Source organism: Neofelis nebulosa, chromosome 15 (assembly GCF_028018385.1).
Source record: "Neofelis nebulosa isolate mNeoNeb1 chromosome 15, mNeoNeb1.pri, whole genome shotgun sequence".
Lineage (NCBI taxonomy): Eukaryota > Metazoa > Chordata > Mammalia > Carnivora > Felidae > Neofelis > Neofelis nebulosa.
The window spans coordinates 42,270,079-42,390,694 of NC_080796.1; the positions used below are offsets into that span (position 1 = coordinate 42,270,079).

General features: G+C 49.3%; 2 protein-coding genes and 1 long non-coding RNA gene across 5 annotated transcripts; 1 reads left to right on the plus strand and 2 right to left on the minus strand.

Annotated features, from left to right (window-relative positions):
• The first annotated feature begins 12,565 nt into the window (after positions 1–12,565).
• Positions 12,566–17,181, plus strand: IL10 (interleukin 10). The gene is made up of 5 exons (XM_058700355.1): positions 12,566–12,949; positions 13,749–13,808; positions 14,058–14,210; positions 15,225–15,290; positions 16,359–17,181. Exons 1-5 carry the CDS (start codon positions 12,785–12,787, stop codon positions 16,449–16,451), a joined length of 537 nt encoding a protein of 178 aa, XP_058556338.1. The 5' UTR covers positions 12,566–12,784; the 3' UTR covers positions 16,452–17,181.
• LOC131495434 (uncharacterized) lies at positions 13,674–26,099 on the minus strand. Of its 2 annotated transcripts, XR_009253945.1 has the most exons (7): positions 24,945–26,099; positions 21,071–21,189; positions 20,162–20,783; positions 18,765–18,902; positions 14,722–15,238; positions 14,064–14,177; positions 13,674–13,890 (listed from the first exon to the last, which is right to left on the minus strand). It is a non-coding gene; the product is annotated as an uncharacterized LOC131495434 (long non-coding RNA). The 2 variants fall into 2 exon arrangements; XR_009253944.1 differs by lacking the exons at positions 20,162–20,783; positions 21,071–21,189 and having other exon boundaries at positions 24,945–25,178.
• A 17,695-nt stretch (positions 26,100–43,794) lies between these two features.
• MAPKAPK2 (MAPK activated protein kinase 2) lies at positions 43,795–88,246 on the minus strand. Of its 2 annotated transcripts, none has more exons than XM_058701478.1 (10): positions 87,735–88,246; positions 49,061–49,200; positions 48,797–48,870; positions 48,440–48,519; positions 47,827–47,953; positions 47,136–47,211; positions 46,604–46,728; positions 46,194–46,279; positions 45,994–46,074; positions 43,795–45,513 (listed from the first exon to the last, which is right to left on the minus strand). In XM_058701478.1, the coding sequence occupies exons 1-10, from the start codon at positions 88,017–88,019 to the stop codon at positions 45,370–45,372; spliced, it is 1,218 nt and encodes a 405-aa protein (XP_058557461.1). In that variant the 5' UTR covers positions 88,020–88,246; the 3' UTR covers positions 43,795–45,369. The 2 variants fall into 2 exon arrangements, with proteins under 2 accessions (XP_058557461.1, XP_058557462.1); XM_058701479.1 differs by having other exon boundaries at positions 48,806–48,870; positions 87,735–88,245.
• Positions 88,247–120,616: the final 32,370 nt, after the last annotated feature.

The window sequence follows — 120,616 nt, forward strand, 5'->3', positions numbered from 1 at the left end:
GTAAAATTGACCTACAATGTTCTATTAGTTCATGTTTACTACATTTGTACACACTGAGAAGGGGTCACCACGATACATCGAATTATCATCTGCAGCCATAAAGGTTAATACAATATGGTTGACGATATGCCCCATGCCGTGCATTATATCTCTATGACTTATTTTATAACTGGAAGTTTGTACCTTTTTTTGTTAATTTTTTTTTTAACTGTTATTTATTATTGAGAAACAGAGAGAGACAGAGCATGAGCAGGGGAGGGGCAGAGAAGGGGAGACACAAAATCCGAAGCAGGCTCCAGGATCTGAGCTGTCAGCACAGAGCCTGATGCGGGGCTCAAATTCACAAACCGTGAGATCATGACCTGAGCCAAAGTCAGACGCTGAACGGACTGAGTCATCCAGGTGCCCCAGGAAGTTTGTACCTTTTGACCCCCTTTACCCATTTCACCTGCCTCCCCACCCCGTATCTCTGGCAGCTGCCAGTCTGTTCTCTGCATCTGCAAGCCTGGGTTTGGGGGTTTTCGTTTTTGTCTCGTTGGGCTTTTTGGATTCCACATATAAGTGAGATCGTATGGTGTTTGTCTTTCTCCATCTGATTTATTTCACTTAGCATAATGTCCTCAGAGTCCATCCATGTCGTCACAAATGGCAAGATTTCACTTTTTTAAAGCCTGAATAACACATCTACCACATTTTCTTCGTCCATTCATCAGTGAACGCTGGACACTTAGGTTATTTCCGTATCTTGGCCGTTGTCAGTAATGCTGCAGTGAACATGGGGTGCAGATATCTTTTCAAATTAGTTTTGTTTTCTTCAGATAAATACCCAGAAACAGAATTTCTGGGTCATATGGCATTTCTATTTTTAGTTTTTTGAGGAACCTCCATACTGTCCTCCACAGTGGCTGCACCAGTTTGCATTCCCACCAACAGGGCAGGAGAGTTCCCTTTTTTTTCCACGTCTTCATCAACACTTGGTATTTCTTGTCTTTTTGATGCTAGCTCTTTGACAGGTGGGAAGTGATAGCTCATGGTGGTTTTGATTTGCATTTCCTTGATGATTAGTGATGTGGGACATCTTTTTATGTGCCTCTTGGCCACCTAAGGAGGATTCCTTTCTCTTACTGCACACACGACCAGCCTTAGGCAACATTCAAAATAAGACAAAATGATCTCGGGTCACTTCCTATCACACTGGGACCCCTCTCTGGGAGGTATCCATCCACTTTCTCCTCGGAGGGGACCCTCTGTTGAAACCCCTGCCTTCTGCCCTGCTTGATCAAGAGCTGCCCAATGACCCGTTCACCTTCCCACCTATCCCAGATCACCACCCAGCCCCGCACAGAACTCAGCCTCTGGGGTGCACACCTAAGGGGTTCCTGCTTTATCTTCCATAGCTTCTCCCCCACCTCTGAATCCGATCCACTCCTTGCCTTTTCTTCTTTTCCCCATGGGACACACCTGAGGGCTTGAAGGACTCTCACTCGTTGCTCCAAAGCCTGTGGCAGCCGTCATGCACCCCACCCCAGGACTGAGGCAGGACTCTGACAGGCTTCGTTGCGCTCTGCCACCGGAATCTGGCACCACACGGCCACCTCCACCAGGAAGACCTATTACCTGAGACGCATGGCACGAGCCAACGACACCAGGAACACCTCCTCCCCAGCACTGGCCTGCCTCGCAGCAGATACCAAGATGACACAGCCATTTTACGGCAAGGTGCAAATAATTTCTTGAGAATGTGAAGGCCCTTCTGAAAGAGACGTGAAGCGATCTCTCAGGCTTTCCAGTAATATTCTTTCTTCCCAGAGACAGTCAATGTGAAAATCCACTTCCTGAGGGTGATCACCTCCCTCGCACGCCCCCGCCGCCCCCCAGACCATGCTCTTGAGGAAAAGGCAGCATCTTGTCATCTGGTTTCCACTGCGCTCAGCAGACCTGACTCACAATGAAACTGCAGCCTCAGGCACGCTGGGGGCCAGGATTGCGAGAAGGAAATACAGGTGAACACACGCAAACGTCGCCCGAGGAAAAGGTTTTGTTTCTATTACAGAATGATGCTTCCAGGGCGGGGCAGAAACTATGAACCGGAAGAAGGGGCCTGGCATGGAGCTGACTTGTGGGTTTGGCATGTGTGCATCAGAAGCACGTGTGGTGGCTAACTCCTGCCAAGAAGGACGGGGAGGGAGGGAGGAGTACCACAAAATCCTAGGATGTTCGATTTGGAAATGACCTTAGAGAAACAACTCTGTCAAGCCCCCCAGTTATCGGTTAAGAAAGCAAGGCCAAGGGGTGGAAAGGAATGGGTCTGGGGTCTCATGGAGGAGGCCCGGGGCTGGCTGCCGTTCTCCTATGGGGCGGACATCTGTGTCACATCCTCAGAATGTTGGGGTGGAGACCCTGTCCCGTTCTGAGGCGTCGGGTCCACAAAGAGAGAGATCCAGCTCTAGCAGCCGATGGAAAAGCATCAAAAACCACCACTCATTCCGTGCTGGGCACGCACGGAGCACTTGCGTCCACACACTGTTGCGTTCAGTCCTTGCAACAGCTGCGTAGGGCCAGTCACCGTCTCTGGTGGTAGATACTACAGCATGAGAAAGTGCAGCAACTTGCCCGAGGTCACACCGATGGTAAGAGGCAGAGGTGGGTGGCAAAGTTAACTTGACTCTAGGACCCACACACTTAACCGACCACACTCTACTGCAGAGACCAGCTCAAAGGCAGAGCACACCGTGTGGTTTCCAGCAACCGAACACTTGGGCCCAGGGCGTGGGTCTGGCAAATTGGGGAAGGTGGGTGTTTTGCTGCCAAAGACCCAGCCTTTGCCGTTAGAGGAGACATAAGGTCTGCCACGTAAGAGAGGCTTGAGTGCACCATCCCTTAGCCAATCAGGGAATCTTCAAACCGATCAGTCAACTATTTGATGCCAATTTATATCCAACTTCCTGCTTGAGAATCCTGACCTGACTCCCAGGAACAGTCTGAGATCACCCAAAAGTCAAGGCACGAACAGATTCTCGTTACCGTTTTTAAAGAACAATATATATTTTTTAAAGTACTGGGGCGCCTGGGTGGCGCAGTCGGTTAAGCGTCCGACTTCAGCCAGGTCACGATCTTGCGGTCCGTGAGTTCGAGCCCCGCGTCAGGCTCTGGGCTGATGGCTCAGAGCCTGGAGCCTGCTTCCGATTCTGTGTCTCCCTCTCTCTCTGCCCCTCCCCCATTCATGCTATGTCTCTCTCTGTCCCAAAAATAAATAAAATAAATAAAATAAATAAATAAATAAATAAAATAAAGTACTGATATAATTGCAAAAGCATTGATACATCAAAAGTATCAGAACCTTGGTGGACTTCCTTAAATATATTGTATAGTTTAGTGATATGTCATTTTGAACTTTTAAAGAAGTTTATTCATTTATTTCGAGAGTGAGAGAGAACACAAGTAGGGGAGGCATAGAGAGAGAGGGAGAGAGAGAGAGAATCCCAGGCAGGCTCGACACTGTCAGTGCAGAACTTGGTATGGGGCTCGCACCCATAAACTGTGAGATCATGACCTCAGTTGAAATCAAAAGCCAGGGGTGCCTGGGTGGCTCAGTCGGTTAAGCGTCCAACTTCGGCTCAGGTCATGATCTCGCGGTCTGTGGGTTCGAGCCCCGCATCAGGCTCTGTGCTGACAGCTCAGAGCCTGGAGCCTGTTTCAGGTTCTCTGTCTCCCTCTTTCTCTGACCCTCCCCTGTTCATGCTCTCTCTCTGTCTCAAAAATAAATAAATGTTAAAAAAAAAAAAAAAAAGAGAAATCAAAAGCCAGGACCCTGAACCAACTAAGCCACACAGGCACCCCTATTTTGAACTCTTTTCGAAGGTTGAAGCATATCAGGGCCTTGGGAGTTCTTAGTCCAGCTCCATAAAAATAGAAATTCTGCTTCCACTTTTTTTTTTTTTTAATTTTAAAAAAATATGTATTTATTTTTGAGAGAGAGGGAGAGACAGATCGTGAGCGGGGGAGGGGCAGAGGGAGAGGGAGACACAGAATCTGAAGCAGGCTCCGGGCTCCGAGCTGTCAGCACAGAGCCCAACACGGAGCTGGAACTCAAACTGTGAGATCGTGACCTGAGCCGAAGTCAGACATGTTACCGATTGAGCCACCCAGGTGCCCCAGCTCCCACTCCTTCTACACAGAGTTTCCCACAGTCAGATGGGCAACCAGGAATCAAGCTTTAATTTGAACCCACAGTGTCTGACCCAGTTCCTGAAAGGGTGCGCACCTCGTTGAAGTGATTTGTCAGTTAACCAGATCAGGAAGAGCTCAGCGACTGTGTACGCCCCTTGACTTTGCATGGGGTAAGAAGAAAGTGGAAAGCAAAGCGCATTGTTTTGGCTGGATAAATCCCGGCCATCAGACTGGAAAACATCTGATGGTATTTTCAGTTTGTTCTGAAAACTGAGAAAGCACAAGGCTAACCAAAGAGAAAGCAGAGAGAGCAAGAAAGAGAGAGAAGAACTAAAAGTGGAAATGGAAAGTAGAACCCCAAATAAGCCACAGTAGAGTCCCTCTGATAGCCCTGTGGCCCCTGACCACGCCCAGCCCCGACAACCTGGGCTTCAGCCTGGGGCCCCTTGGAGAAGGGGATTTACAGTAATAGGTAAGGCACTGCAAATCAGCCCCAAAACTCCCATGGGTTCTGACTTGAAACCACAAACCCCGCGTGTGAGGCCTTCAGCTTCCATGACATACGTTGATGGTCGCAGGAGCTGCGGCGCGGCAGGACCACGCTGGCCATTTGGAAACTCTGAATAAGGAAGGCAGCAGCGAATCGGTGGGCTTCTCCCTCTCCACCAAGGTCCGGTGTCCTGCTGCTATATCCTCCCCTCCCCCACACACCTTTCTCTGAGACCAAACGTTGATCACCCTCCTCCCACTCAACGTCAGCCAGAGATTTTTACTGAACACTTAGGCAAGTGGCTCTCAAAGGAGGGGGAAGTCCAAGGACCTCTAGGGGGTCCTCCCCTTTCCAACTGTATATCTCTGTGGCGCTGGATTTTCTTCATACGCTTCAAGCTAAGGCAATGGATTGCAACAGATTGAATGGAGAAGAGGATGTAAGAATACGAGCTCTTCTATTAAGCCGGATATTTCGAAAAATTTGGAACAAATGTCAGACAGGGTCCCTCTTCTCACCAAAGGTGCTCTGACTTGGAAAATATAGTTATTTCTCATAAAAATATGTTATTTGTGTTCATGTGTAGTTTTTATTACGACTTGGAAAACTCATAAATAGGTACTTTTAATATCCCAGTTCTAGTTACCAACACAATAAATATTGATGGATAAAATCCACATAAGTAAAAGCTCTTTGGGATCTTCGGTAGTTTTTAGGAATATAAAAGGGTCCTGAATCCCAACAGCTTGGGGACAGCTGACTTAGGGAAACTGGGACCACAGCAGACACAACAGCCCAATTCCACACCCTTCCCCAAAGAGTTTATTACCTGAGGCTTCACGTAAATGACACAGTCACAGCAGAAGTGTCATGAATCCAGTATGGAGGAAGCATCTGGCTCTTCACACAAGTAATACAGTTGTGCATCTAAAGCACACATCAAAATATGTGGAGTGTGACAGAGGATTTAGAGTCAGGGGTACGTTTTGGAGATCAAGACCAGAATAAGCAAGATGAAGGGGCATACTCAATTCTATGCTCTCTTAAATAAGGTTTCTGGAGAGAGATGGTGTTTGAGGGGTTCCTTGGTGGGAGGGCATGCCAACCTATGCCTCCTAATACTATTGCAGTCACGTCTCAGATAAAATACAGTAAGAAACCCCCTTCTGTCTGCAAATATCCTAAGGCTTCAAGTATTTCCCTAGGACTAAACGATCGCAGCAACCCTCGCCCCCATCTCTAGGTCCCAAGCACAGAGCTCCATACCTGGAGAGCACATAATAGATTCATAGTTGGTTTGTAAGGGGAAACTTATTTCCATGACTTTCAACTTCTCGCCATTACAACTACACACACTGCTCGCATCTTAGTGCCCTCTAGTGTCGGTGCTGGCCATGAGAATTGAGAGTGATTTAATGCTCCTCTGAGTCAAGGAATTAGATGCTGATTTGAGAAGAATAATGCAAAGAGAATTGAGGTCAGATTCCACCTTTGCCATTGACTATTTCAAGTGCCTGGGAAAGTCACTTTCTTCTCGGGGCCTCAGTTTGCCCATCCATAAAATGAGAGGAATGGGTTATATAATGGCTAAGGTCCTTCTTCTGATGCTCTGTGACATAGGACATTTTAAACACTCCAAGAATCATGGGGGATTTGGTTAACAACATCCTGCCTGGATGAGTGCTGAGTAGTAATGAGACTGGTTTTTCAAAATGGAAAAGCTAAATGGGAATAAGCATGTAGTTTGTGAGGGTAGCTATTTCCCCAAGGGAATTCATCCTCTACTTTCTGTGAGATGGGAGACAAAGGTAGCCAGTTATAACTACAAAAAGTTTAGGAAGCACATACTCAGTCACTCAACAAATATTTAGCAATAACCTTGGATGTGCCCAGCATTCTGCTAAGTACTAGGCAAACAATGGTGATCAAAAACAGACACGAGTCCTGCCCTGTGGAGGACAGTCTAATGGCAAGTATGGAGCCCAAGAAATGGCCACAAAGCCACATGTATAATTATAAACTGCCATAAGTACCATAAAGGAAAGGAGCAAGATGTTCCAAGAAGACATACCCAGAAGATCCAGCTGAAAATAAGTTAAAACTCATCTGAGGAAGTAACATCTGAACTGATAACTGAAGGATGAAGGGAAGGGAATGAACAATCCATAAAGGGGAAACTACACATGCAAAGGCCCTGCAGTAGGAGAGAAAGCATGGACTATTTGAAAACAAAAAAACAAAAAGAGGAAAGCCAATGAGGCTGGAGGGCAGGGGCAGTGGGGAGAGCTGAAAGTCGAAGCAGAAGGAGGGTCAGATGATAAAGGAGTCCTAGACAGCGTGAAGAATACAGGTCCTTGTTTTACTAAGAAGGAGAAAGTGGAAGCCATGGAAGGTGTAAGCAGAAGGAGAATCATGATCAGATTGCTATTTGCAAGTAATCAGTCTGCCTACAAGGTGGAGAACAGAGAATCCATTGGAGAATGGATATTGGAATTTGAATTAGGCATTTATTTTAGAGCCCAGGAGAGACAAGACGGCCGTTTGAATCAGACAGTTGTTGCTGCTGCTGCTGGAAATGGAGAAAAGTGAGCAGATTAGGAAGATGTTTGTGAGGAAAAGTTGAGAGCACCTGATAATAGATTGGTCAAAACTTGGCGAGCGAGAGAGAGGAACCAGCAAGTTATTTTTAGGCTTCTGGCTTGTGTGTGGGGTCAAAGGGTCGTGTCACTCGCTGCGTTAGGGAACACTAGGTGAAGGGGAGGCCAGAGAAGGAAGATGGCTTCAGTCTCATATACAGAATCAACTGTATAAATTGGGGGCCCAGTGCAAAGTGAAAATATGGGGCCGCTTGTTCAATAATCGCTAAGCATCTCAAAGCAGTAACAGCTGACTGTTTGGGACCTGTGTCCAGACCATGGGACCCTGTGCAACTACAGAGTTGTTCTACACTAGGACTGCTAATAACTACCCTAGTACTCTATTAATTACACCAGTTATTCTAGGTAGTCATACAAACGGATCAGAAACAGCTGTGTCCTCTGGGGGGCAAAGTCTCCAACACCTGGTGTCCCGGCCCCTGTGCACCAAATTTCTCATGTGAGAAGTTACAGATCACAGTGTCTGTCCCCTAAGGAAAATCCAAACTGCTTGATTTGGCGCCCCAGTTGCACAAAGGGGAACTCCACGTTGGCTGTCCAGAGATCAGCCCTTCCGCTGTGGTTTGCAGCGTCTGTGGGCCAGGCTCCTAGGACGGGCACCCGATACAGTTTGCATAACCCTTGCTTGATTTGCCCCAGGGGCCAGCCCTACTCAGGCTCCTTTGAAACTTCTGATCCACCTGGTCCATATTCTGAAGCACCCCAGTCGCAAGGCCAAAGTCAGAGAAGCCCAGCGGAGGACAGTGCCACAGAGCCCTGTCCCCTGCGACCCCCGCCCAGCACAACTTGGGGTTGTGCTGTCAGCCTTTGTGCTGTTGACCAGGCCCTGTTGCGGCATAGCAGCTGAGGAAGCTTCTGTCCGGGATGCTAAGGAAGGTTATTCAAGGGAATACTAGAAATTTCAAGCTGGGGAAAGCATTGTGCATACTAGATGTCCCAAATAAGAAGAAATGAAACTCCCATTATCAGCCTTAAAATAATAACTACTAATGGGTGAGTGGAAGCCAAGCCCCAAGGGGATTCTTCATCAGAATAGTCATTCCCCTGTCCCGGGTGGGCACCATCCCCCCTTCTCTGCCTGTATCACCAACCTGCCTGCTCCCTCCCGAGTGGCTCTGGTTGCCAGGCAAGCTAGTTGAACCCTGAGTCCAGCAAGCCTACATTCTTAGCCTTCCATCTGTGGCTCCAATGGAGGCCCACAGGGCTGTTATAAAATTTCGGCAAGACGCAGAGCAACATTACCAGGAAGGCTTCCATTTTGCTGAGTGTTAGGGTAGCTGGAAGATGATTCTTTATGAGTTCTTGTGCTCTTAGATGGGACCTCAAAATCTATTTACATAGCACCCAACACACACACACACACACACACACACACACACACACACACACTAGCAGTGTTTGCCTGCCTGGACCCCTCTGCAGCTAAAGTGGTGGAACTCATCGAGGGGAGCTTTTTGGAAAGATTGTTAGGATCTTCTGGGCTGACATGCCTTTGGACCTTTGGGCTTTACCCACCTCCCTTCTCCCCAACATCTTGCAACAACAGAGAGGAGAGGAGGAAGGAGAGAAAAAGCAGGTTCTAGATGATGTGGGGGCTGAACCGGCCCCAGACTGCCTGCCTCTGACTTCATGTTAAATGAAACCAAAAAAATAATATCCTTTTCTTTTTTAAGCCACGATTAATCAGATTTTCTTTCATTTTCAGCTGAATACAGAAATTGGGGAATATTCTGGAGGAGGGGCGGAAAAGGGGAGGTATTTCCTCTCCCACAATATTCCTCTGATTCTCCCAGAGAGTCCTCACTGGGAAAAGTCATTTAAATTCAATTTAATAAGCATTTATCAGACCCCTGCCATGCATTTGGACTTAAGGGAAGATTGGACTCAGGCCATTCGCCCTCATGGAGCTCATGGTGATCAGTGGCCTTTGGGTCCTCATGAACTCCACAGAACCAAATGGTGCCCAGACTGACACTTCATCATCCATAGTTGCCCACTCTCTCCCTTCCTCCCCTACATGGGCTCTTCTCGTACTAAAACCCAAACTCAAACTCCTATAACATGCAGACTGTTGACCTTTATGTCTCAGATGTGACTGTGAGTTTGAGACTTGTCCCAGTGGATCTTAACGACTTCTCAAATGAATGGATACCTTCATGGCCTTGAGAAATAGAATGATGCCTACTTTTTTATGTTTATTTATTTAATTGTTCATTTATTTATTTTGAGAGAAAGAGACAAACAGAGCATGAGTGAGAGAGGAGCAGAGGGAGAGGAGGACACAGAATCCAAAGCAGGCTCCGGGCTCCGAGCTGTCAGCACAGAGCCTGGCACGGGGCTTGAGCTCCCAAACTGCGAGATCACGACCTGAGCCAAAGTCTGACGCTCAACCAACTGAGCCACCCAAGTGCCCCAAATGATGCCTATTTTTATTGTTCTTATTGTTTTGTCCACGTAAAAGCAAGGGCTCTTAACTTTTCCCAAAATATTCGTCCCCATTTTCTCCTATTAGCTTGACGTCGACCCTCTATGTTGATAGAAAATATACTGGCATCTCCATTTGTTAATTAAGGAACTGCATCCAAAAACTTGCTATGGTTATCCTCAATCATTTAGATTCTGAAGTTTTGGAATGAGAGAGGACAATGATTTCAAATGAGTAGGGGAAAGATCAACTATTCAGCAAATGGCTTGAGGTAATTGCCTATGCGTTCCAAAAGAAATAAAGAAGTCAGAGCCTAAACCTAACCCTACCTCATGGATTATGGATTAAAGAAATGGATCAAGAATCAGTGTTTGACTCTTGATTTCGGCTCAGGTCATGATCTCACGGTTCGTGAGTTCGAGCCCCACTTCAGGCTCTGTGCTGACAGCGTGAAGCCTGCTTGGGATTCTCGGTCTCCCTCTCTCTCTGCCCCTCTCATGCTCGTGCTCTCTCTCTCTCTCTCTCTCTCTCTCAAAATAAGTAGATTAAATAAAAATAAAAGAAAGATAGAAATGGCTTTGCCTACCTTCCCCCTGCCATCCTGTGCATGTGTGTGTGTATGCGTGTGTGTGTGTTTCTCAAATTATAAGAAGAAATCGTAAAAGATGCTGGACTGCCTCTCTGAGTTGCTTTCCTATCCTTCTGAGAGCCCAGACCGACCTCCTGCACGTTACTTCCTGCAGCCCTGGTATAGGCTCATCATGTACTCTGCTATGCCCAACACAACACAGAAAAGAGAAAGCTGTATGGCCAGGAGCCTTCTTCCCTGGACCAGACCCTGTGCAGGGAGACGGGCTATGAGAGGGGCCTCATAGCCTTGCCTGGGGTTTGACTCCTCTGACCTGACTCCTCCACCATGCTGAATCTGCACCCAGAACACCCAACTCAGAGAGGCAGTCAGCAATATGGGCTAAAGCAGGCACGGTCCAGAAAACCCGGAAGGGAAGAGTGGAGGAGAAGGGTAGGAGGGGGTGAAAACTCAGCTCCTGACTTCTTCTTTGCTTCCTGGCAGCAAAATTCAGTACTCCAAAGCCCAGTATAAATCAGCAGGAGCCAAAATTCCTGCATGAGCTCCACCCTTTACTCCCTTCACTATTCTTAGGTTTTTGCACTGACACTCCCCAAAGTGTTGGGAGGAGAGGCCGCAGCCTCCTGATCTTGCACAAGGTACATCCACAGGTTGGGCATGGATCCCCTCGTTTCTTTCCCTTGGACTCACTCCAGACTGGCCTGGCCCCAGTATGTCTGCCCTATTTGCTCTGCCACAGTGACCTCCTCCACTGGAGCAGGCTCAGGAGGTGTCCCGGGTGCCACCTGAGGTGTCGCAGATGCGGGAGGGCCAAGGCGTAACAGAAACACTGGAGACACCCTATATCTGAGTCCACTTGTGACTCCCCCAAGCCCCTCATGTGTAGCCCGAAGGCTGCTGGCGGGCAGGAGGGCAAGTACTTCTTCTACCTTGGGACAGAAGGGATATAGACATAGGGAAGCCGAGTGACTTTCCCTGGTTTTAAAGAGAGACAGAACCAGGGAGAGCCCAGGCCTCCTGCCCACCCAGGTCAGTGGTCTTCCTCATTACTATCTTCACTGGGGAGGTGGGAAAAGCCCCTGTAGAAGGACAAGATCAAGGCATATCAAAAGACTTTCCAGATATCCGAAGAAGCGATGTCACTACCCCTGTCCTTCCCTTATTAGAGGCAGAGCAACCTTCCTCACTACGTCTGGCTACCCTACCTGCTTACCCTCAAAACCCCACATGTGCAAGTCAAAGATAAGGCGGCTAAGACTTCTTTGGAAGGCAGGGGAAAGGAGAGTAGAGAAAGGAAAGGGCCTGCTGTCCCAGTCTTCATGGAACCCTGACTTAATTTCCTTGTTGTTTCTACCTTCCCTCCCTCCTCACCCCCATCGATCTTTCAAGCGTAAGTCTCCAACCACAGAAGCTCACAACTAAAAGAAACCTTAAGGATTCTTGAATCCAACCTTTTCATTCCACAGTGTAGAGAAGAGTAAGAAGCGTGGACTTGGTGTCAGGCAGGGCTGGGTGCAAAGTCTGACTCTCTCACTTAGCCTCCGTGTAACCTTGTGCAGGTTACTTAACGTCTCTGTGCCTCCATTTGCTCACTACAAAATGGAGATTGATAAGGGTCACGGTGACGGGCAGGTGCCAAGCTATGAGTCAGGGTGGACTACTCTTGCTAACGTCCTCCAAGCATGAGGACCACCGAGGAGGTAGAGACACGGATCTGAGAGTTGAAATGAACTCAGGGCTGGGGAAGGAGCGTGGAGCACATCCCACGACCTTGCTAGTTCTGTGGGAAACTGGCCTCCGCGAGGGGCCTTCTTGGAACATAAAACAAAAGAAACAGAGGGAATTTTGAGGCTATTTAGATCACCCCAGTTCTCACCTGGGGAAACTGAGGCTCTTTCCAATTCAGCAAGGAAAAGCCTTGGGTATTCGGCTCAGGCTGGGGAAGGGATCCAATTATTTCTCAATTCCAGTGCATTCTGGAATGGCCAATGTGTTCACGTCACTGTGACCTAGGAGCACGCGAATGGAACCCACAACCATGGGCCTCTCTGCACAGAACAGCTGTTCGCCCCAGGAAATCAACTTCTTTTTTTATTAAGAAAAGTTGGAAAGTTATTTTAAAACAGAGAGAGAGAGAGAGAGAGAGAGAGAGGTAGCTCGTCCTAAAAATAGCTGTAATGCAAAAGCTCATTATTCAACAATCCCTGTTGCTTACGATGCAAAAAAAAAAAAAAATTAACAACTTTAAGTTCAGCGAATGCAAAGTTGGAGAGCTCGAGGGAAGGGAGGGGCTGTTTGCCAGGAAACCTGTGACTGTGGCTTTTTATGAATGGGGAGGCCTCGCTGAACCCACAATATAAAAGGGGGACACAGTAGGTGAAGGTCTGCACACCAGGGGCTCTCTCTTGTGACACCAAACCACAAGGCCAACTCTCAGAAGGCAGAGCTTCGCCATGCCCAGCCCAGCACTTCTGTGTTTCCTGGTCTTCCTGGCCGGGGTAGGAGCCAGCCGACACCAGAGCACCCTGTCTGAGGACAACTGCACCCACTTCTCAGTCAGCCTGCCCCACATGCTCCGAGAGCTCCGAGCTGCCTTCGGCAAGGTGAAGACTTTCTTTGTGAGTATGAATGTCCTCCTGTCCTTCCTTCCTTGCCGGGACCACCTCAGCCAGGCATTCTGGTGGAGCTCCAAGAACCCTCCTTCTCGTTCACCTCCATCCCCGGGATCCATTCCCCTCAGACTTCAATTCTTAAGGAGTCCCAGGTCGAGCCCTAGATGGAGTGAGTTAAGCTAAGCCCAGGTGATGCAACAAATGTGCGGGGTGGGGGGGAGAAAAGCCACCTCCCAGGCAAATGCACTGGGACTCCTATGCTTAGAGACGTGGGAGAAATCACAAAGGGTCTGACTGAAGATGAAGATGCCCCCCAAACCTTGTGGCAGGGAAACATAAATGGCCTCAGCCGAGCGGGCTTCCAGAACCAGGAAAAGCCTGACGGCTTGGGCAAGAGCCGTACAGAGGGGAAACCTGCATGAGGGGATGCTTCCCATCTCCAGATGGCTTTCAAAGCTGCCGCTGGATGTCCGCAGTGAGGAGAAAAGAACAGCAAAGAGCACCGAAGGGGGTGTGGGTGGCCCCTTTGAACCTGATCCAGCTCTGCAGAAAGGAGATCAGGACCGAGTCAAGCTTCTGCCTTGGCTTCGAAACCTGGCCGAATTTTAAAAATAACTTGATCCTGATGTAACTAAGGGACCTGATTTAACTAAGGGTTCCAGCACTGTTGAACGTCCTTGTTTTGAAAATCTCCTTTCCTGCACTAATGAAAACTCAGAAACTCTATAAATAAGAGGGCATCAGAAAGACATTTATTTCAGTTATTTCCTCAAACCTCGGGCTCACTCTCCTTTTGTTCTTGCAGCAAACCAAGGATCAGCTGCACAGCATATTGTTGACTAGGTCCTTGCTGGAGGACTTTAAGGTGAGGGCCCGGGGGTGTGTGGGAGGCGAGCTTGCAGCGTGACTCAGAGAAGGGAGGCCGGGAGCTGGGTCTGCTTCCTTTGCTTTGAAAAGGAGAAGTGGAAAGATCTTAACTCAGCACACAGCCAAAGGGCTGGCCCTGGGGGAGGTGGCTGGTTAAGAAAGGTCCCTGGGGACAGAGCTGTCCCCTCCAGCCGGGGCAGCCGTGCTTCCTCCCAGTCACCAACCGCATGCCCCACCCCACCCTTAGGGTTACCTGGGTTGCCAAGCGTTGTCCGAGATGATCCAGTTTTACTTGGAGGAGGTGATGCCCCAGGCTGAGAACGAGGACCCAGACATCAAACAGCACGTGAACTCCCTGGGAGAAAAGCTGAAGACCCTCCGGCTGAGACTGCGGCGCTGTGTGAGTGCGGATCAGTTCTTCCCCTCGGGGCTCGGCGGCCTCTTCCCACTCACACCCAGAGAAGCAGAGGCAGCCTGGCGGGAGGACTCTCCGAAGGCACTAGAGCTCTGTCTCTTGCTCATTTCTTTCTGAGCGGGGAGTGGGGGAGGCTGCTAGGCATTTACATGTTTGCAAACAGCTTTCCTGTTATTTGTGAGTCATTTGTGGGTTATTAACTATTCCCCTCTCTCTTTATGAAAGGGGCCCAGAGCTTCAGTCTGGGCTCCCTTTTCCCTTTGGATCTAGACCCCGAGCCCAGCAAAATGGGCCAGGAAGCAAGAGTCCCTCGGAGAAGAAACTCCCCTTGCTTCTTACTCTCCACCTTTGGAAAGCAGAGCCCTTAAGCGGGGCCCAATTGACAGGAGTTTCCCTGGCATTTTAGAAGGCCCAGGGGACTACTCGCCACCAGGCGAGTGTGTCTATGAACAATTCCCTAGGATAAAAATTTCTCCAACTGAAGTGATACCCTCACCTCTGGTTTCCTCTGTTCTCTCGCTGATAATTGGGGAACCAGTTGGTCTCTATTTGTAGGACGGGACCATGCGAAGGTTTTGGTCAGATGACTAAGTCTCTGCATCTCTCTTCCTTGGAGGACTTAGAAACAGTCCTTGGTGGCTGGAACTGAAGAAGAGGGACAGGACAGGGAAGCAGGAAAGGACAGAATGGCTGGCTCAGCACTTGTCAGCACTGTGGTGTTCGAAGAGGAAGCTCCAGGCTCCATCCCCTGGGTTTTCATGCAAGCTTGGCAAACATCTCAGAGAGGCTCCTGGAGAAGCACTTTTCATCTCCCTGGGCTGTTTCCTCTCTGTCTAGTGGGCCAGGGTGACAGAGGGCTCAGTTCTCCCCAGGCGCTGTGGGGGTTAGGTATCCAAGATGAGTCTAACTCCTTCTTCGTGCTCCCAGCTTGTCCCCCAAGTGCTGTGGACACGGGAGCTGGGAGCCCACGGCATGAACGCTTTCTCTTTTCCTCCACAGCATCGATTTCTGCCCTGTGAAAACAAGAGCAAGGTGGTGGAACAGGTGAAGAGTACCTTTAGTAAGGTAAGTGGATGGCGGCAGAAAGGGTTTGGGGAACGTGACCTCCACCCACTCCCCAAGTCGTCAGGTGCTGAGCAGGCCCCGTCCTTCTCTCAAAGGGGGTGTGGGAACCCCACAGATGGTGTGACCTCCCCAGCCAGTGAGGAGCTGCCGCCTTGGTTATATTTGTTTTCTGTGAAGTGTCTTTGGGGGTTTCTAAATGACTGCTCCCCGCCTTTGCAGGCGGGTTGAGGGTTGAGACAGCTAGCCAGCCTGCGAACGCAGTGAGCTAGATGCTGGGGAGAGTGACAAAGGAAACAGAAAGTAGCTTGTTGGGAATCTAGACGCAAGCCACACGTGCAGGAAGCCAACACGTGAATGCGCACACACAAACACACCCAGGGGTTCGGCCTGGACTCCCCAAAACTCAGAGCAGGAAGTAGCATTCTCATCGACCCGGAGTTGGTCCATACTTACTTTCCAGGTGCCGTTCACACCTGCCAAAGTGCCTGAGAATGTCAGCTCTCAGAATGGGGTTTCACGCTTCCAACTGTCGGTGAACTCTTCAACCCCACTGCCCAGAAGCCATGTGGTCTTGTCCTCTTTGTGGGCTGGGCACAGACACTGGGCAGGGTTCTGGCATCAGGGGACATAAACCCCCTGATAATAGGCCAGAGGAGCAGGGCAGGGCCTGCTCCGTCCAATGGTGGGAGAGCATCAACCTAAAAGGGCTCCTTCTCTCTTCTTACTCTCTTGCTGTCAAAGTTGTTCCCCTAATGTCTTTTCTCCAAATTCTCAATAAGCATCATGTGAGCACATGACCTTTAAAATTGTTGAAAAGGCATCATTTTGTAGACTGTGCCTTATGAAGTGAATGTTCCTCTTGTTACTTGCTAGTCATGCTTTAGGTAAACATGTAGCCTTTCCCAAGGCACCGGGAATAGCCTTGGGCTTCTAGGCTCCATCCTTCACCTCCCAATGCATGGGAGCAAGGGTAACTCCTGGGTCCCTGAGTCATGCCCATCCAAACCAGGGACTCATTTGCTCACTCAGATGGGGCTTTCACTAAACATTTTCTATCTCCCTACACAGCTCCAAGAGAAAGGTGTCTACAAAGCCATGGGTGAGTTTGACATCTTCATCAACTACATAGAAGCTTACATGACAATGAAGATGAAAATCTGAAACATGGTGGGGAATGAAACATCCAGGATGCAACTCTTCTGGACTCTAGGACATAAATTGGAGATCTACAAAATCCTACTCAGGGATATGGGAGAACCAAACAGCTCCTTGGAGAACCCGGTCATACCTCTCTCTTAGAATATTTATTACTTCTGATACCTCAACTCCCATTTGTATTTATTTACTGAGCTTCTCTGTGAACTATTTAGAAAGAAGCCCAATATTATAATTTTTTTCAATATTTATTTTTTTTCACCTGTGTGTAAGCTGTTTTTGTAGGGTGATACCCTATGATATTTGAGTATTTTAAGAGAAATTGTAACTTATATAAGGAAAAAAATGTTTCTTGGGGAGCCTACTGATGCTTCCATTCCAAGCCTGACCATACTTCATAGCTGTTGAGCTATTGTTCCTGACCTCCCTATAATTTCTCTGGGCCTGGGGCTCCTAGAGTATTGTAAAGACTCTTACCCTCTTAGGAGGAGAAACTAAGGAGCCCCTTTGATAATTAATATTCCAGTGGCTCAGAGGGATTCCCTTGACCTCATTCCCCAACCTCTTCATTCTTGAAAGCTGTGTCCTGCTTGTTATTTATAACAACCTAAAGTTGGTTCTAATAGAACTCAGTTTTAACTAGAAGCAATTCAATTCCTCTGGGAATGTTACATTGTTTGTCTGTCTTCATAGCAGATTTTAATTCTTAGTAAATAAATGAGTCTTATTAAAATTATGTTATGGCATCATTTGACTTCTGTTTGACTAAAATTATTCCCTCAATGTTTCCAAGATAGAAGAGCATAGGGAAATGAATTCTGCATTTCAGGTAAGGAAAACCAACTACACTCTCCCAGAGAGGAGGCAAGTTCCAAACCTGATCAGAGGGGGAAAAGAAGTTTCACTTCAAAAGGCAATAGCAAAGACCACCACAGTTTTCCTACAAACTCAGTCCTTTAAGAAATTATCCTTAAATTCTTAAAGATCATGTTGATTTTCAAGGCTAAGGATAAAGTTGTGTAGATACCAAAATTAGAAAGACTGGCAGAGGACTTTTTTGTGTTTTGTCTTTGTTTTCTGGGGTCTTGTTTTGTTTTGGTTTGGGTTTTTGTTCTGTTTTGTTTTGGCTTCTTCAAGCCCCAAAGGTCTGGGTGAATACTAATTGACCAGGGCTGTTGAGAAAATTAAGATAAAGAGCTAACATGGCTCCTAGGGCTAAGAGATGGTCCCTATACACATGTTTGATTGTTATTAGTATTCACAACTAAAAACCCCTACCAAATCCTCCTTGAGCTGAGATCAGAGGCCCACCCAACCGAGTAGAATATAAGCAGATTAGCCCACTTGATAGAATACCCAAGGATTCAAGCGGCTGCAGTCCCTTCTCTTCCCTCCTTAAGCTACCAGACAAATGTGAGGTTGGCTTTTGACTGCGGTCTATTGGGAGGGGTGTGGTGGCTGGGGAAGCCCTACTCAAGGCCCCGTGACTTGGAGGAGAGGGAGGGAAACAATGGTCTGAGTAAACACTGATCACCCTCATACTCTGCCCAGGCAGCCCTGGTCTGGGGGAGGATAGGGGCCAACTGGCTGTGGTCAGTTTTTCAGTAAGACCTGACTCACTTTAGTTAAAGTAACCATAGGAAGGAAGTGGGAAGCATCAAAGCTGAAATTCTGAGATGAAAGGTTAAGAATGGAGGCCAGCTGAAGCCCAGGAGAGAGGAGTGAGGCTCTCTACAGCAGGGCTCCCGGTACTAAAATGGAGAAACTGAAGTTTAGGCTGTTAGGGCCCTCTGCTAGGCAATGCATACTAACTTAAGGTTGAGGTTCACACCTCATGTGAGGGAAGTGGGCATCTGAAACCAAGAGACAGAAACTCGCCTAAAGAAGCCACATGGCTGATAAGATGTTGACAACAGCCACAATTAATTGAGCGCTTTTTTTTTTGAGCTAGTTGTTGCTAGGTATATATGTATCAGGCATGCTATGGGGTATTATTATTGCTATCTTCTGTAAGAGGAAACAGATGTTCAGAAATGTTGGTGTGCCTTGGCCGCATGGATTATATGGAGAACGGAGAACTGAGAATAGCGTCAAATGCTTTTCCCTTCGTATTAATTATCTATCGATGCCTCCAAAATTTAGCAGCTTAGAGCAGCACACATTTTTTGTCTTTTCCTGTAGGTCAGGAATCTGAGAATGACAACTAGGGGTTTTGGTTCACAGTCTCTAATGCGGTTGCAGTCAAAATAACATCCAAGGCTGCAGTCATCTGAAGCTTGGCTGGGGTTGGACAAAACACATCCAAGATGACGCACTTACATGGCACGAGGACTTAGTTCCTCACTGGCGACTGGCAGGTGGCCTTGGTTCCTTGCTACATGGTCCTTTCTGTGGGGCTTCTTTGGTGTCTCCACAACATAACACAACACAACAGCTGTCTTCCCCAGAGCCAGTGATCTGAGAGAGAGCAAGGAGGAAGTCATGGTGTCTTTTCGACCTAATCTCAGAAATCTCACACCACACTTCTGGCACATTCTGTTCCTTAGAAGTGAGTTGGCAAGTATAGCCCATATTGAAGGGGAGATAAATTAGATTCCACATTTTGAAGGGAGGCATCTCAAAGAATTTGTGGATGTCTTTTTAAACTACCACATCTTTCTAAGAATTTAGAAAACATAGCTCTGTGCTCGAATGGCACATCGGGCTCCTGGGTTGGGAGTGGGGGTAAGGGGAAGGGTCGGGTAAGCACCTCACCATGGAGAGGGCATCATCATGGACATAGCCCTCCTCCAGTCCTCTCTCGTGGGGTCAGTCTAATATGTTTACCTCTTTGAGCCTCAGTTTCTCACCTGGAAAACTAGCAGAAACTTTCTTCCCAAGTGTTATCTACCAAATGTTTGTGTTCCCCCAAAATTCATATATTGAAGCCCCAACCCCCAGTGTGATGATATTTGGAGATGAAGCTTATGGGAGATAATTTTGTTGAAGGAAGGTGGAGCCATCCTCCTACGAGTGTCCTTATAAAAAGAGACACCGAAGACCTTGCTCTCTCCATCTCCCTCTATCTCTCTCCATCTCTCTTTCTTCACATGTGTCCAATAAAAATATCCTATGGCGCACACATAGAAAGATGGCAGTGGCCACAAGCCAGGAGAAGAGGTCTCAGAATGAAACCTACCGTGTTGGCACCTTGATCTCGGACTTCCAGCCTCCAGAACCGTGAGAAATAATTTTGTTCGTTTGTTGAAGTTGTGCAGTTTACGGTATTGTGTTATGGTAGCCTGAGCTGGCTAATGGACCAGACTTGATATAAGGGTCCAATAGAATGTCAGATATGAAGGTACATATGTCCAATAGATTGGAAATCTAGAGATGAGGAGATGCGGTTTAGATGATGGGGATTTTTTTTTTTTTTTTTGCAACAAGCCTTTATTCTCTAAAAAGAGCAACCACCTCTTCTCCCATGGCCCTCTTCACCTCCCACAAGAGTTTGGATAGAAATGAAGAATGAGAATCTCAGTCTATAGCCCAAGCTGCTAAGGTGAGGAAGGTGGGACCAGGGAGAGAAGCTCCCAAGATTTGTGATGACAATGTGGTTACCCTACCCAGCCACTGAAAGAAATCCGACAGATCGAAAGGTTCTGGAAGGAAGGGGTTGATACCAGAGATGTGAAGAAAGAGGAAAGAGAATTGGCTCAATGGCAGAAGCTACTCACTCTATGGCTTGTTGACCCTCAAAATGCTTATAAGAGTGGATCTAATTGTGGGACACGGGGACCAGCTTTAAGCCTGAGGGAGAAGCAGGCATAACACTCCAAGAGAATGAGAGCTGTATCCTAAGAGCAAACACTCAGAATTAAAAATGAAATGAAGATCTTTAAACTTTCACAAGCTGCAGAACTGGCTACAGAATGAACCAGTCAACTCTACCTTGGAGTGGGTAGTGGGTCCCAGGGGACACAGGTATTCTATTATTTAACCATCCTTTTACTCATCAACTCAACTTGGTGACTTCGGAAATTTTACTTCCCCTCTCTGGGCTTCTGTTTCCTCAATGATGAAACAAGGAAGTAAGTCTGAATCAATGATTTTCAGCTGGGACCACTAGAGTCACGCACGTTCCTGAAAGTATTCATGGTGGAGAGACTGTCGGAACAACTTCCCAATTTGAAAAAGTCTAATGAAATTGTGCGTTTGCTATCCCCACCTCCTGTAAGTCTGCACAGTTTCATTAAAAAACACTTGTATGTGCTCGGCTGAAGCAAGAGCCCCTCGGTATGGAAAGGCAGGTCACCTCATGCTGGCCAGAAGCTCTATTTTTCTAGTTGTCTATCATATCTTTGATTAATAAAAACAGAAAATAGAATTATTTTTGTAAATTTTTTTTAACCAGCCAAAATATTTTAAAATAGAGAGTCTCTGGAGGAAATTAATAACGGCAGTCCTTTGTGGTTAAAAGCTTCAAAAACCACTAAATTAGATGAACTCCAAGTGCCCTCTGAGCCCATAGTTCCTAATTCCAGTATCTGATTCCTCCAATCAGCCGGGGATATTCCCACTTGAGCCCTTTTCTGGGACACGTTCCTGTCCAGAGAGTCTGCACTGTAATTTTCCAGACAGATTACCAGTCATCTGTGTACTATCAACAGCTCCCATCTTCCAGCAGGGTTGAGCAGCCACAGAGCTCTGAGTTTCCAGAAGCCTCCTTGACATTCTCTCTGGAGAGGATGGAGGAGATAAAGACCTAAGGAAAAATAACACAGCTTGTTTTTTACTCCACAGCACAGGCGTGAGTGCTCAGCCTCTGGAATCTGCCAAATCTCCAAGCTGCCTTCTTCGGTATTCTCCTCTGTGACACGGAGAGAATAATCATTCCTTCCAGGTGTTGTTGTCATAAGAAACAGAGGTATGAATACATGTAAAGCACAGAGCAAATACTTAGTAAAACCAGCTTTTCCCTTAGGCATTTGGAAAAATGCTCACCTGAGACCAGATGGTGAGATCACTGCCATCACCATGAGAAACAGCCAGACACACCCTGTGTGCCCATCACCGAACCTGGACTTTCCTTAAAATATTTTCTGCCTCCCTACCCACCACTTCTGGATAGGAAGAGAAAACGGACCATCTTGGCACTTGGGAAGGACAGAAAGGAAATGACATTTTCTTGAGTGCCTGAAGAACTACTTGGCTTGATGAAGTGAATATATACATCAGTTATAGCTACTAGAGTTACACTGGTTCAGTGAGCAGAGGCTTACCAGAGGTGCCTAACTGCCATCCAAAGCCATAATAGTTACACATACCATTAAATAAATATTAGGTTAATTACGTCGAAAGTTTTTATTGATCACAGCCCTGGCCTTTGTTCATATGCGTTCGTTATCCATCACGGTTACTAATCTGTTAGCACCCTAAAAAATGAGACAGTCTGCCACACTGCATCTTCCCTTACCATTATTAAAAGAAAAAAATACATTTTTCCCCCAAAGTCAAGAAGTCATTGTATAACAGAGCCCATAGTCCATCAAATATGCAACCCAGAATCTCACGCCTATGTGAAAAAGTCTTTCTGGATTATTTAGAAGAAGCGGATGTCATGCCCCCAGCTGAACCCTATCATACCTCTACCAGAACTGAATTAGTAACCGTGGCTAGTATGCAGCGTAAGTAACTAATCAGGTCTTCTCGCAGAATATTCTCTACATTTGTATCTAACAAGGATGAGATCAAATCAAAACAGGGGCAGACTGGCTTCTCCCTGGCCTTTGTCCCGAGTCAGAGTTTTTATGAGATGCACATTTATTTACTCAGAACCTATCATACTCTAGGTACTATGTTGGGTGTTGGGGAGAAAATAGTGATCGAAACAGACGTCATGCCTACCTTCATGGATTTAGCAGCTAAATCCATATGGTCAGAAAAAGACATCACAAGTTAACTACACAATGTTAGCATAATTGTGAAAACTACTAGATGAGAAGTGGGAGGTGTCACTAAAGCAACTAACCCAGACTCGGGGGAGGGAGGGCTTCCATGAGAAGGTGACATCCAGCTGGACATGAAGGATGAGTGGGGCTGGTCAAATAAAGGGGGAGGTGCTGAGAACCTTCGAAAGAGCCACATATTTAAAGACCTCTTTGAACAGCAAAGAATGAAGGGAAGGAATGTCTCTGAAGCAAGGGTAGATTTGTACTGATACCCAATATAGCTGGGCCCTGGGCCCTCTTCAGAACCCTCTGGCTTCTCCATCTCCTCTCATATCCTGAGTCTCTGAAGTAGGAAGGGACCTAAACTGTTTAAGGAACTAAAAGATGACACACAACAAGTGAGGCATATTATACATGAGGGAGAGAGATTTAACATGAACTGGAAGAAAAGGACAGACTTTAAGCAAAGAGAAGCCATTAAAGGCTATTAAGTAGACAGGAGAATATATATCTTCTGAATGAGACGCTATAGGGTCCGTTGGCTTCCAATTCAGACAAGAGGAAATTCTAGTATGGACTATGGGGGTCATAAATAGGAATTTAGTGAAGTACAAGGGTTCAAGTATTCGGCAACTACTTAGGTGAGAGTGGTGATGGCAAGTGATGGCCAAGAACCCCTGAGATCTGGTCTGGACAATGGGTAGGGGAGAAGAAAGTTGGGAGGAAAAGAGTACATTCTACCTTGGCCCCATTGAGTTGGAGGTGCCTCTGAGACTTCGAATTCTTCCACAGTGGTCAGCTGGACATAGAGATGTAGTCTGAAGATAAATCTATGAGTGTCATTGCAATAGAGATGGCAAGTGAAATTGTAGGAGTGGAGAAAATCACCAAGGGAAAGAGTGTGAGAAAAGAGCCCAGAACCAAGACCTGGAGAACCCAGATATTTATAAGTCAGAGCAAGAAAAGCTGACAAAGAAACTTATAAAGAATGGCCTGGGTGATAAAAAGAAATCCCAGGAGAAAGTGGCACTCCTGAGCGCAAAGAAAGAAAGCATTTTAAGGGAGAGAGAATGGTCAACTGAATGAAATGCTAGTGGGAGGTCAATTAGGATCAAGACAAAAGAGCCTCTATGGGATAGAGCAAGTGGGGGCACTGGTCACTTTATCAAGAACAGTGCAGAAGAGTGGCAGGGGATGGGAGATAGATGGGATCACGCATTAAATGGGAGGTGAAAAAGTGGATCACAGGACACTGGGCCAACACAGGAGAAAAAGTTGAAGATAGATGAATGAGATATAACTGATGAAGACAGTTTCCTCAGAAGGCAGGAGGGGGTAGGGTGCAGGTAGAGGAGTGGATGGAGAGATTAAGAGGAACACCTTCATTGAATAATAACAGGAAGGAAGTAGGGACAGTGGGTACAAAAGCAGGTTGGGTTGAAGATTGGTTGGCAGGAAGTTGAAGTTGTTTCCAACAGATGGCTTTTATTTTCTCTGAGAAGAGTGAATAAGAAGAGAATGAAAGAAGTTTTGAGGAGAGAAAGAAAGGTTTGAAATGATGCTTGCAGATATGTGGAAAGCAAATGATTCTAAAGAAATGTGGAAGACATCCAGGCAGTGTTGAGCCCAGTTGAGGTAGGTAATCATGAATTGCAGTCTGCCAGATTGCATACTTTTTCTCAGGATTCTCTTGGCAGCCTGGAGTGAACGCATGATATGCAAAATTGTTTTGACCCATGAATATAACAAAAGGACAAGGGGGAGAGGAAGTTGAGAGTATAAGTAAGAGCCTGACTGGAAAGATGGACCCAGGACTCAAAGTTGAATAATGCGCATACAAGAGAGAACTGATGAAAAGAGATACTGTAGATGAGCCAATGGACTGGAGGCTCTGATGCAGTCACGGAACAGTTGGGAAGGTAAAAGTGGAATCCCCAAGGAGAGGAGGTGGTGGCCAGACAGGGAAGAGACTGAATCAAGACATTTTGGAGATGGGCAGTTTTGAGGGATAATGAATTCCAGGCTATAGCCATTGGAATAGATGGTTGAGTAAAGGCAGGGGGAAAGGTCATCAGCAATGTGGAGATGATGGAATTGAAAAGCCACATTTTGGAGAAGTCACCCACAAGGACACTGAAATCCACCAGCCTTGTGGCAGTAGAAAGAAGGCCAGTGGAAGGCAATGTAAAAGAAGAGTAGGAGGTAGGTGCTCAAATCACTTGGGAATGAAACGGAGAGGTAGATGTTGGAGCCTCCTGGAGCTTCTGGTGGATTCTAATTTTCAAATATGTAGAGTTCTCAGAGTTTCATACACTTGACAAATTAAATTTCCTAAATCTTAGAGCAGTGCAGATCTAGATTTCTTAGAAGATGCCCTAATATATAGATTTCCTGGTATTTCATAATAAATAAAAGAACCTATATATTTGTAAATAGATCTTAGCAGATTGAAGTCATTTTTACGTCAGAAAAACAACAAATGTCTAAGCATTAACCACACACAATCCGAGTCATTCAAATCAAGAACCTTATAATTTTTGCCAAGATGAATCATCACCCAATGACATACCCAACTGGTCACCTCCAGCAAATCTCCAAACAGGTCTTTCCTATGATACGCAGGGTCTTTATCCCCTGAGTCTTTTCTATTTCACAGACAGTTGTCCCCTCTTATCCACGGTTGGTTGTGCTTCCTGTGGTTTTGGTTACACGTGGTCAACTGTGGTACAGGAGCAGATGATCCTCCTTCTGACAGATTGCCAGAAGGTCAACAGCAACCGAGAGCTACATCACAATGCCCGTGTCATCCACCTCACTTCCTCTCTTCACATGGGCATTGTGTCATCTCACATCATCACAAGAAGAACAGTACAGTGAGATATTTTGAGAGACACTACATTCACGTAACTTCTATCGCGGCATATTGTCATAATTGTTCTGTTATCAGTTATTGTTATTAATCCTTTACTATTTCTGATTTCTAAATTAAACTTTTTCATAGGTATTATGTATAGGAAGAAAATATAGTCTATATAGGGCTTCTTACGGCCTGCAGTTTCTGGCACCCACTGGGGGTGTGGGAATGTACCCCCTGTGGAGAAGGAGGGACTACTGCCTTACTATTGTGCTCAATCTCTTTCCTACATAGCAGGTAAATAGAAAATCAACAACAAGAAAGTGTTACCACAAGTATGAAATCTGTTGGTGACAGTAGAAGTCCCCAAGAAAACAGCAGTGCAAAAACTTAGCCTTTTCCTCTGATATTTGGCTCAATAATTATAATGGGTAATTTGCCCACCCCCATCTGAGCTGAGGCATCCAAGCATCAAGTATCTTGAGTTGCTGTTGAGGGAGGAGGATGGAGGCAGAAAATCCTCTAAATCAGCACCACTCAGTGTGGCTGGAAGACCACTGCTGGTCCATGAAGTGTTTGCTACCAGTCTGTGGCAAGAACAGCACAGAAATGAAGTTTAAAAAACTTTACAGCAGGGCGACTGGATGGCTCAGTCGGTTAAATGTCCAACTTCGGCTCAGGTCATGATCTCCCCTTTTGTGGTTTGAGCCCCGCGTTGGGCTCTGTGCTGACAGCTCAGAGCCTGGAGCCTGCTTCAGATCCTGTGTCTCCTTCTCTCTCTCTCTCTTTCTGCCCCTCTCCTGCTTGCGCTCTGTCTCTCACTCAAAAATAAATAAATAAACATTAAGAAAATTGAAAAAAAAAAACTTTATAGTAATCTGATAGAATATTTTTTTGTCAGATCGAATCATTGAAAACAGGGTCTTGCATTCTGTATATCTTTACATTATTTTTCATTTCATTACTTCCCTAGTAATTCTTTTGATTGTATTTTACTAAAATGTTGATCCATAATGAATTGAACTTCTTTAAAAATCGGATTCTTTACCAAGGACAGTTTGAGAAACTCAGGTTTAAATCACACTCCCCAGCTTATTCCCAGACTCAGGGAACCTCAGATTGGGAGAAAGAGGTGGTGAGATACCATTGGTGGAAATACATAGACTTAGACTAACCTGGTTCCAAGTCCCCACTCTACCACTTAGAGTTGACGCTAAAGAATTTAAAATCCTCCTCAGGAGGTACATATTGCCGCCATGCTTGGCTGCCACTGTCTTCCTGTCTCTGATTTCGTTCAGGTATTGCATGTATGCACTTCAGGGGAGCAGGGCTCCTCCCAAGGTTATTGTTTCCCCCATCCAGTGACTGACTTAGGAATGGGTTTGTGATGTAACCTGGTCAATGGGACATGAGGAGAGCTTGGATGACGGGCTACTGGGAAATATTCTTCTTCTTCTTAAAAGCAAGGAAACTAGGCTTTCTTTCTGCCTCTGGATGTTTTCCACGTTTCAAGCCGGGAATTGCTGAAGCCTTCTCTGAGACCATGAGGGGACTCAGCCTGAGGAGATAAATCAACAAATGGAAAATAGCAAGCAGAATAACAGAAAGAAGTAAGTCCTTGGTAACTTTGTCAAACACATGAGTTAACCAATCCTAGATGAGAACTATTTCAGAATTTTCTATATGTAAGATAATAATTTTCCTACTAAGTCACTGTTGATTGGGCTTCAGGTTACTCGCAGCCAAAAATATGTACAAAAGATATGCGTGAGCCCTTGGGCCATAAACAGTCAAACAACTCCAATCCTGGGGCTTCCCCTACTCCCTTCCTCCTTCCGGGTAGCTAGCTGAGTCACCTCTGACTCGTCCACTGAACCCCAAATATTTGAGGGAGTTCAGGATGGTCAAGGAGTTCATCTCCCTTCACCACAGCACATGACTCCCTAGTTTCAGCCAATTCTCAGGCCACCCCCATGCCATCTTCTTCCATGTTTTCACCCAAGGAAACCAGACCTTTCTAGAGCTGTGTGCACACTGGTGCTGTAAGTGAAATGTGTGAGGAACGCTCACTTATGCCTCTGGCCCACATCTGCTTTCTCCCAGGGCTCTACCTTCTCACTCCCTTCTCCTGAGGTAGACTCTCCTTTGCATCTTCCACTTCCCTTTACAAAGGCCTCCTCTCCTACAAATCCTTCCACCGCAGCGGGAGACCAGACAGTTATTTCCATTCATTGAGCAAACCACTGAGCCACACATTTAGACAGTTGATGTTATTCTAGAAGGTTCTGTCTTCTCATGAACTTCACATTGTCCCTCACACCTGACTACACCTTTGAGGGCAGGGAGGAGTCTCGCCGTCCTATATCTCTAATAGTATCAAGCACAGAGAAGGCATCATATAAATGTTTGAGTTCAATTAAAAAGAAGATTTTCCTTATAGTTACCAAATCACAGATATTTTGAGTTAGACACTCAAAGGCTCTCTTATCCACCTGCCATCCACAATCACGCTAACAGACGGACAAGAATTGTGATGCGTATGCGTCAATATTTGCAATGAAACAGAACTCATTACGTGATGTTACACCTGTTTCATTTCTGGACAGCTCTCATGATTGGAAATCTCTTTCGATTTTCTCATCAGACCCAAATATGCTTGGTTATAACTTACCTTCAGTTATTTAGTTACACTTCCTGGGATAAAATAGAATAAATATATTTCATTTTCATATGGATAGTCCTTCGAATATTGAAAGCAGCTATTATATCTATTCTAAGTCTTAATTTCTTTAAGTCAGCCATCTTCAGTTACTCCAGTTATTATTCAAAATGTATGGTTTCCAGTATCTTTTCCATTCCTGCATTTTTTTTCTTGTATGCACTCTTTAAGAAAGTCCTTTCTTTTTTAACCCTCACATATTAATTCAATATTGATTGGATTCTTACTATGTGCCAGGTACACAGCAGAGAATCAGATGTGGAGCTTACAGACCCAGAAAGGAAGACAATTAAACGATGACAGTGAGGAACAAAGGGTGCCTGATCACTGTGTTGCACAACTTCGGGGGCACTCTTCACACACAATATGATACAAATTTCACCCCTTGGAGTTGTGCAACATGGTAAACCGGTAACTGATGGAAGCAAGCAAACTGGACCAGGAAAGTCCTCCCTGGAAGAAAAGAACATTTAACCTGAGACCTAAACTATGAATATCCATCAGTTAGGCAAAGGGGGAAAGGAAAAATGTGCTGGGCTGAGGGAACAGCAGGTAAAAAGATGTGGAGGCGAAGGGGAAAGGTATGAGACTAAGAAGAGGGAATAGAGAGAATGGGACTTGAGAAGTAAGCAGAGGTCAGGCCATCCAGTTTCTATTAGGACACATTAGGGAGGTTGACTCATATCCTAAAGAGAGTGGGAATCCATTGAAGGGTTTGAAGCAGGGAAATAACATTACTGTATTTGCATTGCAGCTGCTATGTGGAAAGTGGATTTGCAGAGGATAAGACCAGAGACTGGAAGACCGAATCAGAACCTGTTACAGTAATGCAGGTAAAAATACAACACAATACAATACAATAATGAAAAATCAGACAGTGACTTGCACAAGGATAGCAGCAGTGGGAATAAAAAGAAAACTACACAGACATATTTGTGCGGTAGGTCATGTGTAGTGTCAATTAGATTTGACGGCTGTGTGGACGTGGAGGGTGAAGCAAGGAAGAAATCAAAGATATTAGACAAATGGGGAGATGGTGGTGCTATGGACCGAGACTGGAAACTCTGGAGGAGGTCCGGGTTTGCACAAATGAGGAAGATGAACAGCCCAGTGTTGGATGTGTTCGGTTGACATACTTGGAGATACCTAAGTGGAGGCGTCTAATTAGAGTTCAGATGTATGCACCAGATTTTGGAGTCATCAGTCCGCAAATGGTAACTGAAATCATGGGAAAGAACACCGACTCACTCAGAGAAAAATATGGAGAATGGGAAAAGACAGCTTAAAGCACTGAGGAATACCATCATTTAATGGGTGACTTGAAGTATCAGCCATGGAGGGCAAGGAGAACCTGCCAGAAAAATGGAAGGAAAAATGGAGCGTGATGCATGGAAGTCCAGGGGAGCAGATGGGGCCGGGTACTGCTGAGAGTCCACTAGCTGTGCCTTCCTGGGCGGGTTAGACCTACTCATCGTCCCTGCCCAGGACCATTTATCATGTCACAGCCTCACCACCACCATGCAGATTCTTTAGCAGCAGCCATGGCACATTGTTGGCCATACCGCGTGTTGCATGTTGAATGGTGTCTCCCCAAAAGATATGTTCAAGTCCTAACCCTTCAGTATCTGTGAATGTGATCTTACGTGGCAGTAGTCTTTGCAAATGTAATCAAGTTAACATAAGGTTATGCTGGAGTAGCGTAGGCCCTAATCCAATGACAGGTGTCCTTATAACAAAAGGGAAACTTGGATACAAGGCCATAAACACACAGGACAGATGGCCGTGTGAAGACGAAGGCAGAATTGGAACTAGGCTGCCACAAACCAACAAACAGCAAAGATTGCTGACAATAACCAGAAACTCAAAGGAGCAAGGCCAGTTCTTCCCTAGAGCCTTTCGAAGGAGAACAGCACTGTATTTGCTGTATTTGACAACTTGATTTTGGATTTCTGGCTTCTGAACTGTGAGAGAATACATTTCCATTGTTTTAAGCACCACTTCTCTCCCCGCCCCCCCCCCCCCCCCCCCCAGTTTGGGGTAGGGTTTTACAGAAGTTCTAGAAAACTAATACCCTGGGGTCAGCTAAAATTCCATGTCTTTTTTAATTATGACCAAGTTACCTCATCCTTATCCTGTGTTGCACATTGAAGTTTTTAAAATTAAATATGTGACTTATGTTTACCTATGTCTGCTTTACTCTTAGATATTTGGGGCAATTGATCTAGCTTTTGATACCCTTGACCTCTATACCTTTGCCCAGAATGACAGAACATTAAATACGGTAGATCGAGGCAATAGCACATTAGATATCAATTAAGGTCCTGTTCCTAGCTAGAAATAATAGACAGCTATATCTTATCTGCACATTGATCACATAAGACTTTCTCAGATTGATCATGTAAGACTTTCTCAGATGCCTTGATGAAGTCCAGATACATCAAGTCTACTGGAAGTCCAAATCTACTAGTCCAGGGACCATATAAAACAAGTAACTGGTCTAGACCAGAATGACCTCAAACCTACTTTCTCCGCTCAAGAGAGGCACCGTGCAAAAACAGCAGTTAATTTTGATGAGTGAACTTGAATTTCTCTACCCTAGCAATCTACCCCCCGACTATGCTACTTGTTCTGTTCTTGCCTCTGCCTTCAGATTCAAGGCAATACTTTGAGGGTCCTCTAAAATCTGACTCTGCACCCACATGGACAGACTCTTCCTGACTCAGTCGTCTCCCCAAGCGCAATCTGGGCCAATGGCTTCTGGAGCCTTGAAGGCAGGACCTAAACAGTGAACCTTTACTGGATCCTGGCAACGATTACTTCCTTTTCTACTTGCTCACACGTCGTCGGTTTCATAGTCTGCCATACTTTTCACTCCTAAGGTAAAAGGAAGCAGTGGGGAGCCGTTCACAGAAGAACTGAGAGTGAAAAACGGAGAAAGGAAAGATACACGCATATCAGGGTCAGCACGTGTCACTGAGGCTGACGCCTGTTAAGTAAGGAGACAGAGCAAAAGCAACTCCATGTTACTGCCAGAAACCAGAGCTTTGGGTGAAATCGTGAATGTCTAGAAAGGAGGGAGGGTGGGGAAGTTGCTGGCATACATCTCCCTTGGACTCCAGTGACCCCATGACCAGAATATGTTTATTTGATGGCTGATTTTGCTGTACTGGGTTCTTTCTTTCCTCCCCTTCTCCTTTTGTTTCATAACACACGATAACACTCTCCTCCCTCCCTTCTTTTTTCCGTGGGAAAATACTAAGAATGAATAAAGTCATATTAATACTATGAAACAAGTAATCTATCATTCTAGAATCACAACATCTTTATTCTTGTATTCTGAATCAGATGGCCTTGCTATCTATAATCTCTTTGCAGGAAAAGAGTTGGCCTCTTCTCTTGAGGCAGAAAGGAAAATAACCAGTCTTCTTTTTTTTCTTTTCTTCTTAGATTTCCCCAAAGCTACTTAGGATATTGGAATTAATTAGACAGAATTATTAGAGTCAGCTTTATCATGGGCACATTAGTTAAGATAACACTAGCTGCTGTAACAGATCAACCCTGAAATCTCAGTGACTTAACAGAAGTTTATTTCTCACTCGTGGAGAGAATGCGTCTGGAGAGGGTAGCAGTGAGGTACAGGCAAGAATTCTGCTTCACCTTCACTCTTGCTGATGGAGGTTCTGCGTTATAGTCACTCCTGAGACAGGATGGATTCCCCTCCCAACAAAATGCGGTTCAGATGCCAAGACTGGTGATGCCACACGCGCGCGCACACACACACACACACACACACACACACACACATTCCAGGAGGGTATGGAAAGGTTTATTACTCACATAATGAGGCTTTCTTGGAGGGAGGAGGGCTGGTTCCAACAATGGCTTGAGCAAAAGCAGGGAGGGGCTACTGGTGTGGGGTTCATGGTCGTTACGTGATGGGACTTGAGTAAGGATTCCCGGGTGCAGGCTGAGACTTGTGTGGTTTGAACTTCCGGTGAGTGCCACGGGAGGGGGCGCTCTAACTTCCCTTTCAGTTTTGAGGGGCAGAAAGGGAAAAGGGGAGTAGCGGGCTTGAGAGCCGTGAGCAGACATCAAAAATGGAGTCAAACTCTTAATTACACTTTGGGGCCCTCAGCTCCTGGATACAGCCGGAAGACAAGGGACAAAGATATACGGGAGGTTTTAATAGGTCAGGCCTGAGAATGGTGGCCCTTTCTCTTCGGCCACATTCCACTGATTAGAACCAAGCCACAAAGGAGCTGGAGACACTGGTAGCTACTCCCCAGCAACAAATATGGAAGGTGCAAAAACCTTTAGTGAAGAGCCTGCCTTTTCTGCCAAGCACCAATGGATCCACATTTGTGGGGCCCAAAGCTTGAATAATTTAGAGGTTGTCTTTAAGAAAAAATAAATTAGACTGGGTGCCTGGCTGGCTCAATCAGTTAAGCATCCGACTCTGGGTTTCGGCTCAGGTCACGATCTCACGGCTTGTGGGTTCGAGCCCTGCGTCGGGTTCCGCACTGACGGCAGGGAGCCTACTTGGAATTCTCTCTCTCTCCCTCTCTCTGCCCCTACCTCTGCTTGTACTTTCTCTCTCTCTCTCTCAAAATAGATAAATGAACATTTTTTAAAAAGAAAAAATACACTAGAGGTTCGAGATGTCAAATGAAAAAGTAGTTTTTGCAAGTCAGGACACAGAAGCTGGGCTTCACCAGCTTCACTAGGTAAAGGTCTCTCGTTGCAAGTCATGGGGCAATTCTCAGAAGGCCACACTGGCCACTCCCCAGGGTCACCCAGCGGGGAGCCAAAGGGAAGGGGCGTGGTTTCTGGTATGTGGTTGTTACACAGAGTTACAGTGCTACAGAGGGAGTAAACTCAGGGCTGGTGACTCCAGCTCCAGAGTCCATAGACTAGTCCAGAGCCTTTGAAAACAGTGCCAATGTGCTGTGAGAACTGGGGAAGAGAATATCGTTACAAATTTGCTATTAGCAGAAACAGCTAAAATGTTACCTCTTTGTGACCTTAAGAAATTACATCCCCTTGGGTTTTGCTCTATATGTAGCTCTTCAGGGGTCTGGGGGCAGGGATACTTTTTAAGCAAAAGGTTTGTTAGGGGTGAAGCACCAAAAATATGATTTGGTGTTCCATGATTCAGCAAGTTTGAGAAACACCAGTATCCCTTTGCAGAGCTCCCGCCTAGAGATTTCTGTGTTTCAGAGATGCCCCCCAAATGTCCATCACTCAGCCTGCTTTCTGACTTGCCTGGGTGAGGGCATGGGATGGAAACCAGAGAAGAGCTAGGACCCCATAAAAATCATGACATACCACTTCCCCTGTAGGCTCCACGTGCCTGAAATAAGGCTGTGCCCCTGGACGGCACTCAGAACAGGTCCTTGCCAACACATGCGTGCAAGTGTCTAGACAGCGGCAGCCCTTTACAAGTCTGGGTTTCGGCTCTACTCAGCTCCCCCGGGTAGGATCTCCTGGCGACACACATTCTACACTCCTCTCCTTACTTTCTCATTTTTCTTTTCTTCTTTCTTTTACTTTCTCATGTATTTTTCTCCAGCTATAGTGTACTGCACTGAATGCAATTTTGGAAGCTTCTACTTGGGGAAGAGTGGCTAAAAATAAAACACTAAAAACACAAACAAGTCATAAAGCGAAATAACCAACATTTGTTTAAAGGCTGTCATCGCCAAGTCTAGACAGAAGCCGGGTCATTAAAAGGATTTCTCAGGGCATGTTTTAGTCCCCAGCTTCATCCATCCACTCAGCCAGCATTTCCTGAGCTCGCTGTATGGGTCGACTCCCCAACCGGGACTGGGGATCGTGCCTCCATGAGTCCACCCTACTCCAAGGGCGCAGGGCTCTCAGCTTGTCCCCCCGGGCTGCGCAAGGTTATGGGCAATTTGCAGCAGCCTCTGCTCAAGCCTGCTGGGGACACCGGGTTGAGGAATGAGACGGGTTGGAATGGTTAGTGCGGTTACTGCCACAGGACCCACTGAGGGCAGAACAAGAGGAAATGGGTTGAAACAGCAGCAGCAGGGATCTGGGGTTGACAGAGGGAAGGCTTCCCCTTTATCAGGGAAGGAGACGCTGTCTCAGGTGACGGGGGAGTCCCAAGCATCAAGGTGCCCGGCTCTGTCCTCCAGGAGGCCTTGCCCGGGTCTCAGAGCTCTGGGGACCGGTCCTGCCCCGAGCACGTGCTGCGGCGGTGGCCACGCCCTCTGGAACTTACTCATACACAGCCTGCTGCCACCGTGCACGGAACCGCCAAGTCAGGCAGGCAGAGGCTGGGTCTCCTGTGTCTTCCTTCTCTGCGAGGAGTACTGGATGCTGCTAGGTTCCCACCAACATCTCACAAGCATCTGAGGGCCTACTGTGTGCCAGGCACCGGCGACGAGTCCGCGAATAAAGCAGACTCAGATCTCTGCGCCCTTGGAGCTTAGGTTCCGCTGGCGATAAATAAGTTCCACAGGTTTCTAGAAGGGGATCAGATCTTTGGGGGGGGGGGGGAAACCTGAAGTAGGATAGCATTTGGTGTGTACATTCTATTTCAATTAAAACGACTCAAAATGTAAGGCCACAGAGGGGAGTAGAGAGTAAGAGTGAGGGGTGGGGTGTAGGAGGAAAGACTATAGTTTTAAATAGAGCAGTAAGGCTAGAGGCATCATAGAAAAAGTGATACACAGAACATAAAGGAAATGAATTGTGCAGATATCTGAAGGAGGAGTGTTCCATCTTGGGGGCGCGGGGACGGGGGAGGGGGGGAATGGCCTATGTGGTGCTGCCCTTCCAGGTCCATGAATGCTGTAGGCTTCTAAATTTGGCCTCAGTTGCTTTCACTGCCTCCTCTTTGCCTCTGGGAAGTGTCCCAACAGGCTACATTGGGGTCCTATATCACAAGAGATTGTTTACGAGGTACTTAAGCTGACCTCAGTTTACAAATCTATAAAATGGGAATAATAATACCACTAACCGTATAGGGTTGTTGGAGGTCAGAATTCAGAAGAAAAGAGGGATGTCTGGGTGGCTCAGTCGGTGAAGTGTCCAACTTCAGCTTAGGTCATGATCTCATGGTTCCTGAGTTCGAGCCCCTCAGGCTCTGTGCTGACAACTTGGAGCCTGGAGCCTGCTTTGGATTCTGTGTCTCCTCTCTCTCTCTGTCCCTCCCCTGCCCACACTCGTCTCTCTCTCTCGCTCTCTCTCTCTCTCTCTCCTTCTCCCTCTCTCAAAAATAAACACTTAAAAAAAAAGGGAAAGAGAAGGGACAGTCCACAAAGGGGACCAGAGGTCTCTGAACAGGACTGAGCAGTGTCTTCACCTGGTTTACATTCGCTGTGTGCCGGGAACTGGGCTAAGGGTTTCCACTGATTAGCTGGTTAACTGTCACAGAAGCGCCGTGATGGAGATGCTCTCCTGCCACCATTTGCTAATGGGGGTGGAGGCTCACAGAAGTCGGTGGCCTCAGCCCGCACGTGGAAGGGGCGCAACGTGGTCTGGGCCTACAGGAGTCCAGGGCTCCAGCCTACCCCACCCGGCAAGCCTGACCCACATCACTGTAACTGGGTCTTTTCTGCAAGAGTGAGCAGGGAGGACCGGGTTCAGAAACCCAGACTAAAGATAACGGCTCTCACGTTTCCTCCCAATCAGCCCTGATCTCTGCGGCCTCCTGTGAGGGGGTATGACCCAGTGGTTTTCTTCGCCAAATTCTTATGAGAATAATACCGCTGAAATCGGGGGCCTGATTAATTTTGGCAACTGTGGGAGGGGAGAGAAGGTACACATTCTTAGAACCGGGGCGAGGCTGGGCTGGCGGGCCCCACTTTCGGCACATTCTAGATGCCATGGGCTTGGGAGTTTCGAGAGAAACCCTGTGAGTCACCCTCACTTCCCATGGCCCCTGTTTCACTTGAAGGCACACTGCCTTCCCATCATCACCCCGCGGCCCCCAACTCTGCCGGCCACTAACGGCCTCCAGTGACACACCCAGCTACTCCCCGTCCCAGCGTGAGTGGGGGTCCTCTGTGCTAGGTCACAGAGCCACAAACCCACTGGCCCAAACATCCCTGCAGCAGCTGATACAGCGGCCTCCCGGGTCAACCCAAAGCCACGCAGTGTAGGTCACCTTTACTCTCCTCTAGTTAAAATCAATCCACTCACACCAATGATACAATAACAGGACTACGACCTGCGATAGAGGGTAACAATGAGTGCTAACTATGTGCCAGGCATCATTTCCATGAGGTAAGTGATATCATGGTGTTAGTCTGGGTCCTCTGAGAAGGAGCTGCGAGAATGAGATTGAACGTGCAAGGGGTTTGCTTAGGAGAAATGTATTCATGAGACAAAAACATGGGGGGAGCCTGGTCAAGCTGGGGGAGCCATCAGACGATGGCTGACCCCAAAGAGGAGCAAAGGAGAGAAAGTTGGATGTGCGGTCTAAAGAAGTTTCCCCAGAGTTGCCAGAGAATCCTCAAACCAAAACCAGCCATCACTAGAGTCCCGGTTTCCCCAGGAGCTGGGGTACCTTGGCCTCCCTGCTGGGCCCAGTCATGGCTGGGGCAGATGGAGGGAAACATGGCCTGAGCATAGATGCAACAGTGGATTTCAGAGCACAGCAGCTGGGGCCCTTCGGTTGGTTATGCTGTAATTGGAGGACCATGAGGCCCATCCTCATAATGAATACGTATTGTTTTAAGTATTATTAAGGACTTTTGTGGAGTGCCGCAATTATTATCCCCATTGTACTGGTTGATAAACTGAGGCTCCATAAAGTCAAGTCACCTGAACATACTTTGAACCCAGTTTAGTTAACCCCAAAGCTCTCTCCTGCACAGTGTGCATCTGAGCTATTGACCACCGCATCCCAAACCTGATCCTCAGACTCCATAATCAGTGGAGGGCTGGGCACACCATGAGTGTCCCATAAAGGTTTCTGGGGGTAATATGGTTGAGCTCTTGCCTAGTAAGAAAAACTGCTTGCAAGTCTCCTGTGTCTGCCCCAACACCTAGAACTCTGAGCCTGAGTCACCTTCTTCAGCATGTGCCTTTGTCCCTAACCAGAGAGAGCCCTCTCCTGGAAGCTCCCATGGCACTCAGGGCCTCGCTTACGGCACCTGCCAGTCTGCCTTGTGTCAAAGTCATTTGCACACCGCATCTCCATGGTGTTCCCACCAGGGGCTTCCCAGTCTGGGGAGCCGATCAAGTAACATGCTCAAGACCAAACACCAGCTGAGTAAGGCTGAACCTCAGATTTGTTTTTGAGGCATTCTGCCTGTACACCCAAAATAGATGCAAATATCTGTAACTGGGCGAGCAGAGCCACCGATGTGGGGAGAGGCTGAAGGAATCCCCCTTGCCCCTCCACATCTGATTCTTCCAGTCGCCCACAGTGCAGCCGAGGGTATATATCTATGTTTTGGGAAGTGCTTCAAATACCCTCTTAATCTCAGCTGACTTATTCTATCCCCAGATTGCCCCACTGCTGACAGCAAAGTCATTCATGGCCCTGTCATTCAGCAAGCAACATGCAAAATGCATTGATTCATAAATTGACAGTGTCTTTTTGGGAATGCCTACCAAAACATAAAATGTCCGTATCCTTTGACCTAACTTGCACTTCTAGGAATTTATCCTACAGAAACCCTCACACATGTGCACAGAGATGTTGTACAAGATGTTTGCAACATTAATACTAATAGTTTAAAAAAAAAAGGCAACAAATGAAACGTCTGCCCACCATCAGCAGATAGTTAAATAAATTGTGGCTTATCTCTACTATGGCATACTCTATAGGTGTTGTAAGGGTTCTGGGGCCCCTGGCTGGCTCAGTTGATACAGCACACGACCCTTGATCTTGAGACTGTGAGTTTTAGCTCCACGTTGGGTGTAGAGATTACTCAAAAAGTAAAGAAAGAAAACTTTAAAATACTGGAAAAAAAAAAAAAAAGAATTCGATGGTTCTGAGTCCAGCCTCACTAAGGTAGGCTAAGTTTAAAAAGCAAGCTGCATGTTAATTAATAGGGATGAAAAAGCTCTGGAGACGGGATGTACAACAATGTGAATATACTTAATGCTATTTAACTCGACACTTAAAAAGCGGTGGAGATGGGGTATTTTATGGTACGGGTATTTCACAATTTTTTTTTTAAAAAAAAGCGAGTTGTAGAACATACCTAATGATTCCATGTGCACTTGTGATAGCCCTCAAAGAAATTCCTCATCTGTGTTTATAAGGATATATATGTATGTAGATAGATTAATAGAAATTTTGGGAAGGCTGGATAAAATCAAAATCAAACCGAGCTGTTGAATGAAGTTATTTTTGGAGAGGGAGCTGGCGTGGTTGGGTGGGGAGAGAGGTTGTAACCAACTTTCACATTTCACTCTGAATGCATACACAATTACACGTGCATGTAATTTCTTTGCTGTTCGAATTACTAAAATTACTTGTGTTGATCGTTCTGTGGATGCATTCATCCACCCGACAGATCCCCAGCACCTATGTGGGGTCAGCTGCCGTTTTCAGAACTTGGAATAAGCAGGTCAGGCTGATTTCTCATCCTTTACTCTTCCTTGCAGACTGGCTCAGAGAATGGCCTGTCCCCTCCTGCCTTCAGCCCCGGTGGGGCGGCTGTGGGTGCAGCCAATAGGGTCAGAGTCTCACTATGAATGAGGACCATTACTTAGAAGAGGTTTCTGACCTGAAAAGGGAGATAGCTGAGTGCCAGAAAACCATAGGCCCTTCTGGGTCTTACTGCAAAAAACCAGGTCTCCCTGTACCACAGGCTGTAGGCACACCTAAACCGAGGTCTGGGGCTCAGACTTAGAGGAGATCGTGGTTTCTTTGAAAAGCAAACCTCTGACTGGTGTATTTGGAACCACAGGTCTCCAAATCAGAGGGGGAGGGCTGGGAGAACTCGGCTCATTCTGAAACTTGAGGCCTCATAGCCCCTGGAGGCTGGAGTTCTTTGAGGAACAAGATCCCCCAGCTGCCTGGACTGAGGAAGGACTGCGAGTACGTTTCACTCGCTCTCAGACACCAGCGGCCTCAGCTCTCCACCGGCTTGGACTTGGGCCAGAGCCACCCAACCCCGGGGACTCATTTGCATAACCTCTGTAGATAACTGTGCATCTCGGGGCCCCAGAAACGCCGCTCTCCCAGGATCCGGAAGGTTAAGACCGGTATTTGGTCACACTGAGCCAGAGGGACTGAAACAGAACCCGGGGGGAGGACAAGGCTCCTGGAGGGGGAGAGTGAAGGGGGAAAGCCAGTCCAGCATTTCCCTTGCAAATCCTGGCAGAGGTGTCCCGAGGAGTAGGAAACTTCACTGTCCCACGGAGCAAGAAAGTTATGCAAACAAATGCATTTGCATGGCAGCCCAGGCCCCTAAAAAACGACTTACCACACACAGGTTCCGACAGCCCAGCCCCACTCACCCCTCCCCACCTGAGATCCTGCAGGCTTCACAGCCAAGACTTCCTGGCCAGAGGCTCTGGGTAGTCGTTTTCCCCCAGAGCAACAAATATGCGCCCCCCGCCCCCCGCCCACCGCCAGAGGGTGGTTGTACATTCCGAGGTAACCCTAGGTTTGTGATGTTGGTGTGTGAAAAACAAAAAGTGTGGAAGCTTAGGTACATTAAAATTGGAGCTCTGGCTTTTTAGTGACGGAGAGGAGCAAGGAAACCCTCGACAACCACTGCTCCCAGTTTCCCAAGAGGGGCCCCCAATTACAAGTCACATTAGCCTGTTTTTATAACGACTTGTAAAATGGGTAACTAAAAATGATCTAAGTTTAAGGCTTCTTTAAAAGTTAATGGAGAACAGAGGGGAAATCCCAGTGGGGCTCTGTTCCCAAATTCTGGTTTGGGGGAAGCAACCACAGTAAATGAGAGGAATCCAAGTTGGAGGGGCGCGGAAGAGAAAAGGGGCAGAAAAACGCCGAGGGGGGAGGAAATCAGACTTCCCCCGCAGACAGACCGGTGGGGGTCAAAGGTCAAGCTGCAGTGGTACACAGACAGCAGCTCAGACCAAAAGACGGAAGGAAGGGGTGAACCTAGACTCAGAGAAGGAAAGATGTGGCTCTTGCCGAGACCAGAGTGGAAATCTGATGGGAAAATCTACCCTTGTGCTCTTCCCTCGTGGTTTATGGTCAAACCTGTCCTCCCACAAGCGAGCTCCAAGGGCATTTCAGAGGAGGCGAGCCAGGGTCTCTCCCAGAAAAGCTCCACAACCACCTGTCCACGAGGGCTGGATACACGTCTAACGCATCTATATCTCCCCGAAGTCCTGAGCACTGGGCCTGGCATGTAGCAGGTGCTCCAGAGGGGCTGAGTCGGAAGGTGGCACCTTAACTTTGGGAGCATGGGGAGTCTTCTCCAAGAGTGGTTGAGCCGAGGAGGCCAAAAGTACAGGCCACCCCCTTGTCCACCCACGGATAGAGCCCCTACTTCTCAAAGTCCTGGCAAGGCCACATGCGATCGTCACGTGCCTCAGTGGGGGTAGGACTGATACTGTCCCCAGGATAGGCAGAGGTGAGGGCTTTGCCCGGAGGACAAGGATTCAGGGTGTGCTTCACCTGACCTCACTCATCCCTCCAGTGCCAAAACTTTTGGGGGTGCTGAAAGGCTGTCCCGGGGCCACCTGGGCTCGGATGATGACCGCCCTCACTGTCTGGGACAGTTTTGAACGGATAGATTCAGACCCCAAAGTATGTGTCCAGGCCAGTGGATGCAGAGAAAGGACAAAACAAGGCCTCCCAAGGTTGCATACTGAGTAGGACCTGGGTCCTACACGTGGTTTTTCCCAAAGCACAGTGCATAAGAGTGTGTGCCTGGGTATTTAGCGATTCAGGGCATTGGGTGCTCTCTTCACACTGGTCTGAGTGCAGGGAGGGGAAAGGTAGATGAATTTGCCAGAAGGCTCCCCCAGAGCTGGAGCTTGGTACTCCTTCGGAAGAGTAGCTACTTCCAAACTTGGCCATTTCCCGTCCCGCCCCTGGGGTGGCTGAGCCCCTAACTGTGGGCTTCAAGAGTCAAAGGCAGGAAGGGGCTGTATTCCTGGGGCCCAGGGCACAGAGGCTGCCCCCCAAGGTTGCTCCCACACCCACTGGGGCCCAGCTGGGGAGTGCCCAGCAGGTTTGTTTACATTTACCTGTGGAGGGCGGGCACTTTCCCCAGCCTCACCAACCCCATCCTCCTCCCCTGAATAACTGAATTTCCTTCACACCCTGAGCAGGCACTACCCACTCGTCACTCACAGCCCTCCACAGCACTTCCTGTCTCCAACCAAGTCAAAGGAAAACCCCAAACTTACTGTTATTGTTTACCAAACCAACTGCCTCCTCAGCCCAAGGCACACACATCCTCAAGCTGAGGGCGGGATAGACCCAGCCTAGACCAGTGACCCTGCTCCAAACCTAGAGCTCCCTGTGTCCTCCGGACGGTGGGATTCATAAAGGCCACCTAGTGCCTTACGAAGCATTAAAATCCGTGATCTCATTAGATTCCTCACAGTAGCCCCAGGACACAGGCACGTCACCCCCATTTCATGCAAAAGGAAACAATTCCACTCAGTGGAAGGGAATCCAGTCTCGCTCTTGGCTCCCCCGCCCCACTTTCTTATCAAGAAACTTGGGGGAGGGGGGCGGTATTTGGTTTTATTTGTTCTTTTCAAGGAACTCTAAACTTGGAAGCTGGAGTCACAGGTGAGATTCGCCACTGCTTCGTTGTGAGGTCTCGGGAGAGTCATTTTACTCTGTGAGGCTGCGTTTCCTCAGGAAAATTGGAGACTAGTCCTTAGACCCTCTTTACATCTTACAGCACTTGAGGGCATTCAGGAATCACACCGCTCTGTCTTTTGCACCCCAGAAGGCCAGCATTTGTCATTAGACCAAAGTTCCCTTTCCCATCCCACCTGGGAGTTTAGCAGGAGTCACAGAGCCACCCGTGTGTGGGTCAGGGGCATGGGGAGGAGTGCAAAGGTATGGCCAGGCCCCATGCATGAAGCCGGGCCCCTCAGGGCCCTTCACCCCAGCCATCCTCCCTGAACACCAACTCCATGCTGGATGGTCTCTGGCCACAAGCATCCTGAGCCGGGCTGACCCAGACAGAAGTGGCAGCAAACACGAGTGTCAACGTGTGGGGACAAGAGGATGAGAAAGCTGTGGGACAGGCCACTGTGGCAAAGCAGGTGCCTTGCAGATGTCACATCCTGATCCTTGGACCTAAGAACCCTGCAGATAGAATTAAGGTTAAGAGCCTTGTGATGGGGAGATTATCCGGGATGATCTGGGTAGGCTCAGTCTCATCACACAGGTCAGTAAGAGTGCAGGTCAAAGCGGGGACAACAGAAGCATCGGAGGGATGTGATGTCGCTGGCTTTGAAGAAGGGAGAAAAAAGTCACTAGCCAAGGAATGCAGAAGCCTTTTGAAGCTGGAAAAGGCAAGGCAATGGAATCTTCTAGAGCCTCCAGAAAGGAATACAGCTGTGCTGAGACCTTGATTCTAGCCCAGTGAGACCCTATCGGACCAGTGACCTGTAAGATATTACATCTGTGCCGTTTTAAGCCATGGAATGCATCAAGGACTCAACAGAAAAGGGATACGGCCTCCAAAGACAATGGAGCTCTGACCATGCCCTTGTACCCTCTCACCCTGGTTCCCCTCCTATCTGCCCTCGGCTCCTCTTCCCCCGAGTTCTCGTCACTTCTGACACTTGTGTCAACGCAGAGAACACAACTGGGTTTCTCTGAACACAAAAGCTCATGATGGTTCACCTGAGCGGTGGTTTCTAGAATACTCAAGCTAGGAACTAGCCTCAACAATCCATTCAGGGGGTATAAAGTGGAGGTCGGGGGTCAATAGGGGCTGCCCTGCCTAAGCCCACCAGCCTGAGCAGTGGAGCTGTGATCCCGCTAATGACTGAGGGGATTAGCAGGCCCCTCCTCCAGCCACAGTCAGGTGTGAGGATGGAAAACACCCGCCCCAGGCCTTTGGATCCGGAGTTCTAGTCCAAACCAGGTAGCCATGTGAGCTCCAGTACATTCTTGCGCCCTCAGTCAGTTCCCTCATCATGAAGCAGGGGTAACCACCCTGCCCTGCGTTTCTCCCCAGTCAGCTCTGAGGACCACGTGAGAAAATGTGAAGTTAACTACTCGGGTGCACTAGTTTTCCTTTCCTTTCCTTTCCTGAAAGAGCAATGGGGTCAGTAGACCAGTTTCTACCTTAGGCCCTACTGCAAGCCAATCCGTGGTGTGACCCCAAACATCCCACCTCTGGGCCTTGCTAGTTTCATCCGTGAACTGGCGGAAATTGGGTCCTGTGAACACGGAGGGCTCTTCCAGGTCACTGTAGAGTATTTTGGTTTAAGCCTAACCCCTATCGCCCCCTGCTGGAACTTTCAGGAACTACACCAACCTGCTCCCCTGGTCTCTCCCAGGGTTTGAGACCAGTTCCTCCCATCCCAGGCCAGCAGGGCCCCTCAGGCTGAGGAGGCCAGCACCTGGCTAAACAGGTCAAAGATTCAAGTACCGAGAAACAGCTTCACTCCTGATTCAGTATTTGGCAAAAGAGCATGGGCCCCCCACCCCTTATTGCCACCCCCACGCTGCTATAAAGGACAGCAGCATTCATGCCCCTACACCGGACACATCCTGGCCAGACCCTGGACGGGACAGGTGCTGGCTCCCACTCACCCTGGAGGCCCTCCCGTCCTCTCCCCTGCCAGGACACCCAGACTCTGCCCTCCCAACATACAGAACCATCTCCCTCTGTGGGAAGAAGAGAAACGGGGGGAGTGGGGTGGAAGGGCTGAGTCCCATGAAGGAAGAGCAAGGAAACCTTTCAACTATTAAATCTGTTTAGTAAAGACAGTTTCGCTCATACAAAACATCAATAGTTTACAACAATCTGAGTGCTGGACACACCATCAGAGACAGGGAGGCGCTGCAGGCCCTCCGAGAAGGGCCTTCCCCTGTGCCCAGAGAAGAGCCAGGGGGCCCCTCCGCCACCTTGCCCCTGAGGGAGATGAAAGCTGAAGGATTACAGCCCTGAAGACCATGGCACAGAGGACGTCTCCCCAGGTTGCTCATTAACACTGGGGGAGGGCCCTCCCCACCCTCCCCACCCTCCCCTCACTGGCCTGGATACGTGAAGCTGAGCTGTTTGGGGTAGGGAAAGTGGCCAGTGGGGACGGGGCGGGGGGGGCAGAGCCGGGACATCTTTGGTGTGAAGGATCCCCCCCCCCCCAACACACAACAGCACTTGAGTGGTGTTGCCTTTGCCCGCATGGGGTGGCTCGCCAATGCCTCCAGAGCCCAGGAGAGAGACAGCAGAACGCAGAAGCTGTGCATCACTTCTAGACTGCCCAGGCTCACCCACGCGGGCAGAGGGAGGCCTGTTAACAAGTGGCTAAAAATGTAGGAAAACTAAACAAGAATGGGTTAAGAATGGCAGGAAGGAGAAGTGGAGAGGCCACTTGGAAGCTAAGCGCCTCAGAGGACGAGGAGCAGCACTAACTAGGGAGCAGGGGGTGAGGACGGGGGGTGGTCCAGTCTTCCTGATTGTTGTGCCAGTGCCTAAGTCACTCCTCTCTGCCTCCCAGAACCGGCTAACGGGCAGGCCACGGAGGGCCTGGCCCAGAATCTGGATAGGCTTCTCAGGCACTTTGGCAGACCCGACATGGGCACGGCAGGCCCAGGGAGGGTGAAGGCTCTTGAGCCACAGCAGGGCCCCTCCCTCTGCAGCCCTGCCTGCCCCTGGCCCCTCAAATGCAGTCCCAGACACAGATCCGGGCACACATACACATGTGCGCACACACACACACACACACACACACACACTCACACTCGCCTCTGTGCGTCTGGCACACGTCTGAGGGCTCCAGCGGAGGTGGGTGGCATCCCAGCCCCGGCCCTGCATGGCTTTGAGCTCCCAGAATGCCTCGGCCAGCAGGGACCTCAGGCTGTAGTGGGGAAGGAGAGGGCAGTGGGACCACACAGCGACACTCCCTAGAACAGTTTCCACAAATACCCTTTAACAAACCCCAAACCCTTGTACGTCCAGAGGAAGGGGTTTGAGGAACAGGAGGGCAGAGTGGGGCAAGGAACAATAAAAGAAGTTTCATAAAAATTCTAAGTCAAATTACTGACAGAATTGCAAAATGAGCACGGGTTCAAGAGCATCTTGCTCCCTTCTCTCTCCACGCCACCCCCAACCTCCCGGCCTCCCCGTCTCTGAGGTGGCCGTTCGTTTGGAACCAAAGGCAGGATTCAGCCTCTGATGGGGCTCCGGACTCCATGCCGCCGAGGAGGAGGGGAGGCGGAAACGGGACAGTTCTGTGTCTCTTCGTTTAAAAAATATATCCAGGTCGAGAGTTATTGCTTGCCCTGCCGTGCAGTGGGATGGGCTCAGAGGCTCAGTGAGCGAGGGCCGCGGCCTCCAGGGCCCGAGCTTTCTTCCGCCTCTTCAGAAGGAGAGGATTGGACGCATCTTCAATCTTTTTTATCTTAATCTGCTCGTAGTCGACGCGCATTGTGGCCAAGGCACTGGTCATCTCCTCCTGGGGAGGGGAGGGTTTCACCGAGGGGGAGACACGGGAGACAAGAGACACAAGGGCAGGGGGAGGGCGACGGGAGGTGGGAGCAGAGAGGACAGGCTGCTTAGTTAGTGGGTCCAGGGCCGACAGCGGCCTGGGCCCCGGCGTGGGTCACCGGAGCCTGGCCACGGCATCCTGCTGCTCTCCCCGAGCCCTCCAACGACCCCGCAGGAAGGCAAGAAGAGGACCAGGAGTCCCGTGAGCTCCAGCCTGTCACTAGCTGTGTGACCCTGAGTAGTAGCCTTTGGGGTCCCTTTAGTGAGCGGTGGGCTTAGCGGGAATAAAAGCAGAGTCCCCGGCCGGCGAAGTGGCCCAGAGTCACTGCTCTTGTTCTAACACAGATCCCCGGGGTGAGCGAGCGCAGACCCAAACTCCCCCCACCCATGCCTGGGCACCCCTGGCGAGCCGCCTCCCCCAGCCCCTCGCAGCCAGGGCTTCCCTCACCTTGACATCCTCCCACCGCTCCTTGTCCTCCTTCAGGACCCGGCTGGTGTGCAGTGGGGTCTGAGGGACCTTTGTGGATTGCTGATGGGGAGAAAAGGAATTTAAGCGACAGCCTGGGGTGGGGTACAGTGGTGGCTGAACCCTCACCCTGAGGGACGGTTCCCATGGACCCAGGTCTCTCCGGCCTCTACCAGGCTTACCATGATCCAGGGGTGGTTCATAAACTCCGTGATGGTCATCCTCTGCGTGGGCTCTGTTTTCAGCAGGTTCCGGATAAGCATCTTCACTGGGGGGAGGGGCGGGAGACAGAGACAGTTCAGGGGCCACTCTCCCTCTTCTGCCTCTTCCCAAAGTTTGCGAGGTGAACCCAGATTCGGGGGTGGGGGTGTTGCATGGAGGCAGACTGCCCAAGGAGCTGCTGAGGGCATGACGCCTGTACCCACCTGATAGGTTACGTGTGGCCCCACGGCCCTGGCCCTGCGTCAGGCCCTTCACACCGACAGGACGTACCCAGCGGGCACAAGCACAGGTACAGACCTGCTGCCACACCACCCCCACGAGCGGGACACCTACATGCACACACACGCACGTGCCGGCCTGGGGTCTTTACCTTCCTCTGACACTTCGGACCATTCTGGGTTGGGAAATTCATACTGGCCCATTCGGATGCGAGTCTTCATGCCCGGAGAGATGGCAAGACCGTGGTTGGAGTAGAAGGGGGGATACCCACACAGCCTAAACCACGACGCAGGAAGAGAGGGATAGCGCTGGTATTACGTAGGGGGCCTTGCACCAGGAACAGGCTGAGAAACGGGCTTCTTCTTGTCAAGGTCACAGAGAAATTGGAACTCATTGATTCGGGCACAACGTATGAAGTCATGACCAGGGCCCAGAACTCCAGCGTGCGGAGTATCTAAAGCACATTTTCCTGCCCATTTATCAGTTTATAGCCACCACTTGGCTACCAGAATCCAATAAGCATTGAGAGAAGGAGACATGCCGGGGATTCCCAGGGAAACCCCATCCAGAAGGGGACGCTGACCTTCGCTCCTTCCTCTTGTCCCAGAGAGGTACAGGCCTCCTTCCACCCCACTGCCCCAGCCCAGCACCCCGCCCCCCAACGCCCTCCCTGGCACACTCACAGGATGTACATGATGACACCCAAGGACCACATGTCACAGGACTTGTCATACTTCTCTGGACCCAGCACTTCCGGAGCTGCAAACCAAAGGTCCCTGTGGGTGGGTCTGGCCCTTGGAGCACTGTATTATCTCCCATTCTCTGTGGAACATGTTCTCCCTCCCAGCCCTTCAGCCCCTCATGATGGTCCTGGAGCTGGGGGTGGGAGGGGGGGGAGCAGCCATCACCCAGTGCTGGGACTGGGGATGGGGAACAGACCCTCCTCCAAGAGGAGCCCTGGGGCTAGAGTCTTGAGACCGAAACAATTCCTGAACTGAACAGCCTTGTCAACTCACGCTGTCTATTTAATTCGACAAACACGTTCGGAGAGTTTATTCTGTGCCAGTCAGCTGGGGCCCCAGACCCAAATCTGTGGCCCAGACTCCACTGGGAATCTGATGGCAAGGACCGACCTTCTTGGGGAAATTACACGTGGGCACAAAATCCTGCCTATACTCTCAGAAAATTTCCCATAATGCCTCAACCCCAGCTTCACTCTGACGAGCCCTACTTGTGGTCAGGTCACATCAGAACCAGCTCCGGAAAGGGTCAGAGGACATGATTCTCCCAGGACCGGTGGCACTGAGAGCTGGAGGGAGGGTGTGAGAGCAGCCCTGGGGACAGATGGGCGCCCCAGGCCTCCTTGGGACTTACCCACATAGTACGGCGTATAACAAGGAGTGGTCAAAGAATTGTGGCTGGTGGTTTCCTTGGCAAAGCCAAAATCGGTGAGTTTCAGAATGGCATTGGGCCTTTTGGAGGTGTATAGGAGATTCTCAGGCTACAGAGAGAGAGAGAGAGAGAGAGAGACAGAGAAACAGCAACTCTGCTGAGCCTCTGAGGGGCTATGAGAATCAGAAGGGTGACGTTCCTGTCTTCCCTTCTCCATTCAACAGTCATCAACAATCAGGTGGGTATACACGACCAGGGGTCTGCCTTCTGAGAACTTACAGCGTGCTTGGAGACAGGAGACTAACACAGACAACCACGAGCAAACACCACAGGGACACAGAAACCAAAGGTGAGGACCACAGGGCTGGGCACAGCCACAGGCGGCTTTGCTCCTGGGTTTGGGGGTGTGCCCAGAGCGGGCAGGCCCCGTGGGGCAGAGAATGGCACCCTGCCCTACTGTGCCTTCAGGAGCCAGGCAGCAAGGCTGCAGGACACTCCTGGGAAGGACAAACCTTCCCAGGGTCACCGCGGTCCCACGGCCGCGGCCCTCCGCGACACTCAGTCAGGGGGAGGGGTGGCAATAAACGGCTGGTACCTTGACATCCCGATGGGCAATGTTGATTGAGTGCAGATACTGGATGGCCTCACCGATGCTCTTCATGATTTCTGACGCTTCTGTAGCCGTGAGAGGTGGGAGAGAGAAAGAAGGTCACAAGATGCATTGTCGGGCTTGAAACCCCGCCCCCCGCCCCCCAGTGCAGCCCCAGACTCCCTAAGTCTACCACCCACCCTAGAAACCAAGAAATGGGGAGCAGTCACGTTTCAGCTGCAGATGCAGCCTCGGCAACAAGCTGGAGGAGGCCGTGGGCCTCGGCATCCCTCCTAGAGAGCAGGCGCTGCGGAGGCCCCCTTCCCACACCCCTGCCTGCCAAGGCCCGTCCCCACAACAGACCCTTTCTACCTCTTTCTGTGAACGCTTGGTCTCCTCGGTCCTGGATTCGGCTAAAGAGCTCTCCGCCATCCAGACTGAAACAAAGCCACAGTCAGATCCGACGGGTACAAATTCCCACCACCCCTCCCCACCGCCTGCCAAAAGAAATGGAAGCATTTATGTCTGAAGCTGTGGGTCCAGGCCTGGGCAGTGCCTGGAGGGTGAGGGGCCTGAGTGGAGGCAGGGACAGGCTGGGCAAGGGGCAGAACAGGCACCGGTGCGTACCATTCCATGACAATGAGCAGGCACTTCCTCCCCGCGTACAGGTTCTCATAGACATCGACGATCCGCACGATGTGTGGGCACTGGGAAGCCCTCCAGTGCAGCTCGACCTCCCGGCGGGCCTTGGGGCAGTCCTGAAGCATCTGCAAGCCAAACGGCCACCTGTGTCACTGCACTGTCTCTGCAGGAGGACAGCTGGCTGTGCCCCGGGTAGGCCTATTCCAAGGCCGTGGCCCGGGTGCCCACGGACATCCACGCTGGTTCGTCAGGAACTCCCCGCCACTCCCATCTGGTCCCCCGCCAGCTCCCGTGGCATTTTCTCCGGCCCCTCCCCCTAAATCCTGACTTGGAGCTCTGCAGCTCCCTTATCTGCTCTGAAAGAAACCTTAAGATGACCTCCATGGGGCCTTGACAACTACACCGAAATCAGCCCGTGGACCATTTTATCCAGGTGGGCCCTTCCTAGCCATGGGCATGGAGTCTTTTCTAGAAGGCAGGCAGCAGTCGGGCACTGGGAGACAGGGGTTAGTAAAGGAGGCATGAGGAGAAAGACAGGCTGAAGAAAATGAATACAATCATAGAAAGGGGCCTGGAGAAAGGAGAGACTCCAGAATCAGTAAGAAAAGGGACTCCCAAGATCCCTCAAAACCCAGCACACCAAATCCAGAGCAAGGTGCTTTCTACCTCTGTGACATACTTCGTTCGACCAACCGATGGCCTAGGGAGTCAGCCTGACGTGGTTCGAATGCCGTTTCTTACATGTTTGCAACCTTGAGCACATTCCTTAACTCATGAGCCTCCTCCCTGTGCCTTCTTTCCCGGACCAGGTGGCCAGGGACACTAATGGAACCTGGGGGGCTGAATCTTGATTAATCCAAGCCAGTCTCACTAATTCCTAGTCCTTTACTACTGACTAGTTTTGGAACAAGCCTAAGACCCAACGCTGGCCAAGATGAGATTTGTAAAAAATCCGCTAGAGGCCTCTTAAAGGGAGCACAAGGAACCCATGCCGTCTTTCCTGCTCGTGGCACCTGGAACGGGGACAGCCACCTTAGTGCCATACAGGAGGCCGCCTTAGAGGACAAGTCCATGCCCTGAGGAAGCAACCGGGAGAGGAGGCAACGACCTGGATCCTCGCTGACACCAAGAACCCGCCCTCAGAACCTGTTTGTGGTAAGATCAGAATCTTTCCTTACTATTTAAACGGCTTTTAAGGAGAGTTCTTTTATTGCGCGGAGCCAAAGGCACCCTGATCTATTCCTTCGCAAAATGGGGACAGAGTTGCGAGGATTGAACAACCCTGCAAAGCACCTAGCAGAGTGCCTGGTATATGCCCGATAACCAGAGCCATGGCTTTCATTCCAGAACGTCCGCTATGCGCACAGCACAGATGCCAAAATGATTAAGACAAAGACCCGGAGAGATTTACCATCTCTGTGGGAAGTCAAGATTAGCCCTACACAGTAATTTAAGGGCGGTGGAGGCTGAGAAGGAAATGGTGAGGCAGAAGGGAGGGCATCCAGGCCGGGAAAACAGTGGGGATCGGGGCACTGACTGGGAGGGAGTGGAGTTGGAGTCGATGGGTGATGCAGCCCAAAAGCTCAGAGACCTGCTGCAAAGTGCACAAAGCTTGGAAAGAAAGATCAGATGGTCCGGATGAAGCCAGATCACAGAGGGCAGTGAAAGGCAAACACAGGAATTTCCAACAATAAAACTAGAATTCATCATGCTACGGTCTGCGATATACTAGGCCTTTTCTAACTGCACAACTGCTTTTTTTTTTTTTTTTTTTTTTTAATATAATTTATTGTCAAGTATACAGTGTGAACGGTGTGCTCTTGGTTTCGGGGGTAGATTCCCGTGATTCATCACTTACATACAACAACACCCAGTGCTCGTGTCAACAAGATGCAACTGCCATTTTATGGGATGAGGAAATTGAGGCTCGGACAAATAGCATGTCCAGGGCTAAGTTCCTAGGGAAAGGCAGAGCCAGGGTTGGAATCTAAGCATGGTGGGTTCTAAAGCCCAAGCCTTTTCCATGACACGAGTCTTTAAAAGGAGAGCTGGAGGCTGAGACTTGTCAGTTCCGGACAGGCAAGTGCAGACTGACCTTGCAGAGGCAATCCCCAGACAGGTGCCCAGAGAGTTCAGTCTCCTAAGGAGCAAGCGGGAGGCAAGTTTCCTGTGGGGTCACACTGCCACCTCGTGGCCATCTGGGGATACTGCACATGTTCTGAGTTCCGCCACCTTCAACTTTAATTCATTTGGATGGACCAGGAAAAAAGCTTACTTTCCTTCCCCATGCTCTAAGGAAAGCAGGAGGAGGTACTGACCAATTTCATTTGCATGTAATTCAACTCAGTAAGCACTTACTGGGTCCCACATTGTGTTGAACGTCAAGACGTAACAGAAGAGTCCCAATCTGAAAGAATTCAAGCTGGGGCGGGAGGAATCAGGGTACTAGGGGACATAGACACAGAAAATACTTATGAGCCAGTGAGCTAATGTGCTATATGGGTGATAAGTTCAAATGGTTCAGAAGCAAAAGTTCTCAGAACAGCCAAATAGGAAAGACCTCTCTCGCCCCCTACAGGTGCATAGATGACTACGAGACCCAGAAAAGAAGAAGTAAAGTTGACAGATTTACTCAGAGGCAACTCGAGGTCATGGATTTACAATCAGGAGGATCTTGTGTGCGGGTCTGGAATTTGTCAATTTCTGGTTGCATTACCTGGGAGAGGTCATTACGTTTCTAAGCCTGTCCTGCATCTGTGAAGTGAGGGGGTAACACTTGGCTGGCCCCCTTCCTCACAGAGCCATTGTAAGCATCTCATGAAATAGTCTTGCTAAGAGTGCTTTGTTATCAGGAAGGCACTCATCACTGTAAACAGCGGCGTAACTGCCACAGCACAGGGACTCTCTCCATCACCTCTGAGTTGGGGCTGGAGCCCGCTGACGTCACCAGCAAGACCGTAGGCCGGGCTGGAGTTTGCGGCCCAGTGACCACAACCTGGAAACCAGCTCCGGGCTCTGACCAACCAGAGCTGTGCCAGGCGGGGACACACCAATGCCCATACCCAAGTGTGTGTTCCCTGGCCCCCCCATGAACTCAGAGCTGGGGCTCCAACCTAAGACAGGTTAGACCACGTGGCAGAAGAGCATGTGCGGTCAGGAGGCCTGGGTTCATATCCCGCCTCCAGGCCCACACACAAAGCTTCGCCTGGTAGACGAGCCAGACGGACCCACTACAACACGCTGGCCTCAGGAGCCACGCGCACCTCACTTCCCAGCTCTGCACTTCCTCACGCGGTCCGCTAAGCCAACCTCCTTCTCTGCAAGGGGTTTCCTCATCTATAAAGCGGGATTAGATTCAGCGAAACAAACCGGAAAGAGTCGTATGTTTAAGTTCTACAAGAAACATAATAAGAATTTCCCATGGAGACTGGTGCCTGGCCTCCAGGTACATGTTTATCAGAAATCCCTGGAGGGATACGAAAACCAACAAGCATCGAAGGCAAGACCTTCGACTGGGTCAGGTGGGCAAGTGGGCTGATGTGGTGGGGGAAGAGCCTGAAGAGCCAAAGAGGCTTTGCAGACAGCTGTGGGGTGTGGACAGCCAGCAGGGAGGACATGAGAAGCGAGCTAAGTAAAGAACAGCAGTGGGGGTGGTGGCAGATGGGGCGGGGCCGGGGGGGGGTGTGCATGAGCCCCTAGCCAGAGAAGAGTCAGAGAGAGAAACAGGATTCCCGTAGTGCTGCCAGGGGCCACCAACAGGTTCAACCAGAAGCCAACAGAGTCACCTAGGAAAGGCTCACTCCTCTGGCACGACAAAGACAGTGGAGGCCAAAGGGCCCAGGTCTCCAGCTCTCAGGGCTCCAGACCAGATTGGAGGAAGGAAGGAAGGGTCTTCTCACCAAGAAGCCACAACACACAAAGCCTGCAAGGGTTTATGGAATATTTTAAGCCCACACTAAGCGTGGAGCAGATGCTGTGACTTGTCTCCGCCCCCCGCTCCGCACGCCGCGTCTGAAATTCTCTCGCACTGTAGAAAAGGTTAATGATTGCGTGTGCAAGACAAGGCCACCCACCAAGTGTGGCGAGGGCCAGGGACAAGGCCACAGAGCCCACCGCCTGGGGAGGAACCTCTAGGGTGACAGTGGCAACAAGGGAGACGTGGCAGCTTTCCCCAAACCCTGTTTCGAGCCTCAGTTTGCCGGAAGCTCTGGGACGAGGAATGGGGCCCCTGATGCTGGTTGCTTATGGTCCCCCTTATCTCCCCAGTCACCAAATCTTCCATTGTGGGGCCACAGGAAAAGGCTCAGGAGTGGTCAGCATCCTAAACCGGGCTGAGGCAGAGAAATGGGAAGTAACAGAGCCCAGGGCCTGAAGCATGGTTCACCAGCAAAGCAGGTACAAGGACTGGAGGGGAAGGAACGATCCGCAGGCCCCAAGGGATCATCCCCTTCACAGGCTCCAACATCTGCCAGGTGCGTGACCTTGTGGAAGTTTTTAATCCCTTTGGACTTAAAAGGGGGTAATAATAGGACTCGCCTGTATTAAATGAGGTAACGTATGTAAGTTACTAAGAGCAGTGCAGGGCACACAGTGAGCAGCGCATTCACGTTTGCTATTATCATTCTGCCCCCACTTCCCACCCAGGTCGTTTCAGGGTCCCACCGGGGTGGGCAGCTGGGATCCCGCTCACGCCCACCTGGTTTACGGCATTATTAATAGCTCCAGGCACCGGGCGGAGGGGGACCCAGAACACTGGAAGGGAGGCGGTCTTTGGCATCCCAGCTCTGAGCTCTTCCTCTCCCTCCCTACGCCACCCAGACCAACCGGACAGCTGGGGGCGGGTGCACCCGTAATGAGAGGAGGAAGACATCCCTTCCCAAGACTGACCGGGAGCCAAGAGTCTGAGTCAGGCACTGCGTGTGTCCACAAGTGTGTGGGGTGTCGTTAAAGCCAGACCTCCTCCGTCACTCGCAGCAGGAGGTCAAGGGAAAAGGCCCCGTGTGCCGTGCACCCGCCCTCCTCCTGGACTAGAGGGCGGTGCTGAGCTGGCGCTCTGAGGCACAGAGGGAAAGAGGAGGTCGTGGGCAGGAGGGCTGCTGCTGTGAGTCCCAGAGAACACTCCAGCAGAGAGCGGGATCCCCAGGGAGCAGGGGGAAGGGAGCCCCTGTCCTCCGGGGTGCTCTGTGCTAAGCGGGTGCTAAGGACTCCAAACGTGGAACCCTCGTACCCAACTGGGAGGGCGCATCCCACTTTACTAATAGGAGAACTCAGGCTCAGAGAAGCCAAGCAATCCATTTAAGGTCTCCCAGCAGTTGCCTGTGGCAGGGCTGGGATGCGGTGCCTGTTCTCACTGCTCCTGAAGCCCCTTTTCCACCGCCCCGTGGTAGGGCAAAGGCACAATATCTGCCAAGACTGTCCACAAGTCAACGCCAAAAGTGGGGGCCTGAATGTACGAACCCTTTGATCCTGAAATCCCACTTAGAGAATTTGACCCAAAGCTACTATCCTAGAAGGAGCCTTAAGGTATGTCCCGGGTCAGTGACATCAACCGGAAACAGCTAACGAAGGCCCAGCGATAAGCAAAGTTGCTTTTGTTTAGAAGTGTGTTTACCTATACAATCTATAATCGTTACTGCAATGTTGGAACTGAATGTTTCGTCAGTAAGGGAGTCCTGTGTGTTAGATTCTCAGTCACCATCGGTCACTGTCAATGGGGGCACTCTACTTTTTTTCTTTGAAGCACAAATCCCAATCTTCGTTTCCTAAAATTTTCTCATCAGAAAGTATCTGACAGTAAGTGAAAAAAGCAAGTTACAAAGCCTAATTACAGTACAGCTCTATACATTTATTTACATCTGTGGGGGGAGGGTGTAAAAGGAAGGGCATTCATACTCAGTAAAACGCTAATGGTAATTCTACCTGAAAAGGAGGATTACAGTAACTTAACTTTCTTGTATCTTTCTCTTCTAGGTGACTTACAATGAGCATCTGTACTTTTTAAGAGGCAAAGAAAGACGCTTAGCTCTCCAAATGTATTCCAGAGGCCGTCGTCCCACCCCCAGGTCTCCCCACATCCACGGAAGGGGGAAGGCAGCTCACGCCAGCGGGTGCAGGCTGCCACGGGCAGGTGCCCACACCCCTCTCCCCGACAGGAGGGGCGGACACTGAGAACTGCAGCTCACAGAACCCGCCCCAGCGTCCTCCGTCCCCTCTGGCTCCTGACCTGGCCGTCCAGCTCCCCAGCCAGCGGGTGTCTGCGTCAGCTCAAAGCTCTTTATGCCTCTCCTCTCAGCCTGAAGCCTGCGGAACTGGCCCCCGCAGCCCCGTGCTAGCGGAAGAGGGAGATGTGGGAGGTCACGAGGCCACAGGACTGGGACACACTGTCCTCACAGCCCTCATCCCTGGACCTGGAACCAGGGAGGGAACCAGGGAGGAGACGCAGAGCACAGAGCGGGAGCTCACCCCCCACCACCCCCCCCCCCCCCCAAGGATGCCATCTCGCAGCAAGCGTCTGCAGCACCCAGTTCACACAGCCCGCCGTTTGGGAGAGTGCTGGGATGTAACAGAGAACACAGCAAATCACGCCTGTGCCCCATGCAGCCTCCATTGGGATGCAGGAGGCACACGGTGAAAAAGTCTAAAAAGGTTTATTACATCCTGTGACTTGTGCTACAAAAGAACGAAACAGGGGGCTAGGGTGCTGTCAGAAATCAGCAGTGGTAGTGGGGAGACTCTCTCTCGCCCCTCCCCCCCCCCCCCCCCCCCCCCCGCCAATGACAGAGAGCTCCTTATATCCTGGACACATGGTCACTTGTCTCTTCACATCTAGCCCAGCTCAGGAACCTAAGAGATGATGAACAGGTAAGTCTTGGTTGAAATGACCTTTCTCTAAATCCCTGGCAGCATGGGGGTGGGGAGTATGCCCTCTTCTAGAACTTCTGCAATGAGGAGCTAGTGATGACCTTCCCCTAGAAAATGATCTAAGGAGAAATCAAATAGAGTTTTTAAGTCTTAGAAGGTTACTGACATAAAAGATACACAGCAGTACTGCATCTGGGTCCCTCGTTGGCACACACAGTCCCAAATATTTGGCTGGGAGGTCAAAGTGGTTCTCTGTTACTGACTTTCATTATTGTGATAGGGAAAAATCCTCACCCAAAACAAAGCTCAAACTTATAACGGGGAATCTGGTACTAAAAGCCTTGAAAGAACCATACTACACTGCCCAGACCAGCTAGATCTTCCCTGTGCTTCCTGCCCTCTCTCTCCAGGACCTTCCTGGGGCAGCCACAAAGGACCAAGGTTCAACAAAAAGGCAAGAAACTTAAAAGTCACACTATAAACGACAATTAAAAAAATATCTATTTGCAACACATGACAGATAAAAGGCTAACTTAACTCCAACAAACCAATTGTAGAAGATTAACGGTCTGATATAAAAATGGGCAAAGAATACGACCAGGCAGTTCAAAGAAAGGGAACACAGATGGCCAAATGAGAGATTCTCCATGCGACTTGTGAAAAGAGAAACGCTTACAAAAACAAGACAGTAATGTCACCAGAATGGCAAATATGTTTTAATGTTTGACCAAAACCAAAACCAAACTCCTGGGTTTATGCCAAGATTTGGGAGGAAAGGGTACACCCTCATACACCCCGTAGGGACGTAAACTAGTATAGAGGAACTTGGCCCGAATCTATCAAAATTGTACATGTTCAAACCTTGAACGGAGTAATTGCCCAGCTAGGAAATCATCCCACAAATATGTTCCTAACGCATTTTAATGGCCCCCAAACTGGTAATGACCTACGTCCGACACTTCAGAGCTGGTCAGATAGATGGCAGGCACCTACACACCAGAGAACTTAGTGCACAGGCTGTGAGAGACGCGGGGCTGCATACGCCATGTTTATGGGAGGGCAGACCAAGAACAGGATGGCACTTTGGCTTTACTGTTACCATCCTGGTTTGTTTAATGGACTTTCATTGGAAGCAACTTTTAAAGTATATTCACGAAGACAAGAAGCCAACACACCAAAAGGTTAATTAATGGGTCACTGTAAACGGTGGTAATAAAGGTAGTGCTTTCTTCTTTTGTGGGCTTTTCAAACGTCCAAAAAATATACTGAACAGAATAGAAAATATAATAATATCATTTGGGTGGTTTGTTGTTGTTTTGTTTTTTAAGGCGCAGGGGAGAAGGTACACAGGCCTGCAGATGCTCACAATTTTTTTGGAGGTATTTATCCCAAATAACGTTAAGAGGGTTGACTACCAGGAGAAGGTTCTACCGGAAAACTTGTGTTTTTTTGTTTGTTTGTTTTGTTTTCCCCTTTATTTTTTTTTTAATTTTTTTACTTTATTTATTGAGAGAGAGAAAGAGAACGGGGGGGGGGGGGAGGGGGAGAGGGAGAGGGAGAGGGAGAGAGAGAAAATCCCAAGCAGGCTCCGCGCCCAATGCCGCACTGGAACTCAAGAAACGTGAGATGATGACCTGAGCCAAAGTTGGAAGCTAAACCCACTGAGCCACCCAGGTGCCCTAAGTTTCTACTTTATATCTTTCTGTAATATTTGGATCTCACCATCTACATGCATTTCTTTTTAAAAATCAAGCCGAGAGGTTTAGATTCTAAGGTGCACTATGCCTCAGTTCTTACTTGACCCCTGGCCTCAGACTGAGCCAGCTCTGTGTGCCCCAAAGCAAGTCAACCTTCCGACTAGCGAGGCAGGGGACCAGACGCAGGAGATCCCACACTGGCCGCAGGAGGAAGGACCCGGCGTAGTTCAAAGTACGAGGGCTACCCGGCTGATGTAAAGGCCTGATGTCTCCCTGAAGAGCATTAACCCAAATATGAAAAAGAGCAGTTGAGGCCCCAGACCACCGCTGCTAACCACCTGTGACTCCTGTGGAAATGAGCACCGCACAAGGTCAAGCACGCTGGAGTCTCAGGCAGGAAACTGACGGACTGGGGGACACAGATATTTGTGTTTCTTCCAGCAGATGCTCATGATCGAAAGAGGAATGTTCGTGTACACCACACCAACCACGTGTCAGGTGTACTTTATATTTAGAAAACACGTTATAATGAAGCCTGCGAACAGCCCTCTGGAATAGTCAATTGCTGAGTCCATGCGGAGGTGTGGCAACAGGTCCTGGGGAAGCAACTTGCCAAGGACGCGCGGCTAGTAACTGCCGGAGCCAAGATGCAGACCCGGTTCAGACACTAAGTTCCAGGGTCTTATCTTCACGACAAGTGACGCTTTGACAAGTAAACCCTGAGCTGCTGCTATTAGTTTACTGTTGCCCTGGCTCCCTACGCCGCCCTGTTCACAGGTCTGCCCCATTTATCTCTGCACCTGCCCGGCCCAGCGCACAGCTTAGTGCAGAAGCGACACAATGTACACTTTGCTGATAAATTAAAAGGCGGGCGGGCTGTATAACAGAATGGCTTACATCAGGATACAAAGCATCTTTCCCTGCACACGAGGCAGACAGTGGTGGGAAGGAAACACACTAAACGCTCCCAGCTGGATTGAAGCCAAAATCGGAGTGGCAGGAAGAAGAAAATGCCACATTCTTTGCAGTGTCTAGGTACAACTTTTAAAAAACCCACAGAGATAGACAAAGCATCAAAAGAAATTAAGACGGAAGGAGGTCAGAGACACTGTTTCTGGCTTATGCAGCCTCCATCAACTTGACCCTGTGCAACTGACGAAGCAAATTCAAATTCTTAATTAGCAGCTCTCAGTGCCAGGTCATCGTCAACTCTCCTGTGAAGTGGAATGAGATTCACGGTGCGTACACTTTCAACAGATCTAATGGGAGGTGGAGAGAGCTGAGAGACAGAAAATGGAAGACGAGAAGGGTCCTACAGATCACCAGGGCAACACACACACCCCCTACCCCTGAAACAATTCCTCATGCCCAAGACTGAAAGTCAGCAGAGTGAGGAGAGAAGGCAAGGGAACCAGAGGTTAAGTAACGCCCGTGGTAACCTATGAGAGAATAAACTGGTAGAAGGTATGAACCACTCTTCCCTGCTGTTAGCAAAAATGGCCCAGATGCAAGACAGAGCTCGCATCACCCAACGTGAACACGAGGGCATCGGACAGAGAGAAATGCAAGGTGTTTTGTTTTGTTTTTCCTTTTGTCTGCTAAGAGCATGGCACTTGATAAATTCTTGCCGTGCCTTTCTTAAAGAGTTCACCTGTCACACAGCCGGAGGTGCAAGGAAGGGAAATGCTCCTTCAGATTCTGACCAGGAAGCAACGTCTAGTAAATTATGTAGCAACAACAAAACATCTTAGCACAAACAACAGCAACAAGAATACCACATTGGGAGGAAGTAACCTTGTCATTTTAGAGTTCAAAGGAGGGAAGAAAAAACTCAGGCACAAAAACAATTGTTTAGCCTACACTTGCAGAAAACCGGTATTTAGATGTTGCCTCAACGGAGCAGTATGAGCACAGATGCCACAGGGGAATGCATTTCGAAAGATAAGGTCTGGTCCCTCTGAAGTAGATTCTGAGCACGTAAAACATAATAACCCCCAAGAAAGAAACGAGGGGGAAGCAGCCACCGATGGTTAAGTCCACAGCACAGGGAGCCCCGATGAGCTCGGGTACTGAAGACAGGACAGACCCCAAGAGAGTGGCGTGGGCTCTTAGAGCGAGCAGGGCTTGTGAAAACGCAAGAATGACTGCAGGCTGTCTTAATCCTACGTGCAAAGCTATAAGAAAAACCAGGGAGGGGGTAAGAGGGGCCCCTCATGGGGCTGAGGCTCTAAGCCACAAAAATGACGGCCGATGCGGGAACGTTCATCTCCAGTATGGTCCATCGTGTTTTGTTTGTTTGTTTTTAATTGCAGAGAAAGTTCTTCAGATTCGAACAGGCCAAACCTTGACACACACTGAAGGGAAGCTTTGAAGGGAAGCTGAACCAAGAGCCAACCTATAAGCACCCAAGGGTGACAGAGAGACAAGTTGCCAATCGTGAAGACACCGCGAGATGCAGAAACAATCTGCAGGTGTGCCTCCAGAACCAGCTGGTGATCACGGAGGGCTCCGGGGAGGAGGAGACGGGGGCGCCCTGCTCTCCCGCAGCTTTCCTTCTCTCAGCACCTGCCATGCTCCAGGCACCATGCTGAACGCTTCGGGATTTAGGGAGTTCACAGACCAGTCAAGGGAAAAAGAAACGACACGTAAACAGAATGGTCATTAAGAGGGGCCGCGGAACGTCACATCGGTCTCTGGCCAACGGATTCTGAAGTGCGACCACAGCCCAGCCTGGGTTCCCTGAGAGGCTGTGACGCATCTCATCTCAATACCTTTTCTAGCAGAGCCACTAAATTATAGACCAAGGAGTGCCAGATGCAGGGGGCCTTCACTTCTGGAGAGTACACGGACAGTCCCTTGCCGGACCTTTGACATGACAAAGAAACAAAGGGTGAGAGGACAGAGCGCTGCCACAAGTGACCAATGACGAAGTGCTATGTAATGGATCTGGGGCCGGCTGAATGTGCAGCCAGCTGAACTCAGCGCCCCCTCTGACCTGCTCCTCGGCCTCAGTAAACGACGATCACGTCCGGCCCCCAGATATAAACCTTGAAGTAGTTGTCCCACCTACTCACCCACCCACACATCCAGTCTGATCTTGTCTTTGGAAAGCTCTCCAAACAAATCCACGTTCTCTCTTCCAGTCTTGCGGCCACTTGCTTGGTTCCCTTTTCTCTTGCGTGCCTTCTAACTGGAGTCTAGATGGTAGCCTTAATCTGTTCCCGGCACATCCCATGTCAACCTCTGAAAGGCAAACAGGAGCAGGGCACTGTCTTCCTTAGACATGTTCACTGGCTTACGGGACAAAACCCCAGTTCCTTAGCCTGGTCTTTCCTGGCTCCTAACTGCAGTATCTCTGTCTGCTACCCCCCCCCCCCCCCCCAACACATTCTTTCTGCTTGAGTGCCACGACACTTGACAGTCCTCCGGGCCTCCAAGTCTGCATCCTTCGAGCACCAAGGCAGTGCTGACCTCCTCTGAGAAGCTTCCCTGACGTGCTCCAGGCACAACCAGCCCCTCTCCTCTCTGCTCTCAGAGACTCTTGGTAAGCTCCTACTTCCACACTCACTGGCGTCAGTTACAAGAACATTCCTTGCCCTGCCGTGTAGACCCTGTGCCTCTTAAAGGCTGGGACTGTATCTCATCCACCATTTTCTCGAAGCTTAGTTGACACGAAGCGTTACCTTAGATCTTGTTCATTTTCGATTGCGAACCCTAGGCCCAGTACGTGGCATAGTGGCTGTACTTAATACACGCTTGCTTATTGGCTAAACACAAAGCACACCTCCAGTGACAAACTGACAAATGCCATCTGTGGCTTTGCCTGCTATTTTACCAACAAGCTGGTTGAAGACAGAGTACATGGCAGGCTCATCAAACTCGCAGGTGACCGACAAGTGGAGGTGTGCCTGGTAACACATTTCTAAATGATTACAGTAGGTGAACACACGGGCCCGAGTAAAGTCCTAAGTCAGGGGTTCAAAAAAAAGGCATCTACTATAGCATGGGATAAGAGGGACCTTTCTCAAGTCAGATCCATATAACACGAGGAGTGACAGCAAAGGCTCTGAAGCCAGCTACCTGAGGGGTCGCAGTTCCTGCATTAGCTAGTTTCCTCACCTTCTTCGGTGTCCTTGAGTATCGTACAGAGACAATAACTGTATCTACCCCATAGGGTTGTTGCTCAGTTAATAGGAAAAATAATGCATTTGCCACTAGAACTGTGTCTCGCTCAATAAACTCTAATATTTTTTGCTATTGGGCTGCTGCTGTGTTGTTAAAAGCTACTTCTAAGAGAAGAGAATCTGTAAAGCACTGTAGTTAAAAACGCAAGGACCTGGAACTGGACAGTCCTAAGTTCACATGCCAGCTCTAAGCTTAGTAGCTGCCTGAACTTGGGCAGTTATTTCACATTCTTTTTGTTTGTTTTTAAAGATTTTATTTTTACGTAATCTCTACCCCCAATGTGGGGCCCAAACTCACAACCCTGAGATCAAGAGTCACGCGCTCTGCGGACTTGAGCCGGCCAGGCGTCCCAGTTATCTCCGATGTCTTCATCCACTCAATGGGGCTAGCGATGAATCTGCCAGAGATACCCATTTCAGCATTATATCCCATGCAGAAAAAGCAACTGGAGAGAAGCTAAACTCCATTAACAGAAAACTGGTCAAACAGATTATTGCACATCTACAACGACACATAAAATAATATACAATTATCACAAAGAATGACGTAGATCCAGATATACCAAGATCAGAAGTTCTCCAAAAAAGATATTTCCCATGAGAAAAGCAAGCTGCATATTGACACTTGTAGTCTGATCCTATTTTTGTTTTGAAATGTTTTGAAAAAAACGAAAGAGAAAAAGCAAAAGAAACGTTGTGTGTGTATTTACCCACACCTCTCTAAATATAGACAGCCTTTGCTTTGCACAGTAAGACAGAACCACACAAATGATCGTGCGATCTTAATCATCAATGGAAAAAATTAAGATTGTTCCATGACCTTTAGAAATTTTGGTCAAAACACTGAGAACTCTCTTACTGTCAGTTCTAAATGAAGAGAGAACTGGAAAATCTAGTAAAACTTGTGTTCAGTACACTGTAATACGGATTAGAATAGAGCATGTCAGTTCTCTGGGAAAAACTTATCCAGAGTAGTTGGGACACTGCTTGCTTTCTAGAGGGAGCATCGTTTCCGTGCCTTTGCAAACTGGCACACTCCTTTCAAAGTTTGGGTCGGTTTTCAACATGTTATCCGCTGTGCTTTCAGTGTCACAGAATACCTCCACGAATGCCTTCAATGTGGAGTTTCTTCCCCAGCGTCAGTTCCTCTGGAACTTCTTCCTCCTTTTTGTCACAATCACTCATGTCAATGAGCTTGCCTTCCAGGGTTCCTCTGACTTCATCTGCAGAGTCATGACCCGTGGCCATGTCGACATCCCTATAATCAACTACTGATTCTGTGACTCCATTTAATCCAGCTCCGATTTCATTTCCGGGATTAACCACTTTTCAATTCTTTGTGGAAATGTCATCTTTGTTGGTCAGTTCCCTCTTTGGATTATCCATGTCTGTAAAGTGTCACATGAGTTCATCGCTAGGGGACAAGGAGGCAACACAGTGGCCCACTTCCCTATCTGTGTGTGAGCCCGACAACAGATGGGCAATAAGCGACCGCCACTGACAGACTCAGAAAGAAGGGATGTGATCATAAAAAACATCTGTTCTGTACATAGTGATTTGTGGACTGAAGAGCTCGTAGCAAAGTCTGTGCTCTATGCAACTACTCAGTTAATACACCGCGGCAAGTGGTGTTACTTAACTAGTAGTAGTAGCTGAGTAGTAACTGAGATCCACATGCACCAGATCTGCAAAAAGCAAGGACTGTCCTGCACAAAGGACACAGTACGGGAATATACATACTGAAGAATAACACCGGTGACCCTTTGGGAAGAGCTGTGTTATTTAAACTCTTTTCAGTGACCAAGTTCTATGCCTTAAGAATGGTTCTCAACCTAAGAGGACTTTCCCCCTCAGGGGACACCTGAAAATACCTGGAGACATTTTTGATTGTCACAGCTTATGGGGCATGGAGAGGACCGCAAGTGGATAGAAGCCGGGGATGCTGCGAATTCCCGTGAGGCACAGGACAATCCAACAAAATGGTAACAGTGCCAAAGCTGACAAACACGGTTTGAAGCCAAGTGGTTTGTTAAGTTCCTTTTAATGGTAACTTTCTCATAAGGTGGCGGCAAAGAGTAAAGGGGATGATGGCATATGGAAGGTGTGCAACAAATGCTATTAATACCCGCGGCTCCAGATGACTTAAAACGGGCGGTCTTAACACCATCTGAGATTTGGGGGAATTTTTACAAATATTAACTCATCTCCTCCTGTGCCATGATGGGGCTGCTAAGAAGTAAACGTTGCCTTCAACCCATGGGTGGACCGAGTACCCAGGTCAAGACAGGAGTCCAGATCCAGCCACACTCTGTACCTCACAGAACACATCTAGAATCCAGGGCTCGCCTCTGGGCAACACACTTGAAGGGGGACATTAAGCTTTCAGAGGATGATGACTGCAACGTAAAAGGTCTGAGAATCACGTCACCCGAGAGACGGCTCAGTCAACTGGAACAATCCGCCTGAAGAAGAGAAACCCTGGAGGAGCAGCTAAGGGGTGAGATGTGACAGCAGTCCTGAAATTCTATAGGGCTGTCACACAGAAGAGGCTAAATTAGACTTGTCCTATGTGGTTCCCCAAGGTAGAAATTAATAAGCAGCTGTCTCCTAAGAGCAGGGACCTGTTAGGAAACAAGTTCCCCATCCTTGGAAACATTCAAGCAGAGGCTCGAATGTCAGGTGGGCTCTCAGGGGATTCCTACACCGGCAAGAGAATAATCTAGATGAGCAATAAGGCACTTTCTGCTACTCACAATCTCGGGTGCAGAATACAATGAGAGAGCAGGGCAGAGTCCAGAACAGGAAGGAACGGCCAGCCTCTGTTGACCCAGCAATCCCACTCCTAGGTATTGACCCAAGAGAAATGAAAACATTATGTCCACAAAAAGACTTGTGCCAGAACGTTCATGGAAGATTTATTCATCACAGCCCCAAACTGGAAACACTCCAAATGTCCATCAACGGGAAAATGGATAGGCAAATTATAGGCTGTCCATACAATGGAGTACCACTCAGCTATAAAAAGGAACAAATGACCTACACAGGTAACCATGTGGATGAACCTTACAATAAAAAGCCCATACTGATTATTCCATTCATATGATGTCCCACAACAGGCAAAACTAACCTATGGTGAAGAAACACCAGAATTGTGAAGGAGCATGAGGAAACTTACTTAGGTAATAAAAATGTTCTGGGGCACATGGGCGGTCAATCGGTTCAGCGTCGGACTCTTGCTTCGGCTCAGGTCGTGATTTCATGGTTCATGGGATCAAGCCCTGTGTTGGGCTCTGCGCTGACAGGGCATAGCCTGCTTGGGATTCTCTCTCTCTCCCCCTCTCTCTGCCCTCCCCTGCTCCCCGCCCCCCCTCTCAAAATAAAGAAAGAAACTTAAAACAATGTTTGTTCTGTGTCTTGAAAGGGGTTTGGAATTCACAGATGGAAGCGTTTACCAAAACACATCAAAGCATACACCTAAAGTTTGAGCATTTCACAGTTACATACATTTTACCACCAAAACACAAAAAAATAAATGCATGAACAAACACTGAACTCTAATGCCTGTGTATGCAGAAATGCTTAGTGGGAGAAATGTACTGATTTCTGCGACTTGCTAACGAAACGCATCCCTGAAATAGGGCTGACAAATGGGTGGAGAGATGGAAAGACTGCAAAGACCGGAGAAAGCAAGCAGAGTGAAATGTAATGGTACGATCTAGGTGGCTGGGTACACGGGTGTGCACTGTGAAGTTCTTTCAAGCTTGTTGCATATCTAAAGTGCTTCATAATAAAAAGTGGGGGAGGAGGGAAGGAAGTTACAGCCAGTAGGAATCACAAGGGAAAAAGAGGTGGCTGGGGGGTCATGGGAGGAAAGCAGCAAGGGGAAGTAGAGGAACTGTTCTGCCAGGACAGGGGCCTCGTGGGGCAGAATTGCAAAAGGCCCGGCTGACCTGGGGACAGGAGATCATAGCTAAGATGGGACACATGTGAGGTTCGCACTCAGACCTTTCCTGCTGTAAGTCCTTGTCCCCGTGAGACCAGTTCCATCACTATCTGGCTCTCTGGTCCCAGACAGGTCCTTGCCCCGCTCCGACCTTGGTCCCTCTCCCTGGACACTCAAGGGACTAGTTTAGAAGACGCTTAATGTGCCTTCCAGCTCTGACAGTCTACAATTCGTTGCATCTGTACAAACCATGTTTCTAGGCAGGAGCCAAAGGATGCAGAGGCACCATGGTGGCGTCAGACATTCCAGCGCAAAAGGCAAGGAGCTCACGATCATATCCGTGTGTCCCCAGAGAAAGGGACAAGCTCTTAACCCGCTGCATGTGGACTATCCACTTTGTAGGGTAGCCAGAGCAGACACTGAATACAGGAGTGGGAGCACCCCGCCCCCCAACACACAGCAGGTCTCTGGGACACAGAACACTGTGGGAGCCCGAGAGAAATAAGGAGATACATTTGCTACAGGAAAAAAATTCAATAATATTTTGCAAAGTTCAATTTCAACAATTTTAAGAGTATCTACTCTATTGTCCTCCCTCCCCTACTCTCAGTGGCATGGATAATTTAAATCTGATTGCACACAAGGCTGTCAGATTTTCTGTGCCACGTTTTCTCTACTCTGTGGCTCTCTACCCCAAGGACACAACCTAGAGTTTGCCAAGCGATAGAAGGATGTGCCAGAAAGCTGGCTGACCTGGTTCTAGTCCCACGTCTACAATTGCTGCTGAGTGCCTACCTACAGACAAGTCACTTTCACTGTCTCCTCTCCTGTAAAATCTAACATATAACCAGCCTACATGAGGTCTAAGGTTTCTATAACTCCGTCTTCTTTGACATGATTCTCTCCTCCTAGACAGGTAATATAACCTCAAAGTGTGTTTAATTTTTACACATTCTGGAGCGCTTCTGTGTATAAGGTCACCTTTAAATCCGTAATCCAGGTGGAGTCGACATCACCTTCATTTTAGGCACATGGAAACCAGGGTGCAGAGGGTTTGAGGTATTTGCCAAGGTTCCCCTGCTGGTGGGTGACAGAGGGAGGGCTACCGCCCAGGGCCCCCTGGGAGTCCCTCCCAGATTTCAGTACCTACAACCAGCCCCCAACCCCCTCCCCCTGCTCCTTTCCCTGCTTTGCCCACTCTGGTTTCCCATTGCTTCTGGCCTCAGATCTTAAAGGGGAGGGTGAGTTTCTCAACCCAAAGACCGTTACCTCACAAACCAAAAAACAATTCTGGCAGGACTTCCTTCCCGCCTTTCTCCTTGGGGTGAGGGGTGGGGGTAGGGGAGGAACAGGAGAGTAGACTGCTAAGAGGTCAAGACTCAGAAATGGGAGCCCGCAGCCTGGAGGAAGTCTCTGGAGTGCTTGGGGGTAGGGGAAATCCCGCTCCTCCCTGGAATAACTGTGGCAAGTCACCTAGGGGAAGTCTGGGATCCTCATTATGCAGGACAACAGGACACCCTGTCTAGGTCCAGATGTGCCACCACGTGGCAAGTGAGGCCATGACAGGAAGTGGAGACCCAACAGGGCCCGGACCTATGGGGAAGAGGAAGGCGAGGCATGTGGTGCCATCGTCTCCCCCAACTCCATGCCCGCTATGCACCAGACCACCGCCCCAACGTCTGCCCAGGTGAAGACTGGCCAACACGAGAAGGGAGAACAGGGAGAGATCACAGGAATGGGGGCTCAGACACTGCTCCGCCTTCTAGCCTTGAGGGGACAGCAGGCAAAAGGGTTGGACCCTCACGGCCAGGACATCTAAAGATTCTTCTGAACACGCAGTAAAGCCCCACCGTGGGGTAAGAAAGAATTTCCATAATGACCAATTTGTCTAGAAGTGGCCTGAATGCATTCCCAGCAGTGGTGATGCATCCCCAGCTGATGGAGGAAGGAGGGAGTCATCCCCCTGCTCCTCTCCTACTACCCAGTTCTCCACCACCCTTACCCAACACCCACCTCCAGTGAGCTCAGAGGTTCCTGGCAAAGGCTCCCTCCCCGGGGACCACAGCAAGTCCACGGGGGTCAGAACTGCTGGTCCCTCCGGAGACACTGGAGCCTGGGAGTCTGCAAACACAACCCCAGTTGGCAGCAGAAGCTAATACTCCTGTTTCCCAAACCAAAGCCTGGCCCACCCGGACTTCCTGTTCAGGGGGAGCGGAGGGACGGCATCTGCCTTTTCTCTAACAAGGGCAACGATCGATCGGAGGGATTGGATTTGCCCCTCCCCCATCTGAATGAATGACTCCAGGGAGCTCTGCGGCTGTGACTGAGAAGAGAAGGAGAAGGCCAGATTAGAGGGGAGGTAAGGGACACCTCACCCTCGTTGCTGAGGACCTAACTCCTCCCCCTCTGGGAAGGTCAAAAGAGGAAAAGCATCATAAAAGTACATTAATACCTACATCCGTACAAACAGATTGGGAAATCCTGAGCCTGCCTTAATTACACAGAGGTCTACCCACATCGGACATGTACGATCCCCAGGAAGAGTGACTGATTCCTACACACATTCCCATTTTTTTCCCAGTTGCCCATTTCCTTAGAAATCCTTTGCCTCCTGGCAAAGCTGTGCAGGAGGGGTACTGAGGCCTGCCACCGGCTCAGGAAGTGCCTGCACCTGGTTTTGTTCCAGGGGGAGAATCCAGGAAGGCCTCCCAGACCTTTCTCAAGTGGCCGGCCCTCAGGGAGGCCAGGCACTCATACTTATCTCCTGTCACCAACGGCCTAAAAGCAATTCTAGAGCCGGGACCCTCCAATTGTAAAACACCACAAACTTTGCTACGTCCACTTCAAAATTTTGAATTCTTCCTCACATTTAAACCAAAATGGCTTCATTTCAGCCCCCCCTGGGTAATGGAGAGCTGAGTGCCTTTCCGCTCTGGTCCACCCTCCAGATGCCTTGTGGTTATTAGCAAAGGGGAGGAAATACCCTGCCCACCTGCTTCTTCCCAGCTACCGCCTCAAGGTTCAACACAACCTCCCCCACCGGACGAGGAGAATGCAGCGACAAGGGAGCTATGCCTTGCTCCCCTCCACTTCCAGGATTAGTGAGCAGCTGCCTCTGGACCGCCAGCCCCGCCCTTCCATACAGAGGGGCTCTCAGCAGCCTGGGCCTCAAGCTGGGGTGTCTGCTCACTGCTTGTTCACCCCCCATGCTGCAAACTGCCGCTTCCCAGGCATGACAGATGTAGCTGCTATTCAGTATGTTCAAGCCAGGACAAAAGCCTTCTCCAGAAGCACAAAGCCAGCAGGGATGCAGACAGGGCCAACTTCAATAGAAGCCACCTGCCGGGTGGGGGCCCTTCTCTGCCACACCCCCCAGCACACACGCATGCGCACACATGTGTACACACACACACACACACACGCACACCTTTTTAAAGCCTCTCAAACCCGTGCTGAGTCAGAGTCAGGTGAATTTTTCTCGAATCATTGGACCGTTCTCCCAGAGCAGGGAGAATGTGCACAGCCATTTCTCGGTATTCTACCAGGATATTAATAAGTGGTGAGTAAAAAAGGGATCCTATACATGTCAGAAGCACTAGGTTTTACAAAGTCGAATGCATTCTTTTGCTACAGAACTTCTCAGAGCCTTTAAAATGTTAATGTGCAACTGCAGTGTTTCCCAGGTTTCTCTGGTCACAGAGCATCTCAGGATGGGCACTCCAGTAGCACGTTCCAAGACTGTCTGGTGCTTGGAGAAACATGGGCGGCTCTTTCCTCCACGTTCACCCGGCCCCCTGTCCACAGCTCTTCTACACGTGGAGTATCGAAGACGTACTTGGCTCACATGGTCTCCCCTCGATAAACTTCCAGAGAACGGCTGGGTGGGCAGATGAAGGAGCACGCACATGCCCGTGGTACCCTCACCATTCTGTTCAACTAGTGGGGAAGTTTCTGCAAGGGCCATTAGAATGTCATCGAAGAGACGGATTCTCTGCACACGCCCAAGCCAACGCTGGCTGTGAATCATCTGTGTTTATGTCACCAGGGACAAGGGTTCAACCCCAGGTGAGCCAGTGGGTTTCGTTCTCCTCCTAAACTACCCTGACTGTTTTGCATTTGTCCACACAGGTAACTGGGTCACTGCACTCAACGTACGACCACAGACCACACACCATAAGGGTCACACATGGTGTGGGTGTATCAATACCACAGACACCAAAGGATAGGTGACAGGAGCGTCAGACAGGACACAGATCGTCAACATTTCCCAGTAAGCCCAGTATTTTTATATTCAAACTGTGTATCTCAGATCGTCTCTTGGATTTGATAGTAGTCTCTCCGTACTCACCCCCCTAAAAAAATATTTGTCTAATTTTGGCCACGTACCTGGAGTGAACTTATGGAAGAGACCCTTCAGGAGGCCCCTGCTTCACTCACAACCATGCACTCTGAAAAGGCATCTTCCACCGGGCTCTGCAGCTGGGCACAGAGGCAGGTGCCCTGGTGACAGGTTGCAGGGTACCCTCAATCCCCCCCTCACCCCACCCGCATGCGCACACACACACACACACACACACACTCACACAGGAAGCCTCTGCCTCTTGAGCAGCTGCCCTTGTTCTGAAGCCACGGACTGTTCCTGGTATGCATGTTTCTTAGAACAGTGGAGATGGCGATTGTGGTTAGTATCTGGGCAACAGCAGGAGGCTGGGGGATTCCTCATGCCCTGGTTCTGACCTAGGAAGGGAGGAGGCCCCAATGTCAGCTCTCTATTCTCAGCCCTCGAAGCATCAGAAGAAAACACGAGGAGACACCTCGAGGCAGGATTGAACAGTCTCTACTTGCCTCTAAAAACAAAAGTGTGCTTTTTATCACCTTAGAAACAGCCCTCAGTTTATTCCTAATTCCTACCCTATTTTTCCAAATTTCTCTTCTTGCCCACCTGGCAAAATTAGTCTGATCTATGGAAACTGGGAGTGGAAAGGCAAGCTGACAGGCTTTCCTAGTGAAGCAGCCCCAGGCCCCACACCAAGAGCAGAGACAGAAGCTTCCCTTTCTAGCACCCCAGCCAGGCGGCTTCCCCCCCGGACCCCTGCGGGGCTAGAGAGAACAGCACCCCAGCCAGGCCGCAAGCCCCCCGGGCCCCCGCGGGGTTAGAGAGAACCCTTTGGCTCCATTCATCGTTCCATTTATCTTAACCAGGCAGGCTTCTGCTTGGATGTCGCTGCTTCTGAAGCTGACACTTTAATTCTTGATTTTAAAAACTTTATTGTTTAAATACCAGTTTTGCCTCTGAGGCAGCCAAGGCTCCAAGCCCTGCTTGTTAATTATCAGCTGCTAAACAGTACTTTTCTCAAGAGAGCTGATGGGGCCCGAGGCCACTGCGGAGAGAAAGCTGGCGCGGGGGAAGGGAGCGCGGAAGGGGCTCCAGCTCCCCGCGGCAGACTCCTCAGAATCCAAAAGACAAAACAGCCAAGAGACTGGCCCACTTCTGTGGGCACACACAACACCTCAGCTCGGTACCTGGCACTGTGCTTTGCACTGGAGGACTCCAAATGAGACACGGTCCTTGTCCTCAAGCTCAGAGTCTAGCAGGGAAGGAAACAAGAGCCACTGTAATTCAAATTCACAGCAGACCTACAGCTAGTGTGAACTTCCACTAGCATAGGGAAGGGAATTCTGCCTGGAGTTGGGGGTGGGGGTGGGGGGGGCAGTTTGCAGGTAAAATCTAAGCCTCAGAGGCTAGCTGTAACTCCACCAGGATATAAAAGGATGAACATTAGGAAGGCCCAACAGAAGATCTGGGAGCGTAAGAACGCACTCGGACTGGAAGCAGTCATCTCTGAAAGGGTGATTGTCTGTGTGCGAGGGGTGGGGGTGGGAGGGAAGGTGAAAGCCAGCTTGTTTGAATACCATGTCAGGAGTGGGAGCGTTATGCTGGGGGCCAGGCAGGGTGGTGGTACTGAAGGTCTCCAAGCAGAAGTAATGTTTGTGGTCCTATCTGACCAGGAATGGATGGATGGCTGAGTCTCTTGGTGCCTCTGAAGAAAACCAGATCAGTGCCCTCAAGAAGCAGAGTTGACCATGGGGAGTCGGGGCCTCTTTCCCATGAATCAGTGTGCAGAGGGGTGGAGGACATGCATGGTCCGCAGCAGCTGGACAGCCTCTGGGACTCCCCGTTGACAGGGTCCCCTGAGACATGGACCTTTCCCCAATCTCTCAGGAAGGCCCGGTAATTGGAGGGATCAGGGAATGACGTCACATCTTTGCATCTCTCCAGGGCCCTTGGCAGGTCAAGTACTCTGAAAATGTGCCATGACATTGGGTCACAGGCTGTGTTCAAATATCTGCATTAGCCTGCATACAAGAGATGGAACTGATGCATTCTGAGGCTCCAGAAAAGGCCACTAGCACCGTGGAATATTACAAGTCCCAGGAACAAAATTTTGAACTTTAACAACAGCAAATTTTTTTAATGGTAAGGTTTTTTTTTTTTTTTTTTAAACCAAGGAGTTTATTTATTTTTATTATTTTTTGAAATATTCATTTTTGAGAGAGCGCATGCAAGAGTGGGCGGGGGGGCAGGGGCAGGCAGAGAGAGAAGGACAGAGCATCTAAAGCGGGCTCTGCACTGACAGCAGGGAGTCTGACATGGGGCTTGAACCCACGAACTGTGAGATCATGACCCTAGCCGAAGTCGGATGCTCAACCGACTGAGCCACTCCGGTGCCCCAATGGTAAGGTTTACCTGAAAAGGGGTAAGCTCCCCCATCACCAGAGCAACTGAAGCGTAAAGTCAATCGATCAGTGGTGGCCAAACCCAGATAATCATCAGATGAAAACACACATTCCTGAATACCTCTCCTCTGTAGAGTCTCACACTCAGTAAGATACAAAGAGTGGAGCCAGGAATCTCTATTTTTATTTTTTTAACTTTCTTCTTTTTTAGTATTTATTTTTGAGAGAGAGAGAGCACATGTGCGTGTATGCAAGCAGGGGAGGGGCAGGAGACACAGAATCTGAAGCAGGCTCCAGGCTCTAAGCTGTCAGCACAGAGCCCGACGCAGGGCTCTAACCCACAAACCGCAACATCGTGACCTGAGCTGAAATCGGACGCCGACTGAGCCACCCAGGTGCCCCCTTTAGGAAAAAACAAAAAAAAAACAAAAAAAAAACACTTTTCTTTTTTTTAATGCTTATTTATTTTTGAAGAATCTCTACATTTCAATGTTATCTATGGGTGATTCTGACAACTGACTTAGAGAGCCACTGGGCTAGATGGCCATTTGCTGGTATATAGTCTTAAACAAGACAAAGTAAATACTACGTAAGGTCCTTTCTAAATGATTACCTTCTTTTTACCCTCTCACCTGGGCCTTCAAACCTCTCCTTGTGCTCTTCCATAAATCCCCTTTTCAGCTCAGATAAATCTTCACCAGGGTGTAGAATGATTACCTCAGAGTCCAGCATCATCTAAGAGAATGTTCTGTGATGATAGAATGTTCTCTATCTGCACTGCCCAATACAGTGGCCACCAGCTATATGAGACTACCAAGGACTTGAAAGGTGGCTAGTGCTATAGGGGAACCGATTTATAATTTTATGTATTCAATTGAAATAGCCACAGATGACTAGGGGCTACTCTATTGGCCGCAGCAGCTTCCTGCAAAAGATGGCTTATGTACTCACTGTGGGATCCAGGTAAACAAGCCAACTCCCTTGACCACCGCCTCTCAGAGCTCATTTCCAGCCTGAAGTGAGCTACCTGATGACAGAGAGGTTAAATTCGAAGAAAATAGCAGGAAAGGAGGAGCTCTGTGTCGGCTGTACCAAAGACAACAGGTACAGAGAACAAACAGCCCAAACTAAAACTCTCACCCCAAGGACTCTGCCCTTCCCTGCCCGAGAAAGCAACACCACCAGCAGCCCCAGAGGTACCAGCAGCCCACCATCCCAGCCCAGGCAGTGGGGTGTCTCCCGGCTTCCTCGGAGCAGGCAGACCTCATTCTCAGGGATGACCTAGAACACTCCTTGGCCGACTAGAGCCAGACTCTCAAATTTTGTACCGCAACTTTTTGGCTGTATTGGGGTGCAGAAATCCAAGAGAGAGAAAATGAATCTCACAAAACAAAAAGCAAACCTCAAATCCACTACTTTTCCAGACCTCAGTATTTTTCATCAGGCAAAAGAGATCATCTGCATACTCTCAAACATAACTGGACCCATGCCCAGGTACAGTAAAAGGCCAAGTTCAAACCTGACCGAGGACTCCAGATTAACACGTGTGGTCTTCCAGCCTTGATTCCTGCCTTCCACATTTTAGGCCCTTTTTGCCCAGCATCTGCCTGCACACATGCTCTGAATCTACCACAAAGTGTGGTTACCTGAGCTGAGAAGTGCTGCCTCGACCTTCTGGAATACCAAAGGAACAGACTGATGTGACAGCAGGAGAGGCCACCTGTCGCATATCAGGAACCACCTGTCGTATTTCAACAGCTCCCCCTGTCAAGGAGAGGCCACCGAGCAAGACTCTGGGTAGCCAGCCTGACGCAGGGATGTGGTCTCTCAGCCAAGAGGAACACCACAGTGGGGGGGCGGGGAGGACAGGGGAGAAAGATGGAAGAAAAGATCAAATACGAAAAGCACTGTGGGGGTGGGGCAATGGCTTCCATCGAAGACTGGATACTGTTTGTGAAGTTTACTGGAAGATGGTTTTCCCCCTTCTAGAAAAAGAAAAAAAAAAAAGAGAGAGAAAGAAAGAAAGGAAAGGAAAAGAAAAAGAAAATGATGTTGCAACTTCCTTCATCACCGCACGCACTCAGGAAAAAACCCCAGGCCTTGCTTCACTTTCCCATCTGTGCTAACAGTCAGCTCCATCCCGAGCCCTGACTTCTGGGCTCCTGAGAGTCAAGAAGCAAAGATGGCCAGAGCTTGGGGGACAGACAGCCTCCCCATCACCTGGCAGGCCGCCTGCCTGCTCCTCCACCGGGAGGCTGAACACAGGGTGGAGGCAATTCTTCAGAGCGAGACAGAAGTCCCGTTAGGGCCCAGAGGAGGATAAAAATAAGCTCTGCCCCAGGCTCAGGCCGGCCCCCTCTTTTTTATTCCCCCTTTCCTCCCTGATTCTCTTGGATGGTCAGCCAGCCACACCCATACCGAGCATTTCCTCTTACCAGAAAGATCCCTGGGAGGACGTCATCTCTTTCCCTCTCAGCCAAACAGAAGACAGGAGTACCCAGTGTAGTTCTTCACCATTTCCCCTTAGAATCCCCCCCACTGGCCAAACTTTTATCTGTACCCTCTCCTGGGTTTGTCACAGATGTGATTCCATGATGTGTCCTCTGCCCATGCCAGGCAAAAGTGAGCCCTTCCACCCTGAGGGGCCCATCCCGTGTCTCTGTATCCTCTGCCCTGACTCCACCCGCGTCCCCACCACCATCTCCCTGAACCTCTTTCTTCGTGTGTAAACCCAGAAATCAGGCCACCTGGCCTGCCTCCGTCAGAGAAGTACTACCTTTACCAGAGATTACCAAATGGGAATGTGTGTGAAAGGGCACAATCCAGACTGCTGTGTGTGCGTGTGTGTGTGTGTGGGGGGGGGGGGGGGGGTATTCATCCTTTTTATACGCACACAGGTGTTCACTCCTGTTCTGAACTGTAAGTTCCCAAAGGCAAGGCCCACACCTCACCATTGTGGCGATCTGCACGAAATAAGCATTCCATAAATATTTGATGATACAACACAAATCGCTAGGTCAACTGAGTACTAGATTATAAGGGAGTCACGGAGGAACTATTCAGCAATATTGCAAACGCCAAAGGAGCCCAGGTTTCAGCGTAAGACACTCCCACCATTAATGGCCTCAGGGCTTTGCAACCTGCTGTTCCTTCTGCCCCCTGCCCCCGCCCCTCCCATCCCAGTATTCCCACAGTGCAGGCAACACCACCTTCCCAGGAAAGCCTTCCCTGAGCCACACACATTCTCAGCATTCCAGGGCCTCCTCCCTCCTTCATTTTTGCCACTGTATCTATCACCATCTGTCAAACTGTATCATTTAATTGATTACGTTGGTCTGTCTCCCCTTACTAGGATGCAGGCTCTGTGCAGGTTGTTTTTGTTTTTGTTTTTCTGTTTTGTACACTTCATGTATCCCCAGAGCCTAAAACGATCTTTAGCACTCAGTAGGTACTCAACAAATGGTTGCTAATGAATGCATTGCTCTGAACATGTCTGATCACATTTCCCCTTCTGTAAAATGTTAAGTATTCTGTGAATACTTTTACTTGGCAGTATTAATATAGGGAATTAACAAGAATATAGGTAAGACACCTAACACAACGCTTGCCACATAGTATCTGCTCAAGAAAGACTTGTTATTAATCTGGGAAACCTTCACAGGGTTGCTAAACCTTCAACAGTGAGCCGAATGGGGCAGAAGGTTGAGGACTGTTATATGTTTCAAAGTCGATCTGCTGTTCCGATCTATCCATAGGGAGGCTGCAGAGTCATCCTTAGCACTGCTAATTAATTTTCTTGAGTAGTAAGTTGCTTTGGATCTCAGAGGGATAGAAGGCACCCTAAGGCAAATCCTGCTTAGAAAGGCAGGAGTCTAGTCCAAGCTGCTAGAAAGAATCAGCCCTCATTGTTCCAAATTCTTCTCATCTCATATAGCAGAGGTATTAAAGGGGTCTAAACCCAAGGGGATGACCCTGACTAGTCTCCCAGTCGAGGCTAATCCTGCCATCTGGGCCTCCTGATGGCCAGTCAGCAGGGAAGACAGGAGGCAGGCATGGAGGAGAATAAATGTTTACAAACATCGGTTGAACGGCTGAATGAATAAAAATACTACAGCCCGGAGAAGGGTGAAAGAGTGCTGGCCTGCAGAAAGTGAGGGCGGAGAGGATGGCCCCTGTGGCCTGGAACCTGGGCTGCCCCACGTCCTCCAGCACAGGGCAGTATTCCCAGCCGTGGGGTCACAGAAGCAGCACTACAGAAAGCCCTTCATTCGATGCAGGCGTCCTCTGAGATCAACTCTGAGCCCTCAGATTCACAAACGAGGAAACTGAATGAGGCCCAGACAGGTTCTCGGACCTGCCGAGGACCACACAAGCCAGGTCTCTCAGATACCAGTCCCCTTCTGTTTCTCCTACAACGGTGCGGCATGGAGTCAAGTGGCCCCAGGAGAGTCAAACCTCTGACCTCAGACCTGGCAGCCTAGTATTCAACGCTGGTGTTCTCGTCTCACACAGGAGCAAAGCCAGCAGTACGATCACCTTGGACTACATCTGTGTGTCTCTGCTTCGTCTGGAGCTAACTAGAAGATGCCAAGAGCCAGAGGAGAGCTGGCTAGTTCCACATCTGTCCCTCCCTCAGTGAAAATTCTGAGAGGCAGAAGGGTCATCTCCGTAGAACCGGAAAAGGAGGGGCGCTGGAGCAGGGACGAGAAAGACAAGAGGCATCAATGGGAAACTGTGGTCAGGGCCCTTACGAGAACGAGAAATCCGTTAGCAGAAACAGAAGGTGCCAGCTTGAGTCAGCAGATCCGAATGTGTGGAGAAAAGAGATGCCCAGAAGACTGTTCTGCTCTGAATGGCTTTTTGGCAGACAGGAGGGAGAGCAGGGACAGACACTCGGGGGGCTTCACCATACCCCTGGCTAGTCTCAGAGAGCCCAGCCCAATACTGTTCCACGCCCATGGCCGTCCCCCTCCACCCTGAGGATCACCACTCGTACCTTATATCGATGCAGATAGCATCCACCATTACTCAGTTATCGCACCTTTTTCAGGCAGCTGGGTATAACGCATGATGCCAAAATACTCCATGAAATTTTTCTAAATGAGGGCATAGACTCACGTGGAAGTAAGAGAATATATAGAGAATGAAGATGTGAGTCTTCAGGAACTTGCAGTCCAATCTTTAGAAAGCCCCCTGAACATGGAGAAACTGTCTTCAACTGAAATAGAAGGGAGGAGTGTCTTGGCAAGTTTGGCGGGGGAGGGTGGGGGAGACCCACTTCTAGGGTGAAGGCTTTCATGAGGGTGGCAGCATTTGTACAGGGTGGAGTAGGTAGATACAGACAGGGGTGGGGCAGGGAGGCAAAGAAGATACAGATGAACAGATGGCACACATACCACGGGCAAAGGTGACAGTGGAGGGGGAGGGGAAGGGTCCTATTAAGGAAAGAGCAAATGTAAGCCCCTTGAGCTGAAACATAGCAGTCATTCAGAAAAAAAAAAAACAAAAAAAACACAACCAAAAACCAGATTGGGGTCAGATCAAGGAAGGATCTAAAAATCTCCTGTGCTCCCCAGGCAAAGGGGACCCACTGAAGGGTTGAAACTACGAAGCTACATGACCAGGGCTGGCAAAGTAGTCCCCCATGTGGTCCAAGGGACAGAGGGGCAAGACCCTCATTCCCTGCCTGAGGTTCTCAGAGTCAGCTAAATGTTTCGGCTGCCCCCCTCGCCACCCCCCTACTCTCCATCCCTTCTTTCTCTAATTACACACCTCTAACTCAATTTTATGTTCTTTTTAAAAATCTAAGGCAAGGTAACAAAAACAAGTCCACGAAATCAGAAGGGTCAAGGGCGCTCTCACCCCTCGTCCTCCTCCCTAGGAGCACAGGGGACTAATGCCCTGCCAGGGGAGGGGGACATGAAGGTAGGAAACCCCTGAGAATCCCACGTGGGCTCTAGTGGAAAGAAAGGATGTGACGCTTGGGAGGCCGGCAGTCAGAGGGAATAACAAAGCTTCCGGGTTTCTGTAAACATGAGCATTTACAAAGCAAGCTACCAGGTACACTCACTCTGTCCCCGTGGCCTTCTGCCTTTCAGAGACCTGGGTGCCTGGAAACACAGAGGCACCACGAAGGCCACAAGATGTCCCTGCCACCCTCCCCAGCACAACAGAGTAGACAGGGTCCTCCAAGTTCCAAGGCCCCTGTGGCCTCCGCACCGGTCCACCTGCATTCCTAGGATGCTGTGCGTTCCACAGTTGTGGCCTCCAATGCCCAGGGCTCCCCCTCTACTCCCCTGCCCCCACAGTGCTCTCGGCTCTATAGAAGTCGGGCCTGTCGGGCAACCTGAAGATTCTTCACTTAGAGAGGCTCCCCTTCCCCAGCTCCTGTGAAGCCTGGCCTTTGGAATCTACAAGCCTTCCTCTAAGAATTACAGAAGCCAGAGAAGGAGGCCCGGGACAGAGAAGAGGGAGGGTATGGTGACTCCAAGGACAGGGGCTCCTTCTGTCAGAGTTAAAAATAAACTCTTAGCCATTTACACCCAACTCCTCCCTCCAGAAGCCAATGGGCCTTGGCAGATAAATCTCTCCCTGCAGAGGAAATGAGGCCCTGCAGGGACAGACGGGAGGAAGCAGTCCATGGAGACCTGGTCCAGTATGTAACTCTAGGTCAAGCCAGAGGGCCCCCCAGACCTGCCTCAGCTTCTATTACTCTTCCCCCAACACACCTTCTCCCAAACAAATCCCAATCCCAGAAAAAAGACACAGAATCCTTCTGTACATGGTTAGTATCAACACCTGCCCAAGGATTAGAAAAATCAGTAAGAAGAGAGTGCCAAAGTCAAGCTAAAAGATATAGTCTGCCCAGTGTCTACCAGTTAAGCAGGTACCCCAGCTCCCTGAGCCCCTTTCCTCACATCCTGTAGGTCTCTGGGATCCCCAGGCAGTAGGGCAAGAGGTCACCTCAATGGACCTCAGTGGACACCGATCAGCACCACCCCTGCCCTCACAGGAGGCAGAAGAGACCCGTGCTCTCTGTGACATCCTGCAGGTGGCAAAGCTGGGAGGGCCAGAGGGGCCATGGCCTGACTCAGGAGGGAGGCCCCGAGAGCCAGGGCCCAGTTATCCTTGGAAGCCGACAGGATGAGGTCACACTTCTGAATGTGGTAACCTGAAGCCCCACACTGCAGGGGTGGAGAATATAGCTCAGCAGCAGGGCAGGAGTCCCAGGGCAGGGAGCGAGCTCAGTCACAGGGCAGTCGGGGTGAGGGCCTGGGGCAGCCTCAGGCAGAGCTCTCCTGCTGGCCTCCGTGTACCTTCTGCGGGGAGGCCTGCTTGCCGGTGCAGCCTGGAGGAAGCCGGAGCAGGAGGCAAGCACGGGGGAAAGTCTAATTGACCCGGGGAACTTCTGCAACCTCCTCCCAGCCCTTCCCCTCATGGGGAAGAAGAAGCACGGTGGCTCCCCAGAGCCTTTGTACGCACTGCCCCTTCTCCCGTAGCCCGAGCTTGGGAGGTGGTGGGGGGCAACTCACGTTTCTGAGCGCTGGGAGCAAACCGAGCCTGGTGCTGCTCCGGGTATCGTATCTAACTCCCAGAGCTCAGAACCGTGAGTTGCCCCCCACCACCTCCCAAGCTCGGGCTACAAGAGAAGGGGGCAAATGGGGAGACCACAAGTAACAAGAGAGAGTGGGCTCGGCGGTGTGGCAGGCAGCCCTGGGGCAGACAGCAGGGCCGGGCTGTGTGGGGGGGACTGCAGCAGCGGCACGTTTATTTTTAGCTGTTGGGATGGAGGGGCTGAGTAACAGGTCGAGGCCCTGGGCGGGAGGCCAGGTTGCAAGTGTCCATCCAGTGTGTGGGCTGGGAGCCTAGAGATAACATGGATCGTCACAATGGCAGCAACATGACTGACTCAGTCACCTGCCACAGAAGGGTCGGGGGCAAGGCGCCCCATAAGAGCATGACGGTCGGTGGAGGAGCCCGCGGGGACCTGTCAGTAGGTCCCCTTCACCTTTGCTTTGGGTTCAGAAGAAGAATCAGTGGAGAGAAGCCAAGCAGAGAGAAGGCATCAGCCATACAGCTCCCTTTGTCACCTGCAACTTGTCTGAGACAGAAAAGGCTTCGAGTGGTGGCCACATAGCTTCCGCCTTCGGTCACCACTCCTCACCTTCCAGATGAGTGCTGGATGGACACGGGCCATGGAGATGCCTGGAAACGTCCCTCAAGAGTAAGATGCCCTTTCATATGACCCTTTGGGACGGCTCATGTTCCTAGCAGAATAAACACACAGCTTGGCCCGTCTTGGAGGGAACATGAGTTACTGATGGGGGTTGACCTTGGGGCATGTCCCAGCCTCTCCCACCTGCCAGCTAGCACACAGCGATGTTTACTGGATCAGGAAATAAAGCCCCCCAAAGGGCACTGCCAGAGGCTCATCCCCCTTTCCACTTTGTCTCTTCTTCCTGGATCCAGCCACATATGATGGCCTAGAGCACAGGACGCCATGGTCCGAAGCTCCAGGGCTGAAACGACTGTTTTAGCATTTAGTGAGCAGGAAGAAGAAGAAAGAGAACAGACCTCACCAGGCATCCCTCTCTCCTCCTGCTTCCTTAGACTTCTGATTTCCAGTCTTACCCAGCCCTAGGGGGTTGCTGAATGGTACCTGGATGCAAATCCTAATTTCCTCGTCAGCTTTAGGAATCAGTCCCCAGCTCTCATCCCAGGACAGTCCCCAGCCCACACCGTATGTTTGGGTGAATTACAAGAAGGCACCCATGTGGATGGACCCAGCCACAAGCCAACGCGAAGGCTGACTAGAGAGCGGTAGGTTAGACTGCAGCCCTCACTTCCTCCCTCAGCTGGTGCCCCTGTGCAGGGCCCAGCCCGCACAACCGATCACAGCGGCCACGTCTGGCCCCACACCTCAAGTGGGGAAGAAGTTGCAGACAGGGAACACAAAAGAATTCCGCATCTCCGCCTGGAGACACCGCTACGCTAAGATTCTTCTAACTTCAAGGCAAGAACAGATTCACATCCCACTGAGTTATCTGGCCCATCCTCTCTGCCGAGGAGCGAGGTGCAACACTTTCCACACACTTTCCACGTCTTCACACAAAAGAAGTGACGGTTGGTCAGGGAGGACTGTTAATTAACTGGGCACAGGCTACCCTGGAGCCATCAAGGCCACACCAGGGGCATCCACTCTGGTTCAGATGCTGCTGATGGTCAGACACGGGGCTGGTCAGCAAGCCATCCGGCCAGCTCTTGGCCTCTTGCCCCCGGCACAGCCTTCCGCTACCCACCAATGCCAGTGCTCAGGAGCGATGGGTAGCCTGACCTCTGCCATGGGCACCCAAACCTGGAAAATTTAACTGACTTACTGCAGGACACATGCCCAGTTAGCAGAGCATATAGCCTGGACCCCATGTTTGGCTTTCCCATCCGACACATAACAAATAATAACAGGCTCTTCTCTAAAAATATGCATCTGTATACATCTTAAAATACAAAATATCAGTATTCCTCTCAAGACCAGAGAGGGTACAAAGTCCGATGTGGGTCACATACCTGGTTTACATCAAGCCGCCCAGTGGCGTGGCCCCTTCTCTTTACCAATGTCCCCATTTATGAGGTGACCTACGTAGGAAGACCTAGTGCCAAGAGCTCAGTTTTGTGCTGCCAGGTCTATACTCCCAGCGCTACTCCCTCTAGCCACCAAAAAACCAAAGAAACCCAGACTCAGAGCAGGTCCTGGGGAACTGTGTGCCTGATGCTGATGCCAGGTAAGGCCTTGGACCGACCACTGAACCCCTCCGGACGGGCCTAGCCTCCCGCTCTGGTGGGATGGAAGGAGTCAAGAAAGATGCCGGGGAGTGTCAGCAGTAAGGTGCAATGATGTGTGGGTCTCTGTACCACCGGGCCTTAAACCATTACCAAGAGCACTTGCAGCACCTTGGAACACAGCAGACACCAACCGTGCCCTGCCCGCCCACCTCCCTCTTGGACCCTGAAGCACCACTGCAGACCAGGGAAGAGAGGAGAAATGAGACCCCACATGACTTTGAAGGGCCTGCAGCAGAAGAGAGGACCTCAAACCAGTAGGGAAGAGTCCTGACTCAGAACATGCGAGGGCCTCTTGGGAATCGTGGAAGGGACTCAAATGCAGATGCCCTGTCCTTCCCCGCCTGTGGCTGACATTCCTCCTGGCAAGGCCGCCAAACATCCCTGGGATTTGCGGGTGACAGGAGCTTTGGCCCCTCCTCCAACCCCAGGATCTGGGCAGGGATCAAGTCTGCAGTCCTGAATCTTGGCTCCTCCAGGTCTCTCCCTGGATCCCTGCACCTGCTTCTTAAGGGAATCATCAATGGATGATGGGCCAACTCCTCTGGGCCCAAGCAGTCAAAACATCTTAATCATGAGTACCAGTGCCTTCATCCTCCTGAAAAGGAGCCCCTTCAATTCCCAGGCACCCACTGATATCTGGTCTCAAGGCCTGGGGGCTGCTCTTCCTTCCACTTCCATCAGCTACTGACCCCAGATCTTAGCTGGAGATTATTTTCAACTCCATCAAAGCCCGGAATTTACAAGTGAAAAAGGACCATGAGCCGACCCAACTTTGATCCTGCCTCAGTGGACACCAAGAGCCCTGGTGCAGTAAACAGGGACCAAGGCCCCAAGACGGGGAGGGCATCTCTGAAACCAGAAACTAGAACCTCCTAGCCCAAACCTCAGTGATCTGTCACCCTGCTTTACAACAGCCTGTTCGTTTACTTCACGCCCCTCAAGTACTTTGAAACCGGCTTTTAACACAAAATTAGGTCAGAGTCAATTCTGAGCCACTAGCCCTATATGCTCCCTGCCAACCTGATCTCCCCTCAGAGCCAGGGTCACCATCCCCTCCGTCAGATCTACTCATACCTCAGAGGCCCAGCAATGAGCCATCCATGGCTCCTTGGGTCCTCCCAGATTTCCCTTCTAAAGCTCTTCTGTTCCCAATCACATGATTTAACCTCCAGACCAGCAAAGGCTAGTAGAACCTTCTACAAGGATGAATATATTCTTCTGCACTATTCAGTTCAGCAGCCATTAACCACGTGCAGGCTACTGAACATTTGCAATGTGGCTAGCAACTGATTTCTAATTTGATTTAGCTTAATTAATTTTAACTTCAATAGCCATGCATGGGTATTGGCTGCCATACTGGAGCGTGCAAACCAAGTTTGTTAATTTTGCCTTCTCCAAATCGGTTTCTTGGCCCCCTAAATGTTAAGGCACTTTATAGGTCTGTCTCCTCCACACAAGTAAGCATACGATAGGATGCTCAGCAAACTGTTAACTACCTATAACCTCAATGGATATGAAAGAGGCTGATTTATTAGTCAAAGAAACTTTCCTCACCGTGTGATTCCATCCAGAGAACCCCATCTTGGGACACTGCCCCTCATGCAGCCACACTACCTATCTTGCTCCCCGCTCCCTGGGAGGTATACAGGATGATGTGAGCTGGAGAGGACGATGCCTGTACTTTGGGGCTGTGGGAGATCTGGTGGTTCCCTCTAACAGTGTTCAGACCAACCATGGGCAGTTCCGATGATCTCCCCCTCAGAACAACAAAGGAAGCCACACCGCAGTGTCACGAGGTGACCTGGGGAAGGAGGACCACCGGAGAAAGGAAAGGAGAAGACATCACAGGACCTTGTTTTCTCTAATCCACGCAATGGAAAGATAAACAGAGATAAGGGAGGACAACATTCTATATTTTGTAAAGCAATAATGTGCTTCACCTAATCAGAGTCACACAGCAGAGAGGGACAACAGTGCCAGCTTTAATTAAATTTGTTCAGCTAATACCCAAGAGTCACCATGACACGGAGAAGCAGGATGCAGCTGAGGAACCCCACGGGGAATACAACCAACCATTACACAAGTGGATTGGGACCAGGCGTCTGTATCAAAGAAATAGTTAATAGAATTCCCATGTTCTTATACAAAAAATAATACGTTAGATTTATATCAAACACGCCCTAAAAAGGGAGGGGGTGGTATACAAAAATTATTTTTAAAAAGCTTGTTACCCATATTTAAAACTCATGGAGCTGCTGAGTTGGTATGTAAGCTGCCCTTCCAACTTTGGGGGTTATTGCTGGGGAGGTAATACATACCCACCCGGCACCCCCTTGCCACCAGTCAAGGGGGTAAGAGAGTAGCTCCCTAGGCTGGAGCAGCAGCCAATCCCAAGTCCGAGTCTGCTGACGTCACTGCAGTTACAAAGTGGGAAGAGGCCTGAGACAGGGAGTCAGGCATCCGGGGTTCTAATCCTGCCTCTGCCAAGCGCGTGGCTATACTACCTCAAGCAAGTCTTTGCTCTGGGCCTTGGTTTTCGCAAATCTGCACGACGAGGGTGGGTAGATGCAATGACCTCTGAAGTCCCTTCCGACTCTGACGAAGTATGGGTATGACTCAGAACTTAGCAACAGCAGCCAGGAGAGATGGTGAGGTAAGGTCACAGCACGCACTAAAAGCACTGAAATGTTAGCTCTCTGAGGTGCAGGGAGAGAAGCAGCAAGGTGGCTTGGGGCTGCTTTTTTTTTTTTTTTTTTTTTTTTTTTTTTTTTTTTTTTGGAAAGCACTGATTTCACTTAAGAGGGTTAAGAGGTCACCAGACCACAGAGCGAGCAGGGCATCTGGGCATCTGCCACCTCCCATTGAATCTCAGAGCTGAGAAACAGCAGAGGTCAGAACCCCCATCCGAGGCCCTGCTCCAGCCCCACAGCTTCTGCCCCGAATCCCCAGGAATGGCCTAACGCTGTGTGGAGAGTGGAGATCCGATCCCTTTTTCCTCAGGCACCTACGGATGGGGCAATCCGTCCTAGCCCGCAGCACCTACCTCCCCTTGCTTCATAGTCAAAACGCTCCTGGTTTTGAAAATCATTTCACCACTCGGCACCGAAGGTTAATTTCACCAAGATTCAAGATCTAGAAATCTCTTTGGTGTGTGTCTCAGACAGGATTCACTGGGCCAGATTCCCCCTACAAGCTGTAATTATGTCTTAGCCAATATTTGGACATGGAAGTGCTGTTGACACTATCAGTCTCTGAATGTCTCATACCTTCTTTCTTCCTCTATTATTAAGTTTTTACATAAAGATGTGTGGGAATCTGCAATTTAACAGTTGAGCCAACTTACAAGATCTGGGAGCAGACTGCCTGTCAAAACAGACTGACTTCAATCTGCACCCACTTCCCACCCAAGAGGGATACATTATGAGTGTTATTTAAAATGCTGCGGGATTTTTCCTTTCAAAACTAAAGCGGGGGGGACATATCCAAATCTCTCTCCTATTAATTACAATCGCAGAAATCTGAATTACAAAAGAAATCTGAATTGCCACCCTAAAACATTTTAGAGTGGAGTTTTATGTGTCATTAAATAGAATAAAAAGAGGTTGAGAGCTTTTGTTCTCAAGTCTTTATGCAATATTCCAACTATCCAGGGGAATGAATGAACAGCCTTCGTCCCCAAACTGCTGATGGGTGAGGGCAGATGGCCTCTCGGAGGGATAGAAAACTCTCTCAGAAAGGGTGTCTGTCGCTTCCTCACCCGTACAAGTTAACTGTGGTCAAACAGCACTCGCTCAATTCCATTCCCCAAGGTCAGTGACACATTTAAACCACAGCTCCTACTCCCTGTCCCCAGTTGATTGTATGGGGAAAGGGGTCTAAGTCACAACAGCTAAAAGCCCACAGCAACAGCTTAGAGTAGAAACCAAAGAAATCTGACAGTGTTGGGACTAGCTGAAAGCTCTCCCCCAAGAGGATGAAAGCAGCAGGAAAATGATTTTAGAGGCCTGAAAATCTGGAAATTGCACATGGAATGCAAAGTGCCAGCCTTTTATTACATCGGATTATATATTCCAACAGTTCCGCCTATCACACCTATCTGAGTTGTATTAATAGCTGAAATACAGCTAGCTGAGGAGGGGAGGCATGAGGGGGAAGAGAAAAATATAACACAGGAAGTATTTTTCTCTTCCTCCAATCATTAAGACACCCCAGGGGAAATAGGCGTAATGTCACCTTTAGAGATGTGGTTTGATCTGAAACCTGTCTGAGGGGGGAAACCTTTTTAAGTGACCCTGAACACTGGCTCACGCTGCACTGGGGACCCACCCACCTTATCAGGCCTCCAAGTCCGTTCTGTTTAACTTCTGAACTAGGTATTCTCACTTAACTCCTCATTCCCCAACCCCCCCCCCGAAACCACCACACCCCCCCTTAAAAAAAAAAAAAAAAAAAAAAAAGAGGTTGGGTTTCCCCGGCTCAAGGAAAACGCTCCGTCGTACTGTCCACCAATCGCCCACGTCCAGGGCTCAAGTGGCCATCCCTGATTTGCGGAATCAGCACCGGGCCAAGCCGTGGTTTAGACACCCGGTTTCACAATGATCAATGGAGCTATGGAAACAGCAGACATCGCGCCGGAGCCTGCTGGCCTCCCATCTGGAGCCTCACAGACACTGAAGGTAGGAGGGGGCCTGCTCTCGGATCAAAACAGTCCCTCCCCCGCGCCCGGGGGGCGGTGTCCCCGCGGAATCTCCAGGCTGGCACCTCCCGGGCCGGCGCGCCCCAAGGCGGCATGGCCGCACTCGGGAGGCCCAGGGAAGTGAAATCACACATTCCGGCTCCCAAATAAGGAGCGAGGCTAAATAAACCTCTGAGATCCGACTTCTCCAAACTAACCGACCAACCAGCTCAATGAGTAATGGGCCTTTTGTGCCCGCAAAAAGAAAGAGAGGAGGGAGGAGAGGATGGGGAACCACAAGCCTCGAAAATCACTTCCTCGAGCCAGGGTGAAATTAGCAGAAGTGGCCCCGAAGCCAACCGTTGCGACTCGGCTGGATCCCGCTCAAACCCCAAAATGGCAGAGTGCTCACGAGTCCTCTCGGGTCCCGCCACTCACACCCGGAGGTGACCGGAAACTCGGTCTGGGCGGCGTGGTCGGCGCGGACCTGACCTTCCCCGCGGCGCGCCCGCCCCCGGCCGCGCACTTGGCTCCCCTCGGGCGCCCGGGACCCACAACCCCGCCGCGGCCGGGACGGACGGTCGCCGGGTTCGGGCAGGGTCCGCGCGATCGCGCCCGGCGACCGTGCGCTTTGGCCGCTCGGAGCGCTGGGGGTCGTCCCCGGGACACCCCCCCTCCCCCGCCTGTGCCCGTCCTCCCCTCCCCCGGCCCCCGAACCTACTTTTAGGGCGAATTTCTCCTGGGTCCTCTTGTTGAGGATCTGCAAAACTTTCCCGTTGATACCCAGTCCGAGGACCTGGGTGGTGACCTTGTAGTCGTCGATGATGGCGTTCTTCTTGATCTGCAGGCTCGACTTGACGTGGAACTGGGGAAACTGCTGCGGGGGCTGCGGCGGCGGCTGGGTCGCGGGGTGAGGCTGGGCCGGGGCGGGGGGCTGCGGCGGCGGCGGCGGCGGCGGGTTGGGAAACAGCACCGGTGGGGTCTGGCCTTGAGAGTTGGACAGCATGGTGCCCGGAGACGCGGGAGCAGAGGCGGGAGGGCCCGCGGCCGCCCCCTCCTCCGACTCCGGACGGGGTCCCCGCCACCCCCCGCCCGGCGGCGAAGTTTGCTCCGGGCTGGAGCCGGCTTCCCCGCCCCGGCCCGGCTCCAGGCTCGGCGGGTCGCGGGGCTCCGTGGGTCCCGCCGCGCGCCGCTGGCGCCTACCAGCCCTGCTCCCTCCCTCCCACCCTCCCCCCCCGGGGGCCTGGCGCTCGGGGGACCGCGGGACGGCGGGGGGCCCGGCCCGGGGGGAAGCGGCCGCGCGACAATGTACCCAGCCCGGGGGCCGGCGGCCGCGTCACAGCCTCGTCTGCGTCCGGGGCCGGTCCTTAAAGGGGAGGGTCGGAGGGGCCGGGCTTCGGGAGGCGGGGCGGGGCCAAGAAGGCGTGGCCGTGGGGGCGGGGCTGGCCTTAAAGGGGAGGACGCGAGCCTTCCCGAATGCGGACGGAGGGTGGCTGGCCGGGGCAGCGGCCTGGGGGCGGGGTCGCTAAAGGGGAGTGGGGGCCGAGACACTCCGGTTCGTGATTGATCAGGGGCAAGCCAAGAGAAGAAGGAGGCGTATGAAAGTAGGCTCATAATTCAGATAGAAAACCCACTTTTCTCCAGTCGTCTGGCTCTTTTAGATGGCAGCAGCCAATCGGAAGAAGGGGTGTATTTTGAAGGAGAGAGGTGACCGACTAGTAAGTGTAAGCGGGGTGAGCATGAATTACAGGGAATTACAGGGGCCCTTCCTCCTAGAAATAGGTGTGAGGCAAATATTAAACATGTTCTTAGCGCGACCATTTTCCTCTGAGTTTTGCATTTCTTTTTTCGTGAATTTGTCAGTAAAAGATTTAATCATTGTGTAACTTTGAACAATGTAGCAATTATAACTTTGAACTGTTTCTCATGTAAATTAGCTAAGAAAGGAAACTGCGGGGGGGGGGGGGGAAGGATAGACTGACCTTCAGACTTCCTGTGTGACCCTGGGCAAGCCTTTGCACCTCTCCCTCAGTGGGAGGAAAAGCAATACCTTTCTGCAGCGTTGTGGAATTAGATAAGACGGTGAAACAAAAGGAAGGTCTGGATCAGACCAGGGTCTGATTTCTAGCGTGGAAAAGTTAGTCCCTGGGTTACGCCTATTAGGAGAAGTGGGTATTTTTAAGAAGCTGAGGTCTAGTCCAGATTAGCGCCATATCTCTGCGGAAGATACCAAGGATCTAGCTGGGCCCATAGTAGCCCAGGTCAGGGGGAGGCGACTGGGGAGGCCCTAACTATAAGCTGCAGGAGGGCCTCTATACGCATTCTGATGGGTGTGGGGGATGATCATCTAATACATCCCTGCTGACCTCCTCCCTGTTCTAAGAACAGTTGAGAAAAAAGACCAGACAGGTGAACACAAAACCTCAGCTTGATTACCCATAATGCAAAAGTAAGAATGGGGCTTGGGGTACGCCTGGGTGGCTCAGTCCATTAAGCAACTAACTCTTGATTTCGGCTCAGGTCATGCTCTCACAGTTGGGGGGAATCAAACCTCCTGGGCTGAAAGCCCGGACCCTGCTTGGGGTTCTCTCTCTCTCTCTCTCTCTCTCTCTCTCTCTCTCAGAAAAAAAACTAAATAAAATAAAATGTTAAAAATGGGGCTTGAGCTATAGCCACACATGGCCCCTAATATGTCCCTCCGATACTCCAGAGCCCCCTTGTCCAAGGACACCCAGCATAGGGAGAAAACAATGGGATATCCTGAGGACAGGAGCCCTTGGGACTGAGCCCAGGCAGGGAAGGATTAAGAGGTAGAGCAAAAGGCAGGAGTCTCCCTTCCAGGGAGGGCAGCAGGATTCACTCCCTGGGGCCAGTTCCCCTAACATAAATATTGGCTCTTTTGAAGCAGAGTTCATTTAGTGCACAACTTGACTGTATACAAGAAGCCATGCTCAGCCTTGCAGTTGGTAGATGGTGTTAATCCGTGGAGAAGACAGACCTGTGCAAGCGAACAGCTTGGCCAAAGTGGCACAGACACAGGTCTGGGAGCTGGAGGGATTCACCTGTGGCTGTAGTAGCCGAGGATGCCTGTGGTGAGACAGTTCTCCCAACCCCCTGACTCTTAAAAGACAGACTGTCTAAGGCCACAGAGATTGGAAAACACCTTGACCTCTCCAGTTTAGTAGTATGGCTATCGCCTCCCTGAGGCACACGCTGGAGATGCCAGAGGACTGAGACAAGAAAGGATGCAGAGAGAGGGAGGTGGAAAGCTCCAGCTACTCTGTCTTTTTCTCCGTTGATTGAAGGTCCTCGGTCTGGGGCTGCTCCGCCCTCTGAGTTGTTCTTTTTCTGTCCACAGAGGGTGTCACTAGGGGTGTTCTACTGCTTGGCATGGAGCTTTCACAGCTTCTCCCCACACCACTAGAAGGAAGATAAGGGTCTTTTTTGCCTTTGCAGAGATGGAAAGGCACAGCAGAAAGAAAAGAATTCAGAGACAAGTGACCTGAGTTCAAGTCTGCCCTCGGGTTGAGTTACCCTGAGCAAGCCATTTATCCTCTGTGTCTGAGCAAATGAGAAAAATAATAACATGGACTTCAGGGCTGAGTGAGAATTTAATGAGATTGTGTTTATGAACACAATGAGAATTTAATGAGATAGTGTTTATGATCATTTCTTCATAAACTAGAAATAATCAGGAAATTCTTCTTCTTCTCCTCCTTCTCCTTCTCCTTCTCCTTCTCCTTCTCCTTCTCCTTCTCCTTCTCCTTCTCCTTCTCCTTCTCCTTCTCCTTCTTCTTTTTATTAAAGCATTGCTGGCTGGTTCCTGTGCTCTGTGCCCACTGCCGGGAGATCTGTCCCTGATACCAAAGCTGCCTTCCTAACTAGCTGGGGCTCTGGGGAAATGCTGAAGCCCAGTGACCTAGGAATAACAAGACAACTGAAACCCCTGCTGGGGATTCCTCCTGGAGTTAGATGGGCCACTTAGGCCTCAGGGCACACAAGGACAACAAGGACTTGTATGTGTGTGTGTGCACAGAGATCGCATAAACTGCACCCAGTACCCGGAAAACACGCACCTACGTAAACACAAACATATCGGCATGGTGTGCCTGGCATGTAACACAGAATAAATGCCTAACAGATGCGTAATAACCGGGAGTGAGCTTGCCTAAAGGAAGAAGCACTAGGCAAGAGATCTAGTCTAAAGTTCCTTTGCTGACCAAGTAGCCACACAACCTTACTGAAGTCCCTTGCCCTCTCAGTTCCTTCTTTCTCATCTGTGAAATAGTGATAAAACATTTGTCCTGCCTGCCTCACAAAACTACTGTAAGAATAAAATAAACGATTTTCCCTTAGGACGCACAAGTCCGAAGTCCTATTTTTATAATACCAAGCCCTCAGCCATGTGTAATGAACTTCTTAAGCAGTTTTTATGGATGTGTAGAAGCACTTCAAAAGTTAAAGGTCTATGCAGATAGAAAGCACTATTTTTGTCTATTATTGACATACAGACATATGCCATGTGATACTGTACAATTTAAAGACCTCATTGCATAGAGTCAGGTTAATTATAATCCTTGATTCACAACACAGCCCCAGCATTGGATCATTGGTCCAGGTATCTCTGCTTTTATTTGGTTATTCATTATTTTTAACAATGCAAGAGTCTCCTGTGAATCTCCTGCCCAAAATAAAAACGAGGGCTTTGACAATGAAATAACTAGGTGGTTTCTCCATCCCCATACCACCCCACCTCTATTTCCAGCGTCAAAGAGAACCATTATCTAGAATCCCGTGTTCACCATTCCCTTGTTTTCCTCAGTTTTCTCTTGCTTTCCATAATTTTATTTCATAAGGTATAAGTGTCTGACCTTCATAAAAGAAAAAACTAATAGTGTCTTAAAAGGGAGGTGGGTAAGAATGACATTAACAAGATGAGGTTAACATAAAGAAACATCTGGTGATGGGTTTCAAAGTATTCTCCACATTCTCATGGGGATGATGATGATGATGATGGTGATGGTAATGGTGATGATTGGGTGCTTACTCTGTGCATCATCTTATTTACATCTCATAAAGATCTGTGGCAGATTGCTAGTTATTTGAGCCAATACCCATTTCCCCCTCTTTAGTAGTAAAGACCTTCCAATGTTTGGCTAAGCACATGACTGTCTGGACTACAAATTACATTCCCTGGCCTCCATTACAGCTGGTTGTGTTCATGAGATTAAGTTCTAGCCAATGACTTGTAAATGGAAGGGGTTGAAAGGTAGAGGTAGTCCTTTTTCTTCTCCTCCTCTTTTCTCTTCCCCGATGGCTGGAATGAAAACTTAATGGCTGGAGCCTGAGCAGCCATCTTGGATCATGAAATAGAGGCCATAGGTTGAGGATGACAGAATGAAAGGATAAAAGCAGCTTATGTCCTGGGGGAAGCAAGCATCCATCATATCAGCCCTAACACACTTACCCAGACTTTTATATAAAAGAGTAATAAATGTCCTTCTTGTTATAGTAACTGATATATCAGGTTTTCTATCACTCCCAAACTTAACTCTTACTTATCCTACCTATTATATAGCCTTATGGGGTATGTACTGTTATCCTCATTTATTTATTTTTTAGGAAAGGAAACTGAGTCCTAGAGAAATTAATAACTTTCCTAGGGTGACAGAGTTAGCCAAGGACAGAACCCAGTTCTTTGTGACCCAAAGTCCATGATCATGGCCCCCAGTCTAAACCCTGAGCAGACATATACCCACAAATCCTTCTTGATGTCAGAAAGATAGTATATGCCATTTCTGGGCAGGAATGGCCCAAAGAGCTGTGGGCTATAGTTTCCATTTTCAGATATACTTTAAATCTCCCACATTTCAATTTCCTTCAACCTTCTAGTATAGGTCTATGTTAATTTGCATAGCTCAGTTATATTATGGGATAAATGTGACTCCACAGTGAACTCTCTTCTCCAAGCTTCCCCTACCCGGCCTTCACACCGTCAGAGAGTAAACATCTCTTTATTTTATTATGCTGTGACATTATGACTGAATGACAGAGGGTAGGGATCTATGGAGGTGAATTTCTTGGAAATTTTCAGATAGCATGCTCTTGATGAGATAGAATCATCCACTGGCTGCTGGATACGCATAGGCACACAGATAAAGTAGACTTTGTATCTAACGCTAGCATGGCAAAAAGCAGAACATTGAAGAAAGGGAGCGTGATTCACAGGAAAAGATCTGTCCACTGAAAACTCACCGTTGGGAAGGAAAATGATTTGGGACCAGGGAGAGATAGGCTAGTAATTCTTTGGTAAAATGAGGGTCTTCAATGTCTTCAAGGATAACAGATACAGAAGAACCATTAGTTACAAAAGTTTCTGAAATCTCTGAAAGTGCTAAGAGCTGGTCCACAGCAAGAAATTCTACCCAAAGCAAATGCTGCCGACAATGCCCTACTTGAGGGCTTCCCAGAGGGGAAGAAATGCTCTGCTCCCCCACCCCCCCGATGCCTTTGTCTGTACCCCAACCTTTGAGGGTTTAATGCCATAGCAGGGAGCAGCTGGACTAGAGGGGAAGAATGGGAATGGAAAGAGAAAGAAGGAAGTACCCAGAGGGGAATGGAAACTTAGCCTCTGCTCACCAACAAACATAACATGTCTAAAGGGACCACAAATGAGGCTAATCAGGACCACAAGATGCCTAATTATAAATTCTGCACGTTAGTATGGGAAATGGAGGGAAAAGAGGTAAATATTCTACCACATTCAAAACGGCCCAAGGCTGTGGTCCCTGTCCCTGGAGTCAGTCTTGCCCCTTCAAACTACCCTGTATTGAGCATGTCAGTTACAACTCAGATGAGCATTCAGCCTGGAGAGTGAACTGGGGAAGGGAGAAAGGAAAAGGGGACATCCAGGGACACAACCAGAGTGTGTCAACCCAGGAGGTCATTTTATCTTTTCCTGGTAATCTTGTGTCCCCAGGTTTTTGGGTTTTTTTTTGTGTTTTGGTTTTTTTGCTCCCTCCTTCACTTAAGAAAAGTATACAGAGAGGCACCTGGGTGGCTCATTTGCTTGAGTGTCTGACTCTTGATTTTGGCTCAGGTTAAGATTTCACCGTTCATGGGATTGAGCCCTGTGTCAGGCTCCACACTGGCAGCTCAGAGCCTGCTTGAGATTCTCTCTCTCTCTCTGTCTCTTTCTCTCTCTCTCTCTCTCTCTGTCTCTCTCTCTCAAAAATAAATAAGTAAACATTAAAAAAAAAAACAAGAAAAGTAAAGTAAACGGAAGTGGGAAGGTAGGAAAGGGGGCGAAGAGGTGTGCCAGCGTGTGTGTGGAATGTCCAGTGGTTTCCTAAGGGTATGGTGATATTAGCTTCACATGAGAAGATAACTTTCAGGCAGTAGAGCATGGGGAAATCAAATTCTGAGTTCAACTCCCATCTCCACCACTTATCACTTGCCATGTTAACCACACCTCAGAACGCACTTTTTATAATGAAGGGGGTGATAATTCCCTAACTTAAATACACGTGAAACATTATGAACTGTTACCCACACATAGTAACTGACCTCTGTAAACGTGAGCCGTGATACTGCAGTAGATATTCTCGTGCCAATTATCTCCTTCCATCCTCTCAACAAGGCTGTACGTAGCAGTATTTCTGCCATTTGGATCACGGAAACCACCGAGGCCCAGAAAGGTTAAATACCCGGCCGAAGTCATCGCGCTGGAGTGGGAAGAGCCAGACTTCGGACTCATGCTGTTCCCACATATGTCAAAGTCTGTGGTCCTAAATGCTCTTGTAAGTGGTCCAGCTAGCTGACACCTGCCAGGCCTCTCTGGGGATGCCATCTCAGCCTGTGTGCATGGTTCAGGAGAAGGAAACACACTCTGCGACCTGCAGTTTACTCTGATTCCAAAGATTCTCCCTCTAGGAGAGGTAAAGGCATTGAGTAAAGTCAATGAAGCATTAATGAGTTTGGGATCCTAGCACGTATAAGCTTTTGAGGGAGGACCGAAATATGTGAGATATATGTAGTACATATACTATGTTTTGTTTTGGTTTTGCTCATTTCACGACAGAGGTAGGAGCTAATTTTTCCCCCACCTATCTTCTTAGGCTATGAAAGCTGTAGTACTGTGGAGATGAAAAGGACATATGGCAATCACCCATTTGTCTCCTTCCTCCGAAGACCACAACTATAGCACCATATAGGTAGGTAGGTGTGTGACCCTAAAAACTTCACACTCTCAGGACTTCCGGTGCCTCATTATAACACGAGAGTAGGTTTTTCCTTTTGCGTGACCCGTGTAGCACATGTTGCAGGCAAGTCCCTGTCACTCCTGGATGCTCACTCACTGATGCTGGCAAGGGTCTCCTCACGGTGCTGGAAAGACAGCTAGAGCCCCGCCCCCCCCTCCAGTGGAGCGGCAGGTGCAGAGGAAACTTGGATGTGCTGAAAGAGGTGACTTGGAATGTGGCCCAGCCTGAGACCGACCTGCAGATGCCCCCCCCCCCCCCGCCACACACCATCAACTTTGTGCCCGTCTCGTATCAATAAAGATGGACTGGGTGGCACCGATTAGTGCCAAGTACTGTGCTGGGCATGGGGATGCCCTGATGCCCCTGACAGGTCTTGGGTGCCTGGAGAAGAAGTTTTTTATGTATATATATATATATATATATATATATATATATGTGTGTATGTATATGTATACATATATATACACATATATGTGTGCATGTATATATATACGTATATATACACATATATGTGTGCATGTATATATATACGTATATATACACATATATGTGTGCATGTATATATATACGTATATATACACATATATGTGTGCATGTATATATATACGTATATATACACATATGTGTATATATATATACACATATATACATATATACATACACACATATATGTGTGTATATGTATGTGTGTATGTATATATGTATGTGTGTACATATATATATGTGTATATATACATACACATATACAAATATATATACAAGTATAGTATTTGTTGTTTTGTGACTGGCTTATATACATGTATATATATATATACACGTATATGAATATATACACACATACAAATATATATACAAATATAGTATTTGTTCTTTTGTGACTGGCTTACATACATGTATATATATACACACACACACACACACACATATGAATATATACACATACGAATATACATACAAATATAGTATTTGTTCTTTTGTGACTGGCTTATTTCCCAGAACATAATGTCTTTGAGATTCAGCCATGTTGTAGCATGTGTCGAATGTCCTTCTTTGTTTAAGGCTCTGTGTATGCGTACACCGTTGTATGTATGAACCACCTTTTGTTTATCCGTCCCTCCCTCAGTGGACACCTGTTTGCTTCCACACTTCGGCTGCTGCGAGCACCATGTACAAATGCCTGTTGGAGCCTCTGCGTTCCATGCTTTGGGGTCTATCCCCAGAAGCAGGATTGCTAGATCATATGATGATTCTGTTTCATTCTTTTTAAGAACTGCCTCCTGTGCTGTTTCCATAGCAGCTACATCTTTTACATCCCTGCCAGCTGTGCCAAGAGTTCTTGTGTCTCTCCATTTAACCAACACCCATTACTTTCTAGCGTTGGTTTGGTTGGTTTCAGTTTTGGTAATAGCCACCCTACCAGGTGGCCCTTGAGAGGGTTTAAGTATGGTGCTCCTGAACTCATAAACAAGACAGATTCATCCGGAAAGTCCTCCCCGAGGAGGTGACATCTGACTTAGGCATCTAAAGACGGGCAAGAGTTCTCATGGAAGGGGAGGAGAAAGAGGTAGCACTGAATGATGGAATGGAGAGAAAGATGACATTGTGTGGCTCGTAGAAGCAACAGGTGGTCGGCATGGGCTGGAATATAGGACGTGTGTGGGAAAGTGTCAAGATGTGAGGTGGGAGGCAGATATAAAGATTAGAAGTTCTACTAAAGCTTTGGACTTGGGCAATAGGGAGCCATCGGTAACATCTGCGCAAGTGCTATGCAAATTTCAACACATTACATGAATGTAAGGATTGAGAATAAAAAGAAGAGAAAGGTTTTTTTCTTTAATTTTTAACGATTATTTGTTTTTGAGAGACAGAGACAGAGCATGAGCAGGAGAGGGGCAGAGAGAGAGGGAGACATAGGATCTGAAGCAGGCTCCAGGCTCTGAGCTGTCAGCACAGAGCCTGACGTGGGGCTCGAACCCACGGACCATGAGATCATGACCAGAGCCGAAGTCAGACATTTAGCCGACTGAGCCACGCTGGCGCCCCAAGGAGAGAAATGTTTTTAAAGAAACAAGTTTTAAGACTAATACACAATGCCTGGAAAACTGAGGTGGCTTCTGGCACGTTCAGAGAAGACACTGGGTCCCCAGGGTGCTGGCACTGGCCCACCCCCTCCCTGTGGACCCCCAGGGACCAAGGTAACACAAATGGCCTGCTCAGCTGACCTCTCTGGGTGGAGCCTGGCTCCTGCGGTCCTTTAGATGGGGGACTCCTGGCCTTCCAGACCCGGAGGGATCAGATCACAGGAGCACAGCAGGTACGTCCTTTCTCCTCCTGGACCAATGTGCTCAGCAATGCCTCTCCTTCCGGTGCAACATTGCAAATCATTCAGATGCTCGGAAAATCTCAGACCTGAGCAGCCACCTGCCTCTAGCGGCCCTTCTAAGCCTGAAGTCTAAGCTGGATGTCTCACCATCAAGGGAACAAGGGTCAAGGGACACTTCTCTATAACTTAACATACAGAAGATTTACCAACTCACAGAATCCTTTTTTTTTTTTTTTTTTTTTGGAAACTTCAATACATTCACATGGAACAAATGCAAACACCCAAAAAGATATCTAATAAACTGCCCCCTCCCATCCTAAGCCCTCAGCTACCAGCTCTCTGCCCCCCTTTCTTGTGGAGCCCTTTCTAGAGGTCTTTGAGCCAGTCCAACCTTCCACCCAAGAACTAGAACAAGCAGGGACCGTATCTGGCCTCCATTCCTGAGACATCAGATCCTAAACTCCCAAGTCACGCTGTTCAGATGGAAGCTCTGGACCAGCCACCCAAAGTCAGAAGGCCCAGGCAGCTCATGGGCCGGCCCAGCCTCCATTGCAGCCTTCACTCTTGAGTTCCTGGGATCAAGCCATCCTCCTGGGATTGTAAGGCTTCTTCTGGCAACAGTGAGGGAAGCATACGATTCCTTGTGCAGGGTGCGGGGGGGACGGGGAGGCACCCAAGGGTGGGAGTTAGGTACAGGAGTAGGGAAGAGGGTGAGACAAATGCGGACACAGGAGACACGGGGCAGATGTTCCCTGATTGTGAGAGTGAGCCAGGATGCCAGAGCCAGAGTCTGCAGGGCCATTTGGTGTGAAGGACCCCGTAGCTCAGAGTACGGCTGCAAGGGTAGCAAAGAGGGACATGTGGGCAGCCTTCCCCTCAACCTTCCCCAGACAGGTCAAGGCCAAGCAGAGGTGCTCCTTCAAGTCACACGGCTGCCTTGATCGGCCACAGGGCTCCCACCCGCGTCACTCCCCAGGAATCTGGTTCTTGTTTACCATGAGGAAGTGTGGTTATTACAGAGCCTGGTGGCCCTCCTCCAGCTTCTCCAGAGTGTGTGTGGAGGAGCCCAGGGCCTGGGAAGGGGGAGCCGCTGAGCAGAAAGACCAGCACCCTCCCTGGGGCCCTGCCCCTCCCAGGGCTCCCTCACCAGGACAAGTCAGAGAAGAGCCTATCAGGACGCTGGGGCATTTTTTGGCTGAGACATCTGGGACCTATCTTCTGCAGAGTTGGGAAGGGAAAGAGCAGGGAAGCAGCAGCAGCAAATGAAGGCAAACAGTCAAGGAACAGGGTCAAGGAACAGGGTCAAGGAACCAGGAAGAATGGGAGTCAGTGCGGCACCACCTATTTTCTGTTAAGAAGAGAAACCCCGCAGAGGGAGCGAAGCCCCCGGAGATTTATGTTTTGCAAACTTTCCATCCCTAGCGACTCACCCAATGCTTGTCACAGAATGTGACACTTACATTCTTCTGGAAGGATGGAATGGAGGGTGGCGCACGAGACAAAATCATGACAGTGGCCCCCATATGGTTTAGTGTCTTCCTGATGGGGTTTCTAAGTGCTTTCCATGTGTTAATCCAATCAATTTCCACAACAACTTTATAGGGTAGGTGTTACTAATATCCTTCCAGGGGTCCGGAAGAGGAAACTGAGGCCCAGTGAATCTTAGTGACTTACAGGAAGTACTGGAATGGGGGTTTGAACACAGGAAGCCAGGACTCAACAGTGTCTTCCTAGGCACCACGGTCTCCTGGACAGGGAGCAGGGCCAGCCGGAAGGGGACGATCCGGAGGCAGACAACTGTCGTCACAACTTGGGGTAGAGAGCTCTATCCTGGAGTTTTCTTCTTCTGTCAGTTACCCTGTCGTGGCCTCAGCGCCATCCCAACCCCTGGGTAGGCTTCACTGGGACCTTATTAAATCGTAAGGAGACTACGATGGTTATATTTTTCCCAAAGCAAAATTCCAACACTCTGTTAATCTGGCTCAAGATCTTGGTACAAAAGCCATAAAAAGACATGGGCCCCGGGACTAGCACAAGAGCCCGGCACCCTGCTCGCTCTTTCTCTGTCTTTGCTACCTCTCCTTGATGCATTTTCCGCATCTGTTCCCTCTGTAGTTTTCAGAACGTTGTCCAAATGAGAAGGCGTTTCTGAAACACCAGCTTGGTTCATTTTCTCCCCACACAGCTGTCTCCTCTTTTCTCCACGGGAAGTTGCGCTAACAAGGTAGTATGAAAATCAGGTCATTTTCACTATTTTTCAGAGTTTCCAGAGGCCACGGTGCTGCAAATGGAAATGTCAACGTGGGATAATTACATTGGCCCTGATGCCCTGTTTTCTGACTACCGTTTGTCCACAATCGATTACTGAAAAAGACAAAGGCTGTGAATAATCAGCCAAGCAGATGAAGTGTCAGGTGACCAGGCCAGAAGAGAAAACAGGGCTCCCCTGAAAGGTGAGGGAAGAAAGGCCTCTGGCCCAGGAAATATGTCTGCCATGGGGACAAATCAAGCGACAGAGAAAGGTGTAGGGCTCAGACCTGGCCTCAGCAGGCCAGGTGTGTACAGATACACCAGTTACTCACTGGGCTGGTCCTTTTAACATCTTCTGAGAGCCATGGGAAGCTCTCTCTAGGAAATGGGGAAGGAAGTCGTAAGAAAGGCCCCTGAGGATATCACATGAAGGAGGAAGCATGGGCATTAGAATGAGGGTAAAAGATCACAAGTCCTGGAAACTAGTTATTCAGAGACAGTCCTTGTAACACACCCACACACCCACCCCTCCCCCCCCCCCCCCCACACACACACACGGGGTTGACAGAGTCTGTGGCCCACAGTTTTCTTTGGCTGGCTTCTTCTCTGCCTTTAAGTCTGGCGGAGGAGATGGGGCTAGGCATTTATCGCTGGATGTTTTAGTCAGTTTCACTTCCTGTTTCTCATGCTGAAAGCATAATAATCATCATAATGATAATAATAATTCTAAGGACTTGCCTCTGCCTCCTATTTATCTAGGGCCTGCCAGAAGTGTGCACATAGGTGGAAGAGGGAGACTACAGCTTATCTACTCCATCAATCAACAGCTGGGAGTGGAGGCAGGCATGGAGGTGAGGGTGGGGGTTAGTAATTAGCAGCGGAAATTATTAAACTCATTTTTTTTTTCAAGAGGAGGGATCTAAATGGGTTGTTAGCTCCCCAAATGGTTATTCTTACCACAGAGACATTTATAAATCTCTTCTTCCAAGGTCCTCTGGAAATAAATCCTCCCCAAACCTTTCCATTCTCCAATCTGCCCCAGCTAAGGAAATCCTTGTGAATTGAGGCCCAGAGAGTTTAGGCTGACCTCCTAGAGTCACACAGCAAGCAGACTGGCAGGAAAGATAGGACCAGGCCAGGATTCTTCTGCATCCATTAAGAGCTATAACCAAGAAGGGAATTTCCAAGTCTACAGGGAACTTGCAAAGTTTTTAGGAAAAACCACAACTATTTTAGCTAAGGAAAAAATGTGCAGTCCCTGCCGACCTGAAACCCTAGGACAATAAGAGAGAGTTCCCTCTTACCAAGAACATGTTGAGAACATCTAAGATTAGGAGGGGTAGGAGGAACAGCTTTCAGACTTTGGTTGGGAAAAGCGTTCATGGAATAGAGGTGTCGGGACAGGGTTTTAATTTTTTACCACCAGTCAAGAGCTGTACTCTAAAGGACAAAGGTTATACACTTTATAGGCTCTTGGGACTCAGATGGAAGTGGAGAGAAGTGCGGGAAGGAGCCATTATCTTGATGACAGCAGGGACATAATCTTCCTTTAGATCCAGGGAGGGAGGAAGCAGGGAGCTCAAGATTCGTTTTTAGGGGCACCTGGGTGGCTCAGTCGGTTAAGCAGTTAAATGTCCGACTCAGGTCATGATTTCACAGTTTGGTTAGTGAGTTCGAGCCCTGTGTTGAGCCCTGCGTTGGGCTCAACGATGACAACACAGAGCCTACTTGGGATTCTCTCTCTCTGCTCCTCCCCCATTTATGCTCTCTCTCTCTGCCTCTCTCTCAAAATAAATAAACATAAAAGAGCGTTGTCAGGAAGGTGACAGGATGCGATGGTGCACGTTTATTTATTATGATATTTATTGTTGTTGGATTCCTCCCCTCCCCCCCCCCCCCCCCGAAGATCAATCATCAGCCCGGGACTGGATGGCGAGTTATAGGTTAAAACTGAAAATGAAATTTTAAAAATTTTCTTTAATGCTTATTTTTGAAAGAGAGAGAGAGAGGGAGGGAGAGTGTGTGCCTGAGCCCACGAGCCCAAGTGGGAAAGGGGAAGAGAGAGAGGGAAAGAGAGGATCCGAAGATGGCTCTGAGCTGTCTTCGCAAAGCCAACGATGTGGGGCTCCAGCCCACGAACCGTGAGATCATGACCTGAACCCAAGTCGGACACTCAACCGGCTGAGCCACCCAGGTGCCCCTAAAACTGAAAATGAAATTTAACTGACCCTGTGAATGAATAACCTCAAGCTGTCAGCTGTTGAGTCGGTGCAGAGAGGGACTAATCATGCCATCAAACACTTAAATAGCAAATCACTACGTGCCAGACGCTGTTCTGGACTCTTCCCGTGTTTTTGCTGGTTTCAATACTCACAGCAATGCTGTAAAGTAGGCTACGGCTGCTAGGACGTTCTTCTTCACGTCCACGGCCACCCTGGCTGTCTCGGCATCGCAGAGCTTGTCGAAGGACTGCGTTGTTTGGCCTCTAACCTCTGCTTCTCTTCCCAGCACCAACTACCATAGGCTCCAGCTCCTAATTTGCAGGACCCAGTGCAAGATGAAAATGCAGAGTTCCTCGTTCAGAGCTTTTAAGAATTTCAAAGAGCGGTAGCAGAACGATAAAACCAAGCACAGGGTCCTCTAAACACAGGCCCCTGTGTGACTGCATGGGTCACACGCCCATAGAACTGGCCCTGCATAGACCTGTATGAATCCTTGTGCGGAACACCGGGGCTGGCGTCTCTTCTCCTGCCCTGGTGTGTGTCCAACTCCTGAACAAGCAAAGGGAAAAGGGAAAAACACATCCAACCCCCAAGTGCCTTGAATGTCTGTGTCTGGCTTTGTTGAAGAAGGTATTCCATAGCGAAATGACAGTTTGGTTTTCACCCTTGATTTAGAGGATTTTTAAAGACCTCTCTCGGGGCGCCTGGGTGGCTCAGTTGGTTGAGCGTCCGACTTCAGCTCAGGTCACGATCTCACGGACCGTGAGTTCGAGCCCCGCGTCGGGCTCTGGGCTGATGGCTCAGAGCCTGGAGCCTGCTTCCAGTTCTGTGTCTCCCTCTCTCTCTCTGGCCCTCCCCCGTTCATGCTCTGTCTCTCTCTGTCTCAAAAATAAATAAACGTAAAAAAAAAAAAAAAGACCTCTCTCAATGCTGTATGAGTTGATTGGTCTTTCTATCCATTCCTCTCCTCACATCCCGCATCTAACAGGTTGGCAGTTTTTGCTGATTCTATCTCAGCGAGGCGTCCTGTATCCTGCCCTCTTTTCCATCTCCCCGGCTACTGGCCTAGTTTTTGCTTACCTGGAATATTCTAGTAACTGCTAACTAGATCTGTTTCCTTCAACCCCCATTGTTTCCAACCCTGTGCTTGTTACACTTCGGTCTTTATTAGTTACATGTTAGGACTTTCTCTCCCCTGGACTGTACATTTCTCCAGGGCGGGTACTCAATTCCCAGACACCTGTACCTTCCTCAGGAGCCCTGAGAAGAGTGTTCTGCCTTCTGGGTGTTTCTCTCCTGCCTCCTTTGTTTGCACATCTCTGGATTTCTATCAGGCCCCATGGTCTGGAATACAGCTCTGCCTCTCGAATCCTCAGTCAAGAGAGCACTGCTCTTTTGCCTAAATTCCAGAGGAAAGCATGACATCCAAAGCCCAAAATGTGGCCAATTAGAACTATTAGAAAGATCTGCCCCCCAGGATTCCTGGGTGACTCAGTCGGTTAAGCGTCTGACTCTTGATTTTCGCTCAGGTGATGATCTTGCAGTTCATGGGATCAAGCCCCACATTGGGCTCTGCGTTGACAGCTCTGAACCTGGAGCCTGCTTTCGATTCTGTGTCTCCCTCTCTCTCTGCCCCTACCCTTCTCATGCTCTCTTTCTCTCAAAAATAAAATAAACATTAAAACAAATTTTTTTAAAGAGTGGTGGTTTTGACTGCTACTTTAGGAAAGAAGCTCTAATCAAAGATGCTTTGCCTCACTATTTTTTAAAAAATGTTTATTTATTTATTTTGAGAGAGAGAGAGAGAGAAGGTGGAGAGAGGGGGAGGGGCAGAGAGAGGGAGGGAGAGAGAGCATCCCAAGCAGGCTCTGCACAGTGCCGACATGAGCGTCGAACTCAAGAAACCGAGATCATGACCTGGGCCCAAATCAAGAGTTGGACGCTCAACCGACTGAGCCACCCAGGCGTCCCTGAAACTGATAGTTTCTTAATAAGACTGAAGGGAAGTGATTTCGGGTTGTTCAGCCACTCAGCACGTACCGCCAAGGATCCAGGTGTTACCATCCCCTCCTGCTTTGCCGTCCTCGGCTGACTGTCCCCGCCCACCAGCTCAGCTCACCCCTTCACTCTTGCAAGGATGCTGCAGCAGCTCTAAGGTTCACACCCCCAAGTGACAGCCTTCAGCAGAGCAACGAAAGAGGCAGGGGTAAAACATATACAAATATTACAAGCATACAAATACCTTTTAAAGGTCCACCCCCCTTCCTGTGACTATGTTACTCATCAAGGGAAAACATACTTCCCAGAGAACCTCAGCAGATTTCCCGTTATATCTTACTGGCCTGAAATCGGTCACATGTCCATCTTAAACCAATCACTGGACAAAAGGAACTGGAATTCTCAGGGTAGGAAGAAGCCTACCACCCAGGAAGAGAGGGCTGGTTTCTGCATGGGTAACTGACAGCAAGTGCCCGGCTCCCACTCTGCGGACTCCTCCCCCAATCCTGTACCGTGTGGAGGCACCCCCCGCCCTCAGCCCTGCCTCTGCCTACACTTGCCCCATTTCTCCCCTTCCCTTTCCCAGCAGACTCACTGCAGGAGCCATGCAGCTGCGTTGCCTGTGTCCAGTTCATCCCGTGTCTCCTCAGCTCCACCGCAGTCAGGCTGTTGTCTCTGCTACCTTCCTCCTCCTTCTCACCCGAGTTCACTTCCTCAGTTTGATCTCTTTGCTGGCTTTGAACGCGTGGAGCCATCCCTTCTTCCTCAGCCTCCCTCTACCTTGATTCTCAGGACATCCCACTGAATTCGACTTCTACCTCCCTGTCCACTGCTCAGTTGCCTTCAATGGCTCCTCACTCCTCCCTGTCCCTAAGGTGTTTGTGCTGTCTTGGGCTCCTTCTTTGACCGTTTTCCAATCATTCCCTGCTACTTCTCAGGTTTCAACTATTAGCTAACTCTGTACCCAGGACCCCCAAATCTACAAATCCAGCCCAAATATTTTCTTGAATCCATACCCATTGTGGACTTCCATGACTAGGCATTCCCAGACACCTTAAATCATCAGCTACAAAACGGATTTCATTGTCTGCACACGTGCACACATACATGCACACACGCACAGCTTCATTCTGCTGCTCAGAGAAGGGATCACGATCTGTTTGGTTGTCAAAGGCTGAGTCTGATAGTCCTCACTCCTCTCATCCCTGACACTCAATGACCATTTCCTGCTCGTCCCCCCTCCTCTCTACCAGTTTTCTTCCTCTATGCTACTATGCCACTTCCCTGCCTCAGGCACTCGCCATCTTTTATCTGGATGATGGCGCCAGCTTCCTAACTAGCTTCTGGTTTTCTCTTTCCAGTGCATTCTCTCAGCATTGCCCCAATAATTTTTAACAATATAAATCTGGGGGTGCCTGGGTGGCTCAGTCGGTCGAGCATCTGATTTCAGCTGAGGTGCGATCTCACAATTCGTGATTCGTGAGATCGAGCTCCGCATGGGGCTCTCTGCCAGCGTGGAGCCCGCCTTGGATCCTCTGTCCCCTCTCTCTCTGCCCCTCCCCGCTCATGCTCGCTCTCTCTCTCTCTCAAAAATAAATACACATTACAAAAAAAAGTAAAAAATAAAAATATAAATATGAGTATGTTATTCTAGAGCTTCAAAAATCTTTCAATAGATCCCCAGAGCCTAGAGAAATGGACTATGTTCCCTAGTACAGCCTTGGGCCCAAAGTCACCAGTGCTGTTTTTAGAACTTTAGTCTGCAAATTTTGTGTAAATTCAGCTGAAGAGAGGACACACAGTGACAGAAATCAGTGAAGAGACTATTCGAAAATACTGTTTTGAAATCTCTATTATCAGATTTACAGATTTTGTAAGCCCACGTTGCTCCCAGAATCCTGGAATAAACACAATGCCCAATGAGTATTGATTTAAAATTGAAGGGTATTACTTTCCTTTGGGTTTGAAGTGTTTCAACTACTTAACAGAAAAGATAGAGTCCTGCAGCCCACTGATTTTAGCCAGATCACTTGATTTCTACAAATTACTTACTCTGTGGCCTCATATTAGTATCTGGAGGTGAGAATAAAGGTACAAAGTAATTGGGATGAAGGGGTGGATGAAGGAAACATCTTTGAGAATGAATGATAGGACCTGGTTACTACCAAAACCTGGGTGCTGGAGTGCCTGGGTGGCTCTGTCAGTTAAGCGTCTGACTCTTGATGTTGGCTGAGGTCATGATCTCAAGGTCGTGAGATTGAGCCCCACATTGGGCTCCACACTCGGTATGGAGACTGCCTAAGATTCTTTCTCTCTCCTTCTCTCCCTCCCCCTCCCCCCATTCTCTCTCTCTCTCTCTCAGAAAAAAAAAATCAATAAATAAAAACAAACGAGGAGCTCCTGGGTGGCTCAGTCGGTTAAGCATCCGACTCTGGATTTTGGCTCAGGTTCATGAGTTCGAGCCCCACATCAGCAGGCTGACAGCACAGAACCTGCTTGGGATTCTCTCTTATACTCTCTCGCTGCCCCTCCCCCATTCTCTCTCTCTCTCTCAAAATAAATAAATAAACTTAAAAAAAATAAAATAAATAAAATAAAAATAAAATAAATAAAAAATAAATAAATAAAATAAAAAATAAAATAAAATAAATAAAATAATAAAAAAATAAAATAAAATAAAAATAAAATAAAATAAAATAAATGCTGGGTATCCATAGTAAGTTCTGTCTTCTGTCTCAGGGGAATGTAGCCAAGTCCTTGGATTTGAAAACAGTTAAAAACAGGATAATTTAGTGTAGGGTATGAGAGGAGTTGCCTATATGGGTGATTGTATGGGGAGGGAGGGGAGGAGAGAAAGAGAACACATAACATTAATAAATCACAACCGCATCCAATAAAATAGAAATTGGGAGGCTCAATTTCAGATAAAAACAAACAATACTCCCCTTTCACATTTTCTTACTAATAGAACCCTAGCTTTAAAAGGCAAAGGTAATGGGGAAGCTTCTGTTTCTTAGGATCCGACACAAAAGGAGCCAATAAGAAAGGAAATGGAGTCAAAGAAGAGGAAGTCGTTTCTCGAGATGCATCTGTGAGAGTGTCTGGCAGGTGGAAGGGAGGGAACGAGCATCATTGAACTTCTACTACTCTCTGTCTCTGCTACAGCACCTCATATGCACTGCCTCGCTCAAGCCTCGTACCATGAGGTAAGAACGACAATTTCCATTCGTGGTGTAACAGAGGAAAACCTAGCCACAGACTTAGCAAGAGACAAAGGGACAAAGATCTTTCTGACCTCAAAGGACATGCATTGTCATCTCCCTACGACCATGAGTAGCCAGCTGGGAAGTCTCCTTTCTCAGGATAGTGTCTATCTTTCCAGATTCATCCATTCATTAAACAAGTCTTAACTGAGGCATGGAGGTAGGCTATGGGGTAGTTGTGGTTCTGCTTTGTGGAAGGGCCATGCAGAGGATCCCTAGAGGTCCCTTCTCGCTACAAAACTCAACAACTGTGGTGCAGCCCTCTTCTCTGCTGTTATCAGTACCTGAGTCATTCCTACCAGGGAAAGGGCCAGAACACAGTGACCACTGCAGGTCTGATCAGGTTAGGGACAGCAGCAGAAGACAAAGCCACTAGGAGGTCTGAGGGTCAAACTGGACCCCAGCAGGCTCTCCTAGGCACCTGTGTTAAATTCAGGCCCCAGTACAGAGTTTTAGTTTGAGATGATGAAAAAGTTCTGAAGCTTGCAGAACGGTGATGGTTGCACAACAGTGCGAAAGTACTTTAATGTTCCGTGAACTATCCACTTAGAGATGTTCGTACATTTTGTATCCTATACATCTTACCACGATAAAAAAAAAAAAAAAGTTTTGTATCCTACGCTTTGTATCCTATACATCTTACCACAATAAAAAAAAATGTTTAAAGGTAACCCTTAGTAACATAAATTCTTAGAAAAAACTTTTTTTTTTTAATATTTGATTTTTAAGTAATTTCTACACCCGATGCGGGGCTCGAACTTACAACACCGAGATCAAGAGCTACACGTTCCACTGAATGAGCCCGCCAGACGCCCCTTGAAAACAATTTTGAAACACATTGTGCGACATTGGTCCTGAACGTACACCTATCCAAAGCATTGGCCATTCAGCTGACCATTCGCACTACTGGGTTTATTTTAGTTTTTAAGCTATCAGTAGAAGGAAGGAAAGAAGGAAAGAAACTGTAGCAAAAATGCCATTAGTTTCCCTGTGGAAACAGTCACAACACTAGTCATATTGTTTCCAAACAATTGTCCCGATTTGTTTGCCACCAACAGCACCCAGCATCTGATACATAAAGCATCACAGTGCACATAAAAGGAATGTTCAGTAAGGTACCTAAAAATAAACGTAAATCATAAAGACTGTGAAGTGACGATAACAACAGCAAAATAGGCTCAGGACCAAGTCTTTCCATCCCGAGTGCCACAATCATCAGGTCACTCTGACCTTCCCTGGCAGGCAGCCCTGGATGACTGGAAAAGGTGACGTCCCTACCAGGACCAAGGAGCCCAGCAGCCTCGAGGGTCTGAGCCATGGGGAGGTGTCTCGGGTCCAGTCATGAGTGACAGTGACAGTAGCTCCCGACAAGGAAGACCACGCCGGCGATGGGACTACCTGGGTTCCAGGACCAGGAAGTGCCCCCCTTCTCCCACTCCTTGTCACACGGCACCGTGGCAGGCAGCGGCCTTCCCGGGAGGCAGGCAGTGCCTCTATCGTCTCCACATTACAGACGGAAAGAGCTAGGCTTGAATAAAGATATGCAGACAGGTGGTTTCTTTTCCTCCATGGAGCCAAAAGGAAAAGTGACTCACTCAGTGTTCTCATTGGAACGATCTCCAGTGCTTTTTCCACTGTAAAGTATCAATTCAGAAAATGGAAAGACGCTCCTGGCTAGGGACTGTAACTGCAGTCAAGAGAAAGAGAGGGAAGCTAGAGGGACTCAAGTCTGGACTCACAGGCTTTTTTTTTTTTTTTTTTCTTTTTGAGCTTTGGAGGAGAAATTGCTATGGACTCAAGTGGGAGATGAAGTTGACCCCGCGTAACTTTATACCCATGTTCGCCACCAGAGGGGGCAGTTGCTCCACATCGGTGGTCTCTCTGCTTGGCTGAGAAGGTACTTACTAAGGTGAGAGACCCCTGAGGTCCTAAGGGTCATTTTAGCTCTCCGCTGCCCAAGTGTGGCCTGCATTTACTTAGCAAACATCACCCAATTTTAGATGAGGGAGGCATGCAGGGATCATCTTGTCCCAGGCAGCTGGCCGTTTCCCTCCACTCTTAAAGAACTCCAGAAATAGACTCCAGCATCTCTCTTGGCGGCTGTTACAAGGCTGTCAGGGTTGGCTGCTGGCTACCCACAGCCTGTGAGACAGGAGCCAGGTAAGGGTAGGTACCCTCCCATCCCCCGCCCCGACTCTGGGTGATGGTACTTTAGTCTCTGCAAAAGGAGCGGTGGTTCCTCCCTCCTGCCCAGGATACCCAGGCACCTGCCCCCATCCTTCTGGCCACCTCACAGACCACGCCTGAGAGCAACACTTAGACCCTTGGCCTATGAGCCCAAAGCCTGGAGCCCCGTCGTCTGCCTCTTGAGCTCCTTGTTCTAAGAAGCACCCTTTGTGGGGGTGAATTTGGGCTCATGAGAAACCCCATTTAGAATCTACTCCCACCCCTCCTTGCCCCCAATGCATCTGTCTTTGCTTCATTCCATCTGGTGTCCTCAGAGGAATGGCTAATTAAATTGAAAAGAGCTGGCCTATTTTTGGTGTTTTTCAGCTAAGACCTAGAGGAATAGCCACAAAGTTTGGAAAGAACCCCAGGGAGACTGAAAAGCCCTGGAGTTGGCTGGTTATTCTAAGATTGGCAGGTCCTAAATCCCATAGGCTGTCTGCTCCAGTTAAGGTTCCATCCCAGCCTCTGGGTCAGCAGATTTGGGGATGGGGTAAAAACTGGAGGAAGGGGAAATATTCTCCTGAGTGTTCTTGTCCACTCATCCTAGAAGAAGAGACAAGCTCGTTTATTGGGCTTTGGGGTTTTTGTTTGTTTGTTTGTTTTGTTGCCAAGTCAGAACAGCCACTGCACCAGTTTGGGGGAACAATGCTTGTTTTCTGGAGAAAGATGGCAGGAGTTGGGGTGAGGGGGTGAGATGTGGAGGGGAGGCAGGGGTGGAGCAGAGGTACAGATCCCTATCTTAGGTTCCTTTCCTTGCATCTGAACAAATACGGTTTCATCCCAGAAAATTACTTTCTGGCCAAAAAGAAAACTCATCATGTTACTCCCCTATGTGAAAACTCCCTTCGGCTTTTTATTTGTCTGCTTGACTGATAAACTCCAGAACTGGACCTACAATGTTCCCTTTAAGTCAACCCAAACCTTTCTCACCAGATTCAGTTCCTGCCATCCTGTGTTCTAGACGATGTGAGTGTTTCACCATCCTTTTTCACCTCTTGCTGTTCCCACACATTTCAAGTCCTCTGCCAGGAATTCCCTTCTCTGCCTAGCAGATTTTACTCATTGATGGACTTTTCATCCAGTATTACCTCTCTGAAGCCTTTTTTTTTTTTTTAACACTTCTAGGAATTAGTCACTGTCTTGCTGTGAGTTCTAGAACTTTGATAATAGCTCCATCATACCTCTGACCAAACACATTATAGTGATTTTTTTTTTTAAAAACCATGTCTCTGTTCTATGTAAAATATTTGCTCCTTGAGCAGGGAGTGTGTTTTGTCCATCTGTATAGCCCGAGTCTCCAGCATGGGGCCAAGTGAATTTTTATTGAATTGCTTGATCGATCAGGACATCACTCTTGGAGGTGGAAGAAATCTGTCCTCTAGAGAGCCTAGTGGGGAAGACAGTTGAGAAAGTTCGGGCAGGCAGTTCAGAAATTGATCCTTCCCAGGTGAGGTGAGAAGTCACGTGTGGAGTCCGGTGGGTGTCTTTGTCCATGGCTGTTGTGTAAAATCTTAGGGGTGGAAAATCTGAAACTTGTCCTTGGGTGGATCCAGTTGCTGAGTAAGCGGCAACAGTGAAAGTACTCCCAGCTCTTCGTTCACCTGTCCCCAAGCCCCATCTCACATTCCCACTTCCTCCAAGAAGCCTTCCCTAAACTTTCCTGCTCCTGGCTCCCCAGCTGGGCTGTTAGATTCTTGAAGTTTTGTCCTCATTGGACAGCACAATCCTGGTGCATGTTTTGTGCCCCCAAATTGTTCATCGGTGCCGATGAAATTGCCTGCTTAGGATCATAGAGACTGTGTTGTAATACTCTGCCCCTGCCCCTCTGGATCTGCTACCCATCATTCTCCATGGCACTCTGTGCCACCCCAGAAGTTTGGCCTTTTAGGATTGCACCAGCCAGACTCCTCTCCTCTGGCTTGCGGTCAGGTTTGGCCAGTGGGAGGTGTGAGAGTAAGAGGAGATGGCAGCCCTTTCAGCCACTTGCTTCCTCCCTGCTGGCCAGAGGTTGGCAGTGTTTGTCTTCCTCAAAGGCCCTCTGTGGAGTGGCCGCCTCCTCCTCCTCTTTGACAGTCCTGCTCTCCGAGATTGCACCAACCAGCCCTTTCCCTGGGCCAATGTGGCTATCTCCTGGGAACCTCACTGTCCCCTGATAGTTTCCTGTCACCCTTCCCCGGTTTTGTAAACGGCCTCTTCATCAGACTCTCCCCAGTGTTCCTCTTTGAGTGGGGATTAGACAGGGTGGCCTCTTAACCCTCTGGTCTAGCTCCAGGCCTGTAGGGTTCTCCAGATGACTGCTTAACACTGGCCCAAGCAGGGCCCTAAATTATTGATAACTTTCCAGGAACTTACATGCTTCTGCATATGCCCTACTCCCCTCTGATTTCTTAAATTTTCCAGCCAGAGAAAATGAACATTTGTCCCCAACCTTAGCAGTAACCTTCAGGGAGTTTGGGGTTCCCTAATAGCCCCTGAAATCACAAATAATCCTGCTCCTTCCAGATATGTTCAGTGTTTTTCTGAACTAGTTAGATCTACAAACACGGAATGGCTTTTTGTTTCTTTTGTTTGGAGGGGGGGGGGTCCCAATTTCTCCCCTGAACAGTCAGCCATCAGGTTAACAATCTTCAGCACTGTTGAATGTGCCCCTGCCTTCCCTCCACCCCCTACCGCCGTTCGCCGAGTTCAGGCTCCTTGAGTTCAGGCTTCTCAGGGCCTAGGGCTCCTGGGGTCTGGGCCTCCCCATTCGACAACACCGTGTCGTCCTGCAGGGAGCAAGTTTTCTGACTCCTCATGATCCCGAGACCACTATCCGCACACCCTCTGCAATGAACAGGTACACTTGGGGCCACACGCTTTCAGCCATAATACACAGGGCATTTGTCTTACCAGGAGGATTGGAGCAAAATGGGCCTCCTGGCTCAAGGTCCCCCAACCTCTTAGGGGCTCAGAGCTGAACAAAGAGGGCTTTAGCTTGCTGAATCGCTTCACCTAGTTCTGAGACTTCAGTAAAAACTCTTCTTCTGGGAGCCTCTCCGGGTGCTGTCCTAGATTGCCTAGGGGGCCCTCGGAGCCAGATCCGCAACCAGCTGCCCAAAGGGAAACTGAGGCCTAGAGAGGAGAAACAGCCACTGCCCTGAGTGACAGGAGAGGGTGGGTGGGGGAAGGGAGAGGGGACAGGTGTGCAGTTGAAGGTTATCAAATGCTGATGTTCTGAGCGGAGAGGGTTGGAAATGGGGATAGGAGTGCATACAGGGGGACAAAGCAACGGGAAAGAAAAGATATCAGGGGTGTATGTGTGTGTGCGTGCACACGCGTGTGCCCACCACAAAAGGCTTTGGCCAAATTAAGACTTGTGGAACTTTTGCCAACCTCTCTCCCTTCAACTCCTCTGCCTACACTGCCCTCCTGCGGGTTATCACCCTCTCCCAGTGCCAGGACTGGGGGCTGATAGTTTTGCCTGGGGTAAAGTCCCACGGATTGGCTGCCCTCCCCAACCCCCCCCCACCCCCCCACCCCCCGCCTGAATTGCCCCTTCCCACTCTCCTCCGGTCTACCCCAGGCCCCATAAAGAAGAGCTGGCACCCTCGCCCACATAGCTCCTCCTGCCAGATTGAGACACTTGAGCTGGGAGATTACCGGAGCCCTCTTTTTAACCAGTCTCGGCTCATGTGACTGGCTTTGGTCCAGGCAGACAGATGCGGGCCAGCCCTCCAGGCAGGGCACACAGCACTATTTATTTCCTACCGGGTCCTCTTTGGGCAGAGCAGGCAGGGTGGGGCTTTCTCATTGTATTTAAGCCTCAGCTGGCGCCACGGAATTGCCCTAGCCTCAGCCTTTGCCCCTTTCCCAACCCTGTAGGTAAAAATACCCCCCTCCCCCCATGTTGGCACCTTTGGGGAGCTGGGTGGGGGCGGGGGAAGAGAGTTGCTGAGAATGCACTGTAAACACCACATGGGGTGGGGGGTGGGGGTGGGGTTGAACGGGGCAGGGTTTTTTTGTTTTTTTGGGTTTTTTTTTTTATAGCAGCAGGGGAGAGGCTGGCTCCAAACCAAGACTCTGCTACCAACCAAAGGGACGAGGAAGGGCGTTTGGTGTCTCCAGTTTGGGCCTCAGTCTGTCGCTTTTCCCATTAGGAAGAGCCTGGGCACCATTCATTCATGACGTCACAGGAGGAGGCATTGTAGATAGTGGGTGGTCCGTGGGGGACACGATCCTGGCTGGTGAGGGATGGGGCAGCCACCACGAACATCCTGTGCTGACCTCCGCCCCCACGCTTTATTTTGTTCACTCCTAGGGCACCTAGGGCATCATCGCACGTATCTCCTTGAACGTCAATTCTTTCCCTGAGCTTTACCTTTCCCCGAGCTTTACCTTTCCCCAAATTTTGAGAGCAAGGACTTGTGTCTAATTCATGTTTGAATTGCCCAGCACAGCGCCTGGCGCACAGAAGACAGGAGAGAATGGAGAAGGGGTCAGCCCGTTGGGGGGGGGGGCTTGGCGCCCCTGGGGGAGCCCCTGGAGAGCACGTAGCTGTGTGGGGAGGGGGACACTCCCAGGGCTGGGATGGGGACACTGCCAGCGCTCTCTCCCTGGTTTCTAACTTCACCAACCTGGACTCCACGGCCTGAGAAATCCCAGCCTTGCCCCCTTCTCCAGCCCCAGCGGCACCGAGGCTTTCCCAGCTAATGCTGCACCTTTCTCCTCGGGAAGTAGTAGAATTTAGGACCAGGAATGAAGAAAGAACGGGGGATTACTCGCTCTTTGAAATGCAGCTGCCCGGGGCCAGGTTCGGTTTGAGATGGGTAGGAGGGGTGGCGTGTGTGACCCTGCAGTTGGGAGACAGTTGTCCCTGCAGGAAGGCCGGCCACGGAAGCGCCTGACCCCTGTTATTTCAGCAGGATTGAGGGGAAGCACCTGTGGTCCTTCCCTCCGCTTGGCCCCTGCAGGAGTCAGAAGCCTTCTCCGCCTCACTCCTGCTGCTGTGCCTGGACTGTCTCTCTAGCACCTTGAAGCAGAAGGTGATTTGGGGTTCCAAGGAAAAGAAAGGGGCTCTTTTGTTTTTCTTAATGTTTATTCATTTTTGAGAGAGAGAGAGAGAGAGAGAGAGAGAGAGAGAGAACGAATGAGCAGGGAGGGGCAGAGAGAGAGGGAGACACAGAATCCAAAGCAGCCTCCAGGCTCTGAGCTGTCTGCGTAGATAGAGCCCAATGCAGAGCTCGAACCCACCAGCCATGAGATCATGACCTGAGCTGAAGTCGGACACAACTGACTGAGCTACCCCGGGGCCCCTAGAAAGGGGCTCTTGAATGAAGCTTTCCTGGCAGGGACTGGAACCAGGACAACGTGGGACGACAGCTGCTCAAAAACCACAGAGCAGTATCTCAGGGAGGAAGTTTCGGAATCTATCCCAAGCACTCGCCTGGGTCTCAGGCACTGGGTTTGATGATGGGACAGAAATAAACAATGTCGATTTAGCAACCAGAGAAAACAGCAACGCTAGCCAGCAAGTTGTTGAAGGAGATAGGCAGGGAGGGAAGGGTGGTGGGGAAGTCTGGTGTCTGCTCCTTCCTCCTCCTCTGTGCTTTCTCTGGATAGTGAATTTGGGATAGAGTTGATGTTTGAGGAGAGAGTACCAGGAGTCGAACCCCTGACCTGAAATCATGGCGGAGAAACCCCAAGGGTGACCCCAATCTCATCTTCAAGGTTGGAAATGGAGGGGAGTGAGAGCCAAGTAGCTTTTGGGATAGCACCTTTCTCCTCCTTCAGCTCGGAACACAAGCCTTACATAAGAACATTCTCTTCTGAATCTACCTCCCCTTCCTGCCCCATTCACTTACAGATTTACACAAATTTAAAACCAGAGCAGAGTGGAGGTAACTTAGGAGTTTTCTCTAAACCCATTGCCTGGCTTTTGTTAAACAACAGAACATATGAACGTGTGGTCTGCAGAGCTGTGGATGCTCTCTGACAAATGCCACTAGGGTGCCCCCAACCCGCCCCGGCCCGCATTCCACCCCCCCCCCCCTCCAGCCATAGCTCAATAAGTCACTGTTGAAAGAATAAATGTACTAATAAAGGCCTGTATGGACGTGCATTAGAAAGGCAGAGATGTGTGGGCCAGGGCTCCACCCTGGGAATAATTAAGGATTCTCTGCAGTGGATCGGATTGGGTATCCTGGGTCTGCTCCTGCATCGGGAGCCTGTCAGCAGCCAGATGCACAGGCAGGGCTGGGCAGCGTTTGTAAAACAAGGTCAAATTGTACCCAGGCTCATGCTATAGAAAAAGCAAGACCAGACCTGAGCATTGTCACGGTCTAGCTGCGGTCACTTCAGGTCTCTGCCTCTGGACTGAAATTACCTCCTGGGTAATGAGAAGCGATGGACGGCACACCTATTGTTCTCATTGCCATTTCGTTGCCTCCTCAAAGCTCTAAGTTCTGATAGTTTCGGCCTTACAATGGTCCAAAAAGCCACGGGACCGTCCTGTCTTGGTGTCTACTAGAATATGAGGAAATCTGAACAGCATGGGGAAGGCTGATATTCTTTTTAAATTCTGCCTGGCCTCTAGTTTTCCTTAAGGCACAGCTGCTTTCACACGAGTACAGGAGGGTCCTTTTCTAGCTTTAGGCCAGGCTCTCATAAGGCAAAAAGCCTGTTGAAGAATCCAGGGGATGATTCAAGGGCGGCAGAGGGCGGTCCGTGAGTTCAGCGTCCACTTGGTTCCTGTTGCCAGGGCAAGAGTGGCGCGGGGCCAGCTCAGAAGCAGGCAGGAGCTGAGTTGCCCAAGGGCCCCTAAGAACTCTTGTTTCCCTTTCCTTCCATGTGCTCAGTTCTCTTAGGTTTTAAGTTGTTATGTGGTTCAAGTCCTCAGCCTAAGAAACACACTGAAACTTCCCAAATAAACTGTATTCCTTGAAGCTGCTTGTTAGGATTCATCCTGAAGTTACGCTTGGGCCCCTGGAGGCTACATGTAAGAAATCCTGATGGGAGAGCTGATGGTCAGGGCCCCCTGGGAAAATGGCCATCCCTACATGACTTCTCATTTCCCTTTTCCACAAAGCCAGGGTACGTCCTGGATTCTGAGGAACTATCAGAATAAGCAGGATCTCTTTAAGGCCGTCTCTCACCCTACCCCTCGTCCATTTATTTCCTTTTTCTAGCATTTTCTTTCTCTCTCATTGTCAGCACTGATAACCCATAGCGACTGGTTCACAGTCCCCACACTGGTGGGGAGTACAGCAGGCAGGGCCAGCTGCGGACGTTCTCAGACTTGGTTTTGAAACAATCATGAGGTGCTGAAAAATTCTCAAAGCATTTCATCTTTATGTTTTGATAAACAACCCCCACCCCCAAACAAAACAAAACAAAACAGAAAAACCCACTGAGTCATCCTTGCCAAACTATACTTTCCAGAGGAAGCGTGTCAGCAGATTCAAATGAACAATGATAGAATCCCGTGATACCAAGATGATTCAAACCTGATGCTTTAGAGGCTGACATCCTGAGCTGAACTAGTCAGGGGTCACCATCTGGCCTGATTTGGGGGCAGTCCTTTCTTTTTAGTTTATCTGTGCGGTGGCAGAGGAGGTTGAGACTCTTTCTAGTCAACAGGCAGGCAGGCTTCTCCTGTTATAGAAAACTTGTGAGAGAGTCTAGGCACGACTTGGTGGTTGGTGAGCTATATTAAGAATCATATTCTCTCCTTCAAAGTCTAGACGATGTATTTGTAGCTCTGGCTTATCTCAGGGGTTATAGATCTCAGGGGCCAGAGCTTTCAGTCCCTACATGGATGGGTTCACTGGGACTCTTAAAAACCCGCCTCACTGAAATTAGCAGGCATAATTTGACAGACACTTGGAAAAGATTACCCCCTAATCACATTATGGCTGCAGGCCAGGTTTGGAAGTAAGCTCTTTTAAATTCCTAGGCCGTAGGAAGTACAGGTTGAAGACAAAAGCGGGACATGCTGGACTAAGGATGTTAAAAATATTTTTTAAAACGGGGAGGCTGATGCCTGGCAGAGGACAACTCTTCCCTGATGTGCTATTCCCTCGTCTTGTCTCTCTCCTTGTTTGGAAAACTCCAGGTTGTTCATATCATGGACGACTGTGGCTGCTCTCTGTGTGGTGAGCTATGGTGCTCTACAGACCGGTCACCTCCGACACGACTGAAGACCCGAAGGAACACGTGCTCTGGCAGCTCCCACCTGCTTCAGAGAAGGACCGAGCCTTGATTCTCAGAGGAGCAAAAGCGTACGCAGGCAGTCCGGAACAATCATTGCCACTTTTCCACTTCCATGTTGGTGACATCAGGTAACAGATACATGGGACATAATTAAAAATAAACGAGAAAAAGGTTTCCATGGTTCACGAAAGCAGTAGGAGTATTGTGAGGAAAGCTTAGAAGCATTTATCTGCTGCTACCCAAAATTTAGCATTTGACTTTAATTATGCCTCCTTAGGAATTAAGCAAAGCAGAAAATGTTTCAACATGACCAGCTGCTGCAGATCCAAACTGTTTCACAGGTGAACTTTTTATTTAATCTTTTCTGTTGCTTTTTGATCATGCAATAAACCCCACTCGTAACAGATTAAAGGTCATAAAAATTATAATGACATTAGCCAGCTAACCCATTTTTCCCAAACCCTCTTAAAACACCTAGGACCAAAGCATGCTACTATAGTCATAAACCAGAGTCGTCTGGGGAAGAGGCAGGCCCCACCCTCTCCTCTTTCAGAGTCCCTGTGGGTCAGAAGCTGAATCTTTATGCCACAGTTAAGGTTATGGCTGCGTTTTTCATACGTATTACCAAGGTGTCAGATCCTGGACCAGAAGGAGGTGCCCTCACATAACCCTTCTCCGGTTACCCCTGCTCAAAGAGGAGAGATTGGAGAGTGGAGATCGTGTGGGTTAACTTAAAAGACAAGAGGTGAGCACATTCCTGGCACACAGAGGGAGATGGACCTCTGTCACCTGCGCGTGACGGATAGCATTACAACTGGCTAATTTAGAGCATTAGGAAGACGTGGGCCTGCCCATTTGAAGCTTCCGTTCCAACAAAGGAGAGTTCATGATGGCATATGATAAATGCACAGATCACTCACCGTGAGGGCAGAAGGTAGGACAGAGTCTAATACGATGAGCAGGTTATTAGCTGGATTAGCCAATTTCCCATGTTGAAAGAAAAAAAAAAATGACTTCAGGAAATGAAATAAAACAGAAATTCCTACCCTACTCTTTCCACGGCATCAATAGCGATTTGGAAACGGAGTTGAGTTTTGCCAATTTAAAACACAGTAGAAGTCAACCGACTTGGCCTGTTTAATGGAAATGACCAGAAGAACGAACATGGCTGAAGAGCCATCCAGTAACCGTCAGTCAGACAGCCTGAATCTCTGCACTAACTCTGATCCAGTTTAGTCACTCACTGCTGTGGGCAGGGATCCAAGAAAAAAATTTCACAGGGGCTGAAAGAAGGGGGCCCAGGGTAACAGCCTCTAAAAATGACAACTTGCCCCGAAGCTTGAAACCGACTCAAACCTCCCCGGATCCATCTGGCACAACCAGCACATCTGACAGCAGCCCACGGTCTCCAAACGTGAATCGGCTGCAGAGGACTGGCATGCCAGCCTGAATGACTCTGCTCCGCGTCACTCGCTCGATTGCCAAACTTAGGCACGAGCGCATCCATCCACCTTCCCAGAGCCTTCTAGAATCTGTCTCCGGTGTCATGGGTTGCCTACCGCCTGTCACTTGGCCTGCTTTCAGGAACCCAAACGTCCACTCAGTGCACAGAAACAGACCACACGTCCACCTCAGCCACAGGCTCGTCTCTCCCGTCACGGATGGCGCGGGCTGACCCGGGAGACCTGGCACTAAAACACCAACACCGAAATCCAGGGGCAGCCCGTGTGTTTGGGGTGGCAGTCCTCGAGACACTGTTTGCTTAGAAGAGCAGGCCTTCCACGCTGATAACAACGGGCATAACCACCTCAACCCGTGCTGGGCCGAGATAATGCAGGGGATCCTTACGAAACTGCTCCGTCAGGTGGCGAGTGCGGCGGGAGCTGGAGGGGCCTAAGGGAGGCGAGTGTTCCATTGCCTTCTGTAAACCAGGAGGGAAGGAAGCCATTCAAGTTTTACACAGTGCACCAGGAGCACCGGCACGTCCCCTTTCTAGGAGGCGGAGGCCTCAGTCTGAACTCGGCCGGAGGGGGTGCTAAGGGCACGCTCTGGACATTGCTTCATTCTGTTTGCACAGCCTGTGCTGTGGCAATCAGAGTACTTTTGGATAAGGCAAACGTTCCTTAAATCATATGCCCTTGGCATGTTTTTCCTTCTGGTTACTGTGTTGCCCAGCGAATGATCTCCTTCTGATCTCACGGCGCTTGCAGGAGACTAAGTTCTACAGTAAAAATGGAACTGGGTCACCCTGAGAATGGTGGTGAAGAAAGCAACGGTCTACTTTACAGAGCACACTTGGGGGCAGAGTTCAGGCGCACCCCTGGAGGAGAGTGGCAGGAGAGGGCAACAAAACAGTAGCACTCAGGTATTTAGGCACTGTGCCTTCTCCAGCCTTCCGAGAGACATTTGGCTAGCAGTTAGCTTTACTGCCAGCCCTCACTGTTTAAATCTTAGCAGGGAAAAAGAAAGGATGTTGAAGTGAAGGGAAAGGAAATGGGTTACCCCCAAGTTTCTGGGTTTTCTTGTAACCGAAGTGCGCTTAGAATCTAGGGAGCGGTCTTCAGTTTAAGCAACTAAAAAGTAGGGTAAACTGTGGCATGCTGGGGTGGCAGAGAGTGGGGAGAGAGGAGGGGAAGCAGCAAACTATAGTGAGGATTATCGGACAGTGATTTTATAAGGAAGAAAGTCCAGGGAAATGCAGCAAGCAGGCTGGTCTCCAGGGTTCCCAGGAATTAGGGAACTGTAGTCTGCATGCTGCTTCTGCCTTTTTTTTTTTTTTTTTTAAGTTTATTTATTTATTTTGAGAGAGAGACAGACAGAAAAGTAAGTGTGGGGGAGGGGCAGAGGGAGGGGGGAGAGAGAATCCCAAG

Coding starts and splice junctions, on each gene's coding strand:
- MAPKAPK2 (XM_058701478.1), bottom strand. CDS start 88,019: ATGCTGTCCAACTCTCAAGGCCAGACCCCACCGGTGCTGTTTCCCAAC. Junction 47,954..48,439: donor TTGCCCATCGGGATGTCAAG/GTACCAGCCGTT, acceptor CTCTCTCTGTAG/CCTGAGAATCTCCTATACAC. Junction 45,514..45,993: donor AGCGGTGGGAGGATGTCAAG/GTGAGGGAAGCC, acceptor TCCCCTCCCCAG/GAGGAGATGACCAGTGCCTT.
- IL10 (XM_058700355.1), top strand. CDS start 12,785: ATGCCCAGCCCAGCACTTCTGTGTTTCCTGGTCTTCCTGGCCGGGGTA. Junction 14,211..15,224: donor GGCTGAGACTGCGGCGCTGT/GTGAGTGCGGAT, acceptor TTTCCTCCACAG/CATCGATTTCTGCCCTGTGA. Junction 15,291..16,358: donor TGAAGAGTACCTTTAGTAAG/GTAAGTGGATGG, acceptor CTCCCTACACAG/CTCCAAGAGAAAGGTGTCTA.